At 46.2% G+C, this 144,179-nt stretch overlaps 2 long non-coding RNA genes and 1 other non-coding gene across 3 annotated transcripts; 2 read left to right on the top strand and 1 right to left on the bottom strand.

The window, feature by feature from the left end:
- Positions 1-27,298: 27,298 nt before the first annotated feature.
- LOC114807676 lies at positions 27,299-27,813 on the top strand. Its single transcript, XR_003755747.2, has 2 exons — positions 27,299-27,407; positions 27,619-27,813. It is a non-coding gene; the product is annotated as an uncharacterized LOC114807676 (long non-coding RNA).
- A 5,032-nt stretch (positions 27,814-32,845) lies between these two features.
- LOC114807674 lies at positions 32,846-141,064 on the bottom strand. Its single transcript, XR_003755745.2, has 3 exons — positions 140,985-141,064; positions 135,110-135,206; positions 32,846-32,921 (listed from the first exon to the last, which is right to left on the bottom strand). It is a non-coding gene; the product is annotated as an uncharacterized LOC114807674 (long non-coding RNA).
- LOC114807703 lies at positions 51,866-52,003 on the top strand. Its single transcript, XR_003755778.1, has one exon. It is a non-coding gene; the product is annotated as a small nucleolar RNA SNORA7 (small nucleolar RNA).
- Positions 141,065-144,179: the final 3,115 nt, after the last annotated feature.

Here is a 144,179-nt window from a genome sequence, read left to right as displayed (position 1 = left end):
AATTCCCAGAATGCTTTGCACCAAGATTATGATTACATTTACTCCACTCCTTTCCTGAGACAAGCACATAAATCCTCTAAAGCCATTAGTGGAGCTTGTAAGTCCTAAGACAGAAAAAACGATATGGATCATTGACTACCTTGGGTCATTTGAAACCGTGTAAAATTTTCAGAGTTGTTGTAGCTCCTGATGGAAAGAGACAAAGGTCACGACATGCACGGTGAGTTCTACCGGTTTACTGCCCTGGGAATTATGACTTGCGGGGTAGAACCTCCTTTTCTAGTTGTGAGCGGCAACCCCTGACTCCACAAACCTCTTTTCCCTGCAGAGATCGCCACTATGTGCCTAGCCAGCCCAGCTGAGGGATAACAGCTCCCTGGGCCCAGCAGTCGATAAGCTACAGGGGCTGGCAGAAGCAGAAGTGATCCTGGGAAAAAAACAAGTCAGACTTTTTCTTTTTTTAGGGTATTGGTTAAGAACTTACTCTGTGTCAAGTCCTGTTCCGCGTACTGGCGTAGATACAAGATAATCAGGCCAGGCATAGTCCCCCGTCCCAAGTCGGGCTCACATTCTAAGTTGGAGGGAGGAGGATTAAAACCCCAGTTGAGAGATGAGGTAATTGAGGCACAGAGCAGTTGTGACTTGCCAAGGGCCACACAGAAGGCAAGTGGCGGAATCGGAATTATAACTCAGATCCTGAGACTCCCAGGCACAAATTCCTTCCATTACGCCGGCGCCTAGATTATCCTACTTACTGCTTCCTTTCTCATGGTTAATTGATCCTACTGCCTAATGCCAACTAATCAATTAAGTCTTTATTAAGCCCCTCCTTTGAATGCAGAGCAACACAGTGAGATTTCAGGAGAGTTCAACAGAATTAGTAGACAGGATCCCTGTCCTCAAGAGCTTAAATTCTAGCACAGAAGCTCACAAATTCTACCTCTCTGTATGTCTGTGCACACTGTGGAGATACTCCCACATCTCTTGTGACACAGAGGTTGTGTTCTCGTGGAGCCCAGCAATGAGGAAAACCTCCACTCTTGCAACCGACATCTGATACCACGTACACAGACTTCACATTTTCTCTGAGCGCAATCGATCAAGACAGACGTGTTTTTTGTTTGTTTTTGTGGAGTTTGTTAAGCATTTACTATGTGTTAAGCACTGCTACAAGCTCTGGCAATAATAATAACAATTATGGCGTTTCGTGAAGTACTTACTATGTGCCAGGCACTGTTTGAAGCACCGGGGTGGACACAAGCAAATCAGGGAGGACACAATCTCTGTCACATTTGGGGCTCACGGTCTCAATCCCCAATTTAGAGATGAAGTCACTGAAGCACAGAGGGAGTGAAGTGACTTGCCCAAGGTCACACAGCAGACAAATGGTGGATTGAGGATTAGAACCCAAGCCATTCTGACTCGCAGGCCTGTGTTCTATCGGCTATGCCATGCCGCTTCTCCAAGTAGAGAGAGAAGTTCAGCATATTAGAGGCAGTGCCCATCCCAGATGAGACTCACAGTGCAAGTATGAAAGAGAAAAGGTATTAAGGAAACTGAGGAAGAGTGAGGTTAAGTGATTTGTCCGAAGTCACGCGGCTGGCAAGTGGTGAAATGGGGATTAGATTTCAGGTGCTCCCAGACATGGGCTCTTTCCACTATACTTGGCTGCTTCCTTGCTGTTGCCAGGGGTTATCCCTTTATCCTGCAATAATAAAAATAATAATAATAATAATAATAACGATAATGGTATTTGTTGAGCACTTACTATGTGCCAAGTACTAAGTGCTGGGGTAGATATGAGTTAATCAGGTTGTCCCACGTGGGGCTCATAATTTTAATCCCCATTTTACAGTTGAGGTAACTGAGGCACAGAGAAGTTAAGTGACTGGCCCAAAGTCACACAGCTGGCAAGTGGCAGAGTCAGGATTAGAAGCCACAAACTCTGACTCCCAAGCCTGTGCTCTTTCCACTAAGCCACACTGTGCTCTGGCTAGAGCAGTTACAATGCAAGTTGTGACAGAGACTGGCAGGACAGGGGGAAGAGAGGGAGAGAGAGGGAGGGAGAGAGAGAGAGAGAGGGAGAGGGAGAGAGAGGAGGAAGACAGGAACTCTTTACCGTGGGCTTTAAGGCACTCAATAAGCTCAACCCCTCCTACTTTTACTCTCGATCTCCTACTCCAACTCAGCCCACAAAATAAAGTCTTCTAACGCCAATCTACTCATCTGTTTATCTACCTGGAATACCCCCCCTCCACTTCCACTTCATATACACAGACCACCACTGTCCCCACCTTCGAATCCTTATTAAAATCGCATATCCCCCAAGACCTTCCCTGACTATACCCTCATTTCCCCTACTCATTCTCCCCTCTGGGTCACCTATCCACTTGACTCTGTACCCCTTAAGTACCCGATAGTCACCACACTCAGCCCCACAGCACATTCATTCAATAGTATCTATGAAGCGCTCGGAATGTACAAATCAGTAACACAGACAGTCCCTGCCCTTTGACGGGCTTACAGTCTAATCGACTGTACAGTCATTCGTATGAATCCTTGCAGTTGGCAATTTTCCCCTTCCGTAATTTACTTTAATGTCTGCCTATCTCTCTCAGTTGTACGCTCGTCTGTGGGCAGGGATCATGCCTACACACTCTATTGTAGTATACTTTTCCAATCAATTGATCATATTTATGGAGTGCTAAATATATTATATATTTATAGCATGTGCAGAGCGCAGTACTAAGCACTTGGGAGAGTATAATTCAACAGAATTGGCAGACATGTTCCCTGCATGTAACGAGCTTACTGTTAGCACTTAGTAATAACGATAATGTTGGTATTTGTCAAGCGCTTACTACGTGCAGAGCCCTGTTCTAGGCGGTGGGGTAGATACAGGGGAATGAGGTTGGCCCACGTGAGGCTCACAATCTTCATCCCCATTTGACAGATGAGGGAACTGAGGCCCAGAGAAGCGAAGTGCCTTGCCCACAGTCACACAGCCGACAAGGGGCAGAGTCGGGCAGAGTGCTTTGCACACAGTAAGAGCTCAATCAATACCAACTGTCAGTCCGGTCGACAGAGAAAAGGGGGTCGGGAAGACACAGAGAGAGTTAGAAAGACCATAACTGCTGTCTTTCATTTTAGAAGATAATGCAACAGGCTGTTGAGTTGATTCAATTTATTGAACAACTCCAGTGGGGTGGCAATGTAAAGAATTACCAAAAGGGAAATTCGGTATCAGGACAGAAGTGTCCAGCAGGACTGGCTAATCGGTGGGGACAAAACTTGCAGGTTTTCCAGATGCGTTTTAGGGTTTCTTTGCCAATAGCAGGAAGAGACTGGAAAGCTCAATCGTTCAAGAAGTCCTTGAATTAATAGACTTTGTGCACGGTTACAAAGGTTACAAAGTCTTCACTTTCCTTCCCCACATTACCAGAACGGACCATTCCCCTAGAACGCTGAGGCCGTGTTTCTGCGGAATCCCACATCGCAGGAGGCAGCTCACAGATGCACGCAACCTGCCAGACAGCACGAGAAGCACTTCATACATGTGCAGCCTCTCAGGAAGCATTCAAAGGCCCAGGGTGCTCCCACTTCCCTAGACTGAAAATATGCACTCCAGTCAGCCAGTCAATCAATCCTATTTATTGGGCGCTTACTGTGTGCAGAGTACTGTACTAAGTGCTTGCGAAAATAGAATACAACACTTAGCAGACACATTCCCTGCCCACAGGAGGTTTAGAGTCTACAGGGGGAGGCAGACATTAATATAAATAAATTGCAGATATGAACATAAGTGCTGTGGGGCTAAGAAGGGAGATGAATGAGGACTGAGCCTATCTGTTGTTAGCAATCCCACCTGAGTTCTGTCTCCTCTCTTTCTATTACTCGGGGAAGACATCAGGATTAGGAAGAGATCCACGGTGGACTAGCAACACCTAGAAGAAATGCATTTCGTTTCACAAGTGGCTTGGGCTTGAGGGGGGAAAGTTGTTACCTAAATGCCAGTTCTGGTTTTCAGCCTCTCATCATTTTTGGTGCCGGATCTCCTGGGAAATGGCTTTACAGTCAGCTTGCCCGCATCCTTTAAAGCGGGTCCAGAGGTCTCGCGGAGTGTTTAAAGATCTCACATCCCATTCTCAATTTAAAGCCCAATTTGACCATCATCGGTGAATCACTTTCTACCCTTAATGAAAAACAGCATGACCAAGTGGAAAGAGCATGGGCCTGGGAATCAAAGGACTTGATTAACTTATATCTACCCCAGCATGTAGTACAGTGCCTGGAACACAGTAAGTGTTTATCAAATACCACTAAAGAAAATTGACAAAGTAGCCAGAGAGAAGCCCATATTGGTGGACAGAGATTCTTCAAAGCAGGGCCAATATCTGACCAGCTGATTTCAAAGGGACTTTCAATATCCGTGGATATTAAAATGAGGAAGGAAATCACTGGACTCCATGGGATTGGAATTCTAAATAACAAGCGTTTACTCCTGTTCAGTTCAGTCTGCCACCCATTAGCATGCAATCACCAATATCATCTTCTGCTGACTGAATAGGAGGAAGGCATTTTGGATAGACTCAAAGGAAGCAGTAGGTATTGACTGCATCATTTTCATCAACCAGGCCTAAAGGATCTTTCAATTTATGCCTGCTAAACATGACAATAAGTGCATTACTGCTTGAAACCGCTCAGACTCGCACCAGTGATATAACTTCACAGCTTCACAGAATCGCATCGCACCATCCAGATTCATGCCTGTCAAGATCTTGGAAAATGGGGCGACCCACCAGAAATTTTATGACAAAAGTCAAGGCACATGCAAAAGAATGCAATCTGTCAGCTGACGGTTGTCTCCGAATCAGTTTACGTAGTCTACTCATTCAAGGACTTCAACTCTCCATCTTTCCGGTCTCTTCCTGCTCTTGGTAATACATTCTGTGTCTGCCTCTCTCCTTGGGCTATAAATTCCATGACCGTAGGGACTGTGTCTCCTAACTCTGTTAGACTCTTCCAAGTGCTTGATACGGCAGCCTGCGTAGGCTAAGTGCTGGGAAAATCAATCAGTCTGGAGTCGATTAAGTGCAGTCAGAGAATGGATGCTTTTCCGCTGATGGCTTTCTGACCCTGGGACCAGTGTTAGAGGAAAAGGTTCTCAGTAACACCATCTTGGTTATAAATAGGGTTCAAGAGTGGCCATCACACCAACACAATCAACCTTTCTCAATGTAGCGTAAGCTTCTTGTGGGCCAGGAAGTTGGTCTGAAATGCATTCATACTTGAGGTTCTTCTAAAATGTAGTGGGGTGAAATAAACAAAAACACTGTTCCTCGCTGCAATGCTACGATTTGATAAATCAGTAAAGTTAGTAACATGACAGTGATAATGATGCAAGGGATGGTGAGGCATTTGTTAATTTGTCATCGCTTCTTTGGTTTGCACTTCCCAAGCCCTTAGTGCAGTGAATGACAACCAACAGGTACTCAATAAATAGCGTTACTACTAAATGGTAGCATCACTCAGAGATTCGAGGAGCCTTGGAACCTAAGTGATCCCTGAGGCCAAATCTTCCTTCATTGGTTTTTGGGACACTGCGGCACTAAACGTAAACATAAATGTACGCAGCATGGCTTGGTGGAAAGAGCACGGGCCTGGGAGTCGGACAGACTTGGGTCCCAATCCAAGCTCCGCCATATGTCCGCTGTGTGATCTTGGGCAAGTCACTTCACTTCTCTGTACCTCAGTTACCTCATCTGTAAAATGGGGATGAGTGGGAGCCCCATGTGGGACAGGGACTGTGTCCAACCTGATTAACCTGTATCTCCCCCAGTGCTTGGAACAGTGTTTGGCACACAGTAAGCGCTTACCAAATTCTATAAACTATTATTATTATTATAACCTTTCCTGAAGCATACAAGTATCTGAAACCTCCGTGCAGACATGACCCTTATTGTGGAGTGTGGCATGTTCCTGCCGACCGGCAAACCGCTCAATGCCTTGCTACGTCAGATGTATCGTCCTCTAGACTGCAGACGCGATATGAGCAGGGAAGGTGTCTGCAAATTCTGTTGTTCTCTCCCAAGTGTTTAGTACGGAGCTCTGCACGTGACTCAGTCAACTGTACTTACTGAGACCTTATCGTGTGCAGGGCACCGTACGAAGTCCTTGGGCGCGCACAGTCCAACAACAGAACGGATACATTCCCTTTCTACTACAAGCTTACAGTCTAATAGTAATGATAATGTTGGTATTTGTTAAGCGCTCACTATGTGCTATGTACTAAGTACTAAGCGCTGGGGGAGATACAGGGTAATCAGGTCGTCCCACGTGAGGCTCACAGTCTTAATCCCCATTTTACAGATGAGGGAACTGAGGCTCAGAGAAGTGAAGTGACTTGCCCACAGTCACACAGCTGACGAGTGGCAGAGCCGGGATTCGAACCCATGATCTCTGACTCCCAAGCCCGGGCTCTTTCCACTGAGCCACGCTGCTTCTCATGAAGCAGTCTAGAGGGGGAGCACATAACAAGTGATCAATAAATACCACTGATAGCTATACCATTCCCCTGCCACTCCGGATGACTTACGTATATGATGCATAGCCTATTAGTTCCCCCTGCCTGCAATTTTTTTTTAGGATAATCACAGTTGTGGCATTTGTTAAGCTCTATATGCCAGGCACTGTACTAACTGTTTAAATTTTCTGGTGGGCAGGAAGAGGCACGCTTCACCCCGAGGGCTTTTTTTGTATTCCCTCGCTAGTGAATCCTTTCAGAAAGAAAAGAGTCCTTGAATTGCCTCTGCTGCAGTTGCAAGTCTATTAATGGGATGATGGGCAGAGGGTGGTAATGCTTGGCTGCTTTTGGCTGAGTGAGAAAAATGCAAGGACCTTCTTTCAAAGTGGCATTGAAACAAAATGAACTCTACAAGGCATCTGAGTGGCTTGGCGTGGGAAGCAAACACGGCATTGAAACACAGAGTTTTCCCCTTCACTCTGCCATTTCAGGGGGAAACTAAGGGCTCGCTGACACCAACTTAAATTGGTCTGAGGCTGACAAAGAAGCAAGCAAATCGATTCATCAGTGATTGCAGGGCCCGTCATTCTAATGAGGTCTCATCTAAGGACCAGGCCCCGATATGTACTCTTAGCTCCAGACGCTTTCCAGTTTTTTTCCCACACCACTCCTGGTGTTGGGAATTGCATAGAAGGTTATGGCCGGCGTCTAGAGGTCATTTCTTTGCCTTGAAAAGTTCCTATGGTTTTCCAAAGGGATTAAATGAGAGTTCTTAAACTGTCCCAATCGGCATTCACAAGCGTTTTGCGTTTACGCTGCAGTTTGTTCTTCCTGTCCCATATGAGGAGAGAAAGAAATGCCACAGAACTGAGTCTGGTACGCAACCAAGGCAAAGCAATACTCAACAGTATGAGGAATCAAAGGGCAACCTACATTCGGCTATGACTTAACGCAGATCTCGGTTTGTCTGTAATGGATAAACGCTTGAGTTTTTTCCAAAATGTAATGGGGTAAAATAAACAAAAACATTGTTCCTTGCTGCAATGCTACCATTTTATAAAGCAGTAAAGTCAGTAACATGATAGTAACAACGATGATAACGACGGTGAGGCATTTGTTAAGCACTTACCGGGTGCCAAGCCCTGTACTTAACGTCGGGGTACACAAAGGATAGGTCACACGCAGCCCCTGTTCCACTTGGATATTGGTATTTGTTTTTTGTGCCAGGCACTCAATTAAGAGCTCGGGTAGATACAATTTCATCGGGTTGGTCACAGCCCTTGTTCTACGAGGGACTCAGAGTCTCAACGGGAGGGAGAACAGGTATTTCTTCTATATTTTAAAGATGAGAAAACTGAGGTAAAGAGAAGGTAAATGGCGGAACAGGGTTGGAAACCAGATTCACCGACTCCCCGGCCCACGCTCTTTCCACCACATCATGCTACTATGCCAACACACTGCCACATGTTAGTAGCTCAGAGCCCTTTCTCTTGGTTGGTTCCCAGGTCCTCGCAGCACCCCCGTGAATTAGATAATCGGCCAATATATCATTCTGGGAATCGGGGCACAGAGAGGCCGGGCCCTGCCGCCAAACTCTTAATGAATCAGGGGAACCGCAGAAGAGATATTTCCCCACTCCAGCCCCGGAGCAGTTAGGTTTCCCGTCTTTCACAATAATCCGGGAACTAGACCACAGGGCTCTCCCCATAATAGTATGTGTGGCCTTACCCAGACAAGCACGCCTGCTCATTAATTACGGACCTTCTCCGTTCTTAATGTTCCCTCTTCAAGACAAGATTCACACACTTGCCTTCTCCTATCTTCATTTAGCTGTATCAAAGAACAATCAGCTGTCTGACGCGTCACATCTCTTAGGCGAAGGTATAATTCAAAATCTCAGCCAACCACTGTCTGGGAAAACGTGTTTGAAATTCCGAGCGAGAAAGTTTTACGTTTACATTACGAGACCCACTAGAGGATATACTGCTTGTGAATCTAGGCCTTGGCATTATTTCTGGGTTTAACGGAGCTTTTCATCTGGGAAGAACAGGCCATTTTAAGGCCTAAACCTCCTGGTGGAAGACTTAATTGTAGCGCTGGGATTGGCTCAACGCCGCTTGCTCTTTTTCGTCCCTGTCTGTTGCTTCATCCTCATGGTCAGGGTATTTATTGCATATCTTCTGTCTGTGAGCGCTATACCAGGCACTTGGGAGGGGACAAAGAGTTGGAAGTCACGGTCTGTACCCTCAAGGAGCTTATGGTCTGGGGACAGAAGCAATGAGGGATTTTAGCAGACAGTGGAATATATGTGGGAACAGTATATTCTGGCTTGAATTCTGCTAAAATTAAGGGTTGATGCTGTTGCTCTCTTTGAGGGCCAATCGTTTTAGTTGCGGGTTTTTTTTTTTTTTTTTTTTTTAATTTCACTGGTTAAGTACCTGCTCTGTGCCAGCCACTGGGGTAGATAACAAGATAATAGCGTCCAACTCAGTCCCTGTCCCACATGAGGCTCACGGTCTTAATCCCCATTTTACAGATGAGGAAACTGAGGCACAGGGAAGTGAAGTGACCTGCCCAAGGTCACCCAGGAGACAAGAGGCCGAGCTGGAATCAGAATCCACGTCTTTTTGACTCCCAGGACTGTGCTCTAACTATCGTTTCTCATAGATTGTGTGTTGGCTGACACACTTACAGGGCATTGGTGATTTGAAGAGAATTTCTCAGTGAGAATGACAGAAGAGATTTGGTCCCGGGGCTTGTGGAGGGAGATGGAGCACTCTCATTTGGGATCTAAGAAACTCTGGAATCTGAGCACCTGTTTGAATCAAGCCGGCCCACCAGTACTGTGAGCCTACTGTGCATCTGGAATTGCATTCTGAACGGAGACCAAGCCAACTGCCCTAAACTGATAATTGCACAAATGTCTGTCGAGAGTCAGGCTTATAGAGATTGCTGTGTTCCTTAGCAAATGGATCCGCGTTTATTTGTCCAGCAACTAAAAGTCTGAATAAAGAATGATGACTAGCAAAACGACTCAAATGTCATGAAATGGTCTTAGAGAAAGGTGGCATTAGCACACTTGTCAATCCAGGTTACTTTTGTGGGAAATGAAGGTGACAGGGTATATCCTCAACTTGCGGGCCTTCTCCTTCCCTCTCAGTAACTCACCGTGGGCAGGGAACGTGTCTGTTATTCTGTTCCATTGTACTCTCCCGAGCACTTAGCACACTGCTCTGCGCACAGTAAGCGCTCAGTAAATACGACTGGCTGACTGACTAATGGAAACAAGGGTACCTACAGCTTCTCTAGTTCACGGATGGGGGAGAGGAGGATTGCTGGGAGCCACGCAAGCTGTGCGATGGAGATGTGTACTAACAGTATTTCCTAAGGGCTTACTCTGCGCGGAGTACTTATATCGAGTGCTGGGAAGGGATGCCGAGGTGGGAGTTAGACACGGTCCCATCAGAGATGTGGGGAAGAGAAGGAAAAAGGGTTGGACCAAGTTTTTTTTTTTAGAAAAGGCAAGGCGCAGTGGGTGAGGTATTTAGGGGTCACAGGGAGAGGGTACACAGGGGTGGGTGACCTTCTCCTAAAGCCACAGGGATGGGGTTAAAAGTTTGAAGCAGGATGCGGTGAGAAGCGCAAGAAAGGGAGAAAGCGAAAGAAAGGGCAGCGCTAGAAAAGAGGAAAAAAAACGGCGGCGGACGGCAACCAAAGGTCAGAGAGAGAGATCTCCGGCGGTAACGTCAACCACGGTTAGTGTAAACGGAACTAAGGCAGGCGGTTACAGCAAGAACCACTTTGTCCGGCTTCTCCAAGCAAAGCTACCTAACAAGGGAGAAGCTGCGTGGCTTAGTGGGTAGAGAAACAGGCCTGGGAGGCAGAGGGACCTGGGTTCTAATCCCTGTTCCGCCACACATCTGCTGTGTGAACTTGGACATGGCGCATCGCTTCTCTGGGCCTCAGTTGCCTAATCTGTAAAATGGGGATTAAGAGTACGAACTCCATGTGGGACAAGGACGATGTCCCACCTGATGAACTTGTATCTACCCCAGCTCTTAGAACAGTCCTTGGCACATAGCAAGCACTTAACAAGTACCATCATTATTACTGTTATCATTATTATTAAGCACCCTTCTTGGTTGAAAATTCAATAATTTTGCAGAGCTCGGTTTTCTTCAACCTCCAAAAAGGAGACTCTTTTCCCCTGAAAACTTGTCCGGATAAGCGGCAGGGAATGTGTCTACCAAATCAGTTACACTGTACTTTCCTAAACGCTTAGTTCGGTGATGCGCACAGAAAGGGCTCACTAAATTCCACCGATCAATCGGTTAACTGAGTGCGGATCACCGTCGCCGAGTAACCGAAAGTTTACTGTCTGGGCAAATGCCCCAAATGTGTCCTCGGCGGGGCTCTGGTTGGTCTCTGAATTTCTCCACGGTGGGGAAGGGGAGCTGCAACAACCAACCACAGCTCTGGTTGTGTGCTGTTACAATGGGTGGGCTGAATCCCTCCCCCTTTATTTTCCAGGGGAAAATCTCGGAGGGGAATGGTGCGGGCGGGAGGCGGTAACTTTGGAAGATTCCCAGAGTACAACGTTGCTGGCGTCGGGATTCTGGATTGTCAGTGGCACCGACTGAAAAACAGCAATCAGAAAACAGAATCCACTTCTCTGCACTCCATTAAGTCTGGAGACTTTAGAGGACAGTGGGTTGGCAAGAGGCTTCTAACAGGTCTCCTTTTTATCTGAATCTTTCCCAGTTGGCAGATGTTAGTTGAAGACAATTAGGCAGAAAGCCAAAGGACTAAGATTTGCTATGATGAATCGAGAGTACCATTTAAATGACAAACATTTATATTCTCCATCTTTCTGGAATAATTAAGAAACAATTACCTAATAATACAGCTTCTAATGTTCTGTTAACAGATGGTGAGAGAGTTAAAATATTTGGGATCCTAGTTAATCAGTGGATTTACTACGTGTGGTATTCAACTGCTCCTTCACTAGTCTCCTTGCTTTCAAACGGTCAATATAGTATGTACTGAACGCTTGCCGTGCGCAGAACACTGTAGTAAGTGCTTGGGAAAGTACAGTACAGTTGGTAGACGTGTTCCTCGAGAAGTTCCCACCCAGGAACAAAATACACGATTGGATTAGCCGTGTGGTATTACACAACTTTCCTTGGTCACCTTGTGGGTGGCACTGCCTAGTGGATTGAGTACGGCCCTGGGAGTCAAAAGGGCCTGGGTTCTAATGCCACTTCTCCGCTGAGTGACCTTGGGCAAGTCATTTCACTTCCTCTGTGCCTGAGTCACCTCCTCTGTCAAATGGGGATTAGCGTTGTGGTAAAGCGACTGTGTCCAACCTGATCAGCCCGTATCTACTCGAGCGCTTAGAAGAGGGTTCGACCCAGAGTGAGTACTTAACAGACGCCATCGTTATCATTTAATTTTCCACAAAACTAAATCAGAGATTCAGGTTCCTACCGCTGCGAACCTACCTCACCTGTTGATGGTATCGGATCCCTGTAAGGCAGGGAAGAGCTCTCGTAGACACGGGCGTTCTAAGCTGCAATTAGAATCGTTAGGCAGTGCGGTCTGGTGTGGGCCTGAAAGTCCGAGGACCTGGGTTCTAATCTTGTTCCACCACTTGTTGCTGTGTGACCTTGGGCAAGTCATTTTACTTCTGTAAAATAGGGTACCTGCCCTCCCTCCTAGTTAGACTGGGAGCCCCTGGGAACAATGCTTGGAGCAAAGTAATTGCTTAACAAATATGATATTAATGATAATGGCAGTTTTTAAGCACTCACTATGTGCCGAGCACTGGACTAAGTCCTGGGACAGATTGGACAAACTCCCTGTCCCCCACAGGATGACCACCACCCGAGACTGAGAATGACACACCTAAGATTTGCTATGGGTCTGTGGGAACTTGAACAAATCACTTTTTTAAAAAATGGTATCTGTTAAGTGCTTACCATGTCTGCTCTAATCACTGGGGTAGATACAAGCTAATCGGGTTGGACACAGTCCGTGTACCACATGGGGGAATCTCAATCTTAATCCCCATTTTACAGATGAGGTAACTGAGGCACAGAGAAATTATGTGCCTAAGGTCACAGAGCAGAAAAGTGCTGGAGTCAGGATCAGAAGCCAGGTCCTTGGGAGTCCCAGGCCCGTCCTCTTTCCACTAGACCATGCTGCTTCCCTAACCTCTCTGGGCCTCGGTCTCCTCATCTGTAAAATGGAATAAAATACCCGCTCTCCTTCTCCCTTAGACTGTGAGATGGGGGCTTGACTGATCTGATTAGCTGCTTGTATCTACCACAGTGTTTAGCACAGTACTTGGCAGATGATAAGCAACCAATAAATAGCAGGTGAGCATCAACTTTACTTTGCATCTGTCTACCAAGAGTCTCTGGAGTCCTCGGGGGGCTTTGCTATCTTTTCAGACTCCTGGAGCCCACAATCTCGATCAATTAATCAATCAATCAATCAATCCATACTATTTACTGAACTCAAGCATGGGCTTGGGAGTCTTAGGTCGTAGGTTCTAACCTTGGGCAAGTCACTTAACTTCTCTGTACCTCAGTTACCTCACCTGTAAGATGGGGATTGAGACTGTGAGCCCCACATGGGCCAATCTGATGACCCTGTATTTACCCCAGCGCTTAGAGAAGTGCTTGGCACATAGTAAGCGCTCAACCCATCCCATAATTATTTCTCACTATGTGCGGAGTACAGATGCGATGTACTGTGCACTGTGCACTGGTACAACACAGTACAGATCTGTACTGTACTCCAATCTGCCGAGTACAATACAACAAAATCGGTAGTCACGTTCCCCGCCCCATAACAAACGCACAGTCTTGAGGACGAAAAGTCTAAGCTTACAAAACCTACGGTCTGAGGTCTCCAGAAACTCCAAAACCTCTTTGCTCCCCCACTGGCCGTTTGGACCCGGCGAGGGTCTCGTCCTGAACCAGTGGCGCAGTGCGTTACCCGGGGACAGGCCGGCCGACCGCTGGGGAATTCCATGCCCACCTGCCTGCCATCCAAGCTGTGAGCAAATGCCGGGGTGTGTGTCACGGCCTCCGAGAAGCTCGTCATCCGCCCCTCCTACATACCTCTCCCTGCCGCCTTGATCCCTCAGTGCCCCGAGGGAAACCACCATCGTGCACCGCCACACTCTGCCACTTACGTCTGGATAGATTTTCCTTAGCGCCCGGACGTGTAGATTTTATTTCATTCAATGGACAGCAGAGAATGTTTGCTCATCACTCACCTTTTAATGTCAGCACCTCAATTTATATTGCCTAATAGAACTCAAAAATAACTGTCAAAACGTCACTTGTTTATCTAGAAAGCAACTCAGATGTGGAAACAGAATGCTTTTCAAATGACTTGTAGTTTGAACATTTGCGAAAATTGAAAAAGGCAGGGAAACCGTTTCCCCGCATACGTAATCTTGTTTCCGTGGTTTCTGGGCAGCCGTGCAGTTTCAAGCGATAGAACTGTAATTTACGTCGACGCTGGCATGTGTGCCTGGGAATAGTTATGCTTTTCTTTTAGTGGCAGCATTTCTTTCCCAATTCTAAACTCAGTGTACGTTTGTGAGCGTAGGCACGGCACTGCTATATTCATATGCAACTACTGTGACGATATCGGGTCTGAGCAGTAATAACAACAATCATGTCGGTATTTGTTAAGCGCTATGTGCCGAGCACTGTTCTGAGCGCTGGGGTAGATACAAGGGAATCAGGTTGTCCCACCTGGGGCTCACAGTCTTAATCCCCATTTTACAGATGAGGTAACTGAGGCGCAGAGAAGTTAAGTGACTTGCCCACAGTCACACAGCTGACAAGCGGCAGAGCCCCATGATCTAGTGGCAAGAGCCCAGGGATGGAAGTCGGGAGGCCTGGGTTCTAATTCCAAGTCCACCATCTGCCTGCTGTGTGAACCTATCTCTTTGGATTGTAGCACGTCCAGCCCAGTACCTCATCCAATGCTTAGAACCCAGTAAGTGCTTGACAAATATCGTAATCATTATTATTGCTGTTATTTCTATTATTATTACTATAATCATCATCATCATCAGTATTCTCTCTCGAGGAGAGCAAGGCTCAAAGATTAGACTGTTCTGCTGAAGAATCGAACACAGTAGTAGAAGCTGACTCCTCAACAGAGTCAACAACCATGGACTACTGGACCTCCTAATCAGGTTGGGAAGGGTCAATAATAATAAATGTGGTATTTGTTAAGCGCTTACTACATCCCAGGCACTGTATCAAGTGCTGGAGTAGATTCAAGTTAGTCAGGTGGGACACAGTCCCTGTTCCACGTAGGGCTCACAGTCTCAATCCCCATTTTACAAATAGGGGAACTGAGGCCCAGAGAAGTGAAGTGGCTGGCCCAAGGTCACACAGCAGACAAATAGTAGACGGGATTAGAACTCAGGTCCTTCCAACTCCCAGGCCCATGCTCTATCCACTAGGCCACGCTGCTTCTCTGGCCAAGCTGCTTCTCACTAAGTGTCCTAGCTTTCTCTCTAAGTCCAGAAGTTTATCCATGGAGCTCTTGCACTTGATCATATTTTTCACCCACTCTATTTCCTGTGGGAACTAAGTCAGTCGACAGATACTATCTATGGAGTAATAGTAATAAATATCATTGGATACACCATGCTAGCTAGCACTTAACCATATATGATTCCTCACCAGGATAGAGAAAAAGTGAGCATCGCATCAGAAGAAAATGCACCTCAATCTTTACTCGATGTCATAATCTTTTAAAATATTTCACTATTACCTGGAGAAATTTTCTACCGTCTCATCCACTTCATTCCCCCTAACGAATCCTTACTTTTTTAAAATCATACAATTTAATCTATATTCGCTGTATATCACAGTATCCTTTTTAAAACACACCCATTAACGAGAAATATAAACCCATTTTCTTTGCATATTCATTAAAAATTTGACTTCTGCTACTTGAACACTACACTTATGAGTGCAGTGAACTATGGAACAGTAAAAAAAGGGTACCTGGAGAACAAATTCAAATGCATCAAAGGTGACTTCTAGATGCTCTGGGGAGAGTCTTTTACGGAAATGCCCCAAAGAGGCAGATAACTGCATTGGATTAAGAAGTACATTTAAATTACGAATTTTGAACGCTTTGGAAGTTGGTGTGATCACTAAATCATATACTTATTCCTGACTGTTGACAACCATCTATCGTTACAAGTGGTCCCTCCCACAGTAAATAAGGCTAATCCTGCCAGAGGTGCATATGCAAGCAATTCGATTGCCAGTATCATTTCAGTAATAATAACATAAATGGTAATGATAACGTAAATATCTTTGAAATTCTACATCAGGAATTGTTTATTTGTATCAATGTCTGCTTCCCCCTCTAGACTGTAAGCTCCTCGTGGGCAAGGAACATGGCCTGTCAGTTCCCTTGATATTGTATTCTTTCTAGCGCTTAGCGCAGTCCTCTGCATATAGAAAGCCTTCGGTAAAAGGCCACAGACCTTGAGGATGATGAGTAACGACGGATAACTGCGTTATTCGTTAAGCACTTGGAGGTCAGACACTGTGTTAAACAATGGGGTAGATATAATTCAATTGGATCTGACACAGTCCCTGTCCCATGTGAAGCTTACCGCCTAAGGGGAGGGAGAACAGGCATTTTGCACATTAGGAAATGGAAGCACCAAGAAGTTAAGTGGCGGGCCCAAGGTCACAAGGCAGGCAAATGGCGGAACCTATTCTCTGCACCTCGTCTATCTTGCGGCCGAACCCTTATCCACATCCTCCCTCTGGCCTGGACCCCCGGCCCCCTTCATAACCGAGAGAACACCAATCCATTGGTATTTATCGAGTACTTACTATGCACAGAGTACTGTACTAAGTGCTTGAGAGAATACAACAGAGAAGAGTTCACAGTCACGTTCTCTGCCCACAGAGAGAGCCTTCCAGACTGTAAACTCGGTGTGGGACGGGAATGTGTCTGTTACGGTGTTGCGTTTTACTCTCCCAAGTATCTAGTACAGTGCCCTGTGCCCAGTAAGTGTTCAATCAATATGGCTGACTGATTGACTGACTGATTGAAGGAGCCTTCAGTCTAGAACTGGAGACAAGACAGTAAAATAAACTACAGAGGTCCTGTGGGGCTGAGGGTGGGCTGAATATCAAATGCACTTTCCCCACCTTCAAAGCCTTCCTAAAATCTTATCTCCCCACTTCTCAAAAACCTCTGATGGTTGCCCATTCACCTCCACAAACAGAAACTCCATACCACCCGATCTGAAGCACTCGATTAGCTCATTCCCTCCTACCTTAATTTGTCGGTCAATCTAATCTGCACACACAACTGCTATAACACCAAGCGCATCGATTCCTCTGTACCTCAATCTCATCTATCGCACCGCCAGCTCCTTACCCCTGTCATTCCTCTGGCCCGGAACTCTCTCTCCCCTCACATTGGACAAACCACCACTCCCCGCACCTCCAAAGCCCTCCTAAAATCAAATCTCCTCCAGAAGGCCTTTCCTGACCGAACGCTCATTTCCCCTTCTCTCCTGCCCTCCTGCATCACCTTTGCTCTGGGATCTGCACCTTTTAACTGATACTCACCCTGCCCCCAATCCGACAGCGCTCACGGACGTCACCTTACACTCAGCCATTTCATCTAGTTGTAGTTTATGTATTTATTTACGTATTTTAGGGTATTTCTTTTAAGTGCTCACAATGTGTCGGGCACTGTATTAAGCACTGGGGTAGATACAAGTTAACCAGATCGGATGCGGTCCCATACCCCACGTGAGGCTGACGTTCTTGATCCCCATTTTACAGATGAGGTGACTGAAGTACAGAGAAGTGAAGTGACCTGTCCAAAGTCACACAGCAGACAAGTGGTGGAGCCAGGAGTAGAACCCAGATCCTTCTGACTCTATCCACCAGACCCACGACATCACCTTGGCTCTTCAATCTGTAAATGATAGTCACTCTATCCCCAATCCCACAGCACTTTTAGACATACCTCACAGTCACCCATTTCACCTACTTGCAGTTTATTTTAAGGCCAGTCTCCCCCTCCAGGCTCTTCTGTAAGGCTCTTCTGAGCAAGGATCGTGTTTACCAATTCGACGGTACCGTACTCTCCCAACTGGTTTCTACAGTGCTCTGAACACAGTAACCACTCAATAAATACCCTGGATTGATTGATATGGGGGGGAGTGGGGCGGAGCAGGGTAGAGCGGAATGGAGTGGGTTGGAGTAGGAAGAAGTGGGAGGCAGTGTAAGCGTCTGCTGGGCAAACAAGAGCAGGATTCTGCTCTTGACGTGAGCCTCAGTGGGAGACAAGCATCCTAGTTCAGGCCATTAACTAAGTAGTCTCAATCAGTGGGATTTACTGAGCTCCTATTGTGCACAGTCAATCAATCAAGACTATGCACTGAGTGATTAATGTGTGCAGAGCACTGTACTAAGCACTGGAGAGAGTACAATAAAACGGAATTACTGGTCGCATTCCCTACCCATGATGAGCCTACAGTCTAGAGGAGAATACTGAACTAAGATATTAGAAGAGTGAGTACAATAGAATATGTAGAGAGAGTCCCTGCCCTCAAAGTGCTTGCAATCTAGATGGACAATAAAATACCTTACAGGAGGGGAAGTAACAGGAATATGAAGATTCACTCCATTCTAGCCTGCGTCACCTCACTCTATCAATCAGTAGTATTTTTTTTTTAGCGCTTACTGTGTACTGAGCACCCTATAAGGTGCCACGTTCGGGAGCAGGTGACTGGGTCCTTGGGGAACCAAGATGAGAACATTAGCAGCGGTTTTTTTTTAGCTCATTTTTAGCTCTTCTGGGAATTTCCTACTGTGCACATGAGCATCGACAGAGCTCATCCATAATCCCTTGCTGGGTTCAAAGCCCGAATCGAAATATTTGCTGCAGCTGTAATCGGCCCAGCCACTGTGTTTACTTTTAAAATGTTTGGGGAGAAACAACTCCTTTCAAGTGCAATGAATCACGTCAAGTAGAAGACATAAGATAACTCTGTGTTCTTGTAGGAAAACAACACTGGCCGTTTTTTTAAAGCACTTTACCTTAATTAGCTGGGTGATTTGGCTGGACTGGTACCAAAAAGTACTTGACACTTAGTGGAGAAATCTGCATAGTCAGGTGGATGGTGGATAAAAATTTGTCAGACTGAAAGAGCAAAGTTCAGCGATCTCTGCTTTTAAAACGAATCGAACCAATGAGAGGAGTGAAACGTGAACTCCTCTTCCCTCCCCCCCCCCCCCCCCCCATTTCACTGGATCAGGATCTTGAATCAAAGACTGACAGCTTTTTTCTGCCTCTTAATTGTAAAGGATCCAGGAGTTTTCCTTTTTTTAGAGTGGCGGATGGGGCGTACTTATGCTGATGATAGATTTCTGCCACAGTCTATCATATTGTCCCTCATAATCAATCGCTATGCTGGCTGTTGCAATCTGAGGTTCCAGGTTGGGCTGAAAAGACACAGGGACCCTGTGAAAACTTTCCCACCCGCTCGGATCTGAGAGTTTTCAGTATCCGCTCACCACTGGCAGTTTTTTCATCTCTCTCCGCTGACCCTCTCTGGTCACCTGTCACACCCCTTTCCTCCCCCTTCCCGTCTATCTTTTAGCATTCGCTTAGCATTCGTTAAGCATCCTCTAATGATATCGGTATCTGTTAAGCGCTTACTATGCGCAGAGCACCGTTCTAAGCGCTTGGGGGATCTGCGTGTCAAACCCTTCTCAGGGTCGCACCTGGACAGTTTCCCGCTTGTCTACCAGTCTCGACTACGGGAGGGAGAGTCAAGCAGAGGCATTTACATTCCCAGCTTGGGCAGTGGCTAGAGAGTGGAAGGCAATCGGCTACCAGTCAAAATTCACCGGTGCTGGGCAGCAGAGGCACGCGGGAGAGGCGAGGGCGGAGATTCGAGTTTACTGCACAGACGGAGGCAACGGTAAACCACCTGTGGATTTTTACCGAGAAACCTCTACGGATCCACTACCAGAACGATGGCAGAGGGAGGTGGAGCATTCTGGGAGAGATGTGTCCGTGGCATCGCTACGGGTCGGAGAGGACTCGACGGCAGGCACACGAGAAGATGTGTCAAACACTGCTCTGAGTGCCGGGGTAGGTACAGATCAGTTAGGTTGATGCAATCCCTCTCCCTCATAGGGCTCACAGTCTAAGAAGCAGGGAGAACAGGTATTCCCATTTTCCAGTTGAGGAAACCGAGGCACAGAGAAGTTGAGTGACTGGCCCAAGGTCCCTCAGCAGACAAGTATCGAGAAGTAGCAGGCCCTAGAGGAGGGAGCCGAGGCCTGAGAGCCGGAGGTCATGGGTTCCAATCCTGCCTCCTCCATTTGTCTGCTGTGTGACCTTCAGCAAGTCACTTAACCTCTCTGTGCCTCAGTTACCTCAACTATAAAAGGGGGATTAAGCCTATGAGCCCCCCGTGGGACACGGACTGTGTCCAGTCTGGTTAGCTTATCTCTACCCCAGTGCTTGGTAATAGTGCCGGGCACAAAGTAAGTGCTTAAGAAATAGCATTACCAAAACAACAACAAAAAAAAAGTAGCAGAGGCAGAATTAGAACCTAGGTCCTTCTGACTCCCTGGTCCATGCTCTTTCCCCCGGGCCACGCCGCTTCTCCCTCCCTGAATCGAGATGGACAAGTCTCTGTAGCTTTTACCAAATCGGATCCACCTCCTCCGCCGAAGCTCATCCAATAGGCCTCCTCCTCCAGTGAGCCTTCCCTGATCCCTCCCCTACTCTTCCATCAATCCGATCTCTCGGCCGCTTCGGAAATCGTCTGCCCTGCCCTGTTTTGTCATTTAATTTTCTTACTGATTTATATTTTCATCCGCTTTTATTATTAACATCTTCTTGCACATTCTTTTAACCATTCTAGCGGGTCCTCAAATACGGGGATCACGTTTCTAAATCCATTTCTCATCCCTCCCGGACGACCCTAGCCGTCTAGAAGCTCCAGAACTGTTGTGACTCTGCTCCCAGGCTCCAAAAACCCTGGGCTGGCCTCTCGGCCGTGAACCTGGGGGCAGAAGCTGGGGCGGGCTCTGAAAATCGGAACTGCAGACGGGGGACAGAGCAGCCGGAACTGACAGACACCGTGCCACGAGACCGGACGGCTGGCTGGCTGCCCCGGCTCCATTAGTTTTGATCCGCTTTAGGAGATCCTAGACCTCGTGGGGCTAATCTATCAGTGCTTTTGGTTCTGTTTAAGCATCACATCTGCCAGGCGGCCGAAACCTGTCCGTTTCCTTGCTCCGGAGAGTTAGAAGTCACCCATTTTATCAGAACAGAATAAACATGAAAAGAAATACACAAGAATAGTTCTTTTTAGGTACCGCAGGAAAACGGATGTTCCTCGGAATGGTCATTTAGTATTTATACAATTCTGTGAACGGCGCTCCGCCGTTCAGTGCCTGCCATCTCTCGAATAAAAGAATAAAGAAAAACTCGCAAACAAGTCCAGAGGAGGTGAGAAAGAATTCAAATTCCAAGGAACAGAGTTGCTGCTAGAAACAGAGGTGCTAAATTCATAGGTAACTTGAGCAAATTATGGCTAAAATGATAAGGATAGGAACAGTTTATAAATACCCTCAAGTATTTATTTGTTGTAAACACCGGAAAGAACGGCCAAAGGTTATTTATTATACTACAGAGGGACATAATGGTTCGAAATAAATTTAAAGGAAATAAAGTCCTCTGACGGAATATGAGGGAAAATTTAATGGTGGTGAGAGCCATTCAACTCCAATACAGCTTCCCCGGGGAAAGAATAGAAAAATCCATCACCCGGTGTGTTCAGAGTTGTGTTATATGTAGCAAGTCACAGCCCCAGAACTGGATGCTAAGTTATGTGTCTTGTCTCTAATAAAATGCATTTATCCAAACAATGCCATTTACATTCATATTCCATTTACGCCCAGAACGCACCCACACGTTGGCCATGAATCACAGACGTGCATATCCTTTCCCTTCTTCTGTAAGACGAGAGGGATGATAACACCTCCCTAGGAATGCGGCATGGAAGTGGCTAAAGCATCGCTGCAAGTCCCCGCTAATGAAAAGTGCTCCCAGAATGGCTTACAGATCCGCGCGGAAGGCAACCGGAAAGTTCGTCTGGCCCAATAATCCCCATCCCTGAGCAGGATTCCCTTTTACGCCCAAGAGGACGGATGGGAACAGGGGCAGAGACGTGACGGGGAGACGAGATCAACTGGGAACGGCAACCCCAACCAGCCCGGCCGGCAGCACTCCGGGAGGGGGGGGATGATTTTTGAGCAGAGACCGAGAGGCAAATATGCTACCATGACACACTCCTTAACCCTTATATGGCCAAACCCTCTCCCCCCGCCACTACAAACACACATAGATATGCACATCATTCCAGATTATTCCAGCTTCACCAACGAAATCACATTGAAATGGCATTGACTAATCAAGAACTAATCAGTAACTTGAAGCAGCGTGGCTTAGTGGAAAGAGCCCAGGCGTGGGAGTCTAAGGTCATGGGTTCTAATCCTGCCACTTATCAGCTGCGTGACTTTGGGCAAGTCACTTCATTTCTCTGTGCCTCAGTTCCCTCATCTGTGAAATGGGGATTAAGACTGTGAGCCCCATGTGGGACAAGCTGATTACCTTGTATCTACCCAGCGTTTAGAACAGTGCTTGGCACATAGTAAGTGCTTAACAAATACCAAGATTATTATTGTTATTACCTCCCCCCCCCGCCCCCCCCCCGCACCAAAGCTTCCTCTCAGTACTGTTTTCCGGTTAAGGTTGTCTAATGAGAAACATATTGGGCCGGTCAATAAAATGGCATGAGATAACTGGCGATATTAACTTGCAGGAGGACTTCCCAAATGAATTTCCCCTTCCCCATGGTTTTATCCCCCCCACAATTGTACCTCTTCATCTGAGCAGCACTTCTAGTGCCAAACACTCCCTTAGGGTATTCACCGCTCTTCATCTGAGCATTCAGTCAGTTACATTTACTTTCTTTCCCCTTCTTATCGGTAAATCGCGTGAACGTCTGCATCCCCAATAGATCGGAAACTCTTTGAGGGCACGGACTCTTGTGTATTCTCCCGAGTGCTTACTACGATGTTGTGCTCAGTGGACTGGGTCGAACGACATTTCACTGGAAGAAGTACATCGGGCTAAATGAAATGAGTTAGCAAAATACCCACCCTGGGGTCCCGCCCCAACTATGGGGTATCTTGAGGCAGTCTCAGTTCATGATGCTTGCTGAAACCAACTCGATGGACTAAGGCGTTGGGGCGACTGCCAATACTAGACCGTTGAAATGCCGAGTCGGAGACAGGAGCATGGAGAAGCGTGACCGCGATTGGACCTGTCCTGACCGCTCATCTTGTCTTAGGGGCATCTCCTGACTTCTGAAACTGATGATGGGAGCGTTGTGTAAGCCATCATGTATCCCCAGAAAAGAAGAAGCAGTGTGGCGTGGTGGATACGGCATGGGAGTGGGAGGCGGGAGGACCTGGGTTCTACTGCTGGCTCTGCCACATGTCTGCTGGGTCAACTTGGGCAAGTCACTTCACTTCTCTGGGCCTCAGTTACCTCATTTGTAAAATGGGGATTAAGAGCGTGTTCCCCACAGGGACGGAGATTGAGTCCAACCTGAATCATCTGAATGTAGCCCAGCACTTGAAACACTGTCTGGCAAATAGTAAGTCTTTGACAAGTACCATTATTATTATCATCATTATCATTATTAATAATAAAGCCAAAACTCACGGTGGAGCGGAGGAGCAGATAAGTGGTTCATGGAGGATCTATCTGTTCCCTTTCCACTCTGCCTAACTGCAATCTGGGTTCTATTTTCTCTCCAGAATGGACCTCAGGTGGGAGTAAAACATGAACCTTAATTAGCCAATTAAGATTCCAGAACTCAAATGCTGTTGACCTTCTTTATCCCCCATCACTGATGAGTAATAACAAAAAGGAATTTCTATTTTTTTCCTAGTTCCTCCAGTGCAAGACCAGGTGTATGTGTGTGGGTCTGTGTTTTAATGGTATTCGTTAAGGGCTTACTACGTGCCAAGCACTGTTCTAAGTGCTGGGATAGAAACAAGCTAATCAGGTTGGACACAGTCCATGTCCCATGTGGGGCTCACTGTCTTCACCCCCATTTTACAGACGAGGGAACCGAAGCACAAAGAAGCGAATTGACATGCCCAAGGTCACACAGCAGACAACTGGCAGTGTGGGGATTGGCACCCAGGTCCCTCTGACTCACACGCTCGTGCTCTAACCACTAAGTCGCGCCGCTTCCCTTATCATAATTCAGCGAGTGAATCCGGGGTAGCACTGCATGCTATGGACTAGCTGCGATGGACTAGCTCAAAACTCCACCTCACTCTCCTAGGTGGTTGGAGGTGTGTTCTCCAAGAACCCGGCATTATGGAAAACTCTTGCTGTGGTACTCCCCGTGTCCGACGCCACCCATGCGTCCATCGCCATTTTTTCCCACGACACGTGATGGATTCTGACACAGTCTCAATTTTGTAGGAACAATCCCCGATTGTGCCGTCACATTCTAGCCAAAATGAGCCATGCTTACACTCACTCCGGCAGAATCCAACTTGTGAATGTGCTGCCTATATTATATATATATATATTATATAAATACAGTTTATTTATATATTATATTATTTATTATATTATAAATACAGTTGACTGACTATATATATATATCGGTCAGTCAACTGTATTTATTGAGCACTCACAGTGGGCAGAGCACCTTACTAAGTGCTTGGGAGAGTGAAATAAATAAAGGAATAAATAAATAAAGCAAAATAATGGACATATTCCCTGCCCACACCGAGCTTACAGTCTAGAGGGGGAAACAGACTGCAAACAGGCCATGGAAACACTTGCTAGACCTTCTTCAAAAGATCTGAGCGCTATACTTGTTACTGATTCCATATGAAATTCCAGTAGTAATGGGGTTGCTACATTTTCAAAAACAAAGCTCTAGTCCCTAAAGATTAAATAAGCAGAAGGAGAGTAAAAGGATACAATTCCTCATTGTTTTACTTTTTAGGTTTGCATTTGGTGGTGAGGGAAGAAATTTCTTTAGATTCTTTACAATTGACCTGAATTACGTAAAACAACTACTGACCAGGTGAAACCACAGAAGAAATCAAAGACACCACCAACTGTTTCCCAAGAGAACCAGATGTCGAGGCAGTCACCATTGCATTTCCCCCCCCCCCCCCCCCCCCCCCCCCCGCTACAAGGTTTCTCCTGTTTCTCAGTGATAATTCGGAGTCCTGCCTTCCCCCAGCGTGTGTGCATGGCCAAAATACTCATGGCGGTGACACACGGCCAGTAGCCTATGTGGGATCAAAATCGGATTCAGCGGGATGCTGCTGCGGTTTTCAAAACTCAATGAAAGTGTTTCTCCTCCAACCCCAAGAGGAAATATCATTCAGCCGTTCTTGTTAGCTTTCAACTCAGCCTGTGGGAATTTCCCCACAGAACTGAGGCAAGGAAGAACTCTCTCCCTCTGGAATCTCATCGGGTCTCAATGGAAAGCATCCATGCACAACCAGAAGAATTTCCCTGGAAAGGTTTCACTTTCTCATCAGATAGAATCCACGCAAAATAGCGACGTTCCAAGACCGAGGTGGAGTCGACTGGCTATAAGCAAAAATGAGAACATCTACAGTTGCTAGGATGGTGACCGGCGGCCCTTGCTGACAGAGGACACGGTCTCATGTAATCTCCTATGCGTTAAGCCAGGCGGGCAGTCTAACACAGCGACACGGGCTACTGCGTGGCCATTCAAACCTAGAATTTTTTTTCCAGGGGTCACCAAGCCCTCCCCCGACCCAATTTGTTTCAGAGTCAGTTATTCCCTTCTCCTATGCCACCGTGTTGCTCTCTAGTCGTGCATTCCCCTATGCGTTGCTTCCTAGTTTTGACGATGGGTGGCAGGAGCCGAGGCGGAGGGAAGGTAGAAAGGAAAATGAAAACAAGAGACATAGAGGTGGCATATCTGTAGCTGACAGGGAACGGACCAGTTAAAACCAGACCGATAGAAAACCATTCCATCTCCTTTGCTTCCCTGGGGGCCCTTTCTCCCTTCTGTATATCTACGGGTATTATTTCAAAGCGGGCTTACAGTGAGAATTTAGATTATTTTCCCCTAACAGTGCCCTGGCGTTTGTCCACACTGAAGGTCATCTGCCATGCTTTGGCCTAGATGGCTCAGAAACCAACACAGCAGGGACAGGATCAGGGGGCGCTGGGATTGGAATTGCAATAATAATAGTAACAATGAAATTTGTTAAGCGCTTACTATGTGCCAGGCATTGTACTAAGCAGCGGGGGGGGGACACTGAGTTGGACACAGTCCCTGTCCTTTGTGGTGCTCATAGTCTCAATCCCCATTTTCCAGATGAGGTAACTGAAGCCTAGAGAAGTGAAGTGACTTGTCCAAGGTCACGCAGCGGACAAGCAGCAGAGCCGGGATTAGAACCCATCACCTTCTGACTCTCGGGCCTGTGCTCTGTCCACTACTCCATGCTGCTTCTCATATTCTTAGGGTCGCCCCAGAAGTGGGACAGGGGCTACGTGATTTTTAAAAATATAGTTGGTGCCTTTACTCTCACCCCACTATTGCACGGGCAGTGTCCGGAGCCAAAACCACAATTTCTTAAATGAAAACCAATCACTAGAAAATAGGATCTGACTCATGGAAATGTGGTCCATTAAGTCAGAGCTGAATCCCAAATTCTCCCTTCTGTAGTTATCGTGAGCTTCTTTTCAGCAATCAAAGAAACACAGCTCAAGCTGTTGGCTTTATATTGTTCGTTTTGCCATGGGGAAGAAGTGGTGATCTGCTTATATTATTTAAATCACATACTGTCGCTGGGACCGGTCTGCTCTGTCCAGTTTTAGCGATTCTCTAACTTACTATTTGCATCTGTTGTAAATGTCGAGGTCCAATTATTTTCTCATTCACTCAATTACAGTTTGGAGAATAAAGATGGCCAAATTCATCACCGTCCACTTAGTGCACCGAATCCGGGAAGAGGGATGTCCGCATTTTAATGTTGCCGAGACGTAAGATTCAATCGCAATCATCGTAACGTGGAGACCACCCCACGATAGCTTGGAAACTACCCTATCGTAATACGGAGACCACCCCCCATCGCTGGGGGGAGACGGCCCTGTCAGAATGTGGAGACTGCCCTCGTCACATCAAGGAGAATGCCCCTTTTCCCACCACGGAGACTACCCTCATCATAGTGAGGATACGCCACCCATCACAAAATGGTGGCTGACCCCACTGTAACAGGGAGAATGCCCTCACCGTAACTTGGTGACTACCCCCATCACAGTGTGGACGTAAATCCCATCATAGCGTGGAGACTACTATTCTCGTCGCACTGTGGAGACCACTTACCACAGTGTGGAGGTTGCCCATCAGAGTCTGGAGACCACCCCCATCATAACATGGAGACTATTCTCATCGTAGCATGGAGGTGCCTTCCCCGACCCCTGTCACGATGGGAAGCCTGCCCCCGTCATAACATGGAGACTGCCTTAGTTGTAATTCGGAGACTGCCCCTGTCATAACGTGGAGCCTGTCCCCTAGAAAAATGTGGAGGCTGCCCCCATTATGAGGTGGCGATTGCCCCCATCACTGCCTGTAGACTCCTCCATCATATGGAGGCAACCCCCGGCAAAATGTAGAGACTCCCCCTCGTAGAGTGTGGAGACTATCCCTAGCATAGTGTGGAGAATACCCCACCGTAATGTGGCGACGACAACGGTAAGCTTATTGTGGGCAGGGAATGTGCCTACCGACCCTATCGCAATGTACTCTCTCAAGCACTTAGTACAGTGTTCTGCACAGAGTAAGTACTCAGTACATACAATTGATCGATTGATCGATGGAGGGAACGTTTTCCTCTCATGAAACGGTTGTTTTCATCTTAGCACTCAAACTTCAGAATTACTCTTTTCTATTTTACACACTTCAGCGGAGCCATCGGGGGCAGAAATCAGTTGGTCCAAGAACTTGAAAGAAGACAATTTTACCGGCACCGAGAGGAAGAGTCAATGAAATACAGCACCAAAATGACAAGATACAAATCTCTCTGCCAACATCAGACCAAGGAGAACGAAACAAAAAACTCGGAATGCTTTTCTATAAAAGTCTTATGCCCTACTGGAAATACCGAGGATGATTTTTAGATTAAATTTCCAAGTTCCTTCTTAGGTTTGATTGGGATATTTATAGTGCACGTGTTCCACTTAATAAAACACTGCAATGTTCTGAGAGTTTAGACATCCCCATGCCTAATGCATAAGAGTCTAAGATATTTTCACCCTCTGTTCCCAAAAGGTATCTCTCCGACTACCCCTGATTGATTACGGCAATTCTTCAGTGACCAGAAGTAAAGTTGGAGAGTAGTTATTCTTAGGCCGAGACAGCCTCTCATTTCTCTTTCAGAGCAGGCTGGAGCAAGAAACTTTCAGATGTTAACAGAACAGACCATCCCATTTGTTAAGCTCTTAATCTTAGTGCCAAACAGAGCTTGTCATGATGAATTGTGGCCAGAGTCACGCAGCTGTAGGTAGGGTTGGGCTGTGGACCGGTACTAGGGACCCTGGACTAGAATCTCACGTCTCTGTGAGACTAGTGTGATCGAGAGCGCATCTGTAACTCTGCACCTCTTGGCTGTGAACGGGGGGCCTCATCTGTCTCAGTAAGAACTGATCTAGAGGCAGGAAATGAAGAGACGCGACTTGTGGCGTGAGGATAAGGTGGCCTTTCGCAGGTGGTCTGAGCTGAATTGAAAGGAGAATCTGCGAAGGAACTTGAGTGAGAGCAGAGTATTGATCAATCAACTGTATTTATTGAGTGCTTACTACGCGCAGAGCACTGCAGTGAGCACTTGGGAGAGTACGATACGACAGTTGGTAGACATGTGCCGGACCAGAGGGAGCTGACAGTCTATCATCCCAATGGGTTAGTTTCTGGACCTAAGAGAGAGAGAGAAATAGAAAGAGAGAGAGGGAGAGAAATAGAGAGAGAGAGAGAGAGAGAAATAGAAAGAGAGAGAGAGAGAGAGAGAGTGTTTTGAGGAGAGTTTTTTCATCAGATGGCAAGAACTGAAGGAGCTCTTTCTGTGGGAAGGATACCTCCAAGTGGCTAGGATGGGAGAGGCTCTTCTAAAAGTCCAATCCCTTCTCTCCAAGCTGTGCCCGCTGTTCTATCAGGCCTCGAAATCCAAGAAAATGCTTATTCGACAACACTTGGAAATAGTCACTCTGTATTTCTACAGTGGAGCAAGAAGGTGAATTTCACTGGGTCTTTGTTTTCTATAAAGTCTAGGACCATTTTTACACCGTCCATTTCTGCTAATTCACAGACACACCATCATTAGTCCCGTATTTTGTAATTTCGAATTGAATTTGTTCTTTGGCCTCTTAATTGGTTTGATTCTTTAATTATAGTATCATTTTAATGAGCTTTATCATCGTGTAAAACGTGCTTTACTTTGTTCATATTAGTTAACCTAATTTAAATCCAATCATTAGTAATCCCAAGTCCCTGATGTTTTGGGCTAGTATTTTTCTACCGGAGTAAAATGCAAGCTACTAATTTCATTCCAGATTCCTTTCCCTATTGTTTTTTTAGCAAGATGATTATTAAGTTATGCAGATTGTGTTGACTGAGACTCATTGTACAAAAGACAGTTGTATAGGAACCTCTCTGCTAAAGGATCAGACTGAGTGAAGTAGCTAAAGAGTGAAGGGTCGATGACATTAAGGTCGATAGTTCCAAATTCTCTCTTTTGTCTCTGAGGCTCTTGTGCGTCCTTTAAAAGCCGCCAGGGCTCTTGTGGATGCCATGCCATTTTGTATATGAAGCAGTTCCATGAGGGCACAGAGGAATTTACAGTCCAGAGGAGGAGACAGACAATAATAATAATAATAATAATACTATTGACGGTATGTGGTTAAGCGCTTACTATGTACCAAGCACTGTCCTAACGCTGGAGTAAATATAAAGTAATCCCGTTGTCCCATGGAGGGCTCGTAGTCATAATCTCCATTTTGCAGATGAGGTAACTGAGGTTCCAGAGAAGTGAAGTGAAGTGACTTGCCCAAAATCACACAGGTGACAGTTGGCGGAACTGAGATTAGAACCCACGACCTCTGACTCCCAAGCCCACGTTCTTTCCACTAAGCCGTGCCGCTTCTCTGATTGACTGACGTTAGCCAATCAATGGTATTTATTGAGTGCTTCCTGTGTGTACAGCGCCCTGCACTGAACACCTGGGAGAGTACAGCATCGAGTAATATTAAAATAAATGACAGATAGGGGAAATGGCAGGGTGTAAAGACATATTCATAAATGATATGTGGGGCTGAGGAGGAAGTGAATATCAAGGGCTGTGCGGTTGCTGCTCTAAGGGAAGTACAAGATATCTGGTGGGATGAGAGGGAGAGACCTGTGTGCCTTTCTCCTGATGAAATGTGATAAGGATAATATAGAGATTCATTCATTCACTCAACTGTATTTATTGAGCTCTTACTATGGGCAGACCACTGTACTAAGCGCTTGGAAAGTACAATTTGGCAACCAATAGAGACAATCCCTACCCAATAACGGGCTCACAGTCAAGCGAGTCCCAATCTAAGAAGGAGGGAGAGCTACTATTTTAGCCCTATTTTGCAGATATCGAAAATGAGGCCAAGAGAGGTTCCTTCACTTTCCTAAGAATGGGCAAGAGCTGTCCTCGGCCTTAGAGTCTGACCAGGGTAGCCACACCCTGGGTAAATGTTTGGTACCCATCAATGTTGTCACCCCCTGAAGTAGAGGGTACATTCTTTGAGGGCAGGGATCAGATCTTTTCTAATAATATAACAACTGTGGCATTTGTTAAGTACTTACTATGTATATACTCTACTCTATGTATAAAACACTGGGGAAGATAAAAGCTAATCAGGTTGGACACAATCTCTGTCCCGGGTGGGGCTGACAGCCTTAATCCTCATTTTCCAGATGAGGTAACTGAGCAGAGGGTAATTAAGCCACCCACCCAAGATCACACAGCAGACAAGTGGCAGAGCTGGAATTAGAACAAGGTCCTTACGACTCCCAGGCCCGTGCTCTATCCATTAGGCCACACTCTCTGTTTAGCTCACCCAAGTGCTCAGGACAGTGCTCCGTGTGTCCAGGCCCTCAATTAATACTCAACACTGAGTGAATGATGGGGTACCCCCAACTGAAGGACTTCTATGTCCTGTGAAATTCTTATTCTGAAAATGCTAAGTTTGTTTTGTGAAGGCTTTTAAGGCTTAAACCTGGGGGAAGAATGTAGACTCGTTATGGACAGGGAACGTATCTGCTAATTCTATTATATTGGTTTCTCTCAAGCGCTTAGTACACTGATTGACTGAAACAATTTGGGGGGGGGGGGGGGGGAGGTGCAGGAGGGTCCCTGACTGTAATTGGGCCCTGTGCACTGGGACCCCTCACTCTTGGCCACATCCTCTGGGAGCTGGGTGCCAGGGACTCGCTCCCTGGACCACTGTGCCCAGGGGTTACAAGTCCACACTGAGCCAAGGGGGGCATGGAATCTGAAGCATGTTCTTTTTTCATGTGGAGCGATGCCAACATGCCCCTAGTTGTCAAGCTTCATCCGCCCTTATGCAATACGATAGTCTTTCCGTATACAAGCGGAGCTACGCTGCACTCCACAGTCCATCAAGGCATCTCCTGAGTCGTAACTGTGTCTTTGAAAGCCCTGGCAGATGGATCAAGCAAGTTCATTATCCAACAGATGATTCCATCCCATTAGAAAGGCACATCGGAACGGCACAAATGTCAAGTCAGTTATTAGGTACGGAAAACAGAAAATGGCAACAATCAAAAGGTGAGCCCCAATCCAACAGGGACCAAAATTGAAACTGCTGGAATACTTCAGTGTCATCGCCGAGAATTATTAGATTACCTTAAGGTCGCCCCATCTGAGTTTAACATTTAGAAGCTATGGGGGCTGAATCCCTTATTTATCACATTTCCTTTTGTTTTTGTTGATGTTGATGTGGTTACCAAAGCTAATGAAACATCCAAACCGAAAAAGAGGGCACAGATAAGGATCAATAGCTGATATTTACTTCACTGCCAAGAAAAAAAAAAAAATCCTCAAGCCTCGTTACCTAAGACCCTCTTTGAAAAATGATAAGGATACTGAAATAGCTAGCACTTCTGGAAGATCAGGGATACACGATTTTTCAACCAGTGCACACTACTGTTATTTCTTCTCTACCTGGTAGCTTCCTGTGTTCTTGATGAGCATCATGCTGACCAGAAATCGGGCTACCGTAACCACTAGGTATATAGGAATTAACGAGTAAGGGGCAGATAGTTCAAAGTTGCCACCTGACTGACATTTTTCAATGAAAATTCCTATGTAGTTGTTATGTCCACCAGTAGCAGAAGACTTCACATCCATTACATGTGTTTATCCCATTAGATTATGGACCTACGAGTTACCAAAACACAGAGAAAAGCAAGGTCCTGTAGTTCAGGACCATAAGGCAGAGGCCTGACCGAGCCTCAACCATTTTTCCCACATGGACTCTACAGTTGTACCAACTTGGGTATCGGGTTGTACGAGAACAGACTAGTGCTGGGAGGAGACAATTCCCGATGGCTTCCATCCTCGATTACCAAACGTGAGTAATGACAAGGCACATCACTGCAGAACTGACTGCGAGGCATGTTGACCTAGCGTGCCCCATATTTCCCAAGAAGTAGCCACATTGACTCATGTCAAATAATACTCCTTCTAATGTCTTTTTCTTCCCCAGCATCATCTGACGGGGCACTTAGATTTGCCCTGCCATTCTCTCCTCCTTGACAAATCGGTGGAGTAAAATATCACTCGTTCAAGACAAAAGCGATTTTTTTCAAGAGCAATACCGTCGGTTCAATTTGGGGGAAACTATGCAAAGAAATGAAGTGACTTACCTTCACTGGGCAGACTGGGGAACCACTGGGAGGCCGCAAACTGGTGGGGTAGAACTTCTTAGGGCTTGTTTTGTCATCTTCATGTCCACTACCACCAGTCAATAACATTTATTGAGCTCTTACTGTGTGCAAAACGCTAAACTGAGCGCTTGGGAGAGCAGAGTCTAACAATATAGGGACTCACAATGCACGGACTCACTCACCAGAGACTCAATGCGCCTGGAAGCCGAAATTGTTCCTCACCTTCCGTCCACTGCACATTGGCCCGTTCTCACTGTCCATTTCTTGGAGATCCTGTGGCCAAGAAAGCAACACAGAGCAATCGCAACAGTTCTTGTGACACCGCGGCCCACCCATCTGGGAGATTTTTCCCCTGTTTTTGTTTCAAGTTCATTTGTGGTTTAACAGAAATGCCTCATTATTGTGAATCACCAACGATTCAGCATCTGCTGCTTTCAGGCCGTTAAAATCCCATTATTAATTCTTCCACAGGAATGATTTGCTTGGAAACACTCTTTGACACCACTGATGGGAAGCAGGTGGAATCTGTTCCCACAGAAAGTTGTGCAGGTAGAAATGCCAATAGGTTTAAGTGGGATTAGGCTACGGTCAGCAGGGAGCGGTGCATAAAAGATGACTCTGGGGAAAGTTATGGACGGAGAGGGAAAAAGTGAGTCAAGTTCGATGGCCCAACCCAATAAACGGCACGACTGTTGTACAGACGTCAACCATCACAAGATTCCAACCAGGCATCTCACTGCCTCAGTAGGAAACAGAGGAGTGCACTGAACGGACCATAGCCCTAACCCAGAAATAGCATATCCTATATGCTTATAACCTTACGGCTCTAAAATAGAATTCATCTGTTCCCAAGTAGCTAATCTACTAAATTTAAACTTCATGACCGAAGGAAGGCTCTCAGTTGATTTCACTGGAAGACGCTTCGAAAGCTTAAATTAGAACACTAATGGCAACTGAACTTTTGAACTGAGAGTAGCTGGATACTAATAAAAATGCTAATTATCACTTATGCCCAAATGTCTATTGAGATAGGCAAATGCAATGAAGTCAGAATAACCCCAGGTGGTGTCACTTTAAAAATTCCTTTGGTACATATATTATACGTTTGAGATGCAAAATTCTACACCTATTTAGTATTTTTCGATACGACTTTTAGCCTCACAAGGTATTGTTTCTTTTTGACTTTGCGAGGTTCTCAGAAGATGCAGGAGGCAAGTTAAGTTGAATGGACAAAACATACGTAATTCAGAGCAGTCACTCATCGTGCTCAGAGATGATACGCTCAGAGAAATAGAATTGTCGGTTAGAAAAGATACAAAACAACAAAGCCCGGTTCTCGAAAAGTCAGGGTTGTTCCGTTGGCAGGCGCTAGAAATTTACCCAGATCACTGCATACAGCTTCGCCAGAGTCTTTGGAAAGCTCTTCGAACAGAAGTCACTCAGTGAACCCTTACCGTCACATTTATAAACACATTTCACAGAAGCTAGTGTCATCATCTACCTGTAATTTACCCGTGTCTGCTTGACTCCCTGACTAGTGCGTAAGCTCCGCGAGGACAGGGATGGAGCCTACTAACTCAACTGTACCTTCTCAAGCGCTTAGTACAGTGTATTGCTGATACCCGGCACTCAATATGCGCTATAGATCGACTGAATCCTCGCCAATCAATCATATTCCAATCAATCGTATTTACTGAGCGTTTCCTGGACGCAGAGCACTGTGCCTAAGCACTCGGGAGAGTTAAGCATAACAGAGTTGGTAGACATGTTCCCTCCCTGCAACAGTGCTTTGTACACAGTTAAGTGCTCAATAAATATGACTGAATGAATGAATGAGAAGCAGCGGGGCCTTGCGGACAGAGCACGGGCCCGGGAGTCAAAATGACCTGGGTTCTAGCCCCGGATCTGCCACTTGTCTGCTGTGTGACCTCGGTAAGTCACTTAACTTCTCTGGGCCTCAGTTCTCTCATCTGGAAAATGAGGATCAAGGCTGTGAGTCCTATGTGGGACATGGACTGTGTCCAACCTGATTACCTTCTATCTACTCTGGGGTTTAGAATAATGCCTGGCATATAGAAAGCACTTAATGAATACCATAAAAAACAAACAGAAAAAGCAGCATAGGGTCTAGAGGCCAATTCTATGAGGGTTGTTTGCTGATCGGATTAGAAGATTCCCACAGCTGAAAGCAGCTTTGGTTAGATCCCACTAGCAGAACAGCATCTCCTGGGCTGCCCAAGCACCTCCTGAACTGCAAGGAGTCCAGGGCCAGTAGTCTTCTGACCCCTAGAGCCCTCCTCCCGCCTCAGTGGATTGGGGAGGGTGAATGTAGGGCCCTCCAAAAGGCAGCAGACCGAGGGAAGGGCGCAGAGAAGTAAAGACCTGGGGACAGAGGCCCAGAACAGGTGGGAACATGGGAACACAGCTACACAAAGGGATTTTCTGTCTGCATCACTGCAGTGGAATATTCTGCAAATTGCTCCCTGTCAATTGCAACAAAAAGCATGATGCCAAATCTCTTCTGGGGGTGTGGGGGAGCTCCAACGAATATCTGTGTCTATTAGAAACACGAGCCGTAGGAACATTACCCCCCTTGTCCCTCCAAACACTCAGGGAATTTGCCCTGGTGATGTGTTCCAATCGGAGGGTGATGATGGCCCGTTCAAACATTTTATAGTAATCAGATCAATACTAGCATGTATTAAACACTACCATGTGCCAATACTCTGCTAAGTTCTGGGGTAGATATTACGATCGGACACGGTCCTTGGTCCACACCTGACTCCCAGTCCAAGCAGGAGGGACAACAGGAATTGTATCCCCATTTTGTACATGACAAAACTGAGACACGGGGAAGCTGGGGCTAGAACCAGGTCTCTGAACTCCTGGCCCCCTGGTCTTCCCACTAGGCCACGATCATATGTTGTAAACCACTGAATTTCTGCTGGACCCTTGGCCTAATAACCAATCAATCAATGGCACAATGCACAAAAATTGTCCTCCTTAAGCTCACCAATGATCTTCTTCTTGTCAAACGCAATGACCTCTGTGCCATCTTAACACTCCTAGAACTCTCAGCTGCCTTTGACACAGGGGCCAACCCCTCCTCCTTGACACACTCAAATTTCAGCTTCACTGACCCTGTCCTCTTCTGGTTCTCCTCCTATCTCTCTGGGCCTCTCCTTCTCAGTCTCTTTCACGGGATCGTCTTCTGCTTCCCAACCCCCGACGGGAGGGGCGGTCCCTCAAGGTTCACTTGTGAGTCCCTTTCGATTTTCTATCTACACCCACTCTCTTGGAAAACTAATTCACTCCCACGACTTCAGTGACTGTCTCCAAGCAGATGATTCCCCAATTTACCTCTCAGTCCTGACTTCTCTCCTCTGCAGTTTCACATTTCCAAATGCCTTCAGATCACCTCTCCTTAGATGTCACTGACACCTCAAACTCAACATGTCCAAACCAGAACTCTACATCTTCCCGCCCAAATCCTCTTTTTCTGGTGTCTTTCCCACCGCTACAGGCAACGCCACCATCTTCCCTGTCTCACAAGTCTGCGCCTTTGGCAACAGCTTCAACTTGTCTCTCTCATTCAACCCATATATTCAATCTGTCATCTAATCCTGTCAGTTCTCCTTCACCACATCACACAGGTCTGCCCTTTCTAATCCCTCTAAACTCCTATCCTGCCTCGACTCCTACATGAGCCTCTTCATTGACCTCCCTGGCTCCTTTCTCTCCTTACTCCAGTCCACACGGCACTCTGCTGACTAGAACAGTTTTCCTAAATATTCAGTCTATAGCCCCCCCCCCCCCCCCACTCCTCGAGAATCTCCAGTAGTTGCCCATCCACCTCTCCATCAGATAGAAACTCCTTAGCATCGCTTTAAAGCACTCCATCAGCTTGCTCCTGCCTACCTTACCCTGCTGATTTGCTACTACAGTCCAATCCCCTCCTGTTGCTCCTTTAACACCAGCATGTTCTCCGTGTCCGGATCTCATTTATCTCACTGTTGACCACTCACCCTCATCCCCTCTCTGCCCTGGCACTCCCTGCCCTTCTGCTGCACCTGTGCATTTAGATCCGTTGCATTTACATACTTGAAATTCACCCCACCCTCAGTCCTACAGAATTTATGTACCTATCCAAAATGTACTGATTTTTGTTACTCTCTTTCTTCCCCTCTAGGCTGTACGTTCCTGTGTTTCTATGTTCCATAGCACTCAGTACAGTGCTCTACAAATGCAGCACTGACTGGTTTACATAGCATTAGGCACTGTATTAAGCATCTGAAGCGTACAATGATAGCAAGAGACAAATACCTTGACTTCCGGGCGCTTACAAAATATATCTAATGTATTCAGAAAGGAAATGAAATATAGGAAGTACAAACTACAATATTTTTCTTTTGGGAATCTTCTTCTTCTTCTATGAAAATATAATTAAAATTTGATAGGGGTAGTTATATAAAATTGTTCAGGGGAATATGCGCTGGAAAGAAAAATATTCTTATTATTCTCTTTAGATGGAAAATACTGTACTGAATTACGTACAAAACCCGAACTCCTTAGCATTAATGATGACTTTCTGCTTAATTGCACTTTTGAAGAGTTACAGAGGCAACTGAAGAAGTGATTCCTTTATGCTCTTTGATCTTAATGTCAAGTCAGAGTAAAGTTTTCCCCTTAAGTCCGATGTGTATTAACCACCTGAATATTCTTTGCCAGTGCTTAGCACTGTGCTTTGCATAATAATCAACACTTAATGAATATTACTACTCTGACACATCCTCCTGCAGGCTCCACCCTGCTGACACTCTGCTTTGGTTACTTTGGGTGGAAGCGAGTCCAGCACGTAAACAAAACAAAACGCTCTGTGTGCAATTCGCCAGTGCGACACCTCTCCCCGTCTCCGTGCTTATGACACTCTGTGTCCCAGTGGGAACATGACGCCCGTGGGCACCGTACGAGCCACCGGCAGGTTAATCCATTCCTCGGGGCGGGATCTCGGCCTCGGAAGAGTACAGCCCAACAAGAAACAGACCCATTCCCTGCCCGCGACAAGCTTCCAGTCTAGAGGCGGGGAGACAGACATCAAAACAAATAACTAAAATTACAGATCGGTACACAAGGGCTGTGGGGAGGGGAGAAGAGCCAAGGGAGCAAGTCAAGGTGATGGAGAAGGGAGTGGGAGATGAGGAAAGGTGGGGCTTAGTCTGAGGAGGCCTCTTGGAGGAGACGTGCCTTCAGTAAAGATTTGAGGTGGGAGGGCGTTCCAGGCCGGAGACAGGACCCGGGCGAGAAGTCGGCTGTGAGACAGGCGAAATCGAGGCACGGTGAAAAGGTTAGCCTTAGAGGAGCAAAATGTGCGGGCTGGGTCGTAGAAAGAGAGTAGCGAGATGAGGTAGGAGGGGGCAAGGTGGTGGAGTGCTTTAAAGCCACTGGTGAGAGGAGTCTTTGTTAGTCAATTAGTCAATCCATAGTAATTACCGAGTGCCTACTGTGACCGCTCAGCACTGTGCACTAAATATAGGACAGTAAAAGTCCCCCTCGACACCCAGTCACCTCTTTATCCCAGGGTTCTTACTGGGAGGCAGAGGGGATCCCCGCTTGACTGCATGAATTGAAACGGTGAGATCTCTGATCTTGGTTCTGATGGGATACTTGAATCTAAAAATCCCACTGGCCAGAAGCGGAAAAAAGATCTGTTGGATTGATCTACTTGGTGGGTTATCTCCATTTTCAACTAAAAATAATCTTCACTTGAAATGTGGAGATATGTCCCCGGAGAGGACAAGCTCATTTTCAAGCCTGCTCGGCACTGTTTTCTGCTGTTTATGTAGACTGACAGTACAGGGTGGAGACTTCCTGGAACTATTAAGACAGGCCACATGGGGAGAGACTGGAAGAAAGTACCACCACCAAGCACTGGGATTCAGGGGCGGCTGATGAATGTGCTCTGACTTGTCAAACGATGGGAAAAAAAATGGTTTCTAACTGCAAAATTTGCTCATTATTTTCTTTCTGTCCCGAACATACACATTCAGAACCTCATTTCTCAAGTTTAATTTTACTTTTAAGTCCGGGTTATTGAAATATCATTTGTCCAGGGCTTAGCAGGTCCAGGAATTTTTCAGTCAATAGTGTTTCCACCCATTGGACTGAAGGCAGGACACATAAGTCTTACTTCTTTTATAGTTTCCCATTACAGTTTCCCAAGCATGGTGAAGCAGCATGGCCTAGGGCCACGAGCATGGGCCTGGAAGTCAGAGGACCTGGGCTCTAATCCCGGTGCTGCCACTGACCTCCCTCGGGCAAGTCACCAAACTTCTCGTTGCCTCAGTTCCCTCACTGGCAAAATGGGGATTCAATATCTGCTTCCCCTATCACAGGGAACTCTACCTGGCACCTGATGATCTTGCATCTAACCCGGCATTTAGTACAGTGCTTGGCACACAGTAAGCGCTTCACAAATACCACAATTATTATTCTGAATAATTCATAACAACAATAATAACTGTAGTATCTGTGAAGCGCTTACTGTGTGCCAAGTACTGTTCTAAGGACTGGGGTAATTAACAAGGTAATCAGGTTGCCCCACATACGGCTCACAGTCTTAATCCCCACTTTACAGATGAGGTCACTGAGGGCCAGATAAGTGAAGTGACTTGCCCAAGGTCACACAGCAGACAAGTGGCGGAGCCGGGATTAGAACGCACATCCTGTGACTCCCGAGCCCGTGCTCTTTCCACTAAGCCACGTTGCTTTTCTCCTTCTTTTCAACCTTCTCTGTTACTATGATTGTTTTTATTTCTTAAAACCATGTGACGTTTTGTAAGACCTCAATCAATGCCATTGATGACTGATCCCCCTGGGCAGTGGGAAAAGGAGCGACGACCTCACACATGAGCCCACTGCAACTCACTGGGGTGAGATAACAGAACAACCGCAGGGAGAAACAACTCAGTGGCGACAGTGGTAACTGGAAAAGCAATCACACATTAATTAATCTGAGCATTGGTAGTCTATATGCACCACAGTTTTTCTTTATTACTAGTGGCAATGCAATGTAGTGGCTCCAAATACTGAAGAGACTCAGAACGGTAAAATGCTTCTCTTTAGGCGTTGCCCCAAGTTTGCAACAGTGCAAGGCAGGAGAGTTGACTTCACACCCCTCGACCTATTCATTCGTGTCCAAGAGAATCAGCTCTTGTTCAATTAATTTCCAATCCCAAAGGGTGAAGTGAAATTGTAATGAATATTTCTAGGGATAATTACAGAATTTCTCTATTTATAGAGTACTGACACCTCATAAATATCACACCATTCTATTATCTCCATATGGGCTGGTTCTCTCTAAATATAGAAAAGTTGTAATTAGCCGGAGAAATATTCATTAAAATTTGAAGGAAGATAAATAACAAACAGGGATGCCATTTTGTTATTAAGATTTGCAAAGCAAAACGTTGTGCCTGCTACTGGTTTGATGAATCTAGCTAAATATCATCAGTTCTGCCAAGTCTTCTATGTGCCTGAACTGAAATTGCACATTTCGCATAGCAACCGACCCCAGACAGATTGGTTTCTAGGAGAGACTCGTGTTCAGTGGCACCAGATACAATACTGCCTTTTTCAAATAATAACGAAGCGATAGTTGGACTTGTTACAGCAGCACTTCTGGGGAAAGACTGGGTTTGAGAAATGTCGAGGGCCAGGAGACCGCAACAGGTTTGAACGGGAGTGGTTTAAGAAGAATCGCACGTTAGTTTGGAATAGGAATCTGAATCTGAATAGGAAGCTTCACACGTAGGAAGAAACACATTGGTGAGGTACCAAAATGCCTTCCCTGGAAGATTCGTCTCGTTTACACTGAGCCCTACGAGTAGCGCCGTTTCCTTGGAATCACTGTGGTCTCCAAATTTCATAGTCCACACTCCCAAAGATCAGGCTGGCCAATACGTCAGGATATCGGACACCAAACGGAAGCAAGTGACCCATTCCCTGCCCACTAGGACTCTAATGGGGAAGCCTAGACTAACTGAGAGGAATCATTTCATAATGAATACTGGTTGAGTAGCAATAACTTCAAAATAAAAGCAGAACAATAAAATTAAACAATAGCAATGCAAAACGAAGAATTTAATGCACAATTGAAGAAGAGCAAATAAATGAAAGCGGAAGATGAGTCTGACGTATGAAGCCAAGGAGGCAGTCGAATGCAGTGATGTCAAATTGGATGCTTGACTGGGTTCCCCTAAATCTAGGGAGCTTCTCTAGGGGTCCCCTGACCTATTTTCCCCCCGAATCTTCAGGAACCACTCCCCGGTCACTACTTCTGAGCTCCGGGACCCGGTGTCAGGAACCGAGGTGGATGTTGGCTGGGTGCTGAAAATGATACCTCACAGAAGCACATCTGGCGCTCTATCCAGAACCGGAAAGGGGACCGAGCAGTGAAAAACTGGACTGGCGACTCGATGTACAACCAGAAAAATGGCATCCTTCTCGGGGACTTAGTCGTTTGGTCTTTATCATTGCGCTCTGAGTCAGTGGTTACTAAGTGCTTGGGTCTAATCCCGGCTCCACCACTTGTCTACTGTGTGACCTTGGGCAAGTAACTTCACTTCTCTTTGCCTCAATTACCTCATCGGTAAACAGAGAAGATAGAGCACGGGGCTGGAAGTCAGAAGGTAATGGGTTCTAATCCCACCATATCTGCTGTGTGACCTTGGGTAAGTCACTTTGCTTCTCTAGGCCTCAGTTACCTCATCCGCAAAATGGGGATTGAGACTGCGGGCCCTAAGTGGGACAGGGACTGTGTCCAACCTGATTTGCTTCTATCTACCCCAGTGCTTAGTACAGTCCCTTGCATACAGTAAGCGCTTAAAAAATACAATAATTATTATAATTTTTTAAATGGGGATTAAGGCCGTGAGCCCATGTGGGACAGGGACTGTGTCCAACCTGATTAGTTTGTATCTACCCCAGTGCTGAGAACAGTGTTTGACATAGTAAGCGCTTAACAAATTCGCATTATTCAGTCCAGAACAAGCAAGTGACCCAAAGACTCTAGTGGGGGAAGCCAAAAGTAAAAAAAGGAATGATTTTATAACTAATGCTTCTTCAGTATTGTTGAATAATGAATGAGTAGTGATAAACTCCAAACAAAAGCAGAGCAATAAAAAAGAATAATTTAACATATAATTGAATAAACGCACACACATATGTGTATATACATATATATATATATATATGCCCACACATATATATACATATACACACACACACACACACGTATATACATATATACATATATATATATACACAGAGGATGAATGTAAGTAGGTTCAGAAGTGCTAGTGCTTTTTTTTTTTCCACGTTGCTTCCTTCAGGATGAACCTAATGGTAGTGAATTCATCGGCACCATTTTTCTACCCTGAAGCCTCCAAGGCATAGGTCAGTTCAATGTGAATCGTTCCCATTTCTTCATCCCTGACACCTAATCTTCGCCATCTGTTTACACCATTTAATAGACCAACTATAACTCTTGCCACGCTTTAAGAATTCTTCTTGGGAACAAATCTTCCATAAATAATAGAAGCCCTGGAACAAACTGTTTCGAAATCTGACATTTGGCTCTTGAAAAAACATTCCCGCTATCATCAGTGGTGTTCACGGAGAGATTACATGTGCCCAGAACACCATGCTATGCAGTGGGAAATAATAATGATGGTACTTTTCAAATGCTTATTAGGTATATCAAGCACTGTTCTAAGCATTGGGGTAGATACAAGATAATCAGGTTGGAAACAATACCTGTCCCATATGGGGCTCACAGTCTTAATCCCCATTTTGCAGATGAGGTCACTGAAGCCCAGAGAAGTGAAATGATTTTGTCCCAGGTCACGTGGCAGACAAGTGGCGGAGCTGGGATTAGAACACAGGTCCTTCCGTCTCCTGGGCCCTTGCTCTATCTCCTAGACCATGCTGCTCTAGAAGTAAAAGACACAGCCTCTGCCTTCTGGTGACTTGGAATCCAATGGGGATGCAATTATTCAACGGTGTTTCACTGGGTCACCATCAATCTGTCCTGATCCACGCCCTCGGCTAGATAAGTCACCCTCTGGTTTTGCGAGGCAAAAGCAGCATCCGACGGTTGGCCCCATGTCAACCTAGATGGTCTGTCGACCTCAAACGGAGTTTCCACCCGAGGTTCCCACGGTTACTTTAATCGGAAATACCTTCAATGTTGAAGCCGTATAGGCCAGTCCCTGCTCAGACATTAAAGACGTGCTCATTCTAGCTCTGCTGGGTTGGCTGTGTAATGAGAATAAATGACATCAGGATGGCAATATCAGCGCTGAACAGCAAGTAAGGAGGAGGTTGGTGGCGGGGGGGGGGGGGGGGGAGGAGAGACACAAGATTCACTGAAATATCATTTGCAGTGATGGGAAATTGGAATTGATGGCTGAGTACCTGCTATAAAGATGAATTACCGTGGCGTGAAGGAATCTGAGGGTCCGGGTGGGGGGGTGGGGGAGAGAGGGAGTATGGAGGCGGGCAGTCCACTGAGAAGTCATATGTCAGCCATAAACTCAGGGACAGGGTAGAGGGTAGCAGCTGGATTTCTTTCAAATGAAGGACGGCTAATCAGAACAGTGAAATGCATCATGAAAGTTCCAAGATATTCAGATTGGATTGGGTCCTCCATTAGGCTTGGCTTCTACGAGGATGGGGGGGGGGGGGGGAGAATGTATGTAATCCTTACCTTACAAAGGAGGAACCTGAAGCCCAGAGAGGTTGAGTGAAGTGACTTGCCCAAGGCCACAACGCAGGCAAGTGGTAGAGTCGGGCCTAGAATACGGGTCTTTTGACTCCTTGACCTGTGCCCTTTACCATGAATATTACCCCATTCAGGAACTCTGCCTGTTAATTCTCTTGGAATTATGGGCTTGAGAGGGCGAGGAGCCGGGTTCTAACCCTGGCTCAGGCAATTGCTTGCTGCGGGTCCTTGGGCAAGTTATTTAACTTCTCTGGGCCTCAGTTTCTTACACTGTATAATGGGGATTCAAAACCTGCTGTCCTTTCTAATTAGGCTGTGAGTCCCATGTGGGACAGGGACTACGTTCAACCTGTCTCCACCCCAGTGTTTAGAACGGTGCCTGACACGTAGTAAGTGCTTAAACAGGGAAAAACAATATTCCCTCAGGGCCCGTTCCACGGGCTCACACCAAGAAGTAGGTTACTTCTACCTCTTCTTTGGATGGACAACAGAGTGAGGTAACAACATTAAGCTAATCATCCGCAGAGTTATGACAGATTTTATGACACTCTTCTCCCCTAGGGCATTTTCAGCTGTACCAGTATTTAATGTTGATATTGCTGTTCTTTGCTGCGATTTTTCTCTTGGAGTTAAAGTTCTAGTATCATACCCACGTAAACATTTGCCCTTCCCCTTCAGCCTCTGAGTAGATGCGAAGTCCTGAAACGGACTTTGATAACTCTTTGCTATTTGCATCGTGGGCATCATTCACGTCTACCTCATTAGTTCACCAGCTCCTTGAGGGCAAGTCCACGGGTGTTGATTCCTCACTGCTTCCCCAAGTGTTCAGTTAACTCTTCGGACACAGTGGGCACTCAATAAATACTAGTGACTGATCTGAATCATGATTTAAGACCCATTCACTCTGTAAGAGGCTAAAAGTGGGCACTCTACCTTGCTCACAAGGCTCACGGGCTAACAGATTATTCAACGAGGTCATGTAGAAAATAAACCCGTTTCAGAGCGCCTGTGTAAGAGAGCAATGGATTAAAGAATAAAATAAAATTAAGCTCTCGTCTCTCCCTTCCTCTTCACTGAACTAGCTTTGTGATGTTTCCAAAATTCTTTCTTGCAATCGCACCGTCTGTTCCGGCCTCAGAATTGCTAAGGGAGCTGATTTCTGTTCCGCGCATTCTTGGAGAGGTCCCAAGTGTAGTACAATTTACACAAAGGTACAGCTCCTCTGCAAAAACTGGAGTTTTTCCCCGAAGTGTTATCTCAAATGCTTTACTGCTGACTTGGGGACATTCTGAGATACAAAAGCAGTCTTTCTCCTAGAAAAAAGGGAACAGAAAGGCCTGAGACTACTGATCTCCTCCAGGTTTGAGCTAAACTACAGGATTATAGACGAAACAGCGGGGCGGGGGTCTTTTTTAGGGTATTTGTTAAGTGCTTACTATGTGCCCGGAACTCCATTAAGAGCTGGAGTAGATACAAGGTAATAATAATAATAATGTTGGTATTTGTTAAGCGCTTACTCTGTGCCGAGCACTGTTCTAAGCGCTGGGGTAGATCCAGGGTAATCAGGTGGTCCCGCGTGGGGCTCACAGTCTTAATCCCCATTTTCCAGATAAGGTAACTGAGGCACAGAGAAGTGAAGTGACTTGCCCACAGTCACACAGCTGACAAGCGGCAGAGCTGGGATTCGAACTCATGACCTCCGACTCCCAAGCCCGTGCCCCTTCCACTGAGCCACGCTGCTTCTCATAAGGTTGCATACAGTCCCTGTCCCACATGGGGCTCACGGTCTTACCCTCATTTCACATCTGAGGCAACTGAGGCACAGAGAGGTGACTTGCCCAAGGTCCCAAAGCAGGTAAGTGACAGAGCCAGGATTAGGACCCCGCCTCTTCTGGCTTCCAGGCCCGTGCTCTATCCACTACAACACACGGCTACTCGAGGCTGGTCCAGAAGACCGGATGTCAGGGTGGAGGGGCTCTGATGAGGGTGTTGGCGGTCTTCAATCAACACTTCCATCCACTTAAGGTTTCCCACCCCAGGTGACTGTTCTCTATGTGACTTTTACTTCCCGAGCTTCTCCGGGCTATGCCTCACCCCTGTCACGTCCTTACATTCCTGAACAAGATTAAAGTCCCAGGGGACACTCAATTTGACAATCCCTGTCAAAATTCCCGTTGGCCATACGAGGCTATCACAGTTGGGGAGTCTGCACTATAGATTCCGTGTTGACTGCTGCTTGACAAAGAAGACACCTTTCATTCCAAAGCATTCTGGCAGTCTCGCCAACACTAAGGATGCGCGAGTTTCGGTTTGTCTTTAATCGTTTCTGTTAGGCACTGTAAGGTAGATAGAGAGCTAATTATGAAGGACCCAATCCCCGTCCCACGTGGGGCTCACAGTCTTAATCCCCATTTTACTGATGAGGAAACTGAGGCACTGAGAGGTGAAGTGCCTTGGCACTTGGCTAAGGTCACCCAGCAGGCAAGTGGCTGAATCGGGATCAGAGCCCAGGTCCTCTGACTCCGAAGCCCCTGCACTTTCCCTTAGGCTACGCTGCTTCTCATTGAATGTAGCTTTCACCAAAACGGGCACGCAGGCCCAAGTCCCAGCTCGGTCTCCAGAAGGCTGTGTGACCTCGGGGAGGTCACTCAACCTCCTTGAGCGTCGAGGTCCTTTTCTGTAGAGATCAGGAAAAGGATACCGGCTCTCCCCCTTCTCGCAATGAGAGCCCCATGTGGGACATGGGACATGCCTTGGCCTAATCTGATTATGCTGTATGAACTCACAAGTTTAGCAGCGTGGGCACCGCAAAGGAAGTGCTGAATACTTGCCATCATTACTAAGGAGCTGGGGAAACTGCCTGCGCACTGGATGCTTGCTGAAAACCTGCAGAAATCTTGGAATCATTTGTTTAAATGCAAATATGTGTATTTAAATAAATGCCCCTCGACTACGGTCTAGCCGTGCATCTAAAAATCTGATGCATTTGAAAGGAACTTCAGATAAGGGCTGTCACAGAGCCAGCGTTTCTGAGAAATCACTACGGATGGAATGCGAGAAATGAATTCATACATTGCAAAATGAGCTGTAAAATTTAGAATTTTTCCTCAAGCAGACCATGGTAGATATCCATGGCCCCAGGCACCTTTTGATATTGCTAACAAGGAAATCCTTATTTTTTTTGACATAGTATTTGTTAAGCGCTTACTATTGGTCGAGCACAGGTTTAAGGGCTGGGGTAGATGCAAGATTATCAGGTTGGACGCAGGCCCAGATGGGGTTCATGGTCTAAGGAGGCGGGTAAACAGGTATTTAACCGCCATTTTACAGATGAGGTAACTGAGGCACAGGAAGGGTAAGTGGCTTTCCCAAGGACACACAGCAACCCATCCTCTGTCTCCCAGGGCCGTGCTCTTTCCGCTAGAGCCACACTGCTTCTCTATTGCAAGCTTTCTATGTCCATGGGAAAGTCCAGAATGACAAAGCTCGTATGAGGAACATCACACGGTGAGCGGCTAGAATATATTTTTGTGGAGAAGCACAGGGACTGACTGTACATCACTGAGATAACTGGAAGAAAGCACCGGGAAGGCCTGTTTACATTTGCCTTAGATGGATCACGGTAGGACCACCCATTTAAATCTCTAGAATAAAGAGCGGTACGAGACCTATTTAAATCCCATAATGGCCGGTAGGACTAGGAGCATCCAGTTAAATGTAATAATTACCATGGATGTAAAACACAGAACGGCTTTAGCACCGAAGAAATCCAGACTTCCGAACCCAGGTTACCCTGGGGTGAACCATGCTGACTTCATGGGGGGAAAAAAAATCTTCTGTATCACAACCGGAAATTGTACAATAATTTGCCATTTACTTGCTGAAAATTCTCATGCTTGTCATTGATCTTTAGCTAGCTAAGTTTCAAAGCCATGAAATTCCCTGTGGTATCATTGGCAGAAAAGGTGAAAGACTTTTCTATGGAAATTTGAGGACTCTCACAGGGGCGGCCTAGTGGAAAGAACATGGGACTGAGAGACAGGAGACTCGAGGCCAAATCTCAGTTCTGCCAACCCGGCCTGCGGTATGACCTTGTGCAAGTCACTTAACTTCTCTGGACCCCAGTTTCCTCACCTGCAAAATGGGGATTCAATACTTGTTCTCCCTCCTACTGAGACCGTAAGCTCTGTGTGGGACCTCATTATCCTCAGTCTACCCTCGTGCTTGGCACATGGTAAGTGTTCAACAAATATCAAATACCATAATTATTACTTGCTTTCCCCGCCTCTTTGATTGTGGGTTCCATCTGGGATCAGACCCGTGCCCATTCAGACTACCCTGTACCTTTCGACTCTGAAAGCACAATGCTTCATACCATGATTACTGTAAGTTACTATTGCGACTATTTTACTTTCTAGGACCTCACATCATAATTATTACTCATTTCCATTATTAGAAGTATAGACTTTCCAGGAATCTGGGACTCATATCTCACTTCAATAAAAAAAAAAAACAAGTCTCAAACAAACTCAGGTCAGTCCATAGGTAGTTCAAACTGTACTGTTCGCTTTCTAATAGATAGAAATGAACAGATTAAAGAAGCCAAAAAGCCTGTGGGAAAAAAATAAAGTGACTTTTTCCAGTGATTCTCAGTAGAATTCCAACAAAGAGGGAAATGGCGGCATTTGTGTGGAAGATATTTGCATACAGAGAAAACATATGATAAAGACTTCGGAACACGTGAACGGGAATACTAAAATCCAAATGTCAGTTAATGCAAATTGACCCGCCACCAGATACACACAGAACCCCAATGTCAATGCCAGCTCCATTCTACTGTTGTGGAAGTGAGGGACAACTGTGAATGGACAAATCCTTCCAGACTGGGGCACCTTTGAGGAGCACAGTGACCTTGCGGAAACTGCCCGGGCCTGGGAGTCAGTGGACCGGGGTTCTGATTCTGGCTCCCCCACTTGCCTGCTGGGGACCTTGGCAAGTCACTTCGCTTCTCTGTGCCTCAGTTTCTTCACTTGTAAAATGGGGATTCAATCCTTGTTCCCCCTCCTACTCAGTGTGAACCCCATGGCGGACAGGGACTAGGTCTGACATAATTACTTTGTATCTCAGTAAGGTGTTTAAAACAGGGCTTGACACATAATAAGCGCTTAACGACAAAGGGGACCTCCCCATTGAACCTTCAGCTGAGAGAATGATTACAGCTCACAATTCTTCCTTAGAATGATTTAATCAATCCATCGATGGGATTTATCAATCAATTTCAGGGAGGCCTCACAGAAAGGGTAAGAAGCTGGGAACTGGAAGACTCGGTCTCTCGTCCAAATTCATTCATTCATTATATGTCAATCAATCGATGATACTGAGCTCTCACAGTGCACACCACACTGCATTATGAGCTTGGAAGAGTACAGTACAGAGTTGGTAGACCCAATCCCCGTCCACAAGGATCTTACAGACTAGAAGGAGAGACAGTAAAAGAAATTACGGAAAGGTACCTAAGTGCTATGGGGTTGAAGAAGGGGTGAATATCAAGTGCTTCAAGGGCACAGATAAGTGTACAGGTGATGCTGAAGGAAGAGGGGAGTAGGGGTAAAGAGGGGCTGATTAAGGAGGGACTCTTGGAGGAGGTGTGATTTTAACAAGACTTTGGAGGTGGGGAGAGTGGTGGTCTGCTGTACACGGAGGGGGAGGGAGTTGCCCAGGTCACAGTGAGGACACGGGCAAGGGGTCAGCGGCAAGACAGATGAGAATGAGGCACAGCAAGCAAGCTGGCGTTAGAGTAACCAACTAAGCCAACTGGACTGCAGAAGTTCAGAGAGATAAGGTGGGAGGAGGTAAGTTGAGGGAGTGCTTTAAAATCGATGGCTAGGAGTTTCTGTCTGAAGTGGAGGTGGCAAGGCAATCCCCAGAGGTTCTAGAAGGGGTGGGGAAATGGAGAATAGGCTTTTTGGTTTTTTTTTTTTTAAATGATCCGGGTGGCAGAGTGAAGTATGAACTGAAGTGGGGAGAGACAGGAGACAGGGAGGTTACTGAAGAAACTGATGTCAAGGCAGGATAGAATAGGTGCTTGGATCAGCAAAGTAAGTTTGGAGGAAGAGAAAAGGGCAAATTTTAGTGAGGTTGGAAAGGTTCAACCGACAGGACCGTGTGATATTGAATACACTGGCTGAATGAAAGACAAGAGTTGAGGCTAATGTCAAGGTTATGGGCTTGGGAGACAGGGAGGATGGTGGTGCCGACTACTTCTGTTACTACTACTACACTAATAAAATCCTATTTTTAAGGGGACTCTGCCATTCTTACATAAAATCTTTGGGGAAAAAACTGGCCTGGAAGGGAAATGGATTTCAGGATAAATATTTCACTTTGCTTCAGTTTATCTAGACCATCCTCCTTACCAGCTTCTCTAATGCCTGAGTCAGGTTGATGCAGAAAAGATAGGCCGTAAAGGGAGTAGGTCTGAAAGATAAATGCCAATCTGAAGTTATATTTCACTAATCTCACACACCCTGGAGATTGGGTTCAGGTTGCTGCATTAGATAAGCAAACAAACAAGTGACAAAGAATGAACGCAAGGTAAATACAAATGAACATTCCAACCAAGTATTGATTAAGCGGTCACCTAATGCATTTTTATCCACCGGTCCTTCAAAGAGTGTCTGCATCAGGTACTTCTAAGTTACTCAAAGTGATTGTCTAAAGTACATTTCCTCAATGCATATATCAAAATGTATGCATTTCAAATGAAATATGTGAGGCCAGTGGTAGATATAACAAAGAAAGTTGGACACAGGAACAGCTACGTATAGTTGGGCTGGCTTTAGTTAAAGAATGAATAAAAAATGCAACAATAATGTAACTATAGAAATTATATGTTGCCTTCCGTTAAATGTGATAATTATGTTAGAAGCTTCTGAACAGCATTTCCCTAAATAAACAGGATCAATAGTAGTTAGCCTCCATCCAGAGGCTAGAGAGGGTTTTTTTCTGATTCAACAATGTCCTTATCTAATATGCGCTTTCATTTTTTCAGGCCACGGATCCAGATTCTAACCAATTTTACCCCGTAAATTCACTTAATGGCTGTGGAATCATTAGACTTCCCTGGAGGAATTATGTAACCGACCTCTCCCCCTCCACCCAAACCATCTCGCCATCCTTCGTTCAGCACTATTTGAACCCACGGGAGGCTACTTGCTACTACCCTTGCAAAGGCAGATTAGCATTTTCCTTTTTACAGCACTAGAATTAGTAGGTTTACTAGCTACACAGAGCATTCCCTAAGAGACAGCTTCATGAAATATAAACTATTTAACTGAGAAAGGTTTCAGGATTCCGGAGTTTCTCCGATTATCCATAATTAAAACTTAAAGCAATGGGCAAAGGACTGGCTCTATGCACAATTCACCTAGAATTGTCCCGGTGTGCAAGGTCCGATAAAGGAGTTAAGGTGGACAAAGGTGTCGTACTTAAGAAGGCAGCGTCTAGTGCCAAGAAACCAGACCTGGAAGTCGGGCGATTTGAGTCTCTTCCGAGTTCTGCCCTTGCCTGTTGTGGGACCTCAGGCAAATCACTTAAAACTTCTCTGTGTCTCAGTTTCCTCATCCATAAAACAGGCATTAAGTAACTTTTCTCCCTCACTGTTTGACTCTTAGCCCCATGTGGGACAGGAACTGCCTGCAACTCATCGGCCATCAGTGGTGTTTACTGAGTGATTGATTCATTCACTCAACGATATTTATTCATTCAATCATATTTATTGAGCACTTACTGTGTGCAAAGCACTGTACTAAGTGAATGGGTGTCCTTGGGCAAGCCACTTCACTTCTGTGGGCCTCAATTACCTCGTCTCTAACGTGGGGATTAAGAGTGTGAGCCCCGTGACCGACAAGGACTGTACCCAACCGATTATCTTGTATCTGCCCCAGCGCTTAGAACGGCAGCGTGGCTCAGTGGAAAGAGCACGGACTTTGGAGTCAGGGCTCATGAGTTCGAATCCCAGCTCTGCCACTTGTCGGCTGTGTGACTGTGGGCAAGTCACTTCACTTCTCTGTGCCTCAGTTCCCTCATCTGTAAGATGGGGATGAAGACTGTGAGCCCCACGTGGGACAACCTGATTCCCCTGTGTCTACCCCAGCGCTTAGAACAGCGCTCGGCACATAGTAAGCGCTTAACAAATACCACCATTATTATTATTACTAACGGTGCCCGGCACTTAGTAAGTGCTTAATAAATATCATTATTATTGTTACAATGTAACAATAAACTGACGCTCTTGCTGCCCACAACCAGTTCTCTATGTTCAGAGCACTGTACTAAGCACTTGGGAGAGTATAGAGCTGGAAGACATGATCCCGGCCCACAAGGTCTTTACAGTCTCGGGCTCCAATATGATTATTTTGTATGTATCCTGGCTCTTCCCCTCTCTGGGTCACACCTGGAGGCTTTCCAGTACTCTACCAGTCTCGGCTATGGGAGGGAGAGTCAAGCAGAGGCCTACCTATTCCATTCTTAGCTTCCTCAGTAGCTACCGAGTGGAAGGCAATCTGCTACAAGTCAAAACTCACCCGTGCTGGGCAGCAGTGGCATGGGAGACAGTCGAAGGTGGAGACTCAAGTTTACTGTGTGGAGGGAGGCAATGGAAAACCACTTCTGCATTTTTAGCAAGAAAACTCTCTGGATACACTACCAGAACGACTGCAAATGGAGAGTGGGGCGTTCTGGAAGAGATGTGTCCATGGCGTTGCTATGGGTCGGAAATGACTTGATGGCATAAGACAAGACAAGACGCTGGCTCTTGGCATATGGTTAATACCATCAATATGCAATGGCACACAATGGTATATGAGAGAGTGTGTGTGTGTGTGTGTGTGTGTGTATGTTTGTTACTCCCTGACTGCTACAGAATATCTGACTGAGAAAACCCCCCAGACTGATTTTTAATCATGCCAGTACACATTATCTACATTGACAATGCTCTCTCATATTTGCCAATATGGTGCTCAAGTATTCATGTTCTTCTATCCTCTCCTTTCTGTTGAGGGGAAGATCACTAACCTAACCACTTAACTGTGCACATCTCCAAAGAACTCCAGGGGTTGTCCATTCCTCTCCTCATTAAACAAAAAATCTTGGCCATTGGCTTTAAAGCATTCAATCAGCTCTCGTTCCCCTAGTTATCCACTCTCATCTCCCACTACAAATAAAGCTCCCCAGCTCACAGTCTTCATTCTTCCCAAGGCAAGTGACTCACTGTGACAAGTTCTCATCTCTCCCACTCTTGTTCACGTCTGCGCCTCTGACCCGGAATAATCTCCCCGTTCATATCTGACCCATCACAGCTCATCTCCTTTTCACAGCCCATCTGAGATCAATCTCCTCCAGAAGGGCTTTGCAGAAGTAAACTGCCATCTTATCCCTTCTGTGCCCTTATAAGCACGTTGGTTACTACAGACCTCCAAAGCACTTACGAACATATGTGGTATATTTTATTACTCCCTCTAAAAGTAACTTATTTTAGACCCTGTCCCCTCTGCTTCTCCCTAAGTTCCTGAGGGCGGAAAACCTATCTTCTAACTCTAATGTATTAGTCCAAATACTTGTTCCAGTGCTGCACACAGAGGAGTTCAATGAGTACGGTTGATGATAAAGTGCTTATTACAGTGCTTGGCACACAGTAAGCACTCAGTGAGAACCACTGATTAATAAGATTCAAGGTGGGACAAGAGTCAATGTGGAAGAGAGTCCATGAGCATCAAAGCAAAGAGAAGCAGCGTGGCTCAGTGGAAAGAGGCCGGGCTTGGGAGTCAGAGGTCATGAGTTCGAATGCCAGCTCTGCCACGTGTCAGCCGTGTGACTGTGGGCAAGTCACTTCACTTCTCTGTGCCTCAGTTCCCTCATCTGTAAAATGGGGATGAACTGTGAGCCTCACGTGGGACAACCTGATTCCCCTGTATCTACCCCAGTGCTTAGAACAGCGCTCTGCACATAGTTAGTCCTTATCAAATACCAACATTATTATTATTATTATTGTTATTATTAAGGGCAGAACAAAGTAGATGTTCTGCTTTCAATCTACATATTCAACTTGTCACCTAATCCTGTTGGTTCAACCTATACAATGTTACTAAAATCCACCTTTCCCTTTCCATCCAAAATGCCACCATGCTGATCCAAGCATTTATCTCATCCCAGTGTCTGACCAGCTGGTCCTCTGGGAGATTTCAATTCGTATGTTTGCAGGAATGTCACCAGGCAGCCCAAGTTTGGAATATCAGAGAAAAATGGGCCACTTCTTCTGTGTGCACGAACCTACGTGACTTTGTGATCTTCAACACACACTTTCACTTCCCAAACGAGCTGGCTACGGGTCCTGGCTTTCTCTAGGACCTTCCGATGGAATTGGGCAAGTCATTTATTCTCTCTACTTCGTCCTCGCTTGCAATTAGCAATAGTGAACTTTGAAAAATCACATATATGCCTTTTTCAGAAAAAAACCAAACCAGCAATTTAATTTGAACTATTAGAGATGACCATTAGATTGCACAATCTTCCAGAGCGGCACCAAAATATTTCACATCTACTATACCCTCCTTAGGTCTAAAACAGTGCTCCGAACTCAACGATTAACAAACACTATTGATTGAAGCGTTCTATAAACTTGTGGGAGTAAATTGATCAGTCACATTTATTGAGCACTTACTGTGTGCAGAGCACTGTACTAAACTCTTGGGAGAGCACAGTATGACGGCTGGTAGACAGTTTCCCTGCCCACAACAAACACAGTCTAGAGGGGTAGAGAGATATTAATACAAATGAAACGCATTAAATTATGGCTATGTTTATTAGTGCTGCGGGGCTGAGAGAGGGGTGAATAGAAAGGGCAAATCTTAGTGCAGAGGTGATGCAGAAGGGAATGGGAGAATCGGAAATGAGGGCTTAGTCAGGGAAGATCTCTTGGAGATGTGCTGCTAAGAAGATTCTAAGGTCGGGAGAGTGATCGTTTGTCGGATACGAAGAGGGAGAGTAATCCAGGCCACAGGGAGGATGTGGGAAATGGGTCGGCAGCAAGATAGACGAGATGGAGGTACAGTGAGTGAGCTGGCGTTAGAGGAGCAGGCTGGGTTTCAGTGGGAAATCAGGGAGGAAAGGCGGCGGTGGGGGGTATGGTGATTGAGCGCTTTAAGGCCGACTGTAAGGAGCCTCTGTTTCACGCAGAAGTTGATGGGCAACCATCGGAGATACTTGAGGAGTGGGGAAACACGGACTTAACGTTTTCGTAGAAAAATGATCCAGGCAGCAGAGTGGACTGGAGTGGGGAGAGGCAGGAGGCAGGGAGGTCAACAAGGAGGCTGATATAGTAATCAATGCAGGAAAGGATAACAATAATGATAATTGCGGTATTTGTTAAGCGCTTACTATGTGCACTGTTCTAAGTGCTGGGGTAGATACAAGGTAATCAGTTTGTTCCCCGTGGGGCTCACAGTCTGAATCCCCATTTTCCAGATGAAGTAAGTGAGGCACAGAGAAGTCAAGTGGCTTGCCCGAGGTCACACGGCAGACAAGAAGCGGAGCCGGAACGAGAACCCACGTCCACTGACTGTACTGATGTGGTAGCAGTTCGGACGGAGGGGAAAATGCGGATTTTAGCGACATGCAGGTGGAACCAACAGGATTTGGTGACAGAATGAATATGTGGGTTGAATGCGAGATACCATTCAAAGATAACGCCAAGGATACGGGCTTGTGAGACAGGGCGGACGGTGGTGCTCTATTCGGAAGTAAATTTGTTTGCCCTAACAAAGCGACTAAGAAAGATGTGCAACTTCAGAAGGAAGCATTTAAAAAAAAAAAAAAAAATCCTCAAGGGAATTCTGCTCCTTGGAAATAAAATGAACACCAGGAAATCTCCCTGAGGTCCACTGGTGCTTCCCATCTCTCAGCCCATTTATGAGCTCATCTCATCTGTAAAATGGGGATCAACTGGGAGCCCCACGTGGGACAACCTGATGACCCTGTATCTCCCCCAGCGCTCAGAACAGTGCTCTGCACATAGTAAGCGTTTAACAAATACCAACATTATTATTATTATTATTATGAGCCTGGACCAGCCGGGGGACCCAATTCCAAACTGCCTCTTCTGCGTGCAATTTCTCGTAGTTGAAATCTCCCAAGAGGACTAGCACGGCCTAGTGGAAAGAGCACCGCCTTGGGAGTCGGGGGATGTGGATGCGGGGCCCGGCTCCCCCACGTGCCTGCTGCGTGACCTTGGGCAAGTCACTTAACTTCTCTGTGCCTCAGCTGCCTCATCGGTAAAATGGAGATTCGGTGCCCATTCTCCTTCCCACTTGTGAGCCCTGCGTAGGACAGAGACTGTGTCTGTTTTGCCCGTATCTTCCCCAGCACTTAGAACAGTGTTCGATGTATTTGGAATATTCTTACAATAGTAAAAGCTTAACGGATACCGCGATTATCATCACGATTATTATTATTTCAGCAATCAGTAGTCTTACTTACTGGGTGCGCAGCAGCACGCTAAGCCCCGGGGAGAGTACGGTAGAGTTATTAGATGTGATCTTTGCCCTCGATCAGTTTACAAACTAGTGAGGGAGACAGACAGGGCTAATTTACATCCAGGCAGAAGAAGAAGGGGATCTGGACAGGTGTAAACTTTCTCTCATAATTCCGCAGGGGCGCTTGGCTGTCAGAAGAAACTCCTAAACACATACTTGTGGTTTCTGCCCTATCAACATGCATCTTACTACCTCCCCGGGGAGAGTGTGAAAGACCTGGGAGTAACTTTTTGGCAAGTGTTGGGCAAATATGATAACCTTCCAAATAGCTACCTTCCAAAAGGCAATTTATATCACCAACTGTTAGCACTCCAGATGGTTGGCAAAGCATCTAATTTCTTCTACAAGAATTGCTCTCTTTTATTAAATCTTATCCCCTAATTTTCCTTCATTATTCGATACACAGTTTAGCTATTCTAACACCTTATTTTCAAAGGCTTCCTCCCACACTATAGCGAACGTGATCGTAACATTCAGAAATTCCCAGGGAAGAGCACGTTTTACAGTGACTGGAAAGGGGATTTTAGGTTACCTTGGCCTCTACGGAACCATTCACCTGGTCCTCTCTGGCCAACCGTGCCTGTCCTAGACAGAGACCCCCGTATCTGAGATAGAGCAGACGGCTGAATGGAGGAACAGCTACAGAGAGGTCATTTCAGCCACCCAAGCTTATATGGATGGGATCACACCACCGGTAGCATCAGATGAAGACGGAGGAAGAGATGTAAAAACAGCTTGAGGGGAGGGGAGAGGCCAGTGTGCTGAGCGTCAATTTCAACATTACGTCCATTTGAACTAGGACCCTCTGCTGCCCTCACCCTCTGAACCAACGTGACATTTTGTAATTTTATATGGGGTCTTGAACGATGCCCCTGCAGAATGCCATCGGCCTGTAAGCTGCAGCTTATTAATAATGACAATAAGAATAATAATGATGATGATGATAATGATGGTACTTAAGGGCTTACTGTGTGCCAAACACTGTTTAAGTGCTGGGGTAGATGCAAGTCAATCAGATTAGGCACAGTCCCTGTCCCACACTGGGATCACACTCTTACTCTCCATTTTGCAGATGAGGTAACTGAGGCCCAGAGCGGCTAAGTCAGTTGCCCAAGGTCACCCAGCAGGAATGAGGCTGGGATTAGAACTCAGGTCTTTCTGACTCCCAGGCCCGTGTTCTATCCGCTAAGCCACACTGCTTCAGGGAACGTATCTACCCACTCCGTCATACTGTGCTCTCAATAAATATGACGGATTGATTGAGACCAGAAGCTACAGGGGTGGGATGGGTGGACCATATCAAGTCATTTGGCCTCATCAACAGGCTGGGTTCCGACAATATGCTCTCTTCTGGGGCTCCTACCCCTCTGCCTTCAAACACTCTCATGTCTCCGCCATGCCAATGACGCTTCTCTTGTCCCCACCATTCATTCATTCAGTCCTATTTATTGAGCGCTTACTGTGTGCATAGCACTGTACTAAGCACTTGGGAGAGAACGATATAACACTAAATATACACATTCCCAGCCCACAACGAACTTACAGTCTAATGATAGTAATAATCATTTTGGTACTTGTTAAGCGCTTACTATGTGCCAAGCACTGTTCTAAGCGCTGAGGGAGATACAAGTTAATCAGGTTGGACACAATCTCTTTCCCGCACGGGGCTCACACTTTTAATTCCCGTTTTACAGATGAGATTACTGGGGCCCAGAGAGGTGAACGCCACCTATCACCCCATCTTCCTCCTGTCCTTTCCCATACTGAGGCTAAGCAACGTCTCCACACGAGTGACACCCCACCCCCGCGCCCCTTAAACTCAATACGGCTGAAAGTGAAGTCACCCCCACTCCGATCTACTTGTCCTCACTTTCTCATTCCCGTTTACAGCATCACCCATCCTCCCTGTGCCAGTTCTCAAGACCGGGACATCTTTTTGACTCCTCGCTGCTTTTAACCTTCCTCAAGCTGGCTGAAAATTCCGACAAGGATGATGGAGCCGCCGGTCAGGAACCACAGATGAGCCTTGGTAGGGGGGCTTCTGGAATTGATGAACTGATGCAAGGAAAAACCGACGACAGCGCTGACGGCTTATGCTGTCTCACACTCTCGGGTCCTGGCTCGGACACACACTACAATTAGAAGTCTTCAGTTTTGGTTTCCTGAAACCAGCACAAATCAATCGACCGATCGTCCTAAGCACAGCACCGTCCCAGCCGCCTGAGAGAGTACAATACAACACAGTGGGTAGAAATGATTCTCGCCTTTAAGGAGCTTACAGTCTACAGGTGTTAGTTCCCTTATTTCCCAAACTTCCACCACGTATAATAGTCAATTTTCCACCAATGCTTTTCTGGTTCTGTACATGGGAGCCTGAGGCTTCCTCAGCTGTGCACAAGGATTATTTATGGTTAGTGGTAGCACTTGATATTTTTAAAGTGGCCTTTCTATTTCCACGATTCCCTGAAATAAATGCACCATGCTAAAATGGCTTCATTCTAGTCCCCCAGAGCACGGCCGGCAGAGTGAGTTACAGGCCTCGAGGACACAAATACTGTTTGTTTCCAGTTGGAAAACGACTAAGAAACACATTGTCCGGGGCAGAATTTCCTGGAGCTCCCAAGTTGTCTATCCATGCTGGAAAAGAATATTTGACAAGGAGCTGCTCAGTTAACAACATAAAAAGGGAGAATTGAAAAGATATTCCCTCCGGTCTCAATCAGGAGCCCTTGGGGAAGAGAGATTCTTTCCAAAGACCATAAATTTCGGCCTGCCAGCGTTCACCTCTCTCTTCCATCCACACTAAGTGCAGGACTCAGAAGGACCTGAATGAATCAGTGTTGGCGTGAGTTTTGTAAACAGGAACGGCGAGGCAGAAAGCACTTGGGGTAGTTTTGCCCATTGCCTTTTACAATAAATCCACTGGCTAATATGGAAAAGTTCATCCATGAAAAACCTTAGAGGAAAAAAGGATGGTGTGTGAACTCTGCATCAAACAAGGATAAAAAACAAAGCTAAGTGAAGAAGCCATCTTTTTTTTTTTCCTTCCAAATAATGCTCCCTCTGTAATAGTAGGGATCCAGCTGAGGCTCATGATACATTCATTGGATTGTTTTTGTTTCCCTCTTTCTTTCTGTACACCCCCCCACTTCAGCCTCTGCACCTTTCTCTTAGGCTCTTGCCATTTCTCCTCATCTCTCTCACCAGTACGCACATTCTCCCTGACTCTCCCGCTCCTCTCTGACCATTCTGAGTCTCCTCTCCAACTTCCCCCTCCTGCCACCCCTGCTGTCCGCCTTCTCTCTCCCTATCGTAGGTCTCAGCCCCATTCCACTCTGGTTCCCTCTTCTGCCCCTTCAACACCTGCTTGTTCTCTTCTCCCACCGCTGCCACGGTGGTTGTGAGGAGAGCAAGGAGAGCAGGCAGGTTCCTTCCTTTCTCATTACCATATGGAGGAAGAAAGATGGAGGTCGGAGCTATGAGACCAGCAGCGTGGCCTAGTGAATACAGCATAGGCCTGGGAGTCAGAAAGACCTGGGTTCTAATACCGGCTCCGGCTCTTCGCCGCAGTGTGAGTTTGGGCAAGTCGTTAGACTTCCTTGGGTCTCGGTTACCTCATCTGTAAAATGGGGATTAAGACCATGTGCCCCATTTGGACTTGGTGGACTGTGTCCAAACTGATCAGCTTGCTGATCAGCACCCCGGTGCTGAGTACAGTCCCTGGCTCATAAGGAGCACTTGACAGATACCAAGAAAAAAAATAGTATAGATTTTCAGATCGCTGTTCCAGAGATTAGCAAATTTCTCTTTATCAGAACAGTGAACACAGAAAAAGCAAGCACGTAAGAACTCACATAGATGGAGTAAAGACAGCCAAGAGAAGCATAGTGCTCTGGTCCAATTGTAAAAACGTTTTGAATGCATATTTGAGAGGCCTTCTCTGATTAAGCCTTCCTTTCCCTGGGTCCCTCTCCTCTCTGTGTCATCTGTGCACTTGGAGCTGTGACCTTGGGTCCATTGGTATTTGCCCCCCCCTTCAGCCCCCCAGCACTTAGGTACATATCTATGAATTATAAATTATTTCTTGACATTAACGTCTGTCTCCCAATCTTAGACTGTAAGCTCGTTGTGGGCAGGGGATGTTACTACCAGCTCCGTTGTATACTGTGTTCTCTCAAGTGCTTAGTACCGTGCTCTGTACACGGCAAGTGCTCAATAAACACCACTGATGGTTTGATTCGAAAGCACATGTGTCAAACTCCTTCTCACCGGATGGTTCCAGAATGCAATACTGAAAAAGTAATGAATAAAATTAAGTTTCAAACACTGAGTCAGGTCCAGTGAGAACTGAAACTTGCCGTTAGTTTCCATTCTTGAATGTTTAGTGGAAAAAATCGGTCTGTATAGCATTCAGAGCAAAAATGAAGACCGTATTTTGCGCTCTTTAAAAAAGTACTGAAATGAAGATATCCTGAAAATGCTGTTTTAACAATAGCAAATCAGGAATTTCCAAGCAAGCAACTTTTTAAAGTTCTAAAGGAAGAAACACTTCATTGTTGCTGCTTGAAAGTAGCAAAAATTAGCATCTTTTCACTTGATATTAATTATTTCACTGACTCCTCATTTCATTTCTCAACAAAACTGGTTCTAAACTAACACAACTTTCCAAGTTGGAATGCTAGCGGCACCCGACGTGCACATTTCAATCTAAATGATCCAAAGGCAGTTTTCTATCCTCATTTAGGGCATAGACAGCAAATGTTCTGATTCTTCTTAAGTCTTTACTCTCACGTTTGGGGACTGTGCCGTAGAAATTCAAGAAAGGGTTTTAGTAATGAAATGTCAAAAAAGGCCTTCAGGAAAGAAACCAAATCCTCACTAATGAATTCCGTATCAGAGGAAAACTAGAATAAACCCCACAAAGTATATCTTCTCATTCAAAAGCATGCACCTACTTAATTTTCACTTACAGACTAGAGAAAAATCATCTCACTCCCTAATGCTTTTTTTCCTCCCAAAGAGTATTTTGTTAATCTACATTAAAATAAAGGACGCATTACAAAGCGGACCTCCTTTATTAGCGGGCTAAGCATAAAAGCACAGCCGGGAAGCCGTAATGTGATTTTACTACAATGCTCTGAAAGTGACCTTATGCTCCACTAATGATTAAAGAAAGCAATTCCATTCGAAACCATTCTCTAAGCAGTAAGAACAAATCGTCCAGTCTGTACTTTGACCAAATCCTCACGTGAAGCAAGGTCTACCTCTCAGCAGAGACCTGCCAGTGGGAAACCAAGCGATTATTTTAGTAGAATGGGCAATAATTGCTCCCCAGATCAGTAGGCACCCGGGGGCCCCCACACAGACTGCCAGCGGATATTGCGGCTGTCATTTGAATGAGCTGTATTGTATAGGCTCACTAAAACCTTTAAATGGCTTCATAAAAACCGAGGCCAGATTTCTACTTTCATTTCATATGGCCGTCATAAATGGCCACATTGTTTCAAACAGGACTGGGAACGGAGGCGAGGGAGAGAGTTTAGGAGGGTTAAGAAAAGGTTGGCTGAAAATCGACACTCAAAATCTTCCTTCTCTTATTTTCCATTTTGAGAGGCAGTCACCCAACTAGTGGATGGTCCCCCCTGCTTTTGCCGCAGTCATCTTTCCAAGCGGGGCCAACGGAAGACAGAGAGGAGTTGAAATGGCAGGTGAAGGGAGAGATGTTCAGAAATCTCTGCTTGTTCCTTGTCCTTCCCATGGATCTCCATCCTAGAGCCTCTGGACTGTCTTGTAAAGCCCCTCTTACCCGTGAGCTCCCTATGGGCACAGATCGTGCTGACCAACTCTGCTGTATTGTACTCTCTTAAGGGCTTAGTGCAGTGCTTAGTAAGTGCTCAACAAATACCACAATTACTATCTAAATCCCAATTCCCACAAGTTTTTTGCTGATTTGTTTCCAGCATTCCAATCTGCACAAACTCACCAGCAATCTAACCCACCCTGAGCATACAAAGACCCATCCTGAGAATTTCCGTGAACGTTATTCGGTTGTATTTTAAATGGCTTAATTTCACTGCTCTATTTGCAGATGTGTCCGTGTCTGCCTCCCCCACCGGAGTGCAAGTTGCTCGTGGGAAGGGAATGAGTCGGTTCTCTGTTTTGTACCTCCCAAGTGCTTAGCACCGTGCATGACGGCGAGTGGTTGTTCAATAAATACCCTGGCTACTTACTCGGGTGATCTCGGCAGAGGAACAGGAGGGTTGCCGTGTCTCCAGGAGGGGCGGCTGTTCTGCCTGCCGGTTTGCTCTAAGAGCCCCCTCTCCCTGCAGGGAAGGCTCAAATACGATACCTCAGTCGCCGCTTGCCACAACTCATCACGGCAGCACTGCGGGATAAATCCTTGGGAAAAAAAGACCATTCCCATCTAGACTTCAGGACGGGCCAACACCGGGAACAGTTATGACTTTTGTCACTCGACAAAGAACGTTACAGCTTACTTTGCCTTTTGAGGCTCCTTACGGACCTCTGGTGGATGAAGTCCCTTAGAGTGAAATGATTTTTTGGCCTGCTAGAATTGACAAAATGAAAATAAATCCAAGTGCATATTTTGGGACCTGAAATAGTAATAATAATCATGTTGGGATCTGTTAAGCGCTTACTACGTTAGAGCACTGTTCTAAGCGCTGGGGTAGATATAGGGGAAGGAGGTTGTCCCACGTGAGGCTCACAGTCTTCATCCCCATTTTACAGATGAGGGAACTGAGGCACAGAGAAGTGAAGTGACTTGCCCACAGTCACACAGCTGACAAGGGGCAGAGGGCTAAATAGATATTACTCAATGATGTGACTTTCACTTATTCTACGTTCACCTCCCCCCACTCCACCATCTCCCCCTGTCTCCCAAACCAACTTCATTATGCCTTTATTCTTTAGCCACCAGTATATTAGAAAGCGCTTACTGCTGTGAATGATAAAATCTGTCTTAAGCCTCCCAGACTAAGCAGAAATAGGCGTCTAAGAAAAGAGGACTTAAATCAAGCTCACAGAGATCAACAAAACCAAGTTGAGGCGCTAGACTGATGAGAGGAGATCGAAGAGGATGAAGTGGCAGAGGAAGTATTTATGCGGCGAGAAAACGCTCAGAACCAGGATCTCAGATGGGGAATAAGCCAGCGGGCGGAGCGGGACGGAGCCGACCTCTTTGGAAAGTGCGGTGAGAAAGACTAGTATAATTTCGGTGGGATGATCAATTTTCTGAAACTCTGCAAAGCATCCTCTTGAAGTCTCGGCGAGAATCCTGAGTATTTTGGGAAAAATTACATGATCGCCCAGGGAATCGGCATGCCTTGGAAAGGTAATACTTTTTTTTTCCAATCTCGCTAGATAAATGGTGTCAACCACGACTCCACTGGCTCTGGTTGGAGCCTCTCAAAGGTCAGTATTAATTGTTGCTGAGTCCATCGTTTATCACAGAGGAACTCTGTCAAATCATGAAGCACATAAACACTTATCATTTATTTTCAGCCTATTAGCTAAAACATTAATTATTTTCAGCAATTAGTACACCCTAATGAGCAACTAATATTAATTCATCTAACAAAGTTCACTAGTATTTGAAAGACTCACTAAGGTAATTAGCAAACTCCCTTCATTCATTAACATTTCAAATCTCATTAAAATGTAAATGGTAAGAAAAGTTTCTGTGCATTGGAGGGTGTTTACTGACATTTATCATGGTAAGTCGATCCTCATTAATTGTAAAAATACAGTAAAGAGTTGTTTGACTTGCTGAAGTAAAGATTGTTCTGTTTTGTGATTTTAACCTCAAAAAGTAAATTACTGATCAAAGCATTCACCTCCCTGTCTCTGTATTTCTTCTCTCAGTATTGAATGGATGCTCAGTTACTTCCAACCCCGTGTCTCAGCTTGAGACTCAGTTCAGCATTTAGAACCAAACCAAAAAAAATCCCGAGTATACAAATGAGAGAGAAATGCCAATTTTTTTTTTTTTTTTTAAATGTCTAATTTAACCTCTCAATCTAAAGGAACAATTTGAAAAGATATTTCCATTTACAGCCTAGACATATGTACTCGACATATTTATACACATCCCCTACAGATCGACGTTGACCTTGAGGAAGATTTAACTCTGCTAAAACACGTGCCCACTCTATGAAATTCACAACCATTCAGTTCCCCTTCTAGTGTACACATGACTATAGTGAGAGGGAGGCTTTTATCAGGAGTTAAGGGTGCAGTTTAAAAAAAAAGCAGACTGACTTGTGGCATGAAATTTTCTTCCATGTCATTGCAGGAATAATTACAATGAACTTGAAATTTACCTGTTCTTTAGCCAATCAATTAATGGGATTTACTGAGTGCTTGCGTGAGTACAGCAATAGCACATCATCACTCTTCCCTGGAAGGAAAAGTGATGGGCTGAAGAAGCCTAATGGATAGATCAAAAGACCTCTTCAATTTCCTCTTGGTTCTATGATCAACTTCTTACGGTACTTGATCACTGGATCATCTCAGTCATGAATCGTACACTGTAGGCTCATTATGGGTAGGGAATGCGCCTGGTCATTGCTATACTGTACTCCCCCAAGCACTTAATACAGTGCTCTGCGCACAGTCAGTGCTCAATAAATACGACTGAATGAATGAAAGTCTTTTGCGTGACTCTGGGGGCAAGTCCCTTAACTTCTCACTTAACTTCTCTGTGCCTCAGTTACCTCATCTGTAAAATGGGGATTAAAACCGTGAGCCTCACATGGGACAACCTGATTATCCTGTAATAATAATGTCGGTATTTGTTAAGCGCTTACTATACGCCAAGCACTGTTCTAAGCGCCGGGGTAGACACAGGGGAATCAGGTTGCCCCACGTGGGGCTCACAGTCTTCATCCCCATTTTACAGATGAGGGAACTGAGGCACAGAGAAGTGAAGTGACTCGCCCACCGCCACACAGCTGACAAGTGGCAGAGCTGGGATTCGAACTCATGACCTCTGACTCCAAAGCCCATGCTCTTTGCACTGAGCCACGCTGCTTCTCTGAGTGCTGTATCTCCTCCAGCACTCAGAACAGTGCTCTGCACATAGTAAGCGCTTAACAAATACCAACATTATTTATGGAGCACTTACTGTGTCCAGAGCACTGTACTAAGCGATTGGGAAAGAACACTATAACAAAGTAACAGACATTTTCTGCCCTCGAGTTTACAGTCTAGAGCAGCTTCCGGTCGTGACGGAATTGCTCTTTATGCGGATGCCATTATGGATCTCTCATTTCTCCGAGCCCTTGCTTCTCCCGCCCACTGGGAGAAAGAGGTTCCCTCAGATTTATTTAGAATCTATAGTGTCTGAGCCTCATCCCGAAGCCGGGGCATTTGACCAACAGCAATTCTGCACTCGCCCTGCCTTAAAAATGGCACGGTTTTGCCAATGTCCATCCCAGGTTTGTTCAACCTTCACTATTCCAGACTGAAAAGAACTCACGTTTTCCAACTTTCTTCATATGGAAGCATTTCCATTTCCCCGCCCATCATCCAAATTCCCAGTTTCTGAGAAATTAGGCTCTTTTCTAATTTTGCCAAAGTTCAATTTTCAAAGCTGTGGGGACTGGGCCAAAGACTATTTTTTACACTATCACATACAATGATTAAGACAGTTTTCATTTTTCCTTAGCAGGATGGATGGACCACTTGTGAAAGTGAAATTACTATGAAATTCAGATGACTGAGTTGGTGATGTACATAGAACAATACACTATGGAAGGGGAACAGGTAGTACCACGAATGACCAAGACAAAAGACTTTGAATCCATAGTTTCACCCATTTCTGAATCAATTTTTTTAAGGCGAAAAGGGAAATTTTCTTCTTCCACTAAGTCCCCACCTTCTCAAAATTTACTGAACAGCCAGAAATAATAATAATGCCGGCATCTGTTAAGCGCTTACTATGTGCAAAGCACTGCTCTAAACAGTGGGGGGATACAAGGTGGTCAGGTTGTCCCACATGGGGCTCACAGTCTTCATCCCCATTTTACAGATGAGGTAACTGAGGCACAGAGAAGTTAAGTGACTTGCCCAAAGTCACACAGCTGACAAGTGGCGGAGCTGCGAGTAGAACCCAGGACCTCTGACTCCCAAGCCCGGGCTCCTTCCACTGCACCACGCTGCTCCTCTGAATATCCTACAAGCAATGAAGCACCCAATCTTCTCTAGACTTGAAGCTCGCTGTGCGCAGGGAATGTGTCTACCAACTCCATTATGCTGTCATCTCATAAACACTTAGTACAGTGCTCTGCACACAGTAAGCACTCAATAAATACAATTGATCGATTGATCCATCGGTTAAATTTTATTATGCTCCTCTTTTGGAAAATATGGCAGTCCCCCAGTGACTAACAACCAGGGGGCTGAATTTAGATTGCTCCACTAATGATTCAGGACACTAAAATTGACTCGCGTACCTCAAATGGCAATGCAGATCTCATATCTCTGACTAAAACAACTGGCTCATTTTGGCATTCCTCCTACTGCCACAGTGAAAAATCTTCTGCCTTTCTAAACGTTTTCAAAAGGTACCCCTACCTGCCAGAGATCAAAACTGTTTTACTCTTACCATCTTACCTGTAAAAAGTTATTTTTCTGATGGTATTTGAGGAGCCCTTGCCATGTGCCAGGCACTCTACTGAGCACTGAGGTAGATAAGAAGATAAGAAGAAGAAGAAAATGAGGTTGGACAAAGTCCCTCTCCCATATGGGGCTCACAGTCTTAATCTCTATTTTACAGATGGGGTAACTGAGGCGTAGGGAAGTTAAGCGATTTACCCGAGGTTGGACAGCAGACAAGTGGCAGAGCCAGGATTTGCTCTTTCCACTAGGCCACACTATTTCTCATGCTACTTTTTATACACCGGGAAAGTGATCCCGAATCTAAATGGCACTTTCTAGCAAGATAGCTAACTTTTCATTTGGAAAATTCCCAAGAGGTAATAATAATGGCGGCATCTGTTAAGTGCTTACTAGGCGCCAGTCACTGTACTAGGCTCCGGGGTAGTCGGAAGCAAGTCCGGTCGAACCACGGTCCCTGTCCCACGCGGGGCTCACAGTCTCATTCCCCATTCTACAGATGAGGTCGCTGAGGCCCAGAGAAGTGAAGGGACTCGCTCAAGATCACACAGCAGACCAGGGAGGGAACCGGGATAAGACCCCGTGATCCTCTGACTCCGGGTATTGCTGGAGCCCCCACTGGGTGCAATCAATGTGATTAGGGATGGTATGTGCCGCACCCCGACCTCTGAATGTAATGAGCACTGGGGGATCGCTAGGGTGGGATTTATTGCATGCCCGCGGGGGTGCATGACCCTGTATTTGACAGAAGTGAGAAGAGGAGGTACTGAGGCCTGCAGAAGGAAAAGCAACTTCTGTCGAGTCCTGCCTCAAGCTAAAGGTGCATTTCTGGTGTCCGCGCCTCGGATGTCAGGACAGCGATGTCCTTCCAGTGAGGTGCTCAATGAAGGCCGCTGACTGGCTGACATGCCAGATGATGATGACGTTGATGAGGATGATGGTATTGGTTAAACACTATACTAAGCGCTGGGGAGGGTACAAGCAAATCAAGTTGGACACAGTCCCTCTCCCCTGTGGGGCTCGCAGTCTCAATCCCCATTTTACAGTAGAGATAACTGAGGCACTGAGAAGAGAAGTGACTTGCCCAAGGTCACACTGCCTTCATTCAGTCATAATTATAAAGTGCTTACTGTGTGCAGAGCGCTCTACTCAGCGCTTGCGCAGAACCCGGATTAAAACCCATGACCTTTGGGGGCCCGTGCTCTATCCACTACACCTCGCTGCTTCTCCGCCTGGAAATGTCTGAGAAGCCCCGGGAGGGGAAGAAATTTCAACGTCTTCCAAGACCCTATCTACCAGGAAGATGCAAGATTTGGGATGCAAGAGACAGAATGACTCCCAGACTCTCCACAGCGGAATAGCCAATGTATGCCAGGTGTCTCGCTGATCCTCACTCACCAGATTGACCACAGCGTATCATTAACCGTGCACTATCCCTACTGCGCGATGGCCACAAGAAAACCGAAAATTCTTCTTTCAGGCATTTTTAAAAACATATTTAAAATACGGTTCGCAGTTTTACTCAGTGAATGACCCCTCGAAATCATTCAGCGGAGCTAACGAAATATAAGCTGAAACAGATTTTTGTTTTTCCGGTGGAAAAGCAACTCAATCGGATCTCAATTAGTAAACAGACATTGTGCTTCATGGATCTGTGCATCTGCTGGTCCGTGCCCATCAGACTCTGTCCAATACAAACCCACAGCTCACCGGTGACCAGAAATGGCTTCATAGGAATGGACGTAATGGAGTCTCCCCTGGGGAATGATGGCTGAGAGCTGGTGCTGAGACTCCGAGACCTGAGACCTCGTGTAAAGGAACTGATGATTGGCGAGAACAGGCACGCTCTCTCCTCCCTGCCAGGCATCGCTTTTTAATGCTATATATTAAGCACTCGCTATACGTCAAACACTGGTCTAAGTGCTGGAGTAGGTACGTGTTCATTAGGTCAGACACTGTCCCTGTCCTGCATGGGGCTCAGAGTCTAAGTAGGAGGGACAACAAGGGAGGCTGCAGCTAGGATTTTCCAAGTAGGGGGACGTGGCCTGAACCCACAATGCTTCCTTCACGGTGCTGATAATCTAAGGAAGAGCTTCCCGCCCACACCCTACTCACAGATCATCTGAACAGACCACAAAACCTCAAATAATGCGGCATCCTGACGACGAGCTGGACTTTGGATCAGTGTGACAGACAGCACATTAACAATTTAGAACAGAGAAAACAGTGTCCTTTCCTCCGTTGCACTCTCCTCTTAGTACAGCTCTCAGCGCACCAGGTGCTCAGCAAATATTAATGACTAGCTGATCTGTTCCAGTGCAGGGGGAGGCTGCCACGCCTAGAGTCGTGAGAGGGTTGAGATCTCCTCCCTCCCAAATCGGTTGCTCGCTACTCGATTTTACGTGATTAATTTTGAAATTGATTGCTGTCTGGATCCCGCTCTTGCTGTTTTGTGATTCCGCGTACCCCCATTTAAACTGTGAGTCTGTGGGCGACAGGGACAGATTGTCTTGCCCTCTACTGACCGCGGCATTTATTACTGACTTGCGTGCCGTATGTACTTAATAAATATAAGAACTAAAAATCCAACGTTTGTTTCGATTCTTCACATCCTTCCCCACTGGCATGAGCAATCGCATAATATTCTAGCATAATATTAGCTATTAGATCTTACTCATTGCATAATGCTCTAGGCAACCCACTAAAACCACAGTCCCGTGTTCAGATCAACACTGCACCTCTGTACGCTGTACATGGTAATGCACAGCCACAGGGATGTACACCTAGACATGTCCCAAGTATTTAAAATCGATTTTGTCTGGATTACTAATTCTCCATCTGAGCACAAGGTGAGTCACAGTCATCTCTAGAAGCCTCTCACTTGTTGACATCGTTTACTGGAGCAGGTGGTTTTCTTTGTCAAGTCAGATGGCATTTGAAACGGGGAGATATTTTTTGTTTATTTCCATCTGCTGCCATTATAGATGTTTACAGGAGTTAGAAGGGCAGATTGCAAGGAAGGCAGGACTTATAAAATGTTTAAAATGAAAAAGCGCCAGAAAATCATTTTAATTACCCGGAGGAGGCCGTAACGAAATACAACCCGGGAGATGTTGTCAGCGGTTCTGATACGTGAGCAGCTGCCACGAAAGAGAGTGCAGCATACTTGACCGTATTGAACGTGCCGGTCCGCGCAAGACGAGCACCTCTACGTGAGGCTAAAGATAAATTCAACCGGACACACACACACACACGTCCTCTCGTAGCCTGAAACTCCCCTCCGGTTCCTAGCCGACAAACTACCACTCTCTCCATCTTCAGTGCCCTACTAAAGTCACACCTCCTCCAAGAGGCACGCACATCTATCGGTAGTTTGCAATAATGCCGAAGCCATGATCTGTCAGGAAATGGGAAGTGAATCTTCGAGATGCCGTGAGCTCTTAGGGTGCAGTGTTAGGAGAGGACATGCTCCTGTTAGGCATTCCAGTATTTGAGCATGCTGAAATACACAAGGGAGTATTTGCCTCTACCAAATGCTCACACAGAGAGGGCAGAGACTCTTTCTCCAGACAAGCTGCCACAGTCCACGATGTTCCCGATATGCCGTCCCCCTCTCCCGGTCTGCCCCATAACATTTACGACGGCATCACGCCGCGCGTAATCACCGCTAATGCATCTTGTCTTGTCGCATCAGGTCGACATAAAGTGGGCCATAACGCAATGTGCAATCCTACGGGGTCTAATTCGGCACCATCGAACCGAGTGCTGACATTCTCGCAGTGGAGCAGAGGCAGCGCTGACAGGTGGCGGCGGTCATAAAATGTCGACCCATCACCCCCACCCCTCTCCGCTCCGTGACGGGTTGCGGGAGCCCCCAGCACATATATCGCAGGTTTCTGACCGTGCCGCAGCTGCTCTGCGGCGGTGCTGCCGAGGGAACGTGCCCAGGGAAGCCAGGGGGAGAGTGGTGAAAAATGGAGGTCTCTCTGGTTCGCAACTGGGCTCCCTCGAATGCCCCAACTTCCAACCGCCTTCCCCGACACTGTCACCCATTCCTGCAATGTGCTGTTGCCTTTAGATGGGTCGGCTACCCTGAGCCCTCTCGTTGTGGCTTATTCGGCCCAGAACTCTTTCCAATCGGTTCTGCCCCTGCTTCGTCCCCATAATAAAATTGAGTAAGCTCTCATTATGTGAAGCACTGGTGTAGGTCCAAGAGGAACGTTTTGGCCACGGGAAGCAGCACGGACCAGTGGATGGAGCACGGGCCTGGGAGTCAGAAGGTCATGGGTTCTAGTCCCGGCTCTGCCCACTGGTCTTCTGTGTGGCCTCGGGGAAGTCGTTTTGCTTCTCTGGGCCTCAGTTCCCTCATCTGTCAAATGGGGATTAAGACTGTGAGCCCCACCTGGGACAACCTGACTACCTTGTATCTACCCCAGAGCTCAGAACAGTGCTTGACACGTAGTAAACACTTAATATATACCATTATCATTATCATTATCATCATTATTATTCACAGATCAGACGGTCTCTGTCCCAAACACAACACGCAGTCTAATAGGGAAGGAGACCAGGTGACCTCCTCCATTTCAGAGATGAGGAAACAGAGAAGGCACAGAGTAGTTGCATAAGGTGCCCAAAGTCGCTCAGCAGGCCAACTGCAGAGCTGAAATGAGAATCCAGGTCTTCCTATTCTCAGACCTGTCCCCTTCCCACATTGCCAGCCATTTTTCCACTCTGGCTCACTTCTCTCGTGCTTTCAGCATTATACCTGGCAGAGATGACTTATGGATTGGATTAGGAAGTCTCATCGGGGTGCTTCTAGCCACAGAACACTGCAAAATTGATTAAAATGATGTATTTCAATTGACATCCTAGGTTTGGCCTTCGCTGAGAAAAATTATATACAGATTTTCAAAATACCGATATGATTTAAGCCCATTCATCTCCCACACCTTGGCCTTTCACTTGTCGCTAAATTCATAGTTGCTAAAATATCCAGATGCTTAAATTAGGAGCCCTTCTGGATTGCAATTAATTGGAAAACGGGGGGGGGGTCCCTTCTCCCTCCAGATGAGGCATCCCCAGCCTGCAGTACAGAGCTATGCCTGCAGCAGATACTCTGCAACTCATCATGGACTGGGACAGTATCTACCAGTACTTACATTTATGTTATAGAATGCGTATAAAATATGTGATAGTTTTATATTGTACTCTCCCAAGTGCCATGTCTAGTGCTCTGTACACAGGGAACAACAGATGATTGATTGATCAATGTGTAAATAGGATTAATTGACTGACCTATGAATGCCGATGCCACAAAGGGATAGCACTGATCTAACTCTGAAGCCAGGTAAAATGAGGGCCAAAAGGCACACTGTGATTAAACAACTGAACGGCTTCAAAAGGCACTGAAGCACCGACTCCTGGTCAGTCACTGTAAAAGGAGGAAAAAATACCTAAACAATCACACCAAACACCACGGTGTGAAAGGCAAAGAAGACATCTTACAACCTGGAAACAACTGAAATTCATGGACAAATGCATGAAGGGGAACTGCACAGGCGTCTGCCAAAAGACCCTAATATTAGCCAAAATAATAACAATAATGAGTATAACCCCCCCTCCCAGGACCACAGCTCTTACGTACATATCTGTAATTTATTTATTTCTATTACTGTCTCTCCCCCTCTAAACTGTGAGCTCACTGTGGAGAGGGAATGGGTCTTATTGTTATATTTTACTCTCCCAGGCACTTAGTACGCTGCCGTGAACACAGTAAGCGCTCAATAAATATGACTGAATGAATGAGTACTCCCTATGGGCCAGGCAGAGGGTTAAACCCCAGAGAGTCAGACTGGACACAGTCCCTGTCGCTCACAGGGGTCACAATCAAAAGGGAGGGAGAACAGGTATTTTAGTCCCATTTCACAGAGAAGAAATCAATCAAAGGCATTTATTCAGGGCTTATTGTTTGCGGAACACTGTACTAAGCGCTCAGGAGAGAACAAGAGAGTTGTTAGTCTCATTCCCTGCCCACAGGGAACTGCCAGGTCAGAGGCGGAGACAGACAATAAAAGAATTACAGATATGTATACAAATCACTGATACGCGTACATGCCTACGCTCAAAAATATGCATGTGCGTACAAACACATGCACATGCAAACCCACTCATGTTGTATAAATTCACCTGCAAACATACACACATATACGAACAACCCCACACGCAGTCTTCCATGAGCTTAGTACAGTGTTTGTCACACAGCAGGCAGCCGCGGAAGATTTACTGATTCGTTCATTACATCTCAACTGGGTCAGTCCAACGACCTCATTCAGCACTTACATATTTTATTCTTTCAGCACCTGTGTACATCTGCATTTTTTAAATGATAATAATGATGATAATGTTGGTATTTGTTAAACGCTTACTATGTGCAGAGCACTGTTCTAAGCGCCGGGGTAGACACAGGGTAATCGGGTTGTCCCACGTGAGGCTCGCAGTCTTGATTCCCATTTTCCAGATGAGGGAACTGAGGCACAGAGAAGTTAAGTGACTTGCCCACAGTCACACAGCTGACAAGTGGCAGAGCTGCGATTCGAACCCATGACCGAATTCATGACTTCTGTAAAGTTGCTTTGTATATTCAGTAATCTAGTCCCGTATTTCAGTGGGAGGTAACTCCCCCAGAAGGGAGTGTGGCTCGTGATTCTACTGAACTCTCCCAACCTCTTTCAGGGCTTTGCACTTGGAAAGGAGCTCAGTAAATATCGTCGATTGATCAACTGCCTGGTTGACAATTAACCTGAAAAATATCGGGGACTTGCACCTGCTTCCTCTGGGAAACTCTCCGGTCAACCATTAACGTGGAACACCACTTGCTTTTATTGGCAAAAGCAATCCATAATCAATGCCATGTAATGTATCGACAAGGGACAAACTTTCTGATGTAGAGAGGCAGCGTGACCCAGTGGAAAGGAACAGGACTAGAAGTCAGGAGATCCAGATTCCAATCTGTGCTCCGCGAATGGCCTGCCGCGTGACCTTGGGCAACTCGTTCAACCCGTCCTGGGCCTCAATTCCCTCATGTGTTAAATAGGAATTACATATCTACACTCCTTCCCTCTTAGATTGTGAGCCTACAATAGTCCAAGGAGTGTGTTCACTCTGATTATTTTCCATCTCCCCCCACGATGCCTCTGATGTGCTGTGTTACATAGGGCAAAACCATTAACCTTTCTGGGCCTCAACAGCCTCATCAGTAAAACGGGCTGGGCGGGGGCGGGGGGGGGGGGGGGAGAATCTACTCTTTCCTCCCCACACCCTGACCTTATAATGGGACCCCTGTGTGGGTAACTGTGGATCACTGTGTCTGGCCTGATCATCTTGCATCTCCCCCACTTTTTCCTAACTCACAAGGATGTTGTGAGGATAAAATAAGATACTTCATATGATAGTGCTTTGGGGAAATGTGTTCTATAAAAACAAGGAATATAATTACTATTTAATCTTACATTACTATGGAAGAATGGATAGTGTTTCTATTCACTTCTCATTTTTCGGCCTCAAACCAATACCACGTTACATTTCTTTTACAAACTTCAAGCAGGTTAAGTGAAGGTAATTTTGTTGCAGTTGCTAAACTCTTCACTGGGATGTAACCCGGGAAGGTTTGGCATTTCAATCGGGTATAAATCGCCTGTGTTAATTACATTTAAGTTTTAAATTGAATCTTTTCCTTCCCAACACCCACTTTTCTTGACACATAAAACAATTTGGTCGGATACTTCAAGTCAACCGGGATAAGGTTTCATCCTCCGTTTAAATATCTGCTATATGAGACTGCATTTTCCCTTATCATATTATAGGAAAGTATTATAAATGAACTCAAACTCGAATTTGCTAATAAAAATAACATCATACCAGGTAAAATCCTGTTATAAAGTGTTGGTGTTTTAAGCCTTATTTCCAAAACTAACCTATGTCTATTTCATTGCTCCAAACAAGAAGGACACCCGTCTGCCTTTTTCACAGAGTAGTTTTACTGCTATTCTGTGGAGAGGATAATAACTACTATTACTATGGTTAAGGGGATACCCTGTGCCAAGCACTGTGATAAGTGCTAGGTTAGCTAAAATACCATCAAATCTGTCGCAGTTCCTCTTCTCCCACATGGGGCTCACAATATAACAGGGAGGGACAACGTATATTTAATCTTCATTTTACTTAGACTGGGAGCCCCCATGTAAGACAGGGACTGTGCACAATCTGAATATCTTGTGTTGGACTCGAGACTTAGCACAATCTTTGGCACATAGTAAATGCTTAACTAATACTGTTATTTATTGTTATTATTGTTATCGTTATTATCATTATACGAGGAAACCGAAGCACAGACGAGTCATGTCCTGAAAACTCGCTGGTGGTCGGAGCAGGAGCAATAGTTGCATTTTTTTCCTACTTCTAATACTACAACTACTATTACAATCAGTAGATTGGGAATCACAATAATAATAATAATAACAATGATGGAGGTATATGTTAAGCGCTTACTACGTGCCAAGAACTGTTTTAATCGCCGGGATAGATACAAGGTCATCAGGTTGTCCCACGTGGGGCTCACAGTCTTCATCTCCATTTTACAGATTAGGTAACTGAGGCACGGAGTAGTTAAGTGACTTGCTCAGAGTCACACAGCTGTCAAGTGGCAAAGCCGCGATTAAAACTCACGACCTCTGACTCCCAAGCCCGTACTTTTCCCACTAAGCCATGCTGCTTCTCTAAGTACAACACAACAATAAACGGTGACGCTCCCGGCCCACAGCCAGCTCACGGTCTAGAGGAGGGGAGACAGACATCGATACAAATAAGTCAAATTACATATATATGTGCTGTGGGCTGGGAGTTGGGGGAAGAGCAAAGGGAACGAGTCAGGGTGATGCAGAAGGAGGTGGGAGATGAGGAAAAATGGGGTTCAGTCTGGGAAGGCCTCTTGGAGGAGATGGGCCTTCAATAAGACTTTGAATGGGGACAGAGTAATCTGTCTGTCGGATTTGAGGAGGGAGGGCGTTCCAGGCCAGAGGCAGGACATGTGCCAGAACAGGGGATGGGTCTACCAACTCTGCTTTCTTGTACTCTCCCAACAGCTTAGCACCGTGCCCTGAACACAGTAAGTGCTAATGAATACCACTGACTGAAGTAGGGAGGGAGCTAATTTTACAAGGCAGCCTGGGTTCAGCCTTCTTCCTAAATCTCCACTTAACTTTGCCCTCACAGTTGACTGCACCGATAAATCAACAAAACTAACTGAGAGAGCACTTCGTCTGCCCCGCGAGTGAACCCTCAGCCACAGACACCCCCAGGGCCGGCCCCAAATGCCCAGACCCTACAAGAAGTGACCTCAGTCACTGGGGGACCCTCCTTCGGGGGTGAAATTGGGATGGAGGGTAGGATGTTGGAGAGGGTTAAAGGAAGTCTGGAAGACATTCCTGGGTCACCGGTTCTGCTCCGCACCATGGAACGAGGGGGACCACAGGCCGGACACCGGTACGAGACGGCTCTGCTACAGTCCGTCTGTCTCCGGGCAATGGCACTGCTTCAGACCTCTCGATATGTGGCCCTTGGATTTGCACCTTTAGTTCATCCCTCCCTCAGCCCTACAGTACTGATGTTCATATCCGTAACTGTTTTAAATTTATATCAGTGTCTGTCTCCCCCTCTAGACTGTGAGCTCCTCGCGGGCAGGGAATGTGCCTACCAGCTCTGTTATCCTGTATTCTCCCAAAACGGTTGGTATAGTGCTCTGCACACAGTAAACACTCGATAAATACGATTGCCTGGCTCGTCCTTTGGACTTGTTTGGGTGGGATACTGGGCGTGGGGGTTGTGGCTTTGGTGGGATTTGCTTACAGGGGCCCCGGTAGATTGTGAACATCAAGCTGCTCTTTTCAACATGCTGTCCAGAGCATTTTGATCAGTTAACATTCTGCACCCATCTCTCACCTCCTCCCAAACCTAATTCTGCCTCACCTCCTAGTACCTCAGCACAGTTCTCGGCCCAAACTGGGACCAAGCTCATTGGTCATTGATGACGGGAGAATCGCTGACATCGGGGGCTTCGCTAGGGGCAAAGTAGGGTGGCAGCCCAGTGCAAGCTGAAACCCAGGCTTGCCGGTAGGCCAAGGGATAAAGGCGCCCGGGGTTTTTCGGCTTTTCCCACCGCTAAACTCGGAAGTGCAGATCGATGTCGAAAAATCAGTTCAAGGGAAGAGCAAGTTGAATGTACTTAAGTTTCCTCAAATCCCCTCAAAAACAAAACCCTCAGGGCATTTATGTTAGGCATGATAAGCACTGAAATGATGCCAGCAAGATCGGCTTAATCAAAAGGTAAATTAATGCTTTCTGTTTACTTGGGTAGCAGTGAAGAGAATATGCCCTACAAAACACAGCAAGAGAAAATACAGAGGCATTAGCACCATTGTGCAATGTTTTCAAATTATGTACATGCATAACACTTAACACGTACCTTCATCCACATCAGTCAATGAATCATGCGTACATATATGTATAGATACATACATATATATATATATATATATATATATATATATATATAGGGAAGCAGTGTGGCCTAACGGAGAGAGCACGGGCCTGGGAGTCAGAATGCCTGGGTTCTAATTCCAGGTTTGCCACTTGCCTGCTTTGTGACCCTGGAAAATGTACTCAACTTCTCTTTGCTTCACTTTCCCCATCTGAAAAATGGGGATTCAATACCTGTTCTCTCTCCTATTCAGAGTGTGACCCTCATATGGGACAGAGTCTGTTTACAACTTGATTATCTTGTATTTACACCATGATTCAGTAGACTGTTTGTCACACAGTAAGCGCTTCACAAAAAATAAAACAATTATCATATATAGGTACGTGTGTATTTGATGATGATTTAGGTCTAGTCCGCCCCACATCAGATCCACACCTCATAATGGGGGAGAGGCGGATTTCCTAGAAGCAGGAGGGAATTCCTGTTGGCTTCTAGCCAAAGACCCATCAGGGGCATATTGTGAGGTGGACGGGACCAATAGGAAACCCGAAAAATGGCCGGCTACCACCTGCGGGTCTGTGGCACTTCATCAATCAGTCATATTTATTGAGCACCTATCCCGTGTGGGGGTAGTGTGCTAAGTGTTTAGGAGTATACAATCCAACAGAATGGGTAGACATGTTCTCTACCCACAATGAGCTTCAGTCTCGAGGGGGAGACAGACACTACTATAAATGAAATAATGATGGATATGTTCATAAGCGGTGTCTGAGGGAAGGGTGAATAAAGGGGTCATATCCGAGTGCAAGGGCAGTGCAGACGGAGCGGGAGAAGAGGAAACGAGGATTTAGGGGAGGTCTGCTGGAGGAGAGGTGCCGTCAACGGGGCTTTCGAGGTGGGGAGAGCGATCGTCGGTCGGATATGAAGGGGAAAGGCGTTCCAGGCCAGAGGCTGGACGTGGGCGAGAGGATGGGAGCTATGCTGGAGTGGCTTTGACCAAAAATGTGCTTTGCAATTTTCGTGGGCACTTTATGATTGTGCTGCAGCCCCACCCACCCACTCACTCACCACGCTCTGTGCCACGCGGTGGCAACCCGGTTGGCAGGGACGAGACAGTGCGAGTGGCGCCACGCAAGCCACTAGCACCAGAATCAACTCCCCTGTGCGGAGGCTCGGTCGCGGTGTCTCGGGGCCTAAACCGCGGCCCAGCCGTCATTCACGACGGGAGACTCCATCGCCACCTCCATCGCTCTGATTTGGCTTTGGCTTTGGGATGGAATCATTCACTGAACAAATTTAGGAGGAACGTGTGTCTTTTGACGCGAAGCTATAGATCGGATGCTCCTTGAGGGCAGGGATCATATCTACCAACTCTACTGAACTGCACCCTCTCAAGATCTTAGTACGGTGCTCCACTGCTCGGCGACAACACTCAATAAGCACCACTGATTGAATGACCGATTTAAATGAGGCTTTGATTAACACTAAATAACCCTAATAACATCAGGCTGCAGGAGGCGTTTCATCCGCGCTAGTCCTACTGATGTGGGAAGTCCTTCAGGTGACAAAGCGCGAAGAATGCGGAGCCAGAGGCTGGTCTGCTCTAGCTCAAACGAAAGAGAATCAATCTCTCGGCTGCCAAATTCATCCCACTTCTTCTGTGGTTTTTTCTTTAGATTGGGTTTTTCAACATAATAGCTGGAGAAACAGGTGTAGTTAAACTGCCCTGAGACCCACAGAAGAGGCTAGGTAATGGTTTCCAGGACGACTCATCGAACGAGCTCTCATGAACATCAACAATACGAGGTGATCTTTGAAATCCTTTACGGAAATTTCAAATCCTTTACGGAAGCAGACGGGACTTGATTCCTACGGGCCCCGCCCCATGAAGCTTATAGTTTCAACAGATAACATCGCCCACCAATAAATACGGAAGTGAGGATGCGAGAGTCACGATTCTGGGGGAGGAGAAATCAACAGGGGACCGACAGTTGCCTTTCTTCCGCTGATTCGAAATGGCAAACGGTTTATTGCCTTAGTGCCGAGAAAGCTAATGTAGGGCCAGAGAAGCGTAATATAATCAAGGCGGCAGGGAGCTTCTCTTTACAACGAGAATGAATTTACATTTGTACATTATGGAAATGATCCTTCAATACTCTTTCGGTCGTCTGAAAGAGCGGCGGAGGGAATGTTGTTAGCGAGGTTACAAAATGCATTAGGATGATGTGCACAAGATAGTTCGGTGGGGCTGGGACGTTTCCCACTTATGTCAAGAGGGTCTAATGGGTAGTTTTTCCTCAGAAGCGGTCACTTGACGGTGTTATTTTGCCTCCTCTCTCTCTCTCTTTGCTAAAACACAAACAGGCTTTACGGGAACAAGGTGGATGGAATGGTATCGCCTGCTCCATTAGCAAACTGGAGGTGGGGAGACTGTCCATTCCAGTATCGGAAGGGGATGGGGGAAAGAATATATTTCGTTATTGTGCGGGAGAAGGGTGAGGAGAGTTGACGCCATTTCGTGAGGGGAGAGAGAACCTCTTACCGGATTGAGGGGGAGAGAGTTTGGTTGCAGTGATCCATAAAGAGCCATGCAAAAATTTTCTGAATTAAAATGGGACATAAACACTTCTCCTTTCCTTTGGTTAGGATTTTCTTAGCCAGTCACATCTATAAAAAATTTTGCCAGTCGGGAATGTGGAAAGATCAGCAGTTCATTTTTTTTGGCCCATGTGGTTTGGGTTCTGGGGAAAATAGATTCCGTTTCACAACAGGGAATGTGTGGAGTGGATTTTCTCATCAGTAAAAAATATCTTCCACCTCAAGGTAATTTAATCAATCAATCAAACAATAGAGCTCCATGTCCATAAATACCATTGATTACCTGACGGATTGATAGTTTGAAAGTGGGTATATGGAAAGGCATATGTTCTGTGGATGCCCAGTGATTTGTATGGAGGCAGAAAATCCTTTGCAAATATTCTGTTAATAGTCTTATATGATATTTGATAGAGAGGCAGCATGGCCTGGTGGAAAGAGCATGGGACCGGGAATCAGAAGGTCTGTGTTCCAGTCCTAACTCTGCCTCTGGCCTATCGTGTGACCTTGGGCAATTCATTTAACCTCCCTGGGCCTCAGCTTACTTATCCGTAGAGATGGAGAGAAAATACATGTTCTCCCTCCCCCAAGACTACGAGACCCAGTGGAACGGGATCGGCCGTCTCATCTACTACATCTGTCCCTGTGCCTAGGACAGTGTTGGGCTCAAAACAAGTGCTTCACAAACACCACTTAGTCTCTCTGCGCCTCAGTTTCCTCATCTGTAAAACGGGGAAGGGATCATGAGCCTCGTTGGGGACAGTGGCAAAGTCCGAACTGACCACGTTTTAACTTCCCCTTTGCTAAATCACCTCGTCGGTTGCTTAGTAAATTCCACCCTTATTTTATCATTTCCAATGTCTTTGTAGAAAAATTTAGACGTCTCATTCACTGTCAGGACAAGGGAAGCCTGACAACAACGATGCCGAACTTCGTGTCGGTTCAAGTTTTGACTAATCTATCCGAAGAGCCTTCAGCGTAAAGATAACCGTGCTACCATTTAGCATTTTCGTGGAAGCACCCTGTGGGCATGGATCACGTCTTGTGCTCCCATGGTACTTTTCCAAGTGCTTACGGCAATGAACCTCACTAAATGGGAAGTCACCATTACTACTGCGTCCCCTTTCATGTCCCTGGAAGAACTGTGACTCTCAGACCAATACAGCTGAGGCACAAATGAGTCCTACGCAACAGGTACATCACGGTAGGCCAAAAAAAAAAAGAGAAAAACGAAAAACCACTAGCAATAATAACTGTAGCATTTGTAAATGTACCGTACAAGCACTGTATTAAGCACTGGGGTGGATACAAGCAAATCACTTTCTTAATGGTATCTGTCAAGCGCTTCCTATGTCCCAGGCACTGTACTAGGTGCTGGGACAGATATAAGCTAAGCGGGTCGGATACAGTCTTTGTCCCACATGGGGCTCACAGTCTTCGTCCCCATTTTACAGATGAGGAAACTGAGGCACAGGTGGCTTGCCCAAGGTCACACGGCAGACAAGTGGCAGAGCTGGGATTAGAACCCAAGAACTTCTGACCCGCAGGCCCGTGCTCTATCCGCTAGGCTTTCTTGCTTCTCTGAAACCTGTGAAACATTTCCAAGGTTGCGACATCCACTCTCTGAAAGTCTCTCGCTGCCCGCCTCAGTTTGTGCTCGATGGCTTTCTTGTCTGTGCCGGCATTTCTGCACCTCATCATCCCCCCTTTTTTCTCTGACCACCCAAATCCCGAAAGGGACGGTTTGCCTGAGAAACTGCTCTAGATTAATGACCAAAATGATTCAGCTTTCCTGGTAAGATTACAGTGGGAAAAATCAACGTTTCCCATGCTAAAAGCTCGAGCCTGAGGAACAGCTGTTTCCAACCAGTCCAGTTCTGAATCCGCGCTCCCAACCACCCTTTGGACACTGCCAACGGTACTCGAGCCAGATTATTCCCTGCTGATATTTACCAGCCGACCTACCTAGATCATCATCGGTGCTGTTCAACTCTCGGCTGCCAAATTCGTGCCACTTCTTCTGTGGTTTTTTTTCTTCAGATTGAGTTTTTCAACATAATAGCTGTAGAAACAGGTGTAGTTAGACTGCCCTGAGACCCAGGGGGGACTACTCTTGTTTCCTCATCTCCCACTCAATGATGCATACGCAGTTCATGTTCCCAATCTGGGGCTCGTGTGGTGCTTCTTTTTTCTGTTTTCCTGCCACCGTTAAGGAAGGTGTCCCATTGGCACGATGAACAATCACTGACATTTACCGAGCACATTTAAAAAAATGGTATTTGTTCAGCACTCACTATGTGCCAGGCACTGTATTAAGCACTGGGGAAGATACGAGCTCATCAGATTGGATATAGTCCGTGTCCCGCATGGGGCTCACGGTCTTACCTCCCCGATTTACAGATGAGGTCACTGAGGGTCAGAGAAGTGACACAACTTGCTCAACGTCACACAGCAGACAAGTGGCAGAGCCGGGATGAGAACCCAGGTCCTTCTGAATCTCAGGCCCGTGCTCTATCCACTAGGTAACACTGTTTCAACTCAAGTGCAGAGCACCGTAGTACTGTACAACAGAAGCAAGACACAGGTTTCCGGCCTTCAAGGAACTTTCCATCTGATGGGGGAGATGGACAGACAGAAACTACCTCTAAACGACGGGAGGAAGAACAAGGGCACAACGAGAAGTAGGCACTGAAACCTAGATTATTAGATCAATATTTAGTATTAATAATACTCTGCTAATGATGTCACAGGGCCCAAGTCCTTTCGGTCACCATGAGTTAAGCATGAAGGCTAAGAGGATTGCGACATCAGCCATTGGTAATTTACCCCTTTCAATTTATAAATGGTGGTGCGAGAAAACGCTAGAAACTAGTCTAGACTCCAGAGGAATGGATCTATTTTACGAGATTATTCGCCTGAGCTTACATGCGTGCGCGCACACACAAATACACAATACTTAGAAATCAATCAATGGGATTCATTGAGCACTGACAACACAAGCACAATACTAAGCAATGCTTAACACAGTGCTAGGCACATAGTAAGCACTTACCAAATATCACAATTATTATTATAATGTTAAACAGGGACTCGGCTTCTCCCTTTAGGTGGTTCTACACAAGAAATCCATCCACTAATGGTGAAAGAAGCTACTCCACGCTTGCATTTTCTGCTCGGCCACGACAGTCATGGACACTAGTGTCTCTCGAGACACATTATTTGACTGGGTCTTCCATGAAAGGTGGAAGCTCAATAACTAAAAGGACTGTTTTGGGTTTGGGGGTTTTTTTGGCTGAGCTGTGGAAAGTAAGGAAGATGAAGAGAGCCGCTTCTTTTTCTCGCAAAGAGTCACAGCCTCGTTTCCCATCTAACTCATCTTCTAGACTGTGAGCCCACTGTTGGGTAGGGATTGTCTCTATTTGTTGCCAAATTGTACTTTCCAAGCGCTTAGTACAGTGCTCTGCTCCCAGTCTGCGTTCAATGAATATGACTGAATGAATCACCGGCCCGGTGACATAAACACCAGACAGGAGAGGGAGTCGCTGCTCATGTTCATTCATTCATCCATTCATTCATTCATTCAATAGTATTCATTGAGTGCTTACTATGGGCAGAGCACTGTACTAAGCGCTTGGAATGTACAAATCGGTAACAGATAGAGATAGTCCCCGCCCTCTGATGGGCTTACAGTCTAATCGGGGGAGACGGACAGACAAAAACAGTAGCAATAAACAGAGTCAAGGGGATGAACATCTCATTAAACTAATAGCAAATAAAGAGAATCAAGGTGATGTACTTCTCATCAACGAAATAAATAGGGTAATGAAAATATATACAGTGGAGCGGACGAGGACAGTGCTGAGGGGAGGGGAAGGGATATCCCGCTTTCTGAGAATGCAGGAGCTGGCTTCTCTCAAAAGCCACACCACAGTATTCACTGCCATCTGATGCCAAGTGTACCCACCCTGCCATTTCTCTGTATTCAGACACGATCGTGTTGCTACACGCAGGTTCCCCAAACCCCAGCAGCGTCCTAGCCGAGCAGCGTCCTGATAACATGAGCTCTTAACGGTACATTTCCCTCTTCCCCGACTTCAGCACTCACGGAGAAATCTGAAGAACGTGGGGCTGGGAGTCGGAGGACCTGGGTTCTAATCCCCGGCCCCTCACTTCTCTGCTGCGGGTCCTCGGTTTCCCCATCTACACAATGGGGATTAAATCCTACACCCTCCTCCTTAGACTGAGAGTCCCATGTGGGGCAGGGACTGGGACCAACCAGATTATCTTGAAAATACCTCGGTGCTTAGCACAGGGCCCGGAACATCATAAGCACTTAACGAGTACCGTTATTATTACTGCTACCACTACTTTATACTATCTGTTAGTAGTCATCTTTATTTATAAAGGTAAATGTGTTGAGTTTGTGTCTTTTATGATTTAGGTATTTCTAGTAGTCATAGTTTTAAAATGAGTTCATTTGGCTTTTTTTTGAACAGTCTTCTTTGAATATATAGAGACTTTCTCTTTCTTTGGCATTTGAAATGCACACAAAAAAAAAACTTCTAAGAAAACGACAGGCTTCGGTATCATTATAAACGGAGTATGAAACATTGCACCTATGCTGTTCAAGACGTACTTTCAAGAAGCAGCGCAGTGTAGTGGAAAGAGCACGGGCCCGGGAGTTAGAGTACCTGAGTTCTAATTCCAGCTCTGCTAAATGCTCGCTGTGTGACCTCAGACCACTCGCCTAACTTCTCCGTGCCTCAACTTCCTCAACTGTAAAATGGGGATTAAATACCTTTTCTTCCTCCTACATTAACTGTGAGCTCCAAGTAGGCCAGGGACTGTGCTCAACCCAGTTACCTTGCAACTTTCAAATATAATAATAACAATAGATAATGATAATAATTACAACAGTCCGTCATTTATTTTATTATCTGCCTCCCTGCTAGATTGTAAACACTCTGCGGGCGGGGATCATGTTGACTAATTCTATCGTGTTCTCCCAACGACTTCAGCAATCAAGTAATACGGGCAGAGCACTCTTCTAAGTACCTAGAAGTGTACAGAAGTGTTAAGAGATGATCCCAGATGAACCTCAAAGAGTACACAATCTACCGGCAACAGAGTAGAGTCCTCTGGACCCAGTGGGCAGTCAATAAATACGACTAATGGATTGTTGCTGCGCCCGGGATGACGTATTCGTCAGCCTTGACTGGTATCCACAGAGGAGGTGCTGCTATTAAAATGAGTGTAAAAATGTATGCTGAAAAATAATTTTAATCCTCTTTGGTGGGCAGTTAGTAAACCATTTTTAAGGATGTACCTCTACAAGGTAGGATAGATTTCACAGCGCCCGCCAAGAACACAGGTCATGGGAACAGCACGATGACTGATATAAAAAATACCGAGAATTTAACAGTCTCTACCTGTAATGCAGGCAGCCAACACAATTTCTCATTAGTTCTGAGGATCCCTGCCTTTTGTCCAGGTGGGAAAAATACAAGTCTTCCTAGAATACTGCGGCTGAGTCTCTATGACATAACTATCTTGTGGAGAGCCCACTGCCATGTTTTCAGAGCATCTGTTGGGTGAGGAGGTAATTATAATGCCACGTGCTTTCATGCTCAGTGGGGTCAGATGAGCCACCCAAGGAGAAGGGTTAGGGAGAGTTACAAAGAAAAATGGTGCGCATTTACGCCCGATTCTTCTATTTAATGAGCAGCTTTAAGGAAATGACTGGGACAGCGTCACATCGCTTCAGCATGCCGAGCAGCTCAAGGGGAAGACGTGTGAGGAGGCTTTAATTCATTCAGAGAAGCAGCGTGGCTCAGTGGAAAGAGCACGGGCTTTGGGGTCGGAGGTCATGAGTTCGAATCCCAGCTCTGCCACTTGTCGGCTGTGTGACTGTGGGCAAGTCACTTCACTTCTCTGGGCCTCCGTTCCCTCATCTGGAAAATGGGGATGAAGACTGTGAGCCCCACGTGGGACATCCTGATTCCCCTGTGTCTACCCCAGCGCTTAGAACAGTGCTCGGCACATGGTAAGCGCTTAACAAATACCAACGTTATTATTATTGTTATTATTATTATTAATTCTTTCCCTTCATCAGATCCGAAGAGTTACCACAGAGCAAGTCCCTGACACGTGTTGAGAGTGCCCTTGGTGGCCAAGGTTCATTCATTCGATAGTATTTATTGAGCGCTTACTATGTGCAGAGCACTGTACTAAGCGCTTGGAATGGACAAATCGGTAACAGATAGAGACGGTCCCTGCCCTTTGACGGGCTTAAGGTCAGAGGGGAAACCTTAAGAACAAGCTAGATTGCCCAGCAGGCTGTAAAGAGACAGCGCTCTGCTCTTTGCTCTGTTTTAAAGTAAATTCCAGGTGTACTTAAAACATCGGCTTTTATTGCATTTCTTTGGAGGCAAAAACATGTATTCTTTTGTTAATGGGCCCTAGGTCAAGAACACCTTGCTATTCGGATCTAGTTTTCCTTGAAAGATGCCACTGAACCTGATGGCGTTGAAGAGCCGTGCTTGCGACCGCTGGCAGATTCTTTCACGTATTTGAAAATGAAATTTCAGGCTGTCAGGTTTTGTATTTTTACAGTGCCTCTCACCTCAAGGTCACCGAGAAAAATGGGGTTAAACGAGCTGGCATCTTAGTAGCCCTCAGTGACAATGTTATCCCATTTCACGGGAGGAAAAATGGAGCCACGAAGAGGTTAAGGGATCATTCAAGCAGAGGGCTCTCCGAAAGATAGGTTTGTGCCGCACTGTCTTGCAACCAGAGCACCTATCATCATCATCATCATCATCATCATCATCATGATCGCATTTGTTATGCATTCATTATGTGTCGAGCACTGGAGTAGATACAAGTTCATCGGGAAGGACACAGTCCCCCGTCCCCCCCCCCCCCCGTCCCGCATGGGGAAACCCAGAAGGATATCATTTTTTCTTTCCGTTCCCTGGAATCGAAACCTCTCTGTTGGATTCACTGGTCAAAACGACGACAATAACCGTGGTGTCTGTTGAGCTCTTACCGTGGTCCGGTCCAAGCATCGTACTAAGCACTGGGGTGGAGACAAGATGATCGGGTCAGACATAGTCCCATGCCGCACCTGGGGCTCAAACAATCTAATTAAAAGGGAGAGCAAGTACTTAATCCCCTTCGGCCAGTTGAGAAGAACGAGGCCCGGAGAAACGAGGGAGAAACGGTCTCCCTCAGACCGTGCCTCCATCTCACTGTCCACCGCCTTTCCGTCTGTCCCAGCCACGCTCCTACAAACTGGCGAATGGGACACCCACGGTGTCCTCGGCTTTTGAGAAGCTGCATGCCTAGTGGATAGAGCCCTGATCGGGGTGTCAGAAGGACCTAGGTTCTAATCCCGACTCTGACACTTGTGTACTGTGTGGCCTTGAGCAAGTCATTTTGCTTCTCTGTGCCTCAGTTCTCTGTAAAATGGGGATTGAGGCTGTGAGCCCCAGGTGGGACAGGGACTGTGTCCTTAGCACTGTGCTTGGAACAGGGTAAGTGCTTAACAGTTACCATTATTACCACTATTATCATTAGTAGTAAATCCCTGGCCAGTTCACTGAGGAATGAATAACCTTAGGATGCCAATCAGCTTTCAGGACAACCGTACGGATTCAGGAATCCGATCCCAGATCGTGACCCGCGCCTAAGCACTCTGGTGCGCTTTAGGAAGCCAGTAGCGGGTTCTCGGGGCCGCCCGGTGATTTTTCAGTGCCAAAACGCGGCGAGGACCACGTCTGCCGGGCCCCACGCTGGGGTCTGAGGCCGCACTGTGATTCCGGGACAGCCCAGTGAATGATGGCCTTGACTCATTCAAGCTTAAGGAACCACAGAGGGGGAGCACAGTGGTATGTCGCAGGGTTAGACAAAAGGGGAGAAAAATCAATTTTAGGAAATTGCTATTGGATTTCCACTTCGGGAAAACAATCCAAACCTAGACACGTTCAGTAGCCCAAGCCTGGTCTGTGCAGCTAAGACCTAGGCATCAGGAAGAAGAGCCAGGTTTGCAAAGTGAATTGCACTCCCTGGTATGTTTGAGCCATGGATGGCAGGTACGGCCGCTGAGACCACCCTGGCACTACTGCTACGTCTCCAACTGGTAAAGAAAAGCCTGAACCTTCATCCGGAGGGGTCCGGCGCACTGTTCGCCAGAGAGGAGAGCATTATTTCAGGAACTATCCCTGCCTGATCCTTTTCTTTCCTACTCCCTTGCAGCTTTCAATCAATCAATACTACTTATGAAACACTGCATGCGGAACATTGTAAAAAGCACTCGGGAGATTGCAATGTGACAACCGGTAGACACTTTTCCTGGCCACGAGGAGCTTAGAGCGCAGAGGAGGGGCTTAATCGATCACTCGGATTTCACGACCACTTACTGTGTGCACAGCACCGAACCGAACGCTTACAGTACAATATAACGGACTTGGCAGATGCGATTCCTGCCCACGGTGAGCGTAATATCTTCAGCGTAGCCTACGGTCTTGTAGCAAGGTGTGCTACGTGCCGTTCGGAGAGCTGGGTCGGATACCAGACAACTGGGTTACGCCTCTTCTAGATCATCTCCTAAAGCCAGCCTAAGGTTCGGCACCGACAGACCGAGTCCGCTGTGAGCAGGAGACACTGAGAAGCCCGGAAATCGCCACCGAGCACTAGCATTTTCTGAACGAGTTGGGAACTGGCAAATATTTAGTCTCTAGACATCAGAGAGAGAGAGTGAAATCAGTGATCTGGGGGGGGGGGGGGGGGGGTCTGTAGGAAAAAAAAAATCAGGAGGGTCTGACTTGAAACTCAAGTTTATTCAGGGCTCCTGAGGTCTGATTTATCAGGTCCTGGGGTTTCCACCGGATTTTTTTTTTTTTTTTAGAGAAGTAAGGTGGACTACTGAATAGAACCTGCACATCAGGGACCAGGTTTCTAATCTCAGCTCTGCCACTAGTTTTGTTTTTGTTTTTTTTTAAATGGTATTTTATATACACTTACTGTGTGCCTAACATCCTACTAACTGCTGGGGTAGATACAAGACACTCAGTTTGGTCACACACTCCCAAGTCTCCCCCTGGCTGACTATGTGACCTTGGACAAGTCACTTAACCTCTGTGGGCCTCAGTTTCCTTCTCTGCAAAGTGGGGGCAGAATATCCTCTGTCACCATCTCTTAGGCCGGACCCCGGTTTGAGACAAAGACCATGTCCAACAGCATCACTCTGCACTTTGCACAGGGCTTGGCACATTGTAAGAGCTTTATGAATACAACTAGACTATTCATTATAGCTCTATTACAATTTTTATTCTTCTGCTAATTATCACTGCATTAAGTGCTCACAATTATTTATGATTCATTTCTCATTATGAATTATTACTATTCAGGAATATCAGTGATTGATATTTGTTGAGTGCTTCCCGGGTGCGGAACACCGGACTTAAGCGTTTGGAAGAGTACAATACAACAACAGGGTTGATAGACACGTCTCATGCCACAATGAGCTTACTTCTTAATATCTGCCAGGCATCTCAGCGGAATACCACGGTGGGAGAGAGGCATGCCTTTAGAGATGATGGACATCAGGTGGATCACCTGATGTGTATAAATCATCATCATCGAAATTACTATTATCATTACGGGAATTTGTTAAGCCTTCCCTGTATCCCAGGCACCCTACCAAGCGCCGGGGTGAAAACAAGGTAATAGGATTGGATTCCTGTCCCACGTGGGGCTCCCAGTCTTGATCCCCATTTTAGAGGTGAGGTAACTGAGGCACGGAGAAGGTGAATGACTTGCTCAAGGTCACACACTAGACAAGTGGTGGAGTCAGGATTATAATCCATGACCTTCGGACTCCCGGGCCCACGCCAGATCCTCCTCTATGCCATGCTGCCTCTCATGGTATTATCGAGCATTTACTGTGTGCAGAGCACTGTACTAGGGGCTTGGAAAAGTACAATAATAATCTTGGTATCTGTTAAGCGCTTACTATGTGCAGAGCACCGTTCTAAGCGCTGGGGCAGATACAGGGCAATCAGGTTGTCCCACGTGAGGCTGACAGTTAATCCCCATTCTACAGATGAGGTAACTGCGGCACAGAGCAGTTAAGTGACTCGCCCACGGTCACACAGCTGACAAGTGGCGGAGCCGGGAGTCGAACTCAGGACCTCTGACTCCGAAGCCCAGGCTCTTTTCCACTGAGCCCCGCTGCTTCCCGGAGAGTTGGCGGCTACGTTCCAAGTCAATGAAATGGGTGCTCAAACAACCAACTCTTTACTATCTCACTTCCTGACAGCCTGTACCGAGGAAGCTGGTGGAGAGTGCGAGCTGTGAGCCCGGTTATGTTCTTTTTGTAGATTATTGGTCAAGAAGGATCCCCGCATAATGAAACATCCTTCCATTTTCAGGAGTAGGTCTCATTTCCCTTGGTTTCGAATGCAGCCGATAGAGTACAGAAAGCTACGGCTCATAAGTACAGTTTTACAAAATAAGAATTTCCAAAAGTGGGAGAGATTTAGGGGGAGAATAGAGCATTGGCATTTCGTAGGGCTTGATGTGGTAATCCTCTTCAACAAATGTGGCTGGGAATGCTTTGACGCTTTGAGTGATTCTCATTCTCATTTTTAATCTATCGCCAAATCTCAGTTTAATTGAATCGCCGCTATGAACTCACTACTGAGACACCGAAAGAGGATAAATGTGTAAGGCTATATTTCTGCCATAAATCATACAGCGTTGTCACCCAGATAAAAGATGATTTACAAAGGTTTTGCTACACAGGTTGAGTGTCTCACGACTTGGAGAACTGCGAGTTTTGAAACGCGGCAAGTGACTTGAAAGACAGATCTTGCTTAAACCCATAAGCGTCTAATTTTTGAATGGTTTACTCTGGAAGTGAGAAAAAAAGATACAGTCAATGCCAGATGTAACATAAAAGCAGGAAATGCAGCCAAAAAGCCATAGAAAGCCAACTGTAAGCTTGATGGGGGCAGAGACGGTGTCGGCCAACTTCGTCAAGTGGTTATACCGTACCTGCCCAAATGCTCGGTACAGTGCTCTGCACAAGTAAGCACTCAAGAAATACGATGGATCGGAGAATTCATTCGCTAATGAAAGCAGAGAAGAAAAGGTTCAAAGAAAATTTTACTACTCTTATCACACCCAAGTGCTCAGGAGAGCAAGCGTGGGGTGAGAGGAACACTGTTGGGAACATCTACCATTTATTCAATAGTATTTATCGAGCGCTTACTACGTGCAGAGCACTGAACTAAGCGCTTGGGATGTACAGACGGGTAACAGATAGAGACAGTCCCTGCCCTTTGACGGGCTTACGGTCTAATCGGGGGAGACGGACAGCCGAGAACCCATTTACCCACACTCGCACCCGCTGGGAGACAACTTATAATCAACTGATAATATTCATTAAATGCCCGTTCTTTGCAGAGCACTGTGCTAAGCACTTGGGAGATTACAACAGGATTAGAAAAGGCCACAGCCCTGCACTCAAGAGTCTTAGAATCTAGCAGGGGAGACAGACATTCGATAATTTCAGGAAGGAGGAAGGATTACAGTATAGATATATCCATGTAAGGGCAGTGAGGGATTGCAAGTACTAAAATGCTTCCCTGGCTCGTAATTGCTGAAACGGCCATAGGGGAGTTACAGTAAAAAAAAACATAATTACGGAGGGGATCAGAAGTGCAAAAAGCTGGGGCGGCCACCGGGGCCGTGACTGTGGCTGTGTCTTACTTGATTTTTTTTTTTTTTTTTTTTTTACTGGTACATGTTAAGCTCTTACAATGTGTCAAACACTAAGCCCTGGGGTAGATACAAGTGAATTAGGTTGGACACAGTCCCTGTCCCTCATGGGGCTCACAGGCTAAGGAAGGAGAGGGGACAGGAGAACGGAGGCACGGGGCAGTGAAATGATTTTCCCAAGGTCACACAGGAAGCATTTGAAAGATTCAGGATTAGAACCCAGGTCGTCTGACTCCCGGCCCCATGCTCTTTCCACTAGGCTGCTGCTGAATCCCATCTGTTCATTGTAGGGACTGGATCGTCATCCTCATATTGGTCCAAGTCTGTCACGGTTGCTTCTAGGTAGTACAGCTCAATATCAAATGAATTCACTAGTTAACGAAATGCCTGGCAATCTGCAAAAGACCAATTTCCTGTCCATTTTTTTTAATGGTATTTACTAATCGCTTACGGTGTAACGGCTACTGCACTGAGCACTGAGGAAGACAGTCCATGTCCCCCCGTGGGGCTCGGAGTTTTCATCTGCAATTTACAGATGAGGTAACTGAGGTAAAGAGAAGTTAAGTTACTCGCCTAAGGTCACACAGCAGATCAGTGGCGGAGCTGGAATTAGCACCCAGATCCTTCTGACTCCCAGGCCTGTCCCCTGTCTACTAGGCCATGCTGTACGTGTCCTCAGCATTCATGTAATTTCTAAACTGTTTCGCCTAGTAAGGTTATGGATTCCACATATGCTGGCTCTGAACGGTCAAACAAGAGTCCGGGCTTGGGAGTCCGAGGTCACGGGTTCATATCCCGGCTCTGCCCCTTGTCGGCTGTGTGACTCTGGGCAAGTCACTTAACCTCTCTGTAATCTGGGAGGACGCAGTGCCTGCCCCACATGGGGCTCACAGTCTCAATCCCCATTTTAATAATAACGTTGGCATTTGTTAAGGGCTTACTACGTGCCAAGCACTGTTCTAAGCACTGGGGTAGACACAAGGTGATCAGGTTGTCCCATGTAGGGCTCAAAGTCTCGATCCCCATTTCCCAGATGAGGGAACTGAGGCCCAGAGAAGTTACAGGTGGCCCAGAGAAGTGAAGTGACTTGCCCAAGGTCACACAGCACACAAGCGTCAGAGACAGGATGAGAACCCAGGTACTTCTGACCCCCCCCCCCCCCCCCCAGGCCCAGGCTCTATCCGTTAGGCGACACTGCGTGGAGGGAAAGGAAGACAGCGGAACAAAAGACAGTCATTGGCAAATGACGCGGTAGGTTTAACTCTATCCTCGGTTCATCTGGGGGGAACCTCTCAAGCATTTCCTTAAGTGACGGCGGATCCAACAGAAAATGGATCAAGGCTCTCCCACCTCAACGAGGGACGACATCGGGGCTGACAGTCGTGATCGAGACTCCTCTGACTTCATAGAGCTGATAACACATCCTTCCCCATTCTCATGAGTGTGTCCAATAAGTTCTTATACAAACCCCCCTCTGGCTCTGTCACCGAAGCAATCATCCATTACCCACAAGAATAAAACTAAAGATCCTTCAGATAGCCTGTTCCGACACAATTGGGAAGTGATATCTGCACTAAAACAACTTGCTCCCAAACTGGAACCGGGACAACTGATCAGGCAAATTATCGACGACGTATTCTGGCTACACTCTTAATTCATTCCCTGAAAATAAGAGGAAATAAAAGTACACTTTCCAATAAAAAAAAAAAAAAATCGGGCAAAGTACATTAATGTGCTCTTTTCACCTCCAAATTGATCAGAGCAATGTAAATACATTCAAAATAGTGCTGAAAATACCATAATAAAATTACAATATCCAATAGCAACATTAACGTGGAGCAATAATCAAATATTTTGAGCCAAATTTCTTGTAGGCATGCTTCGAAAGTGTGTTTTCCACTGCACATTTTAGAGTAAACACGACGGAAGGGTTAGGGAATGTTCTAGAGGCAACCCGTGTTTGTCTGCAGAGAATGGGACGCCGTGTTGGGAGAAGATGACTTTCGCACGCCCCTGGTTGACGCGGTGAGTGCTACGATACCAATTTTCCCTAACATGGGGCTCTATGAGAAGATGCATCAATCAATCAACTGATCGATGGTATTTACTGAGCTCTTTCTGCGTGCAGAACACTGTACTAAGCACTTGGGAAAGTGGAAAACAATAATAATAATAATAATAATAATAGTGATAACGATGATAAGGGCATGTGTTAAGCACTTACTACGCGCCAGGAACTATACTGAGCACTGGATGGATATAAGCAAATCAGGATGGACACGGTCCCCGTGCCACCTGGGGCTCCCAGTCTCAGTCGCCATTTTACAGATGAGGTAGCTGAGGCACGGCGCTTAGAACGGCGCTTAACAAATAGCATCGTCATTCAAGTGACATACCCAAGGTCACGCAGCAGACAGGTGGTAGAGTCAGAATTAGAACCCATGACCTTCTGAGTCCCAGGCCCATGCTCTAGCCACTGTGCCACGGCGCTTCTCCAATAATGACAGAGTTCATGGAGACGCTGGCCCTGCCCACGAGGAGCTTACAGGCGAGGACAGACGAGGACAGACGAGGACGCTTACAGGCGAGGACAGAGCTTAAAATAAACCGAGAAAATGACAGAGTAGTAAGAAGATGTACATAAATGTTGTGGAGATGAGGTGATTATCAAAGCACTTAAGGGTTACACAGCCAAGTACCAAGTCCGCACATGGACGTGAGAAGGGGAAATGCGGGCTTAAGTGAGGGAAACAAACCAGGGGAATTTCGTTGGCGAAATTCCTAAATTCCTTTCAGAGTGTTTCCAGCAGAAAGCTGTTCCACTATCTATGCAAAACAGATCAGTTATCACCTTCACGATCGATACAGTCCCTCTCCCGAGGGAGACCGATCAGGACCGAGAATCCGAACGGCAAAACCGACGGTGGCGCAAGCGGGCTGTGCAACGCCGAGCGCGGGTTCTCATTCCTGCTGGATCCTAAGTGTGAAATACACAGGTGTCCAGCTTGTTGCCATGTCGCAACATGCTCCCCTCTAAACCTGTGGGCGGAGAATATGTCTACTTTACCAAGCACTTAGTACGGTGATCTGTACATACTACATGCTTAGTAAATACCACAGATTGACAGAAAGTCCAGTCAGCCTTTTTTTTTTTCCTCTGTAGGCAAGGACCCATTGACGCCGAGCAGTTTCAGGAAGTTTCCTCGGTAGCCACCGTGGTCTTCCCCCAACCAGTAAATTTTTCAGGCTTCCCGCTGGATCTGGCCATCTCGCGAAACGTCCTAGTCGGTTCTTGATTCGGAAGATTGCACCGCTGACGGCAGAGCCCTGTCGGGCGTGTTCCCTCTTGGTAGATGTGAGATCAGAACCCATAACTCCAGATTCCCAGAGATCAGTGCTTTCCCCAGGATCGACTTCAGGACCGTCATTAAATTATGCTAAGTTGAAATGGCCCACAATCTCATGACCCAAGCCAGTCGGAATCCTTCGGCCCCTAACGGTGGGTGGAAGAAGGTGGTTGGGTAGTTTCCAAGTCAGGTAAAACGGGCAAAAGTATCTCTACGTAAGAGAGCACTGCAAGAAATACTGGCGTTAAAAATCAGTACCATTAACTCAAAAGAGCACTAAGCAAAGAGTATAACAGCAGGGGCTCTGTGTATTGCATTTTGCTACTAATATGGCAGTTAGTCGCGTTGATTAGGGCCGTGTTGACGGCTCTCTCCTTGGGCACCCTCCCGCGTGACGCCATCTCTTTTACTTGGCTCGCATCAATCTTCCATCTCTGATTGATGGACCGTCATTCCCTTCAGGAAGTTCGGAACTGGTCTCTCGTTAGCCCGTTCAATTCAACTCTGATGCTTCCTGATAATGGCCTGAGAGGCTAATCGCACGAGAAGTACAAAAGTGAATAAATCTAATTTTCAATAGCACTTTAATGAGAACAACCCCTGTTGGAGAGATCTGACCCCGGTGCACTGTCATTAAAAGACGAACCGTTTCGAGAATGCTCAGGTGTTAATTAAACTGGCCTACTCAGAAAGCTTGATCGTGCTACTATTAGTTCATCGCTTTCATTCCTTCAGGGTCACTTGTACTTCAAAATAAACAAAAAGCAAAATCATGTTGTGCCCGCCTCTTAGAGTCGGGAAAATCCCACATGATAGAGTACTCTAGAATGATAAAAGGGAGTGTGGATTGAATCAAACAATCAATGGCACAGCACCGTTCTAAGGGTTGGGAGACACGTTCCTCGCCCAGCTTACAGTCTAGAGGGCGAGGCAGATATCAAAATAAATTATGGACATGTACATAAGTCCCGCGGGGCTGAGAATGGGGTGAATACTAAGGGCTTAAAGGGTACATATCCAATGGGAAAGGGAGTAGGGGAAATGGGGACTTAGTCAGGGAAGGCCTCTTGGAGGAGATGTGATCTTAACAGGGTTTGAAGGTGGGGTGAAGGGTGAACTGCCATTTCTGAAGGGGAAAGGAGTGCTAGGCCAGGGGGAAGACATGGCTACGGGGTTGGCGATTAGAGAGATGAGACTGAGGGAGAGTGAGGAGACTGGCGTTAGAGGAGCCAAGAAGGTGGGCCGGCTGAAGTTCAAAATAGGAGGGGTAAGGAAGGAGGGGGCAAGCCGTTGGAGTACTTTAAAGCCGACGGTAAGGAGGTGGATGGGCAACCGACTGGATGTTCTTGAGGAATGGGGACACGCGGACTGAACTTTTATTTCAAAAAATCATCCGGGCCGCAGAGTGAAATAAGGATTGGAGTTGGGAGCGACGGGAGGCGGAGAGGTGAGGGAGAAGGCTGTCGCGGTAGTTAAGGAATAGAACGGGAGAATACTTGGTTAATGGTCAGGTTTACTCAGAAGGATAAATCCTCTATGCTTCTCCTGGGTTTTTTTTTCACTCCTCATGGTCAGTTCCACAGTGAACAGCTCAAGGCACATTCTTTATCCAGACTATCACGCTTACAGCGGCCAGATGTGAAAATGACATCTGTGCTCAAGTCACTTATGAACCTCTTTAAATTAGTTACACAGTAGGGGCTCAGAGACCGCAACTAAATCTGGGGAAGCAGCAGGGCATAGTGTACAGACCACAGGCCTGGGAGTCAGAAAGTCACTGGTTCTAATCTCAGCTCTACCATTTGCCCGCTGTATGACCCTGGCCAGTCACTTCACTTCTCTGTGCGCCTCGCTCAGCTCGTCCGTAAAATGGCGATTGAGACCGTGACCCCATGTGGGACGGGGACTGTGTCCAACTTGATTTGCTTGTATCCACCCCACCACTTAGTACAGTGCCTTGTCAATAGTAAGCGCTTAACAAATCCCATAATCATTATTAGCATTAATGTGACCTAGTGGAAAGAGCAGGGGCCTGAGACTCGGAACCTGAGACCTGGGTTCTGATCTTGGCACCACCACTCGTCTGCTGTGTGATCTCGGGCAAGTCACTCCACTTCCCTGCGCCTCAGTTTCCGCAGCTGAGGGGATGAAGACTGTAAGACCCATGAGGGACAGAGACTGTGTCCAACCTGATTCTCTTATATCTACCTCAGCACCCAGTATAGTGCCTGGCACATAGTAAGCGCTTAATACAGGCCATGAAAAAACAATTCTGGGTAAAGGTTTCTTCAAGTGCCACTTGCAGGTGAGATTGGTTGCTTCTCTCCCACCTTTCTCAGACCACTTTTGAGAAAGTGAGCACGGACTTTGTCCGAGGTATCGGAGCTCCCCCCCCCCCCCCCCCCCTCCAGAAGGCAACTACGGAGTCCCTGGCAGGTTGGCATTTTTTATGGTATTTGTTAGATGCTTATTACGTGCTAGACACTGTACTGAGTGCTGGGATAGGAAAAAGATAATCAGTTTGGGAATAGTTCCTACCCCACACAGGGCTCATGGTTTTAATCCCCATTTCAAAGATGGGGTGACCGAGGCACAGAAAAGTGAAATGATTTGCCAGAGGTCGCACGGCCGACAAGTGGCAAAGATGAGATGAGAATCCAGGTGCTTCTGACTCCTAAACCCACTTGCAATGAATACAGTAGTGTAAATGGACACATATGCCTTGCAGATGCCAGTAAATAAGGAATCATTTAAGTTATGAAAAGATCAGTGAACCATGCATTTCCACAAAATGACAAGTTATTTTCACATGCATGCGGGTTTGTGTATGTGTGCGCGCCCACACAGGTATGTGAGAAGCAAACCCTGCCTTTCAATCATTTCTTTTCTCCTTCTTACCAGCCCAGGATGAAACACTGCTTAAAACTCTTGGGAATTAAATGCCTAGGAATCCATACATCAACTAGACAGCAGTGATTTATGTTTAATATTCCCAATAAGGTTAGCAAGAATAATAATGCCACAGCAATATTTGATATGAAACTGCCCCTATTAGGAACAAAATAAATATTGCTACTGACTGTTCTCCATCGAGGGTTACAGTAATTTTTCAGAGATTGATAATTTTGTGTTCTGGTTGGAGCTATTAAAATGCAATGACTTGAGGGTGGGATTTATTCCTTACAATTTTTAATATTCAGCACCAATCAATACGTATCACAATCCTCTGATAGAAAATAGACATGGGCCAAGACAGGTGTTATTAAGTCACTGAATACTTAAAGAATCTTGCAACTCTTTTTTTTTTTTTTTTTTGGTGGCGGTGGGGAGAGTCCGGGGAAAGGTTGGGGGAAGAGGAAATTTCAAATACCCACGGGAACAAAGAGATGTTCTTTGGAAAATGAATTAATGCCAGCTTTATTTTATATTTTCCTTCGGTGTCTTACTGAAGAAGTTAGAATCAGAGAAATTGGGGCTCAAAAGAGAGAACTACAATTCTAATGCTAACACAATATTTAATAATGATGATAATAATAATGATATTTGGTAAACACTTACTCTGGTCCAGGCACTGTACCATGTACTGTGGTAGACATGAGATGATCATATAGGACACGGTCCCTGTCCCACATGGGGCTCACAGTCTGAGTAAAAGGGAGATCACGTACTGAATCCCCATTTTACGGATGAAGAAACAAGCACAAAACTGTTAAGTGACTTGCTCAAGGTCACAAAACAGGCAAGTGGCAGTGTTGGGATGGGGACTGGCCCTCTCTGTTGCCAAACTGTACTTTCCAAGCGCTTAGTACAGTGCTCTTCACACATTAAGCGCTCAATAAACCCGACTGAATGAATGAATTAGAACCCAGGTCCTCTGACTCCCGGACCCGTGCTCTTTTCATTAGAGGCCACGATGCCTCTGGGATTCCATCTCAAATCCTTGAGCCAAATGGACCGGTCAAAATCCAACGCCGGAGCACGAGGTTCGATTCCCTGTGAACACGAATATCACAGGAGGTGATGAACATTTTCACCCTGGCCCCAACCACCCATTCAGACTCCTCGAGACTGCATTAAGGTTTAGCACGAGTCTCCTACAATTTCTGAACCATGAACTGAGACTTGACTAATGGGGAAGCGAGGTTTTCAGAGCCCGGTAAGAGAGCTAATTATCTACAGAGGAGCCGAAAATGCTGGCCAATACTTCATCATTTCCCACGTCTCACCTACGACGACGTTGTCTGTAAGACAACGGCACGTCTCTCTACAGCCGTTCCTTCTTACGTGAGTGGCATAGTTGGGAGTAATTTATTCCAGTTTACATTAGATTTAGATTTTCTTTATTTAAAGCCTCCCGCCATGCTCTCACCCAGATGAAGTTTGAGTGGCAGCACCAAAACTGAAGGAAATTCAAGGTATTTTCATTCACTTCTAAGGAGGAAACGGGATGGAAAGCATACGGAATTAGGAACATTTTAATGCATCTGATACTAGAGTGGATGGGATTAATGGCCCTGCCATTCATACCTAAACCGTTTCCTGGCAGAAAAGTTGGTAATGATAATGATGGTATTTATTAAGGACCTGCTTAGTATCAAACAAATAATAGATGGGATAAAGTCCCTCTCCAGGGAAGCTTAGAGCCTAAAAGGTTGGTATGTGAGAAGCGCTCCGTGCCGGACAATGTCCATCAATGTAAGAATAAGCGCTTACTATGTACCATTCATTCATTCAATCGTATTTACTGAGCACTTATTGTGTGCAGAGCACTGTACTAAGCGCATGGGACAGTACAATCGAACAATAAATAGTTCCATTCCCTGCCTACAGCCAGCACTCACTGTACTAAGCCCTGGGGGGAGATAAAGGAAAATCAGGTTGGGCAAAGTCCCTGTCCCACATAGGCCTAACAGCCTTAAGCCCCATTTTACAGAGGAAGTAACTGCGGCCCAGAGAAGTTAAGCGACTCGCCCGAGATCCAACAACAGAAAAATGGCAGAGCTGGGATTCCAACCCAGGTCCTCCGGCTCCTTCCACTAGCCACGCTGCTTCCCTTGCCACGACAAGGTTTTTACCCATTGTGGAAACATACATCCCAAGACAGTAAGCTCGTTAATGGGAGGGAGCGTGCCTGTGAATTCTGTTGGAATAGCCTCTCCCAAGTGCTTAGTACAGCGTTCTGCACCTAGTAAGTGCTCGATAAATACAAACGATGGATTGGAAACTGGTTGAACCCTGGTTGTGCCTGGGGGATCCTGTCCTCTTTGGGTCTTCTTTGTTCTACAAAGGCTCCAGGACCCCAACTACTTGGAGGCGAAAAGTCTCTCCAAGTCTCTTGGAGTTAGGTCCTCAGGGCACGATGAGATGACTTCGATAACGCGCAACGTTCGGCAGATTGGATTTAGCTACCGCTGCAATGGGAAAGGAATACGTCTCAATCCCAGCCATAGGGCCATCAACACTGAAAACCTTCGCCCTAATAAAAATACGTCTGGAAGCAAGGCTTTGCGATAAAAACACAAGCCTTCGAGTCAGAAAACCTGGGTAACAGTCTGGGCACCACCACTTTGCCTGCTGCGCAACCTTGGACAAGACACGTTACTTCCCTGTGCTTCACTTTAATTCAACTGTGAAATGAGGATAAAACACCTATCTGATTAACTTGTAACGTGTCCAGTTTTAGCAGACAATAAGTGCTTAACAAATATCACGATTATTATTATTATTATTATTATTATTATTATTGTCATGGCACGTTTCCCTAGCCGGTCTAGGCTTCTTTCAATCAATCGATAAATCCATCAATCAGTGATATTTATTGAGTGTTTTACTACATGCAGAGCACTGTACTAAGTCCTTGGGAGAGTACCATACAACAGAATTACCGCAAATGGTTGCCTGCCCAAAATGAGAATGCCGTCTAAAAGGGGAGACGGACATGCCTATGAATGAAAGAGCAATTTACAATATATAATTTAAAGATATGTTCAGGAATGCTGTGGGGTTGGGCGATTATCAAATGTCCAAAGGTCAGAGATCCAAGTGCCATCCCTTGGTGGGTGACCTTGGCATACATTACGGTACTCGTTACGCACTTACTATGTGCCAAGCACTGTTCTCTTGGAGTAGATACAAGTTAGGTTGGACACGGTCACTGTCCCACACACACGGCTCACATGAAGCCCCATTTTACAGATGTGGTAACTGAGGCCCCGAAAGTAAAATGAGCCGCCCAAGGTCACCCAGCGGACAGGAGGCGGAGCCAGGATTAGAGTCCACGACCTTCTGACTCCCAGGCCCGTGCTCCATCCACTTGGCCACACTGCTCAGGCCGTGGCCTGAACATCTCTTTAGGAAAATGATCTGGGCAGCCGAGGGAAGTATGGACTGGAGTGGGGAGAGACAGGAGGCTGGGAGGTCAGCAAGGAGGCTGATGCAGTCATCCAGGCGGGATAGGATGAGTGACTGTATTAACATACTGTATTATTAAGAAAAGCCTTCTTGAAAGTCATGGAGAGACCCTGAAATGAGAAGGAAATAGGCATATTCTCTGGGAGAGAATTTAGATTACCTACAGGCAATCTTTGGCAAATGAAAGTGGAATTACAGTATTCGAAATGATGCAGATTTCGGTACCTCATTCGATTACGAGACCGTTCGGGAGGAGATACGTGTTTTACTCCTTCTGTACTTTCTCAAGGACGGAGTGCAGTACTTTGCTCTCAGTGCTTATTAAATAATGGTGGATTTATCGATCGATGAGACGTTAAATATGGGATCGGCAAATACTATCAGGAGTTATTTTTTGAAATGTCATTAACTCGTATCTCTTCTATGACGATAGCATCACGTACTACAGAGATAGAACATTTTTAATATTTGTTGCCTCTGTGCACTGTAAACGTCTCGTGGGCAGGGATCACGACAGTCAACTGAATTTACTGAGCGCTTACTGTGCGTAGGGCACCGTACTAAGCGCTTGGGAGAGAACAGTGTAGCAATAAACGGACACACTCCCTGCCCACAAGGAGCTCACAGTCAAGAGGGGGAGACAGACATTAATATAAATAAATAACATGACAGATATCTACGTAAATGCTGTGGGGCCGGGAGGGGGAGGAGAATAAAGGGAGTAAATCAGGGCGACGTGGCAATTTCCCAAGTGCTTAGCACAGTGCTCTGCACAGCGTATATGCTTGATTCATACCACTGACAGAGTGGTCGATTTTATCTTTCCCCTCTACGTCTTGACAGTTTGATTTCCCGAGCTCATTTTTATCCTGGTCTTAACCATCAGTTCCCGAACAGAACCATCACGGGGGCTGATGATTTCAGGAGTTGAAAACCTTCTCCCAAGAACAAATTCACACTTGGCCGGGAGATATTCAGATGTGGAGAATTTCCAATCATGAGACCAGGCAGCAGGCAACAGGGTACGAAGTAGTAAGAGGCATCTTATTTGCGGTCAAAAATGTAGGCCACTTTGTTCGGGAGTGACAAATAATGTTTTCCACAAAGAGCCACACCGAAATTCAGTCAAGTGTCTGTTTGGGGAGAGGAAAAGCACTTGCACTGCAAAAGCGGACCTAACGTTTTCCCAATTTTCTTACATAAACACACAGATCTAAATTTCTATAGATTCACGCGTACACTCATCGTCCTGGGGATGGTGAGATTCCATTTGTGACCCGAATGATCTCTCGAACCCTGCGCCCACAAAAGTATTGTTGGATTCCTTTATTACTCCCTTGATGCTTCAGGGCAGAAAACTGAGTACTGAGCTGACTCACCAGGACCTGAGAAACAACGATGATAATAATGATAACAAATGATAATGATAATATTTGTTAAGCACTTACTATAGGCCAAGCACTGTATTAAGCACAGCAGCAGATACAAGATCAGATCCCACATGGGGCTCAGAGTCTAATCCCAAGGGAGAACAGGTATTGAATGCCCATTTTCCCAGCTGAGGTAATTGAGGAACAGAGAAGTTAAGTGCCTTGCCCATGGTCACACAGCAGTCAGGTGGTAGAACTATAATCGGAACCCAGGTCCTATGACCCGCCGGACCGTACTTTTTCCACTACGCGACACCGCTAAAATCTTGTCACCATGGCAGGTCGAAAGCAGGTTCCAGCTGATGAGAGGTCTAAATAGGTCTCTCTGTAATCATGGCAACTAAGGATGCTGAGAGAAACCCGCTGATACCTGCCATCCTACACAGGATGGACTACTGGCGAGAGCACACGGACCTGGGAGTCCGAAGGACATGGGTTCTAATCCCGGCTCCGCCACTCGTCTGTTCTGCGACGCTGGGCGAGTCACTTCAATTCTCTGAGCCTCAATTACTTCATCTGTAACGTGGGAATTGAGGCTGTAAGTCCCACATGGGGCAGGGATTGTGTCCAAGTTGATTTGCTTGTATCCCTGCCAGCTGTTAGTAAAGTGCCTAGCGCCTAGTCAGCGCTGAACAAACACCATTATAACTACGCTCACGGTTGTGGATGGCTTAACATCCACTGGACTGCGAGCTCCCGATGAGCCCGGAGAGTGAGTTTCACTTCCACTGTACTTTCCCAAGGCCTTTATTCAGTAGGAGCGTGCGTCGATTGATGGATTGACTCCTAACTTTCCCTCGAGAAACCAATTATGAACCACCTATCTCTGAAGGCAGCCAACCCTTTCCTGAAGCAGCTGATATTTTCTGATCAAGACAACTCGCAGTGATAACAATCGGCATGGCATGACCGCCGACCGCGGGAAGACATTTTCCCTTTGGACCGGTTTGGAATGACACAGGGAGGACGCCGAGGGAGTGAGATGCGACTCGGACATCTAGACGGGTGACGATCTGAAATGACACCTCTGGCCGTCACGAGCCACTCGTCGGTAACGTTGGTCAGACTGGACTGACGGCCGGCAGGCTAATAATGGCTAATCGTGCACCTAGAGACCCCTTCGGTGACAAGCCCTAGGCCCTCGAACGGTGCGCCAGCAGAAACTGTATGCTCTAAGGAGCTGAAGTGTGCTGAGCAGGGAAAAGGGGGAACCGAAGGGATGGGAAAGAAAGAATGGATGGATGGCCCCGTGAATGAGACATATTCTGCCTGTACTAGAGGAGGTGTCTGGATGGGGTTTTTTTCCTGATAGTTACTATTAATGGCATTTGTTAAGTGCTCTCTTTGTGCCCAACAAGGTATTCTGTAACCAGTCAATTAAGAGCAGTCATTGAGTGTCTACTGTGTACTGGCGGCGGGCCCTTGACAGAGCCGGTAGACACGATCCTCGCCGCTCAACGTTCCAGTGGGGAATCGGACACCAAACAGCTCACAGATTGGAGGATGAGCAAAAGTAAATAAGCTCAACTGAACGCTTAGACGAAAGGGAAATGATGATAAACATGATGATTGGGGTATCTGTTAATCACCTACCACGTGCCAAGCACTACAATAAGCGCAAGGGAAATGATAATGTTGGCGTTTGTTAAGCGCTTCCTATGTGCAAAGCACCGTTCTAAGCGCTGGGGAAGATACAGGGTCATCAGGTTGTCCCACGTGAGGCTCACGGTCTTAATCCCCATTTTCCAGATGAGGTAACCGAGGTACAGAGTCGCACAGCTGACAGGTGGCAGAGCTGGGATTCGAACCCCTGACCTCCGACTCCCAAGCCCGTGTTCTTTCCACCGAGCCACGCTGCTTCTCACTGAGCCGGGCACATGGGACTCACACGCTCATTAGGAGGGAGAATTAATCCATCGGTCCGTGGTATTCACTGAGCATTTAGTGTGTGAAGTTGATGTGGGAGAGAAATCAACTTCACAACCCAGGCCCCATTTTTACAGATAAAGGGAACTGAGGCACGGAGGGCCCAAGCTGGAGAAGCAACCTGGCCTAGAGGGAAAAGCACAAGGTTTGGAGTCAGAGGACCCAGGGTTCGGATCCCGGCTACACCATCTGTCTGCTCTGTGACCTTGGGCAACTCGCTTCTCTTCTCTCCGCCTCAGTTCCCTCCTCTGCAAAATGGGGATTCAACACCTGTCCTCCCTCCTACTTAGACTGCGAGCCCCATGTAAGACCTGATCATCCTGTATCTACCCTAGTGCTCGGCACACAGTGAGCGCTTCACAGATACCATAATCTGTCTGGTCTTAGGCCATCGAGTCGTCTCCGACCCACAGTGACACCACGGACGCATCTCTCCCAGAATGGCCCGACCGGAATCTTTCGGGGAGCGGATCCATAGAGTTTTCCTGGTAAAAATACAGAATTGGTTACTGTCGCCGCCTCCCGCGCAGTCAACTCGAGTCTCCGCCCTCGACCCTCTGCCGTGCCAGCGCTGCCCGGCACGGGTGACTCCTGACCTGTAGCAGATTGCCTTCCACTCGCTAGCCGCTGCCCAAGCTACGAATGGGTAGGCGTCTGCTTGGATTAGGAAGCGGGGAGGATGTGTGTCACTCATTTGAAGTGAATTCTCCTACAGCACAAAGGTTGGAGGGCCCCGTGGATCAGAACTCCAGGAAAGCAACACGGTAGAGCGGGTGGAGCAGGGTGACAGGGAGTCAGAAGGTCACGGGTCCTAATCCCCGTGCTTCGCTTCCCTGCTGTGTGACCTTGGGCAATTCACTTCACTGGGCCTCAGTTACCTCATCTGTAAAATGGGGAGTGAGACTGTGAGCTCCACACACGGGGCAAGGATTGTGTCCAAGCCGATTTGCTTGTATCCGCCCCACTGCTCAGTAGCAGCGTGGCTCGGTGGACAGAGGCCCGGGCTCGGGAGTCAGAGGTCGTGGGTTCTAATCCCGGCTCTGCCGCTTGTCAGCTGTGTGACTTTGGGCTAGTCACTTCACTTCTCTGGGCCTCAGTGACCTCATCCGGAAAATGGGGATGAAGACATGAGGGACAACCTGATCACCTTGTAATCCCCCCCAGCGCTTAGAACAGTGCTCAGTAGGCGCTTAACAAATACCAACATTATTCTTATTATTATTAGAGTGTCTGGCACATAGTAAGCACATAACCAATACCAGAATTACTATTAGCGACATACCCTACTTCTCACTACCCCCAAATGCACACAGTCGTTCCGTTTTCCCCATGGATCTAAGACACAGGAAACTAACGATGGAGGACAGGTACCGACAAAGCTAATCCTCGGATCGATCGGTAGTATTTACGGAGCACTTACTATGTACACATCGGTATACGAAGCACTTGAGCACTGGGTAGGGACTGTCTCTATCCGTTGCCAACCTGTACTTCCCAAGCGCTCAGTACCCTGCTCCGCACGCAGTAAGCGCTCAATAAACACGACTGAATGAATGAGTGAATTCTCTTGCACAATCCGAATGAGTTGAGAGCTGATGTGAGGGGAAGGGTGAAAGAAAGTCAAATACTGGGGGGGGAGTTAACAGAGGAACCCATAATGTAAGAGAAGAAAGTCTGAGCATAGCTAAGCTTCTTAAATATATTTCTCACGAGAGCGACGACGATCGTCCCTAGCCGTATCCTAAATCTTCTTCCATTACTGACAGGACCGAAAACAAGTCTATTATTGGGGGTATAGGCTGTGCTGGATATATTCAAATAACGAAACGACTTTTAGAACACCGTTCCGAGCCTGGAAGTTACCTTAGGTAAGTGATTTACCCTTGAGATCTGGTTTAACTACTAGGACTTTTGTCTATTCTATTACGCATGACGATAACTGTATTTGATTTAGAGGTTTGAGGGGTTTGCAGATGACCGTGGTTCCAGCAGTGACATGCAGCTTGGAAATAATTGTTCGGAATTTCATTTCTTTTATTACCCATCACCTCCACTCTGCCATCCATCAGGGACAAAAAAGAAGAAAACGTTTGTTCTGGAGGCGCTGCAAAGCCTTTACCTGAACTCACAATCAGAGTTTTGGTTCTTTTTCTTTAGTTCAAGGACTAAATAGCACATATTTTTTAAAAAAGGACGTCCGGGTACATGTCCATCGGGTAAAAAAAAATCATACTCGAAAATTAAACCTCAGCTTCTGAAGGTTTTCTTTTTTCTTTTGGAAGTGATAGGCAAAAAAAGAAAATCATTGGCTTTGCTTTTAGACACATTTGACAAATCTAAGTAATTTTCTAAGCCAAAATAAAAAGTAACCATATCTCTATGAGTTTTGTTGATGATATCTGGCTCAGTGGAAACAGCCCGGGCTTGGGAGTCCGAGGTCATGGGTTCGAATCCCGGCTCCGCCACTTGTCAGCCGTGTGACGGTGGGCAAGTCACTTCACTTCTCTGGGCCTCAGTTACCTCATCTGTAAAATGAGGATGAACTGTGAGCCTCACGCGGGACAACCTGATGACCCCGTGTCTACCCCAGCGCTTAGAACAGCGCTCGGCACATAGAAAGCGCTTAACAGATACCAATATTATTATTTACTAAGGGATTTACGATGTGTTAACCACCGTTCAAAGTGCTGGGGGGGGGGGGGGGGGACGACGACAACTGTATGAGGTTGGACAGAGGTCCTGTCCTACATGGGGCTCAGTGTCTAAATTGGAGGGAGGACGATTTAGTCTCCATTTTCCAAATGAGGTAACTGAGGCCCAGAAAAGTCAAGTGACTTGCCTAAGGTCACACACGCAACAGGCAACTGGCGGAGCCCACATCAGAACTCAGGTTCTCTGACCGCTCGGCCTCTGCTCTTTCCAGTCTGCTAGGCGGCTTCTGGGTGGCTTAGAGAATACGTTCGAATGCCTGGCAGATCATCAGATTGAATAAATAGGAGCTGTTGTTGAAAAACTACTGAAAACGACCCGAACCCGCCTCTTGATTCACTACTGAGAGTACAGAAACGATAGGAATCATTGCGATCGTTACGCTCTGACCACGATGTCGGTCAATCAGTTGGTATTTAGTGAATTCCACGTGCAGAGCAGCGCACTAGCCACTTGGGAGAGTACAACAGAGCAACACAACGGATACATTCGCTACCCTCGGTGAGCTCACAATCAAGAGGGGGAGGCAGATATTAATGTCAAGAAATAATTTACATCTATCTAAGTGCTGTGGTGCAGGCACGGTGCTTAGCACAGCCAGGAACAATCTAATCAGATCGGGCACGGTCTGAGTGGGAGGGAGAACCGGTCCCTTATTCCTATTTTTACAGAGGAGGAAACCGAGGCACAGAGAAGTGACTTTCCCACTAGCCCCAAGACCCGACAGAAGGCAGGTCAGGGATTAGAACCCATGCCTCCCGACTCCCGGCTCTGTACTCTTCCCACTGCCTGAGTGGCCAGAGCCTTCTGGATTCCTTTCCTAGAATGCGCTCGGAGCCCAGGTTTGGAAGCAGGCTTTCCTGCTAATTCTTCGACGCAAAAACGGAGACGGGAGTCGATGAAGCCAGGTCAGCAGGTTCTCCACTCCCAACGGAATCACTGGGGGGCTGAGGGGAGGCGGCATGGACCCCTGGAGAGAGCACGGGGCTGAGAGTAGAAGATCTGGGTTCTAGTCTGAGAAGCAGCATCCATGGCTCAGCGGAAAGAGCCCGGGCTTTGGAGTCAGAGGTCATGGGTTCCGATCCCGGCTCGGCCACCTGGCGGCTGTGTGACTTTGGGCAAGTCACTTCACTTCTCGGTGCCTGTTACCCCATCTGTAAAATGGGGATTAAGACTGAGCGCCCCGCGTGGGACCACCTGATTCCCCTCTGTCTACCCCAGCGCTAAGAACAGTGCTCGGCACATAGTAAGCGCTCAACAAATACCGACATTATTATGATTAGTCACAGTGGTGCTGGGGGAACCCAGGAAAGCCACTTAACCTCTCTGGCCTCAACTTCCTCTTGAGCAAAATAAGGATGCAACATCTGCCCCGGGCCTACCTCAGAGGGATGTGGTGAAGATAAGACGGGATAAGGAACGCAAGTGCTGCAAGCTTTTGGAAAACGAGAGCGCTCGCCAACTTCCTCTCCCAGCTGACCGCCAGGTCTACCTTCACCCGTGACCAGTTGAGCACAGAGGCTGGACAGCAGCGGGTGGATCCACGCACGTTGGGTTGGACGCAGCCCCCGTCCCACATGCGACTCACAGTCGCGCCATTTTACAGTTGAGGTGACTGAGGCCCGGAGAAGTTAAGTGACTGGCCCAAGGTCACGCAGCAGAAAAGTGGCGGAGCGGCAAATAGAGTCCGTGACCTCCTGACTCCCAGGCCCGTGCCCTATCCGGTACGTCATGCTGCTTCAATAAAAGGCACAGTAAAAATACAGGTTACCTAGGCTTGTCATTCATGGATTCCATCTTTGTTCTGAGGGCCCAACTCGGGCAGAACTGTCAAATCCAGTCTCCCAATCATTTTCATTTCCAAGTGATGCTTCTTTATAAAACTGCACGCTTGCTTTTTCATGGATTACCGGGATCATTTAAGAGGAGTCGGTGAGAAGCGGCGTGGCTCAGGGGAAAGAGCCCGGGCTTGGGATTCAGAGGTCATGGGTTTGAATCCCGGCTCTGCCACTTGGCAGCTGTGTGACGGTGGGCGAGTCACTTCACTTCTCTGGGCCTCAGTGCCCTCATCTGTAAAATGGGGATGAACTGTGAGCCTCTCGTGGGACGACCTGATTAGCCTGTATCTCCCCCAGCGCTTAGAACAGCGCTCTGCACATAGTGAGCGCTTAACAAATACCCACGTTATTATTATTATTATTATTATCTCCTATGGGTAGGGCACCGTACGGAATGCCTGGGGCGTGTGAGCATTAAACCGAATGTCTACTGGGTGCCAAGCACTGCGGTGGATGCCTTCTCGGTGCAAAGGAGTGTAGCAAACATCACCTGTATGAGGACACTGTGCTAAATACTTGGGAGGAATACATCAAAAGCCACAGAAACAGAGTCCTCTGGACTCCAGGAGCTTACAGTCTAAGTGAATTTCTCAACGGTTTGCCTTCAAGAGGCTATCATGGTATTTGTTAAGTGCTTCCTATGTGCCAGACACTGTTCTGAGCACTGGGGCAGAGACAAGGCAATCAGGTTGGCCCACGTGACAGTCTTATAGACTCATAGTCTTAATCCCCATTTTACAGATGGGGTAACTGAGGCAAAGAGCAGTTAAGTGCCTCGCCCAAGGTCACACGGCAGACCAGAGGTGGAGTTGGGATCAGAACCCACGTCCTCTGACTCCCAAGCCCGCGTTCTTGCCACTAGGCCACGCTGCTTCTCCGCTTTTGTCATTTTCAGAGTTCGGTCTCCTGGGCCCCGTAGGGTGAACCCTAAAGGTCAGTCTATCTTCATCCAGAAGACCAGTCCCAGAGGGACCGAGTGCCTTCATTCGCCTTCCAATCAATCAATTGTATTCCAATCAATAGCATTTATTGAGCGCTTACTGTGTGCAGAGCACCGTACTAAGCCCTAGGGAGGATACCCTATAGCGGAGTGGGAGCTTATAAGTTTATGGTTAATATAATGTATTGGGGAATAAACTTATTGTGGAACTTAAATTCGTTTTTTGGCTAAAGATGTATTCCCTTCCCACAGGGACCTTCCAGTCCAGAGGGCATCCGCCCATGCGGGAGAGACCAGCGGCACCCGTTCTTCGGGGGGGGGGGGGGGGGGGGTCCCAATCTCTTTCATCCGGTACCGTCTCTTTTCAGAGCGCTCACTCTGACCACCGATTTGTCTTAGCTGCTTTAAGTGGAACACAGAGAGGTGTCCTTCTAGGTGAGCGGACTGATTTATTCTAAAATGCACTTTAGCAAATACACTGCCAATATTTTCTCCTCTGCCCAACACACGTCGTTTTTCCAGAGCTAACTGAAGGAGGAATTACGTTACACGACATCCACGTAGCCAAAAAAAAAAAAAAAAAAAAAGGCCTAAAGGCTAGGGATCATTTGGCTTTCGTGTTTCCTGTGGGACTCTTTCTGAATCGTTCCATTTTGGGGTTCAATCGGCGTTAGTACGGTGCAAACCGCCGTGTTAAATGCCAGGACGAATGCAATCTAGGGTAAGAGAGGTAAGAAGCAACAGGGTCTAGTGGATACAGCACGGGCCTGAGAGTCGGAAGGATCTGGGTACGAATCCTTGTCTGCTGTGTGACCTTGGCCAAGTCGCCTCACTTCTCTGTGCCTCAGTCTCTCGTCCGTAAAATGGGGATTAAGACCGCGAGCCCCACGTGGGGCAGGGACCGTGTCCAACCCGGTTTGCTTGTATTGGCCCCAGCGCTCGGTACAGCGCCTGGCACGGGACAAGCACTTAATGGACTACCACGGTTATTATTAGTATTATTGTTGCTAGGGCCCCTGGAACCCTAGTGGGCTTCCAGTCTGTATGGAACACAGTGCTCAGCACACAGTAACTACTTCACAATGCCCTGCGCAATCAAGTCACTTTAAATAAGCTTTGGAGGCAACTACGCTTTCAAGAGTTGACGGCTTCCATCCGAAGTGCCGCTCAGGATCCCGTGTGGCGGGCAAGGACTACAGACAAGAGCCGAGGAATCAACGCCACCGGCATGACGACTCCCCCCGCGGGTCACCGCGTGGAAAAAGATGACGGCAGAGATGGCTGTACGGCTGCTATACGGGAGCCGAGCGGGGGGCCGGAGAGGCAGCAGGACTAAAGATTCAAAGATGACATGGGGTGGGAGGAAGCGAAGTCTTTCTACCGCAGCAGCAAGCTGTTGGGAGGAGAAGCAGAGGGCCTGGTCCGGCCCAGGGAAACGGAGCATAGGCCTTGTAGTTCCAAGGATCTGGGTTCTAATCCTGCCTCCGTCACTTGTCTGCCGTGTGACCCTCGGTAAGGCCCTTAACTTCTCTGGGCCTCCTTAACCTCCTCCGTAAAATGGGGATTAAGACCGTGAGCCCCATGTGGGGGACAGACTGCGTTCAACCTGATAAGATTATAGTACCCTGCTGCTCGGTAGAGTGCTGGGAATGTAGTACGTGCTGGATAATGACGACGACAAAACGAGTTACACCGACCGACCGCTCCGGTGTGCTTGTGTCTCAGGAGAGAAGTGAAACTCACTGAGCCTTCCCCAGTTAAGCTCTCTTCTTCCCATCTCTCTCGCTCCCTCTCTCTGTGACCTTTGGGCATTCGGTACTGGCCCTCCCCTCGGATCCACAGCATTTACGCACACATCTACAAAACCGATATTATAAATTATTCATATTAACGTCTGTACCTCCCTCTGTACTGTAAGCTCGCTGCGGGTAGGGAACGTCTCTGCCAACTCTGTTGTACTGTACTCTTCCAGGTGGTTAGTGCTGTGCTCCGCATAGAGTGAACGCTCAATTAATGCCACCGACGATTATAATGATAGAGCAGAGACTTGGAGACGATGACAGTTCTAAGAGCAAAAGGAGTAAACGGCACCACCTCTGCGCACTGGGTTTCCTGGATGCCTGCTCGGTGCAGAGCGCTGTATGAGGCATTTGGAGACGGCACAACTGATGCAAAAGGCACATTACCTGCCCTTGGAGAGCTTCGAATCTACTGCTGGAGATGCAGTCTTTCCGTGAGAGAGCATGACCTCTTACTTCTGATAACGCCTCTGATTGTTGTTGGTGAATGAATGGAACCTTACGGAATGTGACTCTGCCGATAAATGTAGTATTTTGATTATTTTGGAGGTCTTCTACAGCTAAGAAATGATTAAAATGTACCACGCGAGGCCCCATTATTAAGCTACATTCAGAAATCATGACAAAAAACTGATTTACGATATGGAAATAATTTTACGCCATAGTATTACATTGTACATAATCATATGTTCAGGAAGGTCGCGATGAAATACGCAGAAGATAATTATGTAGATACATTGGAATGATGAGAGAGTTTGACTGATGTCTTACCGCGGTACCTAAATGAAATAGAATCTGTAATTGTGTTCGAGAATGTAACAGCGAAACCGGTTTTTTATGAAAATGCACGTCATGCAAATTCCATTTGGAAAAATAATGACTTTTCAATACTTTATTTCACCAAGTTTCTTCTTCCTGTTATGTTTCATATTGATGCCGAATGTTACAGCAAATAAAATTCATGACTGAGGAGAAAGTAATTATACCCCCCCAGAACATTAAATATCAGATGATTCAAATGACATCTTCCTGTCCAGATGGGTTTTGTCAATCGATTCATCATGCTTTATAAATGGCAAGAACAGAAGGTATATCATGAGGATATAAGTCCTTTAATAAACAGAACGTAGTTATAGCACGTACTGAACACTCACTGGGCGGGGAACAATCGCCACCTCCATTTTACAGATGAAGAAATGCAAGCGTAAAGAAATGAAATGACTTTCCCAAGGTCACACGGCCGGTGAGTAGAAGTACCGGGATTAGAACTTCAGTCCTCTGACTCTCGGGCACACGCTCTCTCCACCAGGCCCCGACGCTTTTTAATGATATACAGAAGTATCGGGAATAAAACGCACTCTAAGAATCTACGTAAATCTGGACCGATAATGAAAGGTTTTGAATTTCTGGGCCACCTACAAATTCCGTACTTGATTCTCCAAGTCTGTCAAGGGCATCTTGCGTAACCACACTAGATATCATTAGATTCGCTCATTAGATCCGCCTTTATCTACTCCCAAATTGAAACGGGCTTTAATCTCTCCATTTAAGGCAGTCCAAATATTTCCAAGGCTGAGGAAGAGAGGGAGCGAGGTATTAAAGCAGAGTAAACTCTGCCGCTTTCTCTTGAAATCAGAAAGTGCCGTGAGTAGAACCAACGTGAAAATTAAATTTTGTTATCTCAAAAGAGGGCTAACATAACAGCACGATAATGGGGGATGACTCTAATTATTCAAGCTATTTACTGAAAAAGGGAAAGCTATCCTTTTAATACTGGGAGCCGTACACTTTGATCACAGTTCATTATATTTGTTCTCAATCTTCTGTAATCCACATTCCAAATAGGATGGAAAAAGAAGCAGTTATCAAAGGGATTTGAGTCTTGAAAAGAGCCTTCAGAGAACAAATAAGAGGCAAAACTCCTCTGGCCTTCACATGTATAAGCTCAGTCCAAGACAAATGATTTCAGCCCCACCACTTCACTGCTCCTAAGAGAACAATGAGTTCCGTATTGCTGAAGAATACGTGTGTGTGTGTGTGTGTGTGTGTGTGTGGGTGTGAAGTTAACACTTACGCAATTTTGCCCAAAAGCTTGTGAAAGGTGACATTGCTGCTGGGGAGACTGAATCTGGAAGCAGCGCGGCTCAGTGGAAAGAGCCTGGGCTTCGGAGTCAGAGGTCATGGGTTCGACTCCCGGCTCTGCCGCTTGTCGGCTGCGTGACTGTGGGCGAGTCCCTTCACTTCTCTGTGCCTCAGTTACCTCATCTGTAAAATGTTACCTCACATGGGACAACCTGATGACCCTGTATCTACCCCAGGGCTTAGAACAGTGCTCTGCACATAGTAAGCGCTTAACAAATACCAACATCATTATTATTTGAGCAACGGACAAACTGGGTGAATAAAATCTATGGTTGGGCGCCTTTCAGGCCCCTTGCCATGACGGGGGAGGCACTCACTGCACCCTTTAATCGAGCTGCATGGACCCTAGGAACACAGTTTCACAGAAAGCGGGAAGGACATTCTTAGAGAATGGTCCTAAAGAGCTGAGTGCCCAATTGGAGGAGGAGAGAGAGAGGAGAGGGTCCAACGTGACATGTGAAACTTTTAATTGTGGAGTAGGGGCGATGGACGGCACTGAGTCGTTCACACTCTCTCACCAGATTCTCCCTTCGTTTCAAGATGGTGGGCAAAAGGAAGGGCTGTGGTCTGATAATGATGTTGGTATTTGTTAAGCGCTTACTATGTGCAGAGCGCTGGTCTAAGCGCTGGGGTAGATACAGGGTAATCAGGTCGTCCCACGTGAGGCTCACAGTGAATCCCCATTTTACAGCTGAGGAGACTGAGGCACAGAGAAGTGAAGGGACTCGCTCACAGTCACACAGCTGACAAGTGGCCGAGCCGGGAGTCGAACCCATGACCTCTGACTCCGAAGCCCAGGCTCTTTCCACTGAGCCACGCTGCTTCCCTAATGTCACTAGTGTCTTCCCTGGTGTCTGATGTCACTCTAAGGAACAGCTCAGTGAATCCTTATCAGAAGATACCCCTGGTTGCTTCCCTATTCCATAATCCATTAATAGGTATGAATTGAAGGTTGGCTTTTGCGAAGTTGGAAGGCCTTTTCTGCTTTTGGGGGAAGGATCACCGAATATACGTCTACATACGTCTTTTAAAAAAATCTTCTAAGAGCACACACGTGTACTTTACTGTTTTTCTCTTTCTTTGGAAATCTATCATTTTTTCTACTCTCTTTTAAAAAGTCAGTTGAGAATGCTAATGCACATACGTGACAGTAAGAAAGTCCCTGCCAACAGCCTCGAGTCCACTAGGTTCCCAGGTGTTTTTCGGGCAAATGTATCTTTTCTATGCTTTTGACATTATATTTCCCCTGAATCTAGGAATGTCATATTTTAGACGTTCTTACATATGAGACCGAGGAAGCAGACCGAAAACTAGCTGGCTAACGTAGGCGGAGACGAGGGAAAGAGATATCAAGCCAACCGCTTCCTGGGTCACGGGATTACGGCCGACATCGGTGCCGCGCTGAGGTCTCTTCGGTCGTCCATAAGAGCAGCTTCGCCTTCAGTCTGCAATGGGCCGCAGCCTTGACTGTCCGCTCACCTGTTGCACTCCGAATCCCGGGGGGAGGGAACACGCTTGCAAGGATGCGAATCAGACTATAAACCCGTCCTCTAGACTGTAAGCTCGTTGTGGGCAGGGAACCCGTCTGCTCTATTGCTGCGTCGTCCTCCCGCAGGTGCTTAGTACGGTGCTCTGCACATGGAAAGCGCTCTATAAACGCGACTGATTAGTTGATCCGAGTGGCTTGGGGCTACCATCAGTTCCTCCACACGGTTTCTCGGTTCTGGTGTGTCGGATCCTAAACTCCTCCTTGGTGGGAGCAGAAGCAGCAAGGTATAGTGGATAGAGAAGCCGCGTGGCTTAGTGGAAAGAGCACGGAATTGGGAGTCAGAGGGCGTGGGTTCCGATCCCGGCTCTGCCACTTGTCTGCTGGGTGACCTTGGGCAAGTTACTTAACTTCTCTGTGCCTGTTACCTCCTCTGTAAAAATGGGGATTAAAAAATGTGAGCCCCACGTGGGACAACCTGATGACCTTGTATCTACCCCAACGCTTAGAACAGTGCTCTGCACATAGTAAGCGCTTAACAAATACCCTAATTATTATTAGAGCTCGGGCCTGGGTGTCAGAAGGTCAGGGGTTCTAATTCTGGCTCCACCACTTGTCTGCTGTGTGACCTTGGGCAAGTCACTTCACTTTTCTGGGCCTCAGTTACCTCACCTATAAAATGGGGATTGAGATCGCGAGCCTAATGTGGTCCAACCCAATTAAGTTGTATCTACCCCAGCGCTCAGAACGGTGCTTTGCACATAGTAAATGCTTAACAAATAACATTATTATTTATTATTATGGGAGACTCCATGCAAGCAAAATCTCACAGTAAGATTCATTATTCTTGCAACATCATAACGACAACAACAGTATTACCATCACATTACATCAACGCCCCACTGCTTAGTACGGTGCTTGGGACATAGTAAGTGCTTAACAGATGCCATATTATTATTATTATTATTATTTTTCTTAGGCTATAGTTTAATAGGACTACCTTCGAACAAATCACAACCCAGGTGACACTACATGAACCAGCTGTCGGAACACCAGGTGTTTTGATTCAATCCACCGAGGGAGATCCACGAAAAAGGAATTCCCTCTCGAACTGGTGTTTCTCAAAGAACCGGGGTCACAGAGGAGATGTTTCCTGTTGATTAGCTTCAAAGTGGCCATCTGTCCGGACCACAAAACTACTGCGCCAGCTTGGCAGTCCAAATCAAGAACCAAAATCGATACAATATGGCAGGTCGGGGATGGGTCACACGCCAGGGCTGTGATGGGGAACACAAACAGCAGATGCTCACAGCATGTGTTTCATGACCAAGGGCTGCTTAAACCTTTCACATTTGGCGTTAACACCCAAAACCCACATCCCAGAAAAACCTCCCTCAACAAGGGCGAAGAAAGTCAATTGGACTGGAAATCGAAAGGACCATCTCGTTCAAGAAACAATAAAGCCAAGAAAGCAATTTCTTAATTCTGCATGTTCCGTGCGAACGTGTACACATCACATGAACCTTAAGCTCCTTTTCAGATGTAAGCCACGCCTCTGGAGAGTTTATTAGGCTTGATTATGCCCCTTAAACATTCATAAATATTTATACCCCAGCTGATGTTCTAGATGCGATCTTTCAGAGTCTAATATAAATAGGCCGCGAAAAAGGCCAGTGAGGGAATTTGAAATTAGCAATTAGTCATCCAAACATATCGCACTAAATACTTAAATCTAAGTCATTTAGCTCACTTCCCAACTCCAATACGTAATGATATTTTGGGGATTCATAACTCCACCATAATCTCTAAAACCGACCAGATGAATAATTAATAGGGTTTTTCTTTATTAAGTGCTCCTTCAAGATGCCAAGGGCATCATACTCCTGATTAAAATGCAGGGCAATTAAAAAGGAATATGATAAAAGTTATGATGAATAGATCAAATGTTAAATACTGAATAACTGGCAATTTCCAAACGCCCCCCCCGCCCCCCCGTCATATTTGTTTAAAGTAACAACTGCTTCATGAATCATCTGCTTTTAAGGGATACAATGGTCCTACTGGCCATTAAAACATACAAATCGAGACGCAGAGGTGGAGATGCATAAGTGATCCCAGGCCTAAATGGTTTCTTCCCAAAACTCAGTCCTGGAGATATCAGTGCCAGGGTTAATTTGGTTCCTCCCTACTATGTGTGTGCGATTCCCTGTGACCTGGCCTAAAGTAAGGGTCCCATCTGACTATTCCACAGGGTCGGCTTGGCAGAGAGAAGTCAGACGATCCGCCCAGTGCCAAGTTTAGCAGGGTTAATCATGATGATGATAATAACTGTGGTATTTGTTAAGCACTTACTTTGCGCCGGGCACTGTATTAAGCACTGGGGCGGAGACAAGCAAATCGGGTTGGACTCAGTCCCTGTCCCACGTGGTGCTCACAGTCTCAATTCCCATTTTGCAGATGAGGTAACTGGGGCCCAGAGAAGTGAAGTGACTTGCCCAGGGTCACATAGTAGACAAGTCACCTTCTTGCTCCCAGGCCAGTGCTCTACTCACTATACTGTGCTGCAAAGCTGAACCTTCCCATCTTTCGTAATTGCGTTGGATCCATTCTATCACACGGCCAGGAAGGCTCATTCAACACGGGTCCCCATCACAGTCTTTGCTTCTTCCCCTTAGGAATATTCTTAAAAGGAAAACTTATCAGATAAAAGAGGGTCACTATCACAAGTAATTCTTGGGTTGTCTGGGGTTTAATAATACTTACGCTATCCATGGTATTATGCTTGTGCCTAACCCTAGGTAATAATGATAATGGTATTTGTTAAATTCCTTTTCTATGCCAAACAGCGTGCTAAAGACTGGGGTCAATACAGGGAAATTAGAACGGACTCCATCTCAGTCCCAAATGGGGTTCATAGTCCAAGAGGGTGGGAGGACCCCCCTTAGTACCTTATCCTCATATTACAAGTGAGGAAACTGAGATGGAGGGAAGTTAAGTGAAAAGCAGCGTGGCCCAGGGGAAAGAACACAGGTCTGGAAGTCAGAGGGCCGGGCTGCTAATCCCAGCTCTGCTACTTGTCTTCTGTGTGACCTTGGGCAAATCGAAACTTCTCCATGCCTCGGTCGTCTCATCTGTAAAATGGGGATTAGGAGTCTGAGCCCCACGTAGGACATGGATCAGGTCCCACCTGACTTGCTTGTATCCATGCCAGCGCTTAATACAGCAACTGGAACCTTGTAAGCACTTAACTTAGACACTAGACTGAAAGCTTGTCTTCCTAGACTGTAAGCTCATTGTGGACAGGGTATATGTCTCTTTATGGTTATATTTTAGTCTCCAAAGCGCTTAGTACATTGCTCTGCAAGAGTAAGCACTCAGTAAATACAGCTGACTGACAACAAATACTAATGGAAAAAAAAAGTGACTTGCCCAAGGTCATACAGCTGGTAAATGGACAAGTCCTGTGTTCTCTCCCCTACACCACCCTTACCTCTGGCAGGGAAAATGGACTCCACGGGCACTGAAAATTAAAGCATCGTGCTCCCTAAGTTGTCTTGTACCCAGGTCCTCAACTCACCCTTACCTCAGACTAGTGGACCTGGCAATCAGTCAATCGACGGTATTTACCCAGTACTCACTGTGTGCAGAACACTGCACTAAGCACTTGGGAAAGTGCAAACCGACAGAGTCGGAAGAAGCAATCTCTGCCTACCAGAAGCCCACTCTCTACACTGTAAGCGAAGGGGGAAAGTTAAAACAATTTTCACCATGAAACAAGACATGAGGGAAGTAGAATGAGAGAAAAAAGAGAATGGAGATTATCAAGGAATGTGCTTCCTGAGGTTTGCTGATGGGGAGGGAATTCTCCAACAAATCCCGCCTTCCCACTTGATCCATTTTCCATGGAATTAGAGTGTTGATCAAATTATTCATAACAATAATAATAATCATATCGATGGTGGTAATCGTTAAAGCACTTACTAAGTGCCAGGCACTAGATTAAGTGCTGGGAGGGATGCAAGCAAATAGGGTTGGACAGAGTCCTTGTCCCACCAGGGGCTCACAGCCTTAATCCACATTACACAGATGAGGCAATTGAGGCACAGAGATGTTAAATAACTTGCCCAGGGTCACACAGCAGAAATGTGGAGGAGCCAGGATTAGAACCCAGGTCCTTCTGACTCCCAGGCCCACGTTCTATCCATGGATAGATTTATCATTTATCACCTTTAGTCGGCCTCCCCTGTCCTGTTTAATTTTAGATTATGAGGGACTCACGAGGCAAAGGAACTAAGTCTGATCATCACCTGGGCATTCTTTTTAGCCCTTTTCAGCAATGCTCTGCACCCAGGAAGTGCTTAGGAAATATTATTATTATATTTGCGAAGTGCTTACTATGTGTCAAACACTGTTCTACATGATGGAGTAAATACAGGTTGCTCAGGTCAGACACAGTCTTTGTCCCATATGGGGCAAAGCAGGAGGGAGAACAGGTACCAAATCCCCATTTTACAGATGAGGAACCTGAGGCTCAGTGAGGATAAGTGACTTGCCCCAGGTCACCGGAAGGTGAGCGATGGATCCAAGATTAAAATCCAGGTCCTCTGACTTCCAAGCCCTAGTTATCTTCACGAGGCCACAATGCTTCCCATCATTATTACTCTTAACACTGGCCGTCATAATGGAATATAACAAACAACGAGGCTACTGGGGTCGGGGACATTCAGCGCCTTCCATATTCTGCACAAAGAGAGCCTCTCCCTGTGTGGCCAAGATGAATAGAGCTGCCTGGGCATGGTTATTTTGCCACTGGAAAATTAAATTTAACACTTTCCACTTTCTTCCGAGGCGGTTATTGAAATCCAGGGAGTACAAGACTAGTTGGACAAAAGACTTTGGGGGCCCATATAGATGAGCTGAAACATTACGGGTAACACACGAGCCACTTAAGGGCACCGGATAAAACGTATCTCTTGATGGAAGATAACAGGTTGGCTTCCAAACAATCATTGGCGGGGCGGGGGGCTTTGATCCATCTGATCGATGGGTAGCGCGGGAAGGACCACTTCCAGAAGGCAAAAGCCGAAGCGTGGAGTTCACTTCTTGGGGCTAAGGCTTTCCCCGGACTGGCCGTCACTGATAAGGATGTGATCGAGGAGTTCGGGGTCCTTGCAATCTCATTAGCCGGATGTGCTGGGCGCTCTGAAACTTACCCACCAGCAGGATATTCACACCCACCGGCAACAGAGCAGTGGAGGAGAAAGCAATTTAAAAGTTCTTTAGGGAACTTTTGTACTTCAGGACAGATTCCAAATAACATTTGGCAACGCATAATATTTTCATTATTTCTTCAAAAGGTATGAAAAGTTCAACTTGGCATTGTTTTGAGGCAAAGTCTGACTAATGCTAAGCAGGGGATATTCCCTAGATAGGTGCTCCTGTCAAAATGATCTCCACTACATATCAGCACACAGCGCTTTATTGTCTTGCCTGTAATTTCCGAGGTGGTGGGTGGGAGAGAGAAGATAGAGAGACAGAGACAGAGAGGAGAGAAAGAGAAAGAGGACAGAGGAAAGAGAGCGGAGAGGAGAGAAGAAAGAGGGAGAGGGGAGAGGGAGAGGGAGAAGAGAGAGAGAGAAGGGAGAGTGGGAAGAGGAAAGGAGAGAGCATCCAGGGCAGCTGAGAACCCAGAGGATTTCACTTGCTGGCTTAAAATTTGTTGTTGGTGTGTAAATGTGACATTTTACATTTATCTATCTAGGGGAAAGCTACATACATTGACTGACCTTTCCTCATTTACTCCTCTGAAATAGTGGGTATATACTAATTTTCCATTACAGATTCTGTTCGTATGTTACCTAAAAAAATAGCGCTTTACATTTCTAACAGAACAAGGAGGGGAATAGAAACTGGAATTTTAAACCTGAGTCGTCCTCCCTCCCCCAGCTCTGAAAAATAAGCCCTGTGATTTCAGAAAGGTCTAGGGGCAATCCGCATCCACTGTCGACTGGTATCAGAAAATGGAGGCGAAGGAGAACTCTGTCCTTCTGGTGATCAGGATGACGTATTTGCAGTAGCTGGCCTCCACCCTGGGAAGTTTGGGGTCCTTGCTGGGGGTGCAACCTTTAGATGGAGCATTGAGCGCCCTACTGCCCTTCTTGTACTTATTACTTTCCTCAGCCTGGGTTGTTTTTAATCTTTAACTATTTTCCCGTGTCTGTCGCCAACTCTCCCAATCCCCTTGGTCCCTCTGAGGGCCAGGCACTGAGCTTTGCGGTCTGAATCTCTTCCAACACAACAGGCTCTGGCTGGACAGGGGAGTCACTATGACATTAATCCAGAACCTACCCCACGCTGATGGTTGACCCCGGGGGGGCCACACCCAAGACTACTAGATGCCCTTGATGATGAGCTGATTATTACTTATTTACATTAATAAGTAATGATGATAAAAATGATATCTAAGTACTCACTACGTGCCAAACACTGTAGTAAGTGCCGGGATAGACACCCAATAACTGGATCCCCATGGGACTCGCAGTCTAAATGAGGAGAACAGGAATTGATTCCCTGTTTTGCAGATGAGGGAACTGAGGCATAGGGAAGTGAAGCGACTCGCCTAAGGTCACACAGCAGGTACGCGTTTGAGTGTTTGCGACCGGATTAGAACCCAGTTCCTCTGCCTCCCAGGCCTGTGCTTTCTCCACTTAGCCCTGCTGTTTCTCAGGGGCTGAGTCAAGGTGGCTCTATCTGCCAATATTGTAGCAGTTAAACAAAGTGAGCTAATTTGACTGATTTCATTCAGTCAGCTTTGAAGTAAAGCCTCAAAGACTTTCTGTTCCCTTTTAGATCTCTTTGTTTGATGTGCTAGATTTCACTGAACAAAGAAACCGATAATCTACTTCCATTTAAAAGACACACAGGAGCTTCACCACCTCCTCGTTCCACCAGTACCTTCACACTTCATTTTATTTTTCTCCTGAATGATGTGTGTTTTAGTGCTAATGTTATTTATCCCTAGGCTTGTATCAGGAAGAGTCGTTTCCCATAATGTGCTTATTAAATGTTGGTTTTTAATTAAGAGACTTTGCACTACAAAAGATTTTCATCTGTGGAGAAGAGTTTAAACTGTTTCAATTTACTTGCAATTCTCACTTCAGGAAAAAAAAAAAAAAAACAACTTTCTGAATGACTACAGTTACCTTTATTATAAATGTTTTCCTGAATGCGGTCTTGTGAGAACCCTGCACAGAGCATTTTTTGTTTGTTTGTTTTGTTTTGGCTTTGAAAAAGCATGATTATTTGAATGGGACAAACAGAGAAGCAGTTTGGCCTCGAGGAAAGATCAAAACGCCTGAGGGTCAGAGGACTTGGGTTCTTTCTAATCCTGGTTGCCACTTGCCTGTCGTGTGACCTAGGGCAAGTCATTTAACTTCTCTTTGCAATTCAGTTTTCTCATCCGCGAAATGGGAATTCATTACCAGTTCTCCCTCCTACTTGAACTGTGAGCCCCATTTGGGAAAGGGACTGAATCCAAACTTGTGTCACAGCACTCAGAGCAGTGCTTGACACATAATAAGAAGAAGAAGAATACTGTTGGTATTTGTTAAGCGTTTACTATGCGCCAAGCACTGTCCCAAGCGCTGGGGTAGACACAGGGGAATCAGGTTGTCCCACGTGGGGCTCACAGTCTTCATCCCCATTTCACAGATGAGGGAACTGAGCCACCGAGAAGTCAAGTGACTCGCCCACAGTCACACAGCTGCCAAGTGGCAGAGCCGGCACTTGAACCCATGACCTCTGACTCCAAAGCCCGGGCTCTTTCCACTGAGCCACGCTGCTTCTCAGAAAGTGCTTAATAAATACCATAAAGATATCCACGTTCAGGGGGGGGCATTCTGTGATAGGCGAGGAGCTTAACCAAGGGGAAAGAGCATAAGACTGGGAGTCAGTACACCTGGGTTCCCAACTCCACCAGTGTTCTGCTGCGTGACCTTGAGCACGTCACTTAAACTACCTGGGTCTTAGTTACCTCTTCTGGCCTCTGCTTCTCAGTGTTGGGGATCGTACAGAATGATGAGAATTGACACTGGTCCACCACCATATCGATCCCACCCAGTGCAGGAAGACAGATACAGATGACAAGAATGAATTCTTAAAAGCAAACTACACAGGGAACATCTGTGTGGACGATTCTCAGGTGGCGCAGAGATCCTCTGCCCCACATTTCCATTCAAATAGGAAGTTCTAATTGATATTACCTAATGATGAACACATTCTGGTCACAGTCACAAATGGTAGAGGTAAACAGGGACATTTTGGGGGACTATATGTCAAAGGTAATTTTGAGCCCCTTTTGTCTGCAGACACTGTACTAACTGGTTGGGAAGGGCCAATAGAGTTAGTAGACATGACTCCCGCCCCTGAGGAGAGAAGCGGCGTGGCTCAGTGGAAAGAGCCTGGGCTTTGGAGTCAGAGGTCATGGGTTCGACTGCCGGCTCTGCCGCCTGTCACCTCTGTGACTGTGGGCAAGTCACTTCGCTTCTCGGTGCCTCAGTGACCTCATCTGGAAAATGGGGATTAACTGTGAGCCTCACGTGGGACGACCTGATGACCCTGTATCTCCTCCAGCGCTTGGAACAGTGCTCTGCACATAGTAAGCGCTTAACCAATACCAACATTATTACCTGCATGCTGAATGATCCTATATCTGTTGGTTTCATGATGCAAATGCTTTCAAAAGATTGATGCAAAATCTCAAGGAAGTCGGGACTGCAAATATTGGGGTAAAAACTACTATCAAAATGAGTCTCAGGAAACTCAGTCTTCATGCCAGTAGATACGATCACCATGGTAACTTCACATGTTTTCTTTTTTTTCCCCCCGCATTACCCCGTCCTCTTCCCCAACCCCTGCGGATTCCCCTCGGGTGCCCGTTTTAACAAGGAAATCGTTTTCTGTGAATATGCACCTGCTGTCAGCACCTCATTGATAGCAATTACCGGATACAATCTGCTTCCTCAGAATGCTTCTCAGAGGACTTGCAGCCACCCTCCGAGTGATCTTTCTAATGTCCCCAGAGACAAAGTTAATCTCTCTGTGTTTCCAGTTTTAATGTCACGGCTCTACGTTTCAGGACGGTGTTCATAAAGGTACACTTCTTAAGGCCAGCCAGGCATACACAGCACGACAAGAGCGAAGAGCGAGGATTAAAGTTTGCTATTTTCCCACCGAAAAGACTTTTGGTGGTTGCTGGCAACACCAAATGCCATAATCTCAATTCTTCAAGGCTTTCGCTTTAGGACCAATCCCGTGTGTAGTTCTGAGCAGATATCTTTCCAAATTACCCAGTTCATAGGAGTCGAGTTGATGTCTTTCTTTTTTTTTTTTTTTTTTTTTTAAAAAAAGGTCATAATCATGGTATTTACTACACACTTACGACATGTCAAGGGTAGTTCTAAGCCCCGGGGTGGAGCAAATCGATCAGGTTGGATACAGTCCCCGTCCCACGTGGGACTTACAGTCTAAGTAGGAGGGAACTCAGGAATCAAATCGCCATTTTACAGATGAAGAAACTGAGGCCCAGAGAAGTTAGGTGACTTGTCCAAGGTCACACAGCCGGGAAGCGGCGGAGCTGGGACCAGAACCCAGGTCCTCTAACTCCCCGCCCAGGCTTTTTCCCCGAGACTCATTTTGGACTCTGCTCTACACATGTTTCTTTTCTCTGTAGGACACAGTGGGTCATGTGAAAAGAGCACGGATGAGGCCTCAGGAGACACAACTGTGCCATTTGCCTGCTGTGAGAAGGCTTTCCCACCAATCCACTGTACCCAGCTCTGATGCTGGAAAATCTGTAACTGTAATCAGCAAGTCACAACTAGGAGAAGCAGCATGGCCTAGTGGAAAGAGCACGGGCCAGGGAGTCAGAAGATCATGAGTTCTAATCCCAGCTCCTCCACTTGTCCGCTGTGTGACCCAGGGCAAGTCACTTCACTTCTCTGAGCCTCAGTTACTTCATCTGGAAAATGGGGCTTGAGAGTGTGAGCCCCAAATGGGGACAAGGGACTGTGTCCAATCCGATTAGCTTGTATCCCCCCCAGTGCTCAGTTCAGTGCCTCGCACATAGTAAGAGCTTAACAAATACCATAATTATTATTAACAAATGCAATTATTATTATTAACTTCTCTGTGATTCAATTCCCTCTTCTGTGAAATGAAGATTCAATATCGATGGCCCTTCTTCCCATTTCAACCACGAGCCCCACTTGGAGAAGGGGCTTTATCTGACCTGATGAGTCCGTTATCAACCTCAATGAGGAGCACAGTGCTCGGCACATAGTAAGCATTTAAATGCCACTATCATCGTTATCGCCAATAAACTGTGTCTTCACACCAGATGATCAGAATGTTCAGTGGAAAGGTGTCTAGTATGGACTTGGAGAGAATGATCAGAGAATGGCATTTGCTGTTCTAATTAAAAGAATTGCCTGACACATGACACATGACCAATTCATAGAAAGAAAGCAACCCTGTATTTCTCACCTTTCAGTGGCAGAAAAATTTCGACAAAGTCTTCAGTTTTCAGATTTCAAGTCCCTTAAGATTAGAAGAGCTCCAAAGAGTGAAGATACTGGGGAACGAGAGATGGCTTTTTAGGTGTGCCAAAAAGAAGCCAAAGTCGCCCAAGCATTTAGTACAGTGCTCTGCACAGTGTAAGCGCTCCATAAATATGACTGAAAGGCTGGAAGACTGACTGAGGAGTTCCACAGTACTGTCAATGGGCTTGCCTTTCACTGAGGCATCAAGGGGCTCAGGAGAAGGAAGAAACGAAGGTTTGCGAACTGAGGTTTCTGGGCCCTCCTTCACCAGAATAGGTATAATTTGCTTTTGGAAGTTAAAAAGAGACAAGATTTCTGGAAGCGGATGAAATCTGCCTTTCTCCCCCTGACCCAGTACTCTCCTGCCTTTTTCTCATCTGACACTGCTGACACTGGGTGATGTCCATGTTTTGAAATCTCTTCTTAATGTCTTTCACGGGGTGATTTGCTTGAAATCTTTCCCGTAAAAAAATCCATCAGGCTGCCTCCGTAGAACAGCATGAAATGCCAATGGATACTCCTTATTAAGGATATCAATGAATAGTAGGACCACCTTGAATGAGTAGAGTGCCTTTGCACTTGAGCAGTGGGGAAAAACAGACTGAACCTTTTTTTTTTTTTTTAATAGAAAAATGATCCAAGCAGCCCAATGAAGTATGGACTAGAGTGGGGAGAGACAGGAGGCAGGGAGGTCAGTGAGGAGGTTGAATCAGTCATCACGGCGGGATAGGATAAATGCTTGGCTTAACATGGTAGCAGTTCAGATGGAGAAGGAAGGGCAGATTTTAGTCCTGTTGTGAAGGCTTAAGTGACAGGATTCGGTGACAGATTGAATACGTGGGCTGAATGAGGGAGATGAGACCAAGATAACGCCAAGGCTATGGGCTCGTCAGACAACCAGGGTGGTGCTGCTGTCTACAAGGACTGCTTGGGACATGTAAAATGTGAGCTGTCGGTGGCAGGAGGAAATGCTAGAACGAAAGAGAGACATCAGGTCTGGAGAGGGAGATTTAGGAACCATCCACATAGAGATGGTAGCCATGGGAGTGAATGAGTTCTCCAAGGGAGTGGCTGGAGACGGAGAATAGAAGGGGACCCAGAACTGAGGCTTGAGGGACTCCCACAGTTAGGGGGTGAGAGGGAGAAGGAGGAGCCCATGAAAGAGACTGAGAAAGGGCAGCCCAAGAGACAGCAGGAGAACCAGGAAAAGGCAGTGTCAGTGAAACCAAGGCTGGAAGATGTTTCCGGGAGAAGGGGGTGTTCCACGATGTCAAAGGCAACGGAGAGGTCGAGGAGGATGCGCATGGAATAGAGGCCATCTTCCGGTGGTTAAGGAGGATGGTTTCTGTTAAGTGAATCACTGGATTCCCAAAAGGATCTTGGTCTATTTTCCAAGAGAAACCAATCGTTATCACACGCAGATGTATAATTCTGTTCTGTATCAATACATTTTTAACAGGCTGTTATCAAAGAACCCTGTGCAGCCTCAGAGTCTGAACGGATAGTAGGTTTCGGGGTCTTCCTTTCTAAGTTAAATACATTATTTCATTCTAAACTATAAATGCATCACAGCAGTGAGTTCATTGTTTTTTTATTTTGTTAAATCATTTCGCTGAATTATGCTCCTATATTTATAAGCCCTTTAACTGTGTGGGTATTCAGAATCTCACAAGCATTCTTAACAGTTTATCCCAAATTATAGCTTATTCAAACAGATTTACTAGGATGACACAAAGGGTGTTTTATCAAAGATTCATTTTCCTCCATCACCAGTGATATCAGTCATTTAAGTTTGGCTATAGTGTAATCAATTAAAGCGCAGCACGCTGTGAGCAAAGTGAACCTAACCCATTAATTTAATCTATTTTAGCTCCTCCCGCTGGCTCAGAAATCATTTCTATGGTTACAAGGCATTTGTCAAAGTTTCTAATAGAAAAAAAACAACATCTCATGGGAGCTCGCCCTACGAAATAAAACCAACATATTTGGGGGAGGGAAAGGAGTGTGCCCTTCTCCACCTCCATTAGGAATGTTTTTCAATCTCACCAAACGGAAAGGAGCAAAATGGGCCAACACGCTTCTCACGTTTGGCAGACAAACCGCAGATATAACAGACGTATACATCGTCCTTCCCATCTGTTGTGGGATTAAGCCTATATGCTATCTGTCGCATCTTTCCTAGATTGGCAACTACGGTTGTTGAGCCGTAAGAGCCACGCATAGTACTCTGGTACTTCGCACCCGAGGACTGTCTACAGACCACCGTTTGTCGTACATTATGGTTTATTATCAACGACATCCCAGAGACAAATAGGCATGGGATAAAAGCAATTCCAGATAATTAATAGAACCCAGGAAAGGACAGAGAGTTCAAGGTAGACTACATGCTTTTAGCAGGATGAATGCTCATCATCGGCAAATGGAGGGATCCTGAGACATTCCCCCGGTACCCCCTCAAAACACACACAAACACACTCTGACCCTGGGGCTTTCCAACACTGCTGCTGGGAAATTGGTTGCCAATTTGGAGGTAGATTTCCTTCGGGGACTGGGAATGCCTCCGTGGCAAGCTAATTCCAATGCTGGAAGATGTCTATATCTCTAGGGCACAGCTCGACAAATTAGACCTCAGGAGAGGACAGTTAAATCTTTTCTCTGTCTTGATCACTGTTAATACTTGGTGACATTTCATCAAGCCATAAAACAACAGCCGCCACAGGGTCATTATATCCTCATAGAAAGAAATGTGGCACCTGAAATGTAATTAAACACTTTTTAATGACTGTGTGTGGACTCGGCCTCACTCCATAATGTTGCCTTATTGCCTGCTTTTCAGAATTGCATCATTTTCAGTGTGCTAAAAAAATCATTTCTATGATGCACTGCTTCCATGGTCCACATACCGAAGGACTGTGAAATTAAAGTGTCAAGCTCGAGAAGCGGCCACGGCCTAGTGGATAGAGCGCGGGCCTGGGAGTCAGGAGGACCTGAGTTTTAATCCCGGCTCTGCCGCTTGTCTGCTGTGTAACCCTGGGCAAGTTACTTCACTTCTCCGCACCTCAGTTCCTTTATCTGTATCTTACAGATGAATTCTGGGAGCCCTAGGTGGGACGGGGACTTTGTCCAATCCGATTACCTTGTGATCTCCCCTAGTCCTTAGTACGGTGCCTGGCACGTAGTAAGCATTTAACAAATACTGCAATTATTAATAATAATCATTTCAGCCCAATCTCCTATTTAGCGATTCCGGGGGCAACTTGATGCAGACCAAGAATTTGAGTCACTGCTAAAAAGCCAACGTAGACCACCTCTCAATCTCATCACCAATGCTAGAGAAGGAGTAGCGTGTATTGACCACCACTTGGATGCAGCACAAGTCGGTACGACAATCTCAGTCAGTCATCCTTAGCAATCCACTTCCACACTCAGCACATAACGTACATCGATGGGGCAATTATAAAACTGATGTCCGCTCGCTTACCCTAGTAGATTACAAACTCTCTGAGAGCAGAAGCTTAGCGGTTTACTTCTCCTGTACTCTCCACAGAGATGGGTTGGCTCACCAGTCTGGTACCCTGCACAAAATAGGTACCCAGCACAGTGTCCTGCACAACCCAAGTTCCCAATAAACACAAATCAATGGACAAGTATAAAGGGCCCAAGGCAGATAGGACCAATCGTTGAAGGGGAAATTACTGCAGAGGCAACAAATGACAGGAAGGCATCTGGGAGTGTTTGTCAAGCATGAACTGTAAAGAGAACAGCAGCGTGGCCTAGTGGATAGAGCACGGGGCTAGGAGTCAGGAGGTCATGGGTTCTGATCCCAGGCCCGCCACTTGACTGCTGTGTGATCTTGGACAAGTCCCTTCATTTCTCGGGCCTCAGTTACCTCATTTGCAAAATGGGGATTGAGAGTCTGAGCTCCACGGGGGACAGGGACTGTGTCCAACCCTATTGGCTTGTATCCACCCCAGCACTCAGTACCGTGTCTGGCACATACTGCTTGTATACCATCATTATTATTGTTATTGCTTACTACTTAGAAAGCGGCTAAGATACACGGCTGAATCGAGAAGAGTAGGTCATGGAAAGCTTGGAAAACATCCCTTCCACTCAACTCCGCCATACAGAAAGTTAGCGTACGCTATTTGAGCCCTGACCTCTCAAGCCGTGACCTATGTCTTTTCCTGCAATCTTGCTTTTCCTTCTGCCTATCTACTTGCACATCCTCCCAACACCTCAAATTAAATACGGCCCAAACCGAACTACTTAACTTTCTGCCCAAACCCTGTCCTCCCCTGTCTTTCTATCACCGTTTACAACCTCTCTCACAAGCTCGTAACCTTGGCATTGACCTCGACTCCTCTCTTCCATTCCACCCACATATTCAATCTGTCACCGAGTCATGTCAGTTCTAGCTTCACAGCATTGCTAAAATCCACCCTTTCCTCTTCGGCCACATTGCCGCTATGCTGATCCAAGCTTTTATACTATCCTATCTTGACTATTGCATCTGTCACCTCACTGACCTCCCAGCCTCCTGTCACTCCCCACTCCAGTCCAATACTTCACTCTGCCGCATGGATCATTTATCAACACAAACCTTCAGGCCGTGCCTTCCCACTCCTCAAAAACCTCCACTGGCTGCCCATCCACCTCCACAAAGAACACAAACTCCTTACCGTCAACTTTAAAGCACTCAATCAGCTTGACCCTTCCTACCTCACCTCACTATTCTCCTACTATAACCCAGTCCACACACTTCACTCCTCTAATGCTTTCTCACGGTGCCTCCATCTGGTGTACCTCACTACTGACCCTTTGCCCACTTCCTGCCTCTGGCCTGGAACGACTTCCCTCCTCAAATCCAACAGTAAATTACTCTCCCCACCTTCATAGCCTTCCTGAAGGCATATCTTCAATAAGCAGCGTGGCTCAGTGGAAAGAGCCTGGGCTTGGGAGTCAGAGGTCATGAGTTTGAATCCCAGCTCTGCCACTTGTCAGCTGTGTGACTGTGGGCAAGTCACTTCACTTTTCTGTGCCTCAGTTACCTCATCTGTAAAGTGGGGCTTAACTGTGAAGCTCACGTGGGACAACCTAATTTCCCTGTATCTACCCCAGCACTTAGAACAGTGCTCTGCACATAGTAAGGGCTTAACAAATACCAACATTATTATTATTATTATTATTGTTATATCTCCTCCACAGGTCTTCCCCGACTGAGCCTCCCTTTTCTCCTCTCCCACTCCCTTCTGCGTCACCCTGACTTGCTCCCTTTGTTCTTCCGCCCTCCCAGTCCCACAGCACTTAGTTATATATCTGTAGTTCATTTGTTTGAATTAATATCTGTCGCCCCTACTCTAGACCGTAAGCTCATTATGGGCAGGGAATGTGGCAGTTTACTGTTGTATTGTACTTTCCCAAGCACTCAGTACACACAGTAAGTGCGCAATAAATATAATAGAATGATTGAATGAATGGGCGAATGGGGCAAGTGACTGCTTTGCGGGCACTGCACCACCTGTGCCCAGGTTTAGGCAGGAGAAGGTGACCATTTCTTCTCTCTCCCCCACAAAGGACTTCCTCCAAAGATTGATGAAGCAGCGTCACCTAGTTGAATGAGCACTTGGTTTGGGGTTAGAAGGCCTGGGTTCTAATCAATTTTGTTACAACTTAATCAACTGCCCCATTATAGTTTCCATTTCATATAAATTGTGGAGAGATTCTCCCAATTCCAATGGCACAGATGGAGAGAAATCAGCAATGTGGTCAGATCCTAAGACAGCGTGGAATAGTGAAATCATTTGTAGTGCACTGTGGCAAGAACTACCCATCCCGCCGCCACCGCCTATGTTCCACTGTTAGGATATAATACCAGCTCCAAACAACCACAACACAAGGCTTCTCTTGAAGAGAGAGTGATTGATCAAAAACACTAACGTACCACACACTTGCTTGGGGGTACGGAATTCTGATAGTTTTCCTTCCGCGGCTTGTCAGAAATAAGCAGCTGGGACCAATAGCAGGTGTTTCAGGGTAGTTTATGTATTCTCAGGCAGAATTGAGCGTATGTCATATCGATGGCATTTGCATCAGAATCTATGTTAGTTCCTACTGCTCCACGGGACCATCTGAATCTCCCCAAGTGGCGACACTCCAGAAGTGGTTCATCAAACTTCTGCCCACTGGCTTCACATTCCAACCCTCTGGTTTCCTCTCACTGTGTGTCTCAGGAACGCTAAGACCCCATATTTTTAGTATCCGCTTCAAGCCCTTTTTAGTGTCTGGTCTCCCAGGACTCAGTGCCCCTCTGGAGATGGAAGAAACTTCCATTTTCATTTAGTACCTCAGAAGAGATCATTAACACCAGCCAGCCTCGTGGGCCAGTGGGGTTCGCTGAACTTCCAAAGGTGATGACTTGACTTCTCGACTCAATTTAGCTCACTGTTCTAGATGACAAGTGAGTTGAGTGATAAATAGAATGAGGGAATATATTCCCAGTATTTATGTCATGGAACATCAGAAATGCTCCCATATGACAAAACCCCTGGGGATTCCGGCCCATGAGGAATCGCTCGCCTGATCCCAGAAGCTGGGGGGGCAGAAACACAAAAATGGAAAATCTTTCTCACCCAAGGCGTGCTAAGGGTACGGAACTGATTTCTCCAGGAGGTCGGGCAGGCAGAAAATGCTACTTGGTTCAAGAGAGGTTGTATAGGCTAATGAATGGGCATGAATGTTGACCGGTCTATTCTTAAACATTAGGGTGATGAGAAATGGGCAGTCAACAGTATTTACTGAGCATCTATTGAATACAGAGTACCCTTCAAAGCCTTTGGGAAATTACAGTAGAATATGACAACCCCTGCTGTCACGTGGCCTATTGGATAGAGCTCGGGGCCTGGAGGTCAGAAGGACCTGGGTTCTAATTCTGGCTCTGACAATTGTCTGCTGGGGGACCTTGAACAACTCAATTAACATCTCTGTGCCTCGGTTGTCTCATCTGTAAAATGGGGATTAAGACTGAGACCCTCTGTGGGACAGGGTGTGTATCCAACCCAATTACCTTGTATCGACTTCAACGCTTAGAATAATACCTGGCACAAAGTGCTCCAGAAATACCATGACTATTATTAATTATTAAGATGCCTGCAGCTTAGCGAGGTGGACTCACTATACAAATTTGTCCCTTCAAACATCTCATTTGACCTTTGCAATGGCATTATTCAGGGTCTGAAAGTCCCATTTATCAACACTACTTATGGTCAGCCTAGGCCAATACCATTAATGGAGTGATAAAAGGCTTCATCATTAAAAATGTCCTTCCGGTGTGGAAGATTACACGCCCCTGAGAATAATGGATTTTAAAAAGCACTGCAGAATCTCTAGGGAAACGGCACCGCATGTCAATCAATGGCATCAGTGAGCACTTACTGTTGGTAGAGCCCTGCATTACGTGCTTGGGAAAGCACAGTACAATTAAGTTGGTAGATACAATCCCTGCCCACAAGAAGCTTACAAGTCAGAGATTCTGAGCAGCCAGATCTGACGGGTGTCACAAGCAGCCTCGTCTTTGTTCGGAAATAATACTACTAACAATAGTCATTATGATACTTCGACACTTACTATGTGCCATTCTCTGAACTAAGCCCTGGAGAAGACAAAGTTAATCAGTTTGGACAGTGATCTTGTCCCACGTGGGACTCACAGTCTAAGTGAAGGAGAGAGCAGGTATTGAACCTGCATTTTGCAGATGAGGAAACGGAGGCACAGAGGCGTTAGGTGACTCGCGAAGTCACACAACAGATAAGGGGCGGAGCTGGGATGAGAACCCAGGTCCTCTGTCTCCCAGACCCATGTTCTTCCATGCATCTCCGAAGCGTGGCCCTTTCAAGGACATGCAATAGTGTCCTGTTGATTCCCAAGTCAGTACAGCTCTTACAAGTCCCTAACACCATTTGAGTGAGTTATGCTCACTGCTTTAATGCATGTCTTATAACTCTCAGTGCCCCACCAGCCTTCTTCACACCAGTAGGCATGGACAAAATACACATCTCCACTCATCTGACCATCCTGACTGTGAAACTCAATGATGTTTGATCACCGTGCTGATTTGAAAATAATGAATATTAAGCATTTACCCTGTTTTTTCCATGAATGGCAATTCAATGGGGATTGAAAAAATGCCCATAATTTGTTAGCAATGGTAAATTGACTAAAGATGCGTTTTGAGCAGAGTTACCCTTCTGTGGAAGACAGCTGGGAACATTCACAGCGTTCAGTGGGAGCTGGAAATCATTGGCGAATTTATCCTCATCTTTAAACACCAACACATCGGAACAATATTAAAACTGATTTACTTTGTTCTGGAATTCCCATTTTAAAAACACTGACCTCTAGGTTACCTTTGAACTATCGAGCATCCTGGTTATAAATTTCATTCAAAATACCAAACAAAGAAATCCTACTGAAAGTTCTGAGGTCACAAGAGATTTCTCAGACTAATTTTGTTTTCACTTGGCTATTGCTATCCTAAATGCATATTTGAAACTCGCTAGTGGTAGCAAGAAATGCAGAATGCTCTCTACACACACACACACACACACATACACACCTCAAGATTCTCACACTCCTATACACAATCTCTCTGACAGCATTGGCAATTTAGGATAATCCCCTATATTTTTCTCTTTGAAGACCAGACACAAGAGAGCTAGTCATCATAAGAGAGGAAACTCTCCCATCCAAGAGAAAGAGCTTAATTATACTTTCAAAGAACAGATTATTAGGGAAATGTGCTAGTCTAATCTTTAAAACACCTCCTCAACACTCATTTCATTATGGTTCTAACGGTCTCGGGGGATACGATATCTGTAAATGCGACATTCTTAATCAGCACAAAAGGACTCACCCACAGTCTTCACTAAAATCACCAGGTTCGGGGAGAAGTGGTTCACAAGCAGTTTCACCGTCAATCGAAGGCTTGTCCATATGGTCTAGTGCTCCACCTGACATGGGAGAGTTTGAAAGACACACCATTTTAGTTATAATATCTTTGAAATGTTTAGTAATGAATATTAATAGTCATACAACTCTCTCACTGTTTTATACAGCCTATAGAAGCAGCGTGGCCTAGATCATGCATGAGCCTGGGAGTCAGAGGCCCTGAGTTCTAATCCCAGTTTCTCCACTTGTCTGCTATTTGTTCTTGGGCAAGTCAGTTAACTTCTCTGGGCCTCAGTTCTCTCATCTGTAAAATTCAGTAACCTGTCCTCCCTCCTACTTCTTCTGTGAATCCCATCTGGGTTCTTATTATTCTATATCTACCTCAGAGCGTAGTATAGTGCTTGGCACAGAGTAAACACTTATATAGCCTAATCATTATTGTAGATTCCTCTCTCCTCACATCAGGAAAATTACACGACGAAGAAACAAAATTAAAGCTTAATTTTTAAGGATGGATCTCTCTAGGCATTAATGATTTAGAGTTTTCATTAAAGATGCAGCTTAGGCAGCTTGTATGCGTTTGTTCAATAGATAGAGAAAATGTAAAGGTTTGAATGCCTTATCTGGTCATTTGGGAAATGTTCAAACCTGGAACCTATAAAACCTTGATAATACGGTCGGTCAGTCAGCCATTGGGATTTATAGAGCTCCTGCTCTGTGCAGAGCACTCACTGTAGAAAGGGCATTGGAGAGTACTGTGGAAGTAGCCAGCACGGTCCCTGTCCTCAAGAAGCTTTGTAGTAGATGGTTCTCGCTTCAGGACCGGAAATGAGCAACTCTTGAACTAAAAGAAGCTTGGAGAAATAGGAGAGATGCAGATTCAGGGGTGAAGAAATAGTGCTCAGGTCCAGTTTTATAGGCCCAATAATTTCCTGGCACAATTGACAATCCGCAAATTCAACGTGGAAGACAGAACTTAACTACCTTCAGCTGTTACTGGCCAATGGGAGCCACTATCAGGCTGAAAAGTGTTTTTATATGTTGCACAAGAACAGAATGATCTTGTTCTAGGCAACTCCAATAGTGCAGTAGAAAAGTGTGTGGCAGAGGGAAGTGGGGAGTCAAGAAGAACATTTTCCCCCACGTTCTTCTCTGAAGCCCTAATAGTAGCAGTTCAGAATATGTCCCGAAAGAGAACAGAAAGAAGTAACTAGGAACAAATGTTTCCCACAGTTCCCTTCAAGTCTGAAACATCAATATCGTTTGACCCTTTGTTGTTCACAACAGGAACGAGCAGAGGCAAATATTTTTTTTAAATGTTGAGGGGTATGTTTGGTTGAATAATAATCATACTAACTGTGGTATGTGTTAGGCGTTTACTATGGGCCAAACACTGTACTAGGCGCTGGGGTAGTCACAAGATGATCAGGCCAGAGATAGTCCCGACCCCAATCGGCTGTCATGATTTAGAAATGACCGTGGGAAGGACGTTCTGATCCCGGTTTTTGCTCCGCCTCCACTCTTCATTCATCTCTTGAACTGCAAGGTTCTCAGTTCTGAAATTGTTTTGACTTGTACTTTGCAACTTTCCAATCTATTAACCTTTAGGATACAGCAGCGGCCTGTGCCGTTGGTTTTGCTTGACTGGAGAGTCAGAATCCTATCACTTCCCTGGCACTGTGAGCGTCACTTTCCTTCCTCTCTACAGCGCGAATGTTCTATCTATTGAGTAGCCTTGAGTAGTGATATTCCTTCTTCATGGGTGTGTTGTCTCTATACAGTTTTCTTTCTTTCAGCAATAAAGCACACCGCAAATGTAAATCATTAATATTAAAATGAGCTCCTATTGATTTCATAAAGGATCTTCTGTGGAGAAGGAACTGTGAAGTGTAACAAAAAGAGCAGTACGTGGCTTCTAAAATCCTCTCCCATTTCCCCAACAGCTTTCCTCAATTCATGGACAGTGATGTGAAGAAAAAGATAAACTACTTTGTGTACATAAATAGGTGGAACACTAAAATTTGATCGATTTGTTTAAAGCAAAGCTAGATTGTAATTTCCTTGATGGCAGAAGTCAGCTTTACTAATTTGACTGTACTCTCACAAGTGCTTATGCCAACTCTCTGCACACAATAGGAACTCAATAAGTACAGTTGTTTGAAAGCCATTTTCTTCTTTTTCTCTTGGATTTCAAACTTATATGATTTGCTTTTATATTGTCTTACTCGATCCTACTTATTCTACTCCAGACACTCATCAAATCAGCATTTTCTTAGTAGCGTTCACCTATCAAGATTTTCCTATTCAGACCCTGAAATACCAATATTTACTAACAGCATAAGCTAAGAAAAGAAATCAATATTAAATATTCTGAATGAGGGGGCACTAAAATCTGGACTACATGCTTATGGTTTTTGATTTCATAGTATTGGCCTCAGTTTTACAGAAAAGAGAATTATAGTAATGAAGTAATAAGATTTACTCATTCTTTGCATTTCATCTAAATTGACGACTGAAGGTGCGATTCGTGCTGCTTTCTGGCATAGCGAGAAGCAGGAGACGTTACAGGTGGAGAGAACTGTAGACAGAGAGAAGGTTGGCCTAATAATGATGAAGGAAGCAGAAGAGTTTAAAAGAAAGAGCATTGGGCCTGGGAGTCAGAGGACCTGGGTTCTAATTCGGGATCCTCCTCTTGATTACTGTGTCACCTTGGACGAGTCAGTTCACTCCTCTGGGCCACACTTTCCTCATCTGTAAAAGGGGGATTAAATACCTGTTCTCCCTCCTACTTAGACTGTGAGACCCCGGTGGGACAGGGACTTTGTCCAACTCGATTATCTTGCACCTGCCCCTGTGCTTAGTACAGTGGTTATTTCACAGTAAGACGTGCTTAACCAGTACCATTCTTAATTAGTGATCTACGCTTTTCTTGGGCTACTAAAGTGAAACTAAAGCTCGGTAGTTTGGCCTCAGATGAACAAACATTAATGTACACATCCCTAGAAATCCTGGCAATGAATGAGAAGCAGTTCCGTACATAATTGTGGTATTAAGTATCTACTATGTGCCAGGCACTGTACTGGGGTGGATAAAGGCAAATCGGGTTGGACACAGACCTTGTCCCACATGGAATTCAGAGTCCCATTCCCCACTTTACAGATGAATCACAGAGAAGTGCAGTACCTTGCCAAAGGTCCCATAGCAGACACACGGTGGAGCTGGGATTAGAACCCATGACCTTCTGACCCCTAGGCCCGTGCTCTACGCAGAGACCAAGACCACCCCCTCTTTAAAACCTTTGGAAAATCCCTTGCTTCTTGGGTATCCCCTGATTCAACTTCACCTTCCCAGATCCCTTAGACCTCACTGCTGTCCTTAGCAACTGCCCTTAACTTGTTGACTATCTGCACTTCCTCAATTCAGGGAAAGTGGCACTTTTTGATTTAACCTGCCCTACCCTTGCTACCGACTTCCTTCTGCTCCACCTTTTTATTAAGAATATTGGGTCTCCTCCATCAGAGAGTAAACTCTTGCACTCCAGCAAACAGCCACGACACTGTTCAGCTCATACAGTAAATCCTTGGTTGATTCTACTGATCAGCGGCAAACAAAGAGCCAGTGATCAACTCCCGCCGGCCAGCTAAAAGCCTTAGTTAGGGTCTCCTGCCCGTGTATGTTCGAAACCAAGTTAGGGAGACACGATATGCTGCCTGATTCATTCTCTAGACTGTAAGCTCAGTGTGGGCATGGAACATTTCTACCAACTCTGTTATTGCATTATACTCTCTCGAGCTACTTGCACACAGTCAGTGCACAATAAAAACCACTGATTGATTTGATATCTTGCCAACCCCCTTTCTCCCTCAAGAGCTTTTTTTTTTAAAAAGAATTCTCTGCACTGATTGATCCATGTGGCCTTTTCGGCCGGAGACTAAGAGAAAGAAAGGAAGGACTCGCTCAGTTCTCTGATGATGTGCTGTGTTTTGTGAATCTTCAGTTGTTGAAATTAAATCGGAACAGCCTGGTGTTTAGCACAGTAGGCAGATTTAAAGTAATTCGACAGTGGCATAAATTATAGTTCATTGATGTGTACCATACATATGTATTTATCTATATCCGCTGGGCTGACTAATTGTTACAGAAACTTTTCCTTTTCTAGAACTGTTACCCGTGAAGAAACTTTTGCGTTCCAATAATGCTATCCCATGAAGAAGGTTGGGGATTAGATAAGCATAACAAATGTGTCAGTATGTTTAGATCATAAACATTAGTTACAGTAAATGATTGGAGACACTCTCATAAAAATTCTAATGTTTTTCCCTTGTAAATGTGCCAGATGTTGTCACATAATGTAGGAGGTTTAAAATTAATTTTTCAGATCATTTATCCGTCATTACATTCCCCTGTGCCATTTATATTTGGAGTTGATAAATATAAATGGCTAAAGTTTTCACAGCCCGACTATAAACATACGAATTTGGACTAAATATTTAGAGTAAAGGAAAACCGATGTTCGCTAGTCTTGAGCCCATGTAAACACAGCTAATGGGAGCCTATTCTCTAATGAATCAATATCCAGGAAGCTAAAGGCTCCTTTGTAAACAATGGGTAATTGTGTCCCAACCTGATCCCCAAAACAGGGTATGGAGATCAAGGCAAGAAACTACCAGGCCGCTGGTGGAATATCACCGATGAAGAGTTCCAGGATGTTCTGACTATAATCAACCCGTCCTCAATTTTGTAGCCCTGTCAATGCATAAACTTCCCCCAGGTTTGGAACGAATACATCCTACAGACCTGTATTATGAAACTGGGGCCCAGAGAGGGTGACTTGTCCAAGGTCACACCTCAGGCCAATCACAGAGATGGGCCAAGAGTTGGTCGCCTGACTCCCAGGCTCACGCTCTCTCCACTAGACACTCTCTTAGCAGGGGCTCAGTGGAGCCAGATCAATAATAATAATAATAATAGTGATAATAATAATTATTGTGCTGTTTGTTAAGATCTTACCCTGTGCCAGGCTCTTACTAAGCACTGGGGTGGATTCAAGCAAATCGCGTGGGACACAGTCCCTGTCCCACGTGGGGCTCACGGTCCAAATCATCAGGATTAGAACCCGCGAACTTCTGACTCCCAGATCCATGCTCTATGCACTATGCCATGCTGATTCTCATGGCCCTGCACCAACTCTAATCTAGCGCAGGTCCGTCGTAGGAGAGAGAGAGAGAGATTCCCGCTGACCACATCCGGGATGCTGACCTACGCACAGGCCCATGGAACCATCACTCCATCCTCCTCACGCATCACGAGTCTCTCTCTTTCTCTCCCCCAAACAGCTTCTACGGCTGTCTTTATTTACAGCTGCTAATCCGTCCGACTCAATGCCGTAGCTGCTTCACTCTTGCGCCTGTATTTTCTCTCAAGGCTGAAAGCTAGACACGATAACATATTCATCTGCGCTCTTAAAATGAGGTTTATAATTCATTGTTCAAGCTGCTTCTTAAATGGCAGCGCCCATACGTCAGGTTCCATCAGACCGAACGAAGGGAAGGTTGATCTCTAAGAAACTGATATTAATTTTGCATGATTGGTGTCGTAAGCCAAGCCAGAAAAAAAAAAAAAAAAACCTTGGCCAAAATGATTTTGTCATTTGAAATATCTGGATTGGCTACATAAAACTCAAATTCATTGCCAGCAGTCCATTTCACTTTGATGATGTATCTGGCTGTCCTAATATCATATGCACATACACACGCTTTCATGAATATGTCAGCAATCAGTTGAACTCTGCTTGACTTGGTGAAGGGATAAAATGCATTCACATCATTTAAGGGACCTACCCCAAATTTTAGATGTTCTTGAATGAGTAGATGATCTACATGGAATATTTTTTCTTGCTTCAGGCCACGTTTTATAATCTACAAGGTGACAAATTCCAGGTTATAACTCAAGAACACACACGCGTAGTAGCTGGCATATGGGATCTCTCAATTGTACACCTAATGCAGTTGCTCCCTCTACACCACAGTACGTAGGATGGACTTCAAGCCACGTTGTCTTCACTCGTCATCAATGGTATTTGAGGGCTTACTATGGGCAGAGCACTGTTCTAAGCACTTGGAAGAGTACAACACATTGAGAGCTCACCTCCTCCAAGGGGCCTTCCCAGACTGAGTTTCCCCTTTTCCCTCTATTCCCTCTGCTGCCTCTCTGCCCTTCGCTTCACTTACCTTCAGCTAAGCCCCCTTTCCCCCCCTTTCCCTCTGCTCCTCCCCCCCTCCCTCCCCCTCAGCACTGTGTTGTGTCTGCTCATTTATATATGTTTTTATTACCTTATTCATTTTGTTAATGAGATGTACATCCCCCTGATTCTATTTATTGCAGTTGTTTTTGTCTGTCTGTCTGTCTCCCCCGATTACACTGTAAACCCATCAATGGGCTGGGACTGTCTCTATCTGTTGCCAAATTGTACATTCCAAGTGCTTAATACAGTGCTCTGCACATAGTAAGTGCTCAATAAATACTACTGAATGAATGAAAGTTAGAGACATACGGACAGATACACGATCGTAACAGTGATACATTTCCATTAAATGAGCAAAGCACCTTCCTTGTCACGGAATGTGTCTCCCAACAGTATTACGGTATTATACTGTACTCTCCCAAGTACTTAGTACAGTGCTCTGCACACAGTAAGCACCCAATAAAAATGACTGACATTGATTCTCATTGGACATACTAAGAAAACTACTCAACTGACATAAGACAACTCAACAGAGCACAGTCAACAAGCTATTCACAGAGAGTTACATACAGAAACTACTCTCTTAGGATAAATGCTTTAACAAGCATGATGATTTTTTCCAGTCACAAAGGGCCCTGCCAGTTCACTGGAATAGTAACTTCCTCTAATGGTGAAAAACAGTTAATGCACCTGCAAAAACAGTAGCGGAGCCAGTGAATAACATATGCTCCCAATTGCTCGAAAACTTCCAGTCCCTACTTAATAGACACGATATTAATGCCCTGACACAACTAAGAAAAAGGATGATTATTCTCTCTCCCTTAATGCTAGGGTTTCAAGGATTCATTGTCATTCTGTGCTCAATCCAATCACGGAATATGGGTTTTATTTAGCTAAGTGGTTCTTGGAACCTGAAATGGGATGAGGGTGGATACCTCAGCCAAAATGATAAGGCCAGTAAATCTAACAAGAAGATAAGATAAAATACCATATAAAAGTCACAGTAGATATCTGGGGACCATAAATGTGGCTTGGCTTCTTTCACAGAAATGTCATAAATGATGGTGAGATTTCGGGGTGAAAATCAAAGATGGCTTTGTTTACACAAGTAAGCTACTTGAATTGTTGTTCTACCACTCAATTTAGGAGATTTACCCAGAATTGAGAGAAAGTGTTTTGCTTTAAATTCACTGAACATCCAAAATGCTCTACATTCCCGAACAGTATAGCCCTATACCAGACCCAGACTCACCTAACCCACCTCAACATGTCAGGATATGACAGAACCACTCACTGTTGGGGTTTTAAATGTAAACGCAACATTAACTTCCTTTCTTCCCCTGTGTGAATTATAATTTACGACAGACTGCCTATAAAAATCTAAGATGCGATTTATGGGTGACATTGTTTATTCTGTGCTCGCAGAATTTCTCTCCAACGTTTCAATTACTGAGGGATAGAGATGGAGGGAGAGAGAGAGAGGTGGGGGAGAAAAGAGAGTTGTGGAGAAAGAAAAGATAGAGAGAGACAGGGGAGAAGAGCAAGAAAGGGCATGGGAAAGAAAAGAGAGAAAGAGTGAGAGAAAGGTGGCGGCCAAATGAGAGACGGGGTGGGGGGGGGGGGCAAAAGAGAGAGGTGCAGGGAAAGAGAGGGAAAGGTGGACGGAGAAGAGAGGGAAAGGTGGACGGAGAAGAGAGGGAAAGGTGGACGGAGAAGAGAGGGAAAGGTGGACGGAAAAGAGAGGGAAAGGTGGACGGAAAAGAGAGGGAAAGGTGGACGGAAAAGAGAGAGCAATCTAGGGAGAAGAGAGAGAGAGGCAGAAGGAAAAGAGAGAGGCAGAGGGAGAAGAGAGAGAGAGAGAGTGAGAGAGAGAGAATAGGTGGGAGAGAAAAGAGAGAGATGGAGGGAAAATAAAGAAGGGCAGGGGAGAAGAGAGAAATGGGGAGAGAGAGGCAGGGGCGTAATGGGGCGGGGGGGAGAAGAGAGAGTGGTGGGGAAGAAAGAGAGAGGTGGGGGGGGGGATGTGAGAGAGATGTGGGGGAGAAGCGAGAGAGAGATGGGGAAGACAGGGGGAGGAGAAGAGGAAAGAATGGGGTGGGGGAGAAAAGGTGAGGGTAAAGAAGAGACGGATTGGGGGGAGAAGAGAGAGAGGTGGTTGAGTAGAGAGAGGGGGGAAAGAGATACAGATGGGGGAAAAGACAGATGGTGGAAAAGAGAAAAAGATGGAGGAAGAGAAAGAGATAGGGAAGGGAAGAGAGGAGAGGAGAAGAGAAGAGAGAGTTGAGGAGAAGAGATGGAGGAAGAGAGATGGGGAAAAAAAGAGATGGTAAAAAGAGAGTGATGGGGAAAAGAAAGATAGGGAAGAGAGATATAGGGGGAAAATACAGAGATAGGGAAAACACAGAAATAGGGAAGATAGAGAGAGATGGGGGAAATAATAATAATTATGGTAGCTGGCAAGCCTGTGTCATGGGGAACAGAGAGAGATGGGGGAGAGAGAGAGAATGCATGACGGGTGGAAAGCACAGTATAATATTTATAGATGTCAGAATGCAGTTTAGGTAATGCCCTTTATAGCCTGTGACTTTGGCCAAATCCTTCTGAAAAAAGCAAGATTTACTAGCTGAAACCCAGAGGCGAAATAGTAGTTCCATGAGTTCAGAAAAGCTTCTCCAAATAATTACACAAAGTTGAATTTACAAGACTACCACTGAATTAGGGTGTGCTCTGGCTGAGCCTCTCACAACCTACAGTACTTACTCATTTTAACTACGCCACAAACATAAGCCCG

Source organism: Ornithorhynchus anatinus, chromosome X3, assembly GCF_004115215.2.
Source record: "Ornithorhynchus anatinus isolate Pmale09 chromosome X3, mOrnAna1.pri.v4, whole genome shotgun sequence".
In the NCBI taxonomy this organism is placed as follows: domain Eukaryota; kingdom Metazoa; phylum Chordata; class Mammalia; order Monotremata; family Ornithorhynchidae; genus Ornithorhynchus; species Ornithorhynchus anatinus.
The sequence above is the reverse complement of the archived record's forward strand: the minus strand, read 5'-3'. Positions and strand labels throughout refer to the sequence as shown.